Source organism: Cottoperca gobio, chromosome 7 (assembly GCF_900634415.1).
Source record: "Cottoperca gobio chromosome 7, fCotGob3.1, whole genome shotgun sequence".
NCBI lineage: Eukaryota > Metazoa > Chordata > Actinopteri > Perciformes > Bovichtidae > Cottoperca > Cottoperca gobio.
This window is the reverse complement of record NC_041361.1, coordinates 17,106,311-17,238,810: the sequence shown is the minus strand read 5'-3', so window position 1 is coordinate 17,238,810 and position 132,500 is coordinate 17,106,311. Positions and strand designations below refer to the sequence as shown.

General features: G+C 41.1%; 6 protein-coding genes across 8 annotated transcripts in view; 3 read left to right on the top strand and 3 right to left on the bottom strand.

Moving 5' to 3' along the window:
* Positions 1 to 4,929, top strand: part of mib2 (MIB E3 ubiquitin protein ligase 2) — a 31,494-nt gene extending 26,565 nt beyond the window's left edge. Inside the window, exons 12-15 of the mRNA XM_029435948.1 lie at positions 686 to 882; positions 1,193 to 1,386; positions 1,631 to 1,696; positions 2,273 to 4,929. Of these exons, the coding sequence (XP_029291808.1) occupies positions 686 to 882; positions 1,193 to 1,386; positions 1,631 to 1,696; positions 2,273 to 2,514 (699 nt within the window). The 3' untranslated portion in view covers positions 2,515 to 4,929. The remainder of the gene's footprint in view (positions 1 to 685; positions 883 to 1,192; positions 1,387 to 1,630; positions 1,697 to 2,272) is intronic.
* Positions 4,930 to 44,211: 39,282 nt separating this feature from the next.
* Positions 44,212 to 54,320, top strand: ttll10 (tubulin tyrosine ligase-like family, member 10). Its single transcript, XM_029435963.1, has 11 exons — positions 44,212 to 44,261; positions 44,452 to 44,611; positions 44,884 to 45,002; positions 45,704 to 45,824; positions 47,343 to 47,428; positions 49,335 to 49,521; positions 49,644 to 49,815; positions 50,425 to 50,565; positions 52,934 to 53,050; positions 53,153 to 53,246; positions 53,460 to 54,320. Exons 1-11 carry the CDS (start codon positions 44,225 to 44,227, stop codon positions 54,032 to 54,034), a joined length of 1,809 nt encoding a protein of 602 aa, XP_029291823.1. The 5' UTR covers positions 44,212 to 44,224; the 3' UTR covers positions 54,035 to 54,320.
* Positions 54,321 to 54,613: 293 nt separating this feature from the next.
* Positions 54,614 to 68,705, top strand: LOC115011035 (probable pleckstrin homology domain-containing family N member 1). The gene is made up of 11 exons (XM_029435965.1): positions 54,614 to 55,244; positions 57,638 to 57,770; positions 63,492 to 63,638; positions 64,189 to 64,275; positions 64,785 to 64,872; positions 64,956 to 65,092; positions 65,195 to 65,341; positions 66,643 to 66,729; positions 67,006 to 67,081; positions 67,189 to 67,265; positions 68,260 to 68,705. Exons 1-11 carry the CDS (start codon positions 55,150 to 55,152, stop codon positions 68,389 to 68,391), a joined length of 1,206 nt encoding a protein of 401 aa, XP_029291825.1. The 5' UTR covers positions 54,614 to 55,149; the 3' UTR covers positions 68,392 to 68,705.
* arhgef19 (Rho guanine nucleotide exchange factor (GEF) 19) lies at positions 65,267 to 93,021 on the bottom strand. Of its 2 annotated transcripts, XM_029435962.1 has the most exons (17): positions 92,680 to 93,021; positions 79,832 to 80,543; positions 78,737 to 79,228; positions 77,928 to 78,060; positions 77,762 to 77,847; positions 77,120 to 77,376; positions 76,876 to 77,036; positions 76,642 to 76,794; positions 76,211 to 76,340; positions 75,991 to 76,065; positions 75,801 to 75,890; positions 75,531 to 75,694; positions 73,390 to 73,548; positions 73,223 to 73,302; positions 73,032 to 73,136; positions 72,677 to 72,863; positions 65,267 to 65,374 (listed from the first exon to the last, which is right to left on the bottom strand). In XM_029435962.1, the coding sequence occupies exons 2-16, from the start codon at positions 80,520 to 80,522 to the stop codon at positions 72,709 to 72,711; spliced, it is 2,931 nt and encodes a 976-aa protein (XP_029291822.1). In that variant the 5' UTR covers positions 80,523 to 80,543; positions 92,680 to 93,021; the 3' UTR covers positions 65,267 to 65,374; positions 72,677 to 72,708. The 2 variants fall into 2 exon arrangements, with proteins under 2 accessions (XP_029291822.1, XP_029291821.1); XM_029435961.1 differs by lacking the exon at positions 65,267 to 65,374 and having other exon boundaries at positions 70,903 to 72,863.
* Positions 93,022 to 97,479: 4,458 nt separating this feature from the next.
* Positions 97,480 to 116,674, bottom strand: ano11 (anoctamin 11). The gene is made up of 24 exons (XM_029436602.1): positions 116,476 to 116,674; positions 116,203 to 116,357; positions 115,637 to 115,754; positions 115,359 to 115,552; positions 115,149 to 115,256; positions 113,548 to 113,684; positions 113,391 to 113,448; positions 113,198 to 113,308; positions 112,938 to 113,103; positions 112,549 to 112,639; positions 110,800 to 110,896; positions 110,571 to 110,714; positions 109,995 to 110,132; positions 108,762 to 108,860; positions 108,461 to 108,563; positions 107,405 to 107,516; positions 107,246 to 107,300; positions 107,023 to 107,120; positions 105,055 to 105,191; positions 103,851 to 104,056; positions 103,627 to 103,763; positions 103,321 to 103,411; positions 101,817 to 102,000; positions 97,480 to 99,226 (listed from the first exon to the last, which is right to left on the bottom strand). Exons 2-24 carry the CDS (start codon positions 116,332 to 116,334, stop codon positions 99,195 to 99,197), a joined length of 2,748 nt encoding a protein of 915 aa, XP_029292462.1. The 5' UTR covers positions 116,335 to 116,357; positions 116,476 to 116,674; the 3' UTR covers positions 97,480 to 99,194.
* Positions 116,675 to 120,632: 3,958 nt separating this feature from the next.
* plekhm2 (pleckstrin homology domain containing, family M (with RUN domain) member 2) overlaps positions 120,633 to 132,500 on the bottom strand; it is a 19,550-nt gene continuing 7,682 nt past the window's right edge. For both annotated transcript variants that reach the window (XM_029435972.1, XM_029435973.1), the window contains 13 exons: positions 132,228 to 132,500; positions 131,071 to 131,844; positions 130,926 to 130,995; positions 130,605 to 130,695; positions 130,301 to 130,365; positions 129,636 to 129,724; positions 129,274 to 129,406; positions 128,577 to 128,767; positions 125,296 to 125,361; positions 125,000 to 125,159; positions 124,485 to 124,664; positions 123,969 to 124,085; positions 120,633 to 123,831 (listed from right to left, as the gene is read on the bottom strand). The exon at positions 132,228 to 132,500 is cut by the window's right edge and continues 16 nt beyond it. In XM_029435972.1, the coding sequence (XP_029291832.1) occupies positions 123,694 to 123,831; positions 123,969 to 124,085; positions 124,485 to 124,664; positions 125,000 to 125,159; positions 125,296 to 125,361; positions 128,577 to 128,767; positions 129,274 to 129,406; positions 129,636 to 129,724; positions 130,301 to 130,365; positions 130,605 to 130,695; positions 130,926 to 130,995; positions 131,071 to 131,844; positions 132,228 to 132,500 (2,347 nt within the window). In that variant the 3' untranslated portion in view covers positions 120,633 to 123,693. The remainder of the gene's footprint in view (positions 123,832 to 123,968; positions 124,086 to 124,484; positions 124,665 to 124,999; positions 125,160 to 125,295; positions 125,362 to 128,576; positions 128,768 to 129,273; positions 129,407 to 129,635; positions 129,725 to 130,300; positions 130,366 to 130,604; positions 130,696 to 130,925; positions 130,996 to 131,070; positions 131,845 to 132,227) is intronic.

Below are 132,500 nucleotides of genomic sequence, written 5' to 3'. Positions count from 1 at the left end.
GACTTTGAGACAAGGGAATCAGCAGAGTGACACCTGTCATATGATATACTAACCATTGTTAATAAAAAAAAAAAGCAGATTTGAACACCTGCATTGTATCATTGTAACTGAAGGTCAGAATAATAATGCGTCAGCATCTCTTTTAATCTCCTTCAAGCTCATCAGGGAGCTCCCAAGAACACGGTAAATACTCCTCACTAAGACACCTCAACTCCCGGCTTTGTTGCTTTTTATACGACTTTCAGTTTGGTGTCGATATCGTTGCACTAATGAAGAACGTCCTTTCCAGTTGACATGACCGCAAACACTGCAGCTCCACTCAACATCCTGGTCACCTGCCAAGCCAACACGCACTAATGCACACACACCCATAAAGGTGGCTAGACTTAAGTGCTCGGGTCTGTTTTGGTCACCGTCAGTGGAGGAATTATTGGGGGAGTTCTTCTGTGCTGATTATATTTGGGTTTATGTTTCAGCCTTAGCTGGAATGCGCTTGTTTTTACTACCATTTCCTTTTTGCTGTTCACTATCAGCTGTGTCCTTGAATACGTTAAGTAAAAGTATTCTTCTATCATTTCCATAAGCTCAGTCCTTCTTAGCCTGAGTGAGAGTACGTTTGTAGAGCTCTGCCTCAACGTTATGTTTGTTTTAACTGCAACTTCTTTTCTTCTGTCTTTCCCATCGCCATCATGTGTATCCACAGCTGAGCGCTTCAGGTCTTGTGGGAACTACCGAGCTGAGTGTTGGCACAGCTCTCGCTTGTTTTCTAGCGCAGGAAGGGGCTGACATCAACTACGCCAACCACAAGGGAAAGAGTCCCCTGGACCTGGTGGCAGACAGCACCATGATGCAGCTCATCAAGAGCTTCTCTGAGAAACACAGGTAGATGTCGTTCATAATGCCTCTGGATAATATTACTTAATCTGTTGGATTGATAAATCAAAGCGTAGATTTTAAACGCCATGTTCATATTATTGTGTTTGATAGTGCCACTGCCTTTTTATATGCAAATTAATTATGAATTTAAAGATGGACAGAAATCAGCTGTTACAGAAATAATAGCATTTATTCATCTCCAGAGGGGAACTTCATGCGTCTCAGCAGCACAAAGACAGAAATGTAGATCTGTCAAAAAAGAAAGAAAGACTGCACTTGGTTTTGTGCGTTGTTATAGCTGTGTGTTGTTTGTCAGGTTGCAGCGTCTGCAGGCCATCACATGCGGGCAAAGCCTGAGCAGCGCCAGCCTGCGACGGGTCCACACTACACCCAACACCATGACCAACCTGGTTCTTCCCACACTGCCGGGGCCCAGCGAATGCCTCATCTGCTCGGAGCTGGCTCTGCTGGTTCTCTTCTGCCCCTGCCAGCACAGCGTGGCCTGTGAAGGTGGGTGCAGACTGAAGTTAGTGCAGGACTCTGTGACAACACTGCTGAAGCCAACGACAGCAAAGGGCCAAACTCTTATCATTAGGCAGATAACGGGTTTATGTGCTTAATGAAAAACATAGAGAATTGCTTTTTTTTTTTATCTAGGATGTGAAATAATATGAAAACATTCTTCATGCTGTCGGTGCATTTTTTGTTGTATTCTCTTCGTATCTCTTCGCTGACCTGCTTCTTGTCTAAACAGAGTGTGCCCATCGAATGAAGAAATGCATCAAATGCCAAGTCACAATCACCAAGAAAATTAGACAAGGTAAGGAGAATGCTCCTATTGTTGTTATCTGGGATGTGTTGATAGGAAAAGGATATAATGGAACATTTTCAGGCAAAACAATAAATGAATAGTGACTTTTATATCTGTTTGTTTTTTAAGTACAGCAAACATTTAATGTTGTCATTTATTATCTGTGTGCACTGTTTTAAATGTAGCTTTCCGTGTTAGGGTTACTTATTGTTTCTCTAATGTTTTCTCATTAGTGTATTTAAATTCTTTTAAAGTCACATATGCACAGTTTTTTCTATGTAGTCACCTCAGAGAGGACTTAGAAAATCTATGTTAGCCACGATCACTAGTCTTGAGGCGTCAGTGAGATGCAGCTCAAAGCACCTGTGTCGAGGACAAGCCACCTATAAAATTGTCTGACATTTTGAGTCATGGTCAGTTGCTAAAGTATGCGGCCTTATTATCTTTGAAACACAGTGAAACAGCTGGACAGTCTCATCTTGCACAGCTTTCATAAATTTGACTTCTATTAACAATAAGAATTCTTTTTTTAATGACCCCCCCCCTCCCCTCCCCTCCCCTCCCCTCCCCTCCCCTCCTCCACAGACCAAACGGAGGTGGACTGCAGCCCCGGCACCGAGAACTCGGAGCAGCACAACCTGCTGGAGCAGCTGCAGTCTCGCTACCGGCAGATGGAGGAGCGGATCACCTGCCCCATCTGCATCGACAACCACATCAAGCTGGTCTTCCAGTGCGGACACGCCTCCTGCATCGACTGCAGCGCCACGCTCAAGACCTGCCCCATCTGCCGCCAGACCATCCGCGAGCGCATCCAGTTATTCGTCTGAGCCTCTCTGTCCTCTCGGCTCGTAACAACCCAAAGAGGATGTCGGAGGGCGCTGGAGAGAAGTGGGGGTGGGAGCCAGTGACCTGTATCTGCCTGTCGCACCCTCCTGCTCACCCCCCCCCCCTGGTCGAACACTCACTCAGCCCATAGGTTGCTTTACCATAAGACGCTGTGTTACATCGCTGAGTAGTTTCCCTCTCGAACAGCGCAGGCAGGAACATGTCGATAACTTAACGGCGTCAGAAGTGGTCGTTCCGCCGAGCCCGACGAGAAGCAGACGAGGCCGTGCTGCCCCTTTGAGTACTTTGATTGGTAAACTGGGAGAAAAATGCCCCCTCCCCCACCTCTTCTCTTCCTCACACCCACCCAGCTTCCACCTCCTGTAATCTGTCCTATCTTTGCTGCTTTAAGTGGATGTCTGTTACCCATCATCCTCTCTGGCTGTCTGGCCTCCCTCTGTTTACAAGGCTGCGCAGAATCAGTCCCCGTCTCCTCGTGAATTATGTTTGCTCTCATTTGTACCATCTCTTAATAATCAGTGTTAGTCTCTGCAGAGGGAGTTGGTATAACTAAAGGCTCTCTATATAGTCCCCGACCACTCGCCTGTATGCAAGGGGAAATACACACTATATATGCATGAATATATGCATATTGTAAAGCTGAAAATGACCGTGTTGTCATGGGTGATTTGTCGTCGTCGTCGTAGTTTTATGTCTCTCTGGTTACATTTGTGGTTTTTAATGTACCGATCAGTACAGGTTTTTATTTATGTGTGAAAGGTGGTATTTCTTAGTGATGTCCTTTTTACTTTAGTTGGTGTTTGCCTGGCAACATTTTTTTTTCTGTTTCTACTGAACTTCACCCTAAGCCTATGTCCTCTACTCAGGGTATCAAATCATTGAAAGCACTGGTGATATCCATAACAGGTCAAAGAGACACACACACACACACACACACACACACACACACACACACACACACACACACACACACACACACTCACACACCGTTACAGAGCTGCAGTGTGTCAGATCATTATAGTGGAGGGTCACTGAAAGAAAAAGGTCATTAATTGTTAACATTTTTGCTTACTGACTCCAAATTCACTTTATCAACCTTCAAAAATTCATTCTCATCAGTGAAATTAATGTTTGCAGAAGAGATAAAAAAAACACCCTGCAAATAAAAGAAGTCCTTGAAGCATCCCGGTCAGCTTTAAAGCGTTGTGTTTGTGTCTGAAGAGCAGAGTCTGTCATCTGACTGGTGTAGGAAGCAGCGAGCAGCGGATACTCGTGTCACCTGATGTAAGATACAGATCTGAAGGGCAAAAACGTGACATTGTTGTGTTGCACCTCGAGTTCCACGTCTACCTTCCCAATGGAGTCGTTTGAGAAGAAACCCCCTCTGTCTCCTCTGGAGTTCTGGATTGTACATCACCTTCATCCTTTCTAATGTTTTGGTGTGTTTTCTTGAAGGGCTTATGCATATGAGAAAAAAAAAATCGTATCTATTTTAATCGTTATTTAATTTTTCTTTTCTATAATAAACTTCCAGAGACAGGAAGTCTTTCTGTCTTCATTAGATCCCACATTTTTGGGAGAGCCAATGTTAAAGATGTACATTTGAATGTCGGGGAAGAAAAATGTATCCTGTCTCACTCTGCCTTTTTTTATGTGTAAAGAAAAAAGATGTAAGAGAAGGAGCTGGAGAGACGTGTTTACCACGAGTTTTACTTTGAGGAAAGAACTTTTACATCTGTGCCAAATCGCATGAGGATGTGCATGGGCATGCACGCCCGAATTTATCTAGACGCACTATGCTAAACCCCTCCGAGCTCAAGGGAGGGCTCAATTATTCCAGCAGTGTGAAGTAAACTAAAAGAAAATGTTAATATTTAATTTAGTTCAAAATAAGAAGTGTTACTTAGTCACTGGTGTTAGAGCTAATGGTGTTAGTCTCCTAACTTTAGCCGCCGTGCTTCTCCTGTTCTCACTGAGGAGCGGGGCTCACTTCCAAAATATTATCAGTCCCATATTGTTTGGAGCTTTCTACAAGAATATATAGTTATATTTTGTGAGACGTTATCAATCAAGGGGACAAGTTTCTTACAGAAATTTCGACATTTTAAGGATTGTGGTTCTAAGTTGATGGGTTTACAGGCAAAGGCAATAATGTTTTCGAAAATTGGGGAAGAGGTTTGAGTTCTTTCTTTTTCACCCCCTTAAGGAGGTCGCTGTGAGGGCGGGAAACCATTTATGTATAAAAACACTATCAAATGTTACTATTGGTGTTTGTACAGTTCAGCTCTTGGAGTTCTGATGTTGGCCTTACTGTCCATTCCTCCTCTGTTGATGTTTTTTCAGTTGTATTCTGTACAAAAATATTTTGCAATAAATATGGAACTGTTTTCTAAGTACTTGGTGTAGATGGTTTTTTTGTTGTTGTTTTAAATATTCAACTGTTTTCAGGATGTTTTGAAGTGAAACTTTTAAATGTTCTCATAAATGTAGTCCAACTGCAGACAAGTCAAGTTAGCCCAGTGTGATACCAAGCTACAAGTCCTCATATCATACAGGACCTTAGTTTATATTTAGCATTGTCCACAACGTTTTAAACATTTTTATGTAATTTAACATAAATCAGACATCCTGATGATGAGATTTAGTCCCAATATTTTAAATGTTGACTAAATCTTGAAATGTAGGAGTGTCAACATTTTATGTGAGAGGATAACCTGCCAGTCATGTTTTTATGTGTACACTTTAGCATTGTAAGTTGAATAGCCAGTTGGTGCTTACATGTATCTCAAGCAATGTCATTGTAAAGGATTTTTCACTGAGAAATGTTTTAGACTTATATTTTATTGACCTGAAGAAGATAAACATGTTGGAAGGTATTTTTAATTCTTCCATCAAGTCTCCTAAGAAGATCGCCCTGTTCCTGTGGTGATTATTTATTGGTGTAAAATGGGACAGCACAGCACTTTTTAAGTTTTAATCAAATAAACCATTATAGTCAAACTTTCCCAAACTCAAGTGTGGGGTGGGGAAATAAAAATATCTGAATTAACAATAAAAATCAATGTTTAAACATGTTGAATCAAAACACACACACCCCTCCGCTCAGGTGAACAAGGTGAGCAGGTTGTTTGCAGTAACCCCTTTAGGCTGGCTGCTCTGTGTCTCCAGTTAAATGCTGCTGTGTGCCACTTCTTAGTCCTAATTGTGTTACGGCTCAGATGGTTTTAGCATATGACTCAGCGCTTTAACAATGACGTCCTCTCTGAAGACAGGATGACAGCTTTGAACACGGGGTTTACCCACAACGCCACTACAATCTATCAAATGTTTTGTTTTTCTTATTTATTTCCAAAGTTAAAAAGAAATGAATGTGAAAGAAAAATGTATGCATTTCGTACTAGTGCTAGTAAAGTACTGAAGTACCCTACAGTAAATATGCATAATTCTGTATTATTTAACTTCAAAGCTTTCAAAAACATTATTTTTTTCTTATTTCAAAACATTTGTCTTTGGAAATTGGCATTTCAGAAATGAAATGACTTTTCCATATGTTGAATTATTTCAAATTAATTTGGAAGAAAATTAGTTCTGCTTGGTTTGCTATATTTGATTGCTATGAACAATTCATGATTTGTACTTTTGTCAAAAATACATTTTAAAGATCTACTCACGGGTTATGCCCCAATTCTTAAATAAAGGAAAATGAAAAAACAAACATATATGTTTATTTGTTTTCCTGGAATTATAAATATTGTTTTTATAGTCAAATAAGGGCCTTTAATCATTAAATGTTACATATTCATATATAACATGTAATTTTCTGTCTTAATGTTGTTTTCAACTTTACCTCATTTGTATACTTTTTGTTTATCTCCTTATGTACCGAGATACACTTATTTCTGTTAATGATAACAACTCTTCTTTAAAACCATCTATTAAATATCTTTCTAAACTTTACAAAATTGTTGTTTGCAGGTAAGGTGGTCCTTTGAGTTTGTCCACCTCATGTGTGTCAGAGTAGCAGAGCTTGTGTTGTCAGGATGTGATAAGAGCACCATCTAGTGGTTCATGTAAAATCAACGTGTTGAATATTATTTCCTGTTGCGTAAACTCAGGTTAGATATTATAATCTAACCAACCAACAAACCACATTCTGTCAGAAGCTGTAAGTATGTTAACTTAAAGGGTGGTGGGTGAAGTTTTTTTCTGAGGGTTTGTCCATGTTGTAGTTGCATAATTTGACATCATGAAGTCTACTAAAGAAAACGCAGCATATATATATATATATATCCATGTTTTTTATTTAGTAGACTAAAGAAAAAGCAGCATATATATATATATATATATATATATATCCATGTTTTTTATTTAGTAGACTAAAGAAAAAGCAGCATATATATATATATATATATATATATATATATATATATATATATATATATATATATATATATATATATATATCCATGCTTTTTATTTAGTAGACTGCATGAGCTAGAAGTCATTTTCAACAGGTAAAGAGAAGAACTTCAGCTCCTGACTCTTGTGCGTCCTGCAGGGGGCGCTCTTGCTCACAGATCTGTTCCCTGAAGCCCGTGTGTGCTGAGGCTGCCTCTCCTTCCAGCCTCACCGCCTCATTTGTCCTCAGTTTCCTTGTACCCTGGTATCAGCATGTACTGCTCTCCTGCACAGTGCATTCACATCAACACCGACAGGCCTTTGTTCATTACACTCATTCAACTCACACGCAGGGATCACCCTTAGTGTGTTTAAGTAGCTTTTTCCTGTCAATTTGTTGTTTTTGCACTTCTAATTTACACTCACTTTTTTGTATGATAAAAATATAGCCTATAGGCTAAGTAGGCTAACACTTGAAGATGCTAATTTGTGAGCTTCATGGACAAAGCCGGGCTAGCTGTTTCCCTCTGCTTCCAGCTAAGCTAAGCTAACTGACAGCTAGCTGTAGCTTCATATTTCTTTGTACAGACATGGTTAAACAAAAGATAACTGATTAATTATATTTTCTCCTTGGTTATAAATGAGCGTTTGTGTAAAATGATTAAACGTTTCCTTCAGAGCATTATGTTCAGTTCACGCTATCTCATGTAGTAGGCTATTAGCTTTTGTTCCTATAATTTCACAGGAATAGACGGATTTGGAGTTTCGGGCTTCCGGTGCAATCGCAATGCATGCTGGTGTGGCAAGCCTAGAAAAGTGAGCACCAACTCTACAAGGGCCGTCATATTGGATTTCTCCTCTACGTGTTTACATTGTATTTAGCTTATTCTTCAAGCGTGTTGTAAACAAACCTACTACTCTACAATGAGTTCTGAACTCCTTTCTTATGATGAGGTTCAGATGTGGAAAGTCGAAGCTTTGAATGTATTTTGCTGCAAGCGGAATTTAAAGGTTTCAGGAACAAAACTGGAGCTTATTGCCAGGGTGTTCGCTGCATCAGAGACGGGCATTGAGGAGCAACCAACAGCTAACGAAAGACTTTCAATCACAGAAAAAGAAAAGACTAAGCTTTTGGTTATGCCGAGTGGTGTTTCAGTGCCTGATCCCTTGACATTGCAGGATGGCTGGGTCAATGAAAACAACAGCATGACTTCTTGGCCGCCGGTATACCTCAGCAATATAACATTATTTTTAATGTCTGACCACCCAGGGAACGATGTCGAGTTTCATAAACGAACTTTGAACGAATACAAAGAAGGCAAAGCATTTACACTGTTTGACTCTGGCTGGTTGAAACAAATATCTTTCAATCCTCTCGCAGATTCTGAGTATTGCTTTTTGAAAGCAAAATGTTCTCGTTCAATGAAAACTTCCCATACGCCACATTCGGCATGGATCTGCGCAGTCAAGAAAACTGGCGATATCATAAGTGCTTATTGCAGTTGTGTTGCAGGGTAAGCTATTATAAATATATACCTAACTTGTGTTTGTTAATTATTATAAAACTCAATATATAGAAAGTACATTTGTCAATATATAAATCAAGTAGATAGACTACATACCCCAGGTCGAGTTCAGGATCAGGGAATTCATTTGTTGGTTTAACTTGCATGAAATGCTCACTGCAAATCCACAAAGATTTCTTGGGCTCCCAAGACTTCCCATTGTAATCCTGTCTCTTTACAGCTTTGGTCCATGCTAGCCTTCTATCATTGTTCTTTAGTGCTGTTGGAAATGGAAATAGTTCGAACGGGGGCTTGCAGTCGCAATTTTTGCAATCGTGAAGCTCACAATGAGATTCTGCCCATTTATTTAGCTTTCTCCCACTGTTTGAACATCCTTTCACCACACAATGTCGGTGTCCAAATCCCATAACTAGAAGAGCGATGATTACACACTGAAAACTAGCCAAATACAATGTAAACACGCTTGAAGAATAAGCTAAATACAATGTAAACACGTAGAGAAGAAATCCAATAGGGCGGCCCTTGTAGAGTTGGTGCTCACTTTTCTAGGCTTGCCACCCCAGCATGCATTGCGATTCCACCGGAAGCCTGAAAACTCAGGTTCACTTAGCCAACTGTTTCAACTTCACAACATCTTATCAGTGCAATTATGAAAATCCCCTGTAGCCCACGGGGTGTTTTACCTTTTTTTTTATAACTTTTAAAAACAGGTTTTGGGAATCATTGGCTCCAGTCTTCTCAATATCGTTAGCAGCTCTCTTTACTCTGGCTCTGAATATTTTATCAATTCAAGTGTGTCAACACCTTGACAACAACCTTACAGTAATTAGGCCTAGGCCTACTTGTTTTTTTTGCTTATTTTTTATTGTCATTTTGTCAAATCTGAACAGAGTGGTGTTAAAACTGTTGGATCTAAAAGCTTATGGACTTGAAGCAATGCGTAAGTGGTTGTATCTCAATGGTTTCTCAACTTCTCCAACAGGAAGTTCCATATTTTTACCGGAATCTCTTGGTTCCTGACTTAACAAGGAAGTGATGACTCCTCTAATGTTACAGGACGTTGAATGTTGAGAGACATTACAGAATAGTCGTATTTAAAGCTCTACTACATGAGTTAACGGCCCACTGGTGTTCTGTCACTTGATCCGATTGTTTCAGAGAAAAAAACTCCAACATGGATGTGAAGACAATGTGAGATGTGAATGTGAATCATTTAGTTTAGCGGTTTTATGTTTCACATAGATGCTGAAAATGAGTAGAGGAGTAACTCAGGTTCATATGCCAACTTACTCTTACTCAGTGGTCAAGGCCTTCTCTGCTGGCCTAAACATCATCAGAATATACATTTAATTTTGATATATTTTTTCCACAAATATGTATTAAAATATTCCCCATAGTCTATTCTCTTCATTTCATAGCTTTCCTCTTGGTTGCGCTGCTTCCAGCCTCAGATTGAGATTTGGAGGGCTGGCCTTTACGTTAGAGCTTTTATCCAATCATATTTCAGCCATGATGTGTTGCCAGGGTCCACGAAATCTGCCCTTAGGCCTTCAGAATCAACAGTGCGGGCGCCTGTCGCTTAAAGTGAACGGAGACAAAACTGTGGCGTTAACAAATCAGATTTCGAGTTGGGGACACCGGGGCCAGCTAGCAGGCGTCCTTTTGATTGGATACGCACTATTGAGAGGCAGAGCTATGCAGAGCTAGCAAACTTTGAACAAGCTAATTTGTGTAGATTTCTACAAGCTGTTTTTTTTCAACCCACAATGGCTGAAGGAGAAGAAGAGATCGATTTGGTCACAGATATAATTACAACGCCATTTTCAAGACAAACTTTTCAAGAAAAGCTAGACATCGTGAGAAGAGAACGGCCTTGGCCGGGTTTGTCCGCCACTTTCAAATCACTAACTACGAGCGGTACCCCTGGCTCACAGCCTCCGAGAGGCACTGCACATTGTACTGCTAGGGAATGCCTGCTATTTACAACTAAATGTTTCGTAAATATTAATATAACTCTGTTGTTAGGGTGGTGCAACGCCCGGTTGTACTGCGTTTCTGTCTAAATGTATAGTTTCTAGAGCCATGATAATGATGGTATTAAGAGGTGGAATAATTCAGGTAGGACTGTATAGGACTGAATGCCTAGTTGTGAAATGCACGGCCCGCCACTGCTCTTACTTCATAACATCTTATCAGTGCAGTTGTGAAAATTCCCTGTAACGCACTGGGTGTATTGGGAACTTTTGTTTCGAGTTCTCAAAATCGTTAGCAGCTCTCTTTACGCCACCTTTCAAGTTTTTCTTTTAAAGAAACCAAACCTTGACCATAACCTCACAGTAATGACTTGTTTTTGTTGTTGTCTAAATGACATCTGAACAGAGTTGTGTTAAAACTGTTAGATCTAACAGACAGACTTGAAGCAGTGTGTCAGTGGCTTCTCTCATCTCCTTACATCTCCAACACGAAGTTCTCTCTTTCAACCTTTATACAGTCTATGGTTTTAACATGAACATATTCCATAATTTTACTAACACGTCTTCTTTTTTGGAATAGTGTATGTATGTAGTTTAGTTTATTCAGGAGCATTTTGGTGATATTCTATATTTCTCTTATTGTCAATAAATCTCATGAAAACATGAAAACCAACAGGGAATTGATCCTACAAACAGGTATCATCTGTGAAGGCAAAGCCTGATGTCATGCTGGATGATATCTCCTTCCTTTATGCTACAGAGCTCCATAGTTGTTCAAAAACAATCAAAACACATCAATGAGCCACACTGTTGCACCGGTGACATGTTCCTTCATTACCATGAACACACACACTGTAGCTTAAATTCAGTCAATCCCACATACACAAGAAATTCCCGCTGCTTTAAAGGGTACCAAATGTGTACTAATGCATGATAGAAAATAGTATCTTATTATAATTTGAGTAAAGTTCACTAAGGACTACAATGCCCAGCTGTTTAGGGAAATTATTTTGCTTTTTTAAATTTTCAAAAAGATTATAGAAAAGTTAGAAAGCATAGAAAGACAAACTCAAGTCTGATTGATTTTGGTCTTTTCATAGGATTTTCCAACAATAAGAAAAATATAGAATATTACCAGCCTTATTATTTAAAGGCTTCCTGTGGAGTTGTTTTTATTACCTCTAATAGTGCTATGGAGCTGTTTTTCTATGGTGATGCGATGCACAGTTCTACAGTACCAATGGTTTCACACTATTCGACTGATAGGTGGTGGTAACACGCCAAGATGTATTGCAATGCACTGGCAAAGGCAGGGAAGAAGAAGACTGAAAGCTACTAAGCATGGCTGGAAATAATGCTGTAAAATCAGCTTTGCAAATGTTCTCTAATGCTACACACAAAGTGTTTTGGTGAGTAACACTGAATGTAAATATAACTTTTGATTGCTTACAAGAAAACCAGGATCCACTGGCGGACTCCGGTACCAGTTTTAGGTGTTTGGCAGGTTGGTTGGGTGGCTCATTAATATGTTTACACTGTTGCAGTCAACAGCCATGTTAAGGTACAACGAGTTTGCGTTCATTGTTGACCTTAGAAACACATGTACGTGATAAAATATTTTTAACCAGTTCACTTACTTGAATAAGGCTGTGGGGTATAGTTGAAAGCTCTGGTAAGTGAACCTTGAGTTTTGAATATAACTCAATGTCACACTCTGACTTAACATGATTTCTTTTAGAATAGGGTTATCACCACAAAATAAGAGAAGGAAAATATCATTTATTTTTCAGCCACTACGGTTTGGGGTGATTTGTTTCACTCCGTCAAATGTCTGGAAGAAAATTAAATAAAAAACAAATGTAATTTTTTTATGCACTTTATGGTGAGCAGAGCGGAGATTTAATAAATGATTCTGAGGGAGCTTTTTATTTTTCTTGAGTACTGGTGCTAACTCCTGTTTCTAGACAAAGTATTGCCTTAATCTGTTCAAAACCTGCACATTTACTGAATGCTAAAGACTGCCACAAAGCTGCATCCAGACTCATGAGAATCAGCTGATCCACATGAGTCCACATTTACTCCTGCAGTTTAATCCTTATAGTGTAAAACAAACATCCAGCAAAATGTAATGAAACTTTAGGAATATATATTTAAAAGATCATGAAAAAACCAGGCTAGTTTTTCCTCCCTCTCTCCTCTGTTTATTTATCATGCTGACAAAATGATATCTTTGCTCCTCTTTGTCCTCTGAACTTAATACAGTTCTCAGGTTTGGATGTTTTGGTGGAAAATAGCACAAGATGCCAGGAGTTTTCCGCAGCTTAGGATTTAGTGACTTGACTCCCTTGCAGCAGGAAGAAACCAGCAATTCAAGATGAGATGGCTTTGTTTACACTGTCACTAAACACCTGTTGTTCCATCAACAAGTTGCTCTGCAGTGGTTGCTGTTCATTCCACATACGGATGAAAAATCACCAGCAATTTCTGAGGATTTGCTGATGTGGTTTGTGTCATTAGTGGGTGGAGGGAGATGGTGTTGTTGTTGCTATTGTTTCCACTGAGTGTTCCCCGAGTTTCATCTTACAGCAGCTCATCTGAAAGAGAAAATAGCAGATGTTGATTATTAAAAGAGGGAGTTATTCTTTTTTGAGCATGATTTGAGATCATATTTTAGGTCAGACCAACCAGATAAATGTCACTGATATTAAATAAAACTGAAGAGGAAGATGAAGAAGAGTCCTCCACCCAAAACCACACAAACAAGTGCTTCAAGCCAAATCATCATTATGAGCATCAGTTGTCCATTCCACTACTTTCATAAGCGTTTTCAAGGAAAAACTCAGAATTTCTGAGATTAAAATTGTATATTTACGAGAAAAAAACTTGTTAGTGTTATAACAATACCCCCCCGACCCTATAACCAACCTTCTATATAATCCAAACTAAAGCCACACCTTCCCCTTAAACATGAGAATACAAATCATACAATTACTTCATGTGTGTTGTCATGTGACTGTCTTACCCGATGATTATCTGAGAATAAGCCTTTTTCACAGCACAATACCTGGCCTATTCAATATAGGCCGAGAGAAACTTTTCAGCCTTTTCTGTTGTAGACAAAAGGTGCATGCATATCCAAAAAATGTGCTTTAAAAAATCTGTACGCTGCCAAAAGGTCCCCCACCTCTTCTTCTCCTCACTCTCCTGACTTTGAGTTAATCTTAAATTGTCTTCACTTGTGTCTCAGTTTTTGTCGTTGGGGGTTAATGATTAATGACAGTCAGGTTTAGGGTGCTTTGTTCTACCTTGTTGAATCCCAAACAAAGTAACTCTACTACCACAGAAAGTGTATAAAATGTATATGTAAATGTATAGTTGATGATCAGGTGGTGAGACGTATACTAAGCATCTTGTTTTTCTCCATCTACCTGTTCCCTCCATCCTCCCAGGCTGGCTGCAGGCACCCGGTTGCTATGATGGGATTTCCACTGATGCAATATCAGCCAAGCTCAGCTCAACTCTCTGGGTACGTGAGCGTACTCTTATTTTGGTCGGAGGTGTTTTTGCTCACAATGTACCAGAAATGAAAAGACTCCAAGGAGCCGGTTTCTTCGTGTGTCGAGAAAACATACATCATTTTAATTTTTATTCCATTTACTCTAATGTTACTGAACAGCCATGTTTGATTCATAGCTTTCTTTTAACTCCCTGCAGACCAACCCCACCTTTGTGTTCCTGCTTAACACTTCAATAGCACGCCCTATACCACAACTTGTGAACCCCCCCCCCCCCATCCTGCCTTTATTGTAGTCAACCTGCTGTCACCTCGGCCCTTGGTGCCTCTCTTTCTGCGGATTTGTTAAGAAGGTGGTCATTACATTTCCTATAGGAGAATACAGCCCATCTGTAGAGGGACTCACCACAGCAGATGGGTAAATTAGATGGGAAGCAAGTTAATTAAGGTCTGATGACACCCATGACATGTTTTGTTCTTTCTTATGAGGTTACCGAATTTAAATAATAATATGCTTTGGGAATTTAATCCAATCTGCTGAATGATTTGGAAACCATAAATAATATCAGAATATAACACATTACATTTCCCTTTCAGTTCAGAGTCACTGCTGCTCATCTCTGTCGGTTTCCTTGTACAAACTGTAGTAGACAAAAGGTGTTGTCTTAGTTACATCTACCAGTTTTGCATCTTGGTTTGATTTGAACAGAAGTCAGGAAGCGACCCGAGCACGACACAGCAGCTTTGTCTCCTGCAGCAGGTACTGCATCCACTCACTGAATGCAAAGGTATTTGCATAGGGAAATAATAGTCTTTAGGAGTAGAGAGTGCCATCGGTGGATTCTAAACTGAACTTCAACTACAAATGATGTACACAATTTCATTAAGCCTACATACAACTGTGACTGTGTTCTACTAGTAGTTTGACTTTTAAATGTGTACTTTTAAGAGTTTGATAAATACAGGATATGATATACAAGTGAATGACAGTTACAGTTAGCACATCATTACACCAACAAACACTGTATTGCTACTACGTACAGTGGCTCATGTGTTAGGCGGAGAAGCTGCAGCTCTACTGGTGGACAGTCTCTCCCTCTCACAGAGGCCGACTGATTTGCCTCTGATGCAAATATCAACTGAAGACGAGCTGCGGTGATGATGCAGCTCAAACTGCAGAAAAAGTTGCTTCAGGCAAAGAGAGAGAGAGAGAGAGAGAGAGAGAGAGAGAGAGAGAGAGAGAGAGAGAGAGAGAGAGAGAGAGAGAGAGAGAGAGAGAGAGAAATGCCTCTCAGTAACAGACAGGGATCTGTGTACACCTGGTGATACTTCTACTGAATGCCTGCTGTCATTATTCAATGTTCAACTTTTAACCATTATTAAATAAAATTAAAGTCCCAGTTTTGAGACAGTCATGGTATCTGTACACTTATTGAGTTATTCACATAGAATAGATTAAAGTTATATACTAGTGTATCTATTCACTGGTGAGTGTTCACCCTGCCTTCGAATGTTGTAATGTTGTAAACACTTTATCGCTGTATACGCAGACTGAAGTTTCTTCGTACAAACTGGTTCATTTGGAGAAGATCGCACACCTGTTGCCCATAGGTGCTGGACGAGTAAATACTTGTATGTCACTAAATACTGTTCTGTAGTTCCAACTGTGCTTTTAAAACCTTAATCCCTCATTTTAACACGTTCATCTAGCGTGTAATTAAGACAGTAATTGAGTTGCTTCCACTCTTTGTGCTTAGTTGAGTTAACATGTTCTGTGTACTGGACACAGAGATGAAAGTGATATCTTCTTACGCAGAGCAAGACAACAAACAAGGGTATTTCCCTAAAAGTTGGACTGTTCCTTTAAAGTGCGGGGCCTGTCTCAGGACCGGAAGTAAGCTTTGGCATGCAGCAATACAGGAAACATCGTCAAGCACTGTGTGTGTTACGCACCTTCCGTATAAATAACACATGGATGACATTACGTGATAGATACGCAGGTTTGATTACTTGAATAAAGTAATGTTCTATGATGATAATAACAGTTTGAACCTGTTGGAGATGTTACATACACACACATGTGCTCACACAGCATCCTTTGAAGTGTGTGTGTGTATGTTGGCGTGGTCTCTGTCTGCGGTCCCCCGACATGAATAGAGCCGGGCCTTGTGCAGTCGACAGCTGTCTCCTTTGAACGCCAAAGACAAAAGGCCTTAAATCCAGCGACCTCCCTCTTTCATGTGTTCATCTGATACCGCTCTTCCTCACCTTACTGTCACTCCATTCAGCTCTGTGGCCCCAGGCCGCAGCTTGTTACCACGTTCAACCTCTGGAGTCCATGGCTTCACTCGCTGCCTCTGAGTGGGAGAGAGAAAAAGCTTTCATTAAGAACAAAGTGCAGCTGCGTTGGAAATAAGCAGTGCTGGAGTAGCATCACAATGCTTCGTAGCTGCGGTGTCCTATTTAAGACACACTTTACTTTACAGTTATATCCACTAAATAAAATAAACTGCATATATAATGAGCTATAGAAAGAGATTATGTTTCTGGTACAAGTTTTCCTGTGAATTTAAAAAGATTATTTCCTGAGCATATATCGCTCTTTTCAATGGCGATCATATTCTTTCATACAGTATAGCCTACATAGATTATACACAGAAAGAACACAATGGCAAACATAAAGAATCAGAGTGAGTGAGTGGTTGCATTTGAGCATATGACGGATTTATAGTGCTGATGGGTGGCAGAGAAGGAAAATGTCACATGCAGCCACATTGGCACATTTCTTTGGGTGGTTTGAGGTATGGCATTACTGTACGTTATTGTAAAATTACATTTTGCAACACCAAAGTTGTGGTGCTGCTTTATAGAGGGATCCTGTCTCAAAAAGTTTTAAACCAGCAATATTTAGTTTTATTACATTTTCTTTGTTTCATTTCAATGTACATTTTCCTAAATAAAGAAACACTAGTTCTTCAGAGACATATACTGATTCCTCTGTGATGGAGAAGCAACTGGCTGTGAATGCTTGAAGACAAGTTTTTAATTTGGCTCGGGCTACAAATTTACTCTTAAACAAATGTCTTTACTATGTCTACCATACACCACATGCACTCTGAGGAAAAAACACATAGATAAAAGCTAAAAATAGATTATTCAAAGAAGACTGGGGAGTCTTGGTCCTCTGTGCGTCCTACTGCCTCCCATTCACTGAGGGTAATTAGAAAGGGCTGGATCTTCTTGGCTCTGTGTGTGTGTGTGTGTGTGTGTGTGTGTGTGTGTGTGTGTGTGTGTGTGTGTGTGTGTGTGTGTGTGTGTGTGTGTGTGTGTGTGTGTGTGTTTGGCCTGTGCCAGAGGAGGCTGAGGCCCAACACTGTACCAGGCAAAGGTTTCCACCGGCCCGTTCTTGCATAACTCAGTGAGTGATAACAACGGTGAATTCCTCTCAACACACATCACAGCTGCCAACATCTTTGCCTTTGGTTTTCCCCCACTTCACATTTTAAATACAGTCTGCCTCACAGCCCTGGCTGAGCTGGAGTTGAAGATTCCCCTCGCAACCTGCTTTGTCTTGAAGAGATGGAGAGATTGAGTGATCCTACAGGGCAGAGGTCACGCTCATCAGGAGGTAGGTCAGCTGGGGTTAACGCTGAAGGTGTTCCCACTTCTATTGTCTGTTTATACAACCTGATAGGAAACAGACTGGAAATAGAGCCGGGGCGTTTGGCTCATGAGTGATGCACAGGGCAGGGGCTTTGTTGGCTGGAATGAAGTGTAGTTGTTCGAGGTATAGTGAATAAATAGAGGTAGATCATGTGAGAGCATTTACTAAGTTCAATTTGTTTTGTGCTCTTTTGTCTGCAGTCCACTTACTTCGCACAACAGCTGGATTCTCGCAATATAGCGATATCACGTGAGAATGACGGGATCACGTGATCACTTGAAATTATTAACAGGCTTCAAGTAATAGAGCGCTGCAGGGATGACGTATTTTTGTACGAAGCAAGCCTAGTATTTTTTCAGACTAGTGGGAAAAAAAACATACAAAAAAACATTTAGGTGTTTAGTTTACTTTGTCTGTACGCGTCTGTAGATTTCTCCTAAATTCACCAAATGTTAGCATTAGATAATGCTTCATTTGCATATTTAAACATAACATTTCAGAAAACTTGTAATACAAAAAATAATTGTCTTAATGTAAGTAATGAACTGGGGAAGTTCCATGGTTATATCTATTAGTTAAAACATTGTTTTACTCCCTTCAGCGGTAGTGTCTCCACTTGGCACTGTTTGTGAGAGCACTTCTTTGGCGTTGGATCTGCTGCATGGCTTTACAACACAGAAGAAAAGCAGAGAAAAGGGATGTTGTTTTACAGTGAAAGCTACAGGTGTGGTTTAGAGGTGTGTGACGTGACACAGAAAGGCGACTCTGTTTGTTCAAAACAACAATGGCGGCTTCTAAAGAGGTTAGTGCAGAAGCTGCAATAGCATCAGTTATATCACAGATGGAGATTTCTTCATTGAAAGAAGAGCAAAGAACTGCACTGAAGGCTTTTTCTCAAAGATTTTGCATTTCTCCCGACTGGCTTTGGCAAGAGTTTGATTGACAAATGGTTCATCCAATCAGCTGTACTTTTTGAAAGGATTTCTTGCTTCTCAGGTGGTTCTGAGTAACAAACCATCTGGCGAGTCAGGTTAGCAGTCCACTGGGATGTTGACTCAAAGCCTCTTTAACACCAGCATCTTCCTGAATGATCAGATTAGACTCTATAAACGCACTGCTATGTACAGAACACTGGCTGTAAAACACCAGCATCACACCAGTACACACTCTCCAAAATGTCAGCTTACCCATCCCTGTTCATTGAGCAGCTGGTCTCCATGGCTCCTGCTCTCCCATAGGCTCTCGTGGGACCGTGTCGCACCTCGCTGCTTCTTTTTGATTGGCTGGAAGGACCAGATGAACCCACTAACTGAGCGTCTGGAGACTGCAGTGTTGACAGAGCGGCGCCCAAATCCAAAGGGTGTGCTTGGAGGGTTGTAAAACCCTGGCCGCGCTCTGAGAAGGCCGGCGTGCTGAATGTGTTAATGTGTAGCTCTTTTACAGTGACAGCTCTGTGTGGCAGAGAGACCCAGGTTATTTTTCGGCCCGTGGACTTTGAGACTAATTTCTTCCTGATTCATACAACAGAATGAAATTCGCCAATCATTTACTTGCACACTGAGCCGTATGAATTCAGAGATTTAGAGTTAGTCTGGGTCAATGCTGATGTGGGATGACTGGGATGTATTCAGCAGCGGTCACCTGCAGCTTCACTTCCACTAACCTCTTCGTATGAGTCCAATATTTTATCCGCAGTTCACGACAATAACAAAATGTCACAATTCAGTGCATGTGTATTTCTGCGAATTCTTCTTACGCATTGAGCCCCAGCCTGGTCAGACAATAGAGTCTAACCAGTGCTCCGGAAAATGAGCTTCCTCTAAATTATCTACTCGAAAACCTTTTTCATCATTTTCGGTTGAGGAACCTGAGCATTGTCCGCATGGGGAACAAAAGCAACAGATGTGACCGAAGTCATTAACTTTATCTGCATAGATAAGATACGCGGCACGTTCACTTAAAGCACCACATGAGCAGGTCAATAAGCAGCCAGTTACATTTTCACTTTAGAAATCATTGCTTCTCATTACAGATGAGGTTTTGCTTGGACATAATACCTTTAATAATGAACATAATAGGTAATAATCTTCCTGCTTCTTTAAGATCTCTTTTATGATATTCTCCTCCCTTGAATCATTATGTCCTCTGAGTGGGCAGGTTGGAGAGCTCCATATCTCCCTGCCCATCTCGCTGCTGAGGCCAGATGTATATTTTGGCCGTGGCATCAGCATTACAGAGAAAAGTAAATTTCTCTGAGCTATAAATCTAATTTAATTGCAACTCTTTTACATTGCTCAGCAGTAATTTACTGCCAACAGACAGTGATGAGAAACAATGCTTTTATGAGGGTTGTATGCTGCGGTCCTGCAGAAACATAAAACACTTATAACGGCAAAAAGAAGCTTGTTAAAAATGTGACGTATGTTCAGAGAGAGTGGAGACAAACAGGATCTCTTTATTCTTCCTTGAATGGAATTACATGAAGAAAACAATCATTGCAGCAGAAAATGATCTGCAAGACACTATTAGTTTTTAAGCTCTTTTTATATATTTTTTACCACAATTCACCTGAAGTGTCTTGTAAAATGTATGAACTTTTACAATACATATCTTTAAAGGCCGTTTTTCTCAGACTCCTCTTCAGTAGCACTGACACCAAACTTTTCAGTTTCATTCCAATCTATAGTCTTTCATTGAGGGATTTCTTTATATATTGTTCATAGCCCAATTCTTATTCCTAATATATTAAATTAAATGTTCTTTTTCTTATGACTGTTGAAAGTATTTTCTGATTCATGGAGTCATAATACCTCATTTGCATATTTAAACATACAACTACAGCAAACTTGGTATACAAAACATATTGTCTTAATGTAAGTAACTAGGGAAGTTTCATGGTGATATTATCAGTAATGAGTAATTCCCCTGTCGGCTCTCCTTCATATGGAGGGACACTACAGGTGAATGTTTGTGAGAGCACTTTGTTAGGGTTGGATCTGCTGCATTGCTTTACAGAAGAAGAACGGGACGTTGTTTCACAGTGAAAGCTTGCTGGAAATTTTGCTCTGACATGGTGATTGTTTTCAGTAAAGCAAATAACGCAGGAAGAGCTGAGGAGAGTTCTGGGAAATGCGTTATCAGATGGTTATCACACTAACGTGTTGAATTTTATTTGACAATGATGTCTTGGTTTAAAAAGAAAAGAAAAAGCTACACTTGCATGTTTAACCAGATTAAATTTGAGTGGCTTCCGGTTTTCTTTAACTACTTCAAAATGTCTGATATAGTGTTGAGTTAGTTTTTGTCATGGCCCTCCCCCTGACACACAGAGGAGGTGGGGCGGTGCATGTGAGGGGGGGAGGAGGGCTGCGTCTCTACCTCGGTAACTGCTCCCATTGGGCCGCCTCCTCTCTGTACCTTCACCTGAACCCTGCCTCCCCAGAGAGCCTCCACATCACAAACATGTCTTGCATCATTAGCAGGACCTGCTGTTCCCCTGCAGCCAGCCCCCCATGATACACTCTGTGGGAGAGCTCAGCCGTTACCCAGCATACAGTGCGTGTACTGTACACGAACAGAAAGATGGAGCTTTACTGTAACAACAATAGTAATAATTGCATTACAATGAGGTCAGACTTTCACTCACATCCGTTATTTAACTCACAGTGTAATGAGAACTTCTGTAATGCTGATATTTATTTCCTGGGATGATCTAAATCGTGTTCGGGAGGATTTTAACAGTAGCAGAGCTGCACAGCAGTCATATTCCTAGAAATCACCCTAAAATATAATATCAGTCTCAGACAGTTGTATGACCCTTTTAGTTTGTCAGTGATGCCATATTTTACGTTTGCTCTTAAGATGTGTCCTGGCCACTTGGTTCAAGTCTCATTACTTCAAATAAAAGTGATATATTGCCATTAATGGTATGTATGCAGATTATAACGCTCAGAAACTCTCATATATCCAGGACATCTCACACATTTATTGATGTTAAGGGGAGACAATATGGGTGGTTCAAAAATGAATGTAAGAGATATCCCCATGAAACCTCCCCAGTTGGTTACTTGCATTGAGACAAATATGTTTTGTATTTCAAGTTTTATGAAATGTTATGATAAATATGCAAAATGAACATTCAGTATAAATATTAAGATAGCTTTTGGTGAATTTTAGGAAAGATCTACAGAAGCTAATAGACAAGGTTAAATAAACAGCTAAATGTGTATTTGGGATGTTTTAGACATCTAACAAATTAAGCAAAATAGCTTCGTTAAATAGTATCATATAGACATTTTCTACTGCAGGAACTTTTCAAGAAACCCACAAATGTTTTTAGGAACTCAGGGAATTTACCTGGAACCAGGGTATAAGAGGCAGCACCTTCTGATGTCTCTGGAACGACGACCGGGGCAAAGTTTGCTGCACTGAGAGTCCCTGGTTGGTCGAACACAAAGCTTGAAGCTGCTACAAACACATCATTCATTCACACAGTAAGACAGTACTGATAGTACTGTCTTACATCAGTGTGAAGTCAGTAGTATCAATATTGGGACTAGGGGAGGACACTTCGTGTAATGTTTATTGACATTCAAAAATCATGTAGTCGCTTCCTGTCAGTTGTGTGACGGCTCTGTGCCCTTGTTTCATCATTAGCTAAATCTTTCTGTCTTTCATTGATTATCTGTCTAGTTGTTCAAATGTGTTGTGAATGCAAACAGAAGCACAAGAAGGACTTTTAGTTCCTGGTGCCATTTGTTTGGAAAGAGCTTAATGTCATCTCAACTTCTTCTAGAGCAGGAAAATTAATTTGAATGAAAAATACTCATCACCACTAAAAATATAAAAACATTCTGCAAAATTTGACAGCTAATGAAAAGTGAGGTCAGCAACATGTTTCCATGTCTGGTAGCCATTTTTTATGATAAACACACAATGTTACGCTTTTCTAAACCAGTTATGATTCTTATACAAAATGTTTTGGCATAAAAACAGTTAACTGGAATGACCTAGATGAGATTGAGATTGTAAAACTAATAATGTAATAACTATAATAAGTTCCCTGACAAACTGACAATCGACCTGAACGATGATGAGCTGTGTGTGCAGCTACAGAGAATGAATAATCTCAAAAGGTTTGAGTAATGGGCACTCACCTTCTGTTAGTGCCATTCAACATTTGTCATGCCTGGATGAATTCAACATACACATAAACTAAAGCATATAGCTCTTCCTCTGAAAATCATTGTCATTCCCTCCATGCTAATGCCTCAGTAAACATATTGCACAGCCTGCTAATTACATCAGACCAAATGGAAAGTCTTTTGGAAGAAACGGGCAGGTGTGTTTGGAGATGGTACGCTATCATAGCACCTCATAATGCCCTCTAACTGAACACACATAAACCCTTTAAAGCTTTGACAATGCCATATTTTGTCGTTAGGCAGGCGAGGCTGACATGCTATTTAAAGTAGGGCACAATGAATGGTGACCTTGAGGTCAGCATTTACACTCATTACCTAAACAAACTGCAACATCTCAACTGTGAATGACTGAAACTTGACCCGGCAGCAGCTGTGTTTGACAGGCAATAGGAGTAAAAGTTGTCTGTGTGTGTGTGTGTGTGTGTGTGTGTGTGTGTGTGTGTGTGTGTGTGTGTGTGTCTGCACATGTAGGTTTAGACAGACAGGAAGACACTCAGAGACTTGTAGAAGATTTTCCTCATATAGGCTACAGATGGGTGACAAATTAAATTAAATTAAACTCCAGAGCAGCTTCAGTGCTCCACGTTTTCATGGCCATTATTTATTTTGTGTAATAATTTCTAATTAGTCTCAAAATGGTTTTACGGTTTACATTTGTTCTGTTTTATTATCAGCTTGTCAGTCATCTGACACGTCGCTCCAAAATCTCCTAAAGATGTTGGATTGAGATCTAGTGACTGAAAGCCACTACGAGAGGGAGGGATTTTTTCATCAGATTTGAGTGACTTTCTAAAACATCTGGCAAACTAAAAGAGATAAATGTTAGCAAGTGTCTTCTGATCCAAGAGTGTGACATGCAACAAGGTCTGTGTCTGGACTTATATGTGGGGACATTACGGTTACGGACGCTCCTGGCTCCTCGACTCTTTTCGTTCAGTATTTATGAATATCTATATTTGAGGAAGCGAAATATGTATTTGAAAAAACTGTTTCCATCAGATTGTTTTTAATTTTTGTGATATTTTGGGAAGTTGTTCGAATTTCTTTTTTATTATATTTTAACTAATCATAGCAACAACAAAAAAAAACAGATCATTGACATCAAGAGGCTATAACACATCAAAACAACAGCGATGTAGGCTTAGAATCTCGGTCAAACACTAGAGTAATTCTTTGACTTAGAAATAGACTGCCGAGCTAGAATTGTCTCAGTTTTAGCACCGTGCATCCTCGCTACCAGTAGCTCCAAATGAATAATGTCCAGGCAATAATTCCTGCAAGAAAAACACATTGAAGAATTCAAGAAAAACACAGGGATGGAAATATATCTAATGTGAAGAAAAACTGACTTTAATTTCAGAATATATGGCATAAATGGATGTTTTTTTCAATGTAAAGAGTGTTACATTCAAAGACACAGTGCAGTGAAGAGACAGAGTGCGATGGTCTGGGAGGTGGATACGTGTTTCACACCAGCGTCCTCAATCACGTCCTGTTTAAACTACTGTATCACCAACTTTCCTTAACTTTAACCAAGTAGTTTTAGCTCCTAATAACCTTTCATTGTAACGCATTAACATTGAATTAAGTGATTAATGTTAACAGTTAATGTGTTTGCACAATGTAAACATCGTGAATGATCTTAGCGGTGGTACAGTACAACAGGTATTTTGTTCATGCTAAACAGATGCTTATGCATGTATTTCACCCAGAATGAGATGTAAAGGCACATTATATGTGTCACCAGTAATAAACACGGTGGGTTTCGATCCTTTATGGCGTCTGTGTATTACTTTGCGTTGCTTGTCACTGATATCAGGCTGATCACAGCAGCACTGGAGGAGCCAAACAGCTGTGTTGTGGAATAAGATGCAGTAATAATTGGTATGCCTCAATCTCTTCTCTATGGCAACTGCCCCATTGGAGATTATGGGATACGACCGCGCCATCCACACACACACACACACACCATCCCACTAAATCCTTGGGGGCCAATTACCTGCTGCTGGTGGCAGGCCGCAAGTCAGAGCAGGGCTGTGGCTGCTACACCGCTTGTGTGCCCCCCTCAGGGATTCTGGTTTGTGAAAAGAGATGAGGCTCGTTTCTCCTCACAACCAGGATACAAGTTCAGTGTACAATTAAAAATATTGTCTATTTAGAAAAAGTCAAACACCTAAAATAATATATATATATATATATATATAATATATATATATATATATATATATATATATATATATATATATATATATATATATATATATATATATATATATATATATATATATATATTTTTTAAGGAGGGGGCTCTGCTGCCAAGGCAGACGGGGAGCTAATTGGCGAGAGACTTGGTAGAAAGGCTGGTTGCGTGCTGATCAGTGTAATGAGGGGCCTTTAAACATCACACCTGGGCTAAGTCCTCCAATTTCCTGTAAGACAATGTACATCTCTGTAATTATCCCGTAGTCACCTGAGCCAAGGAGACAGGTGGATAAAACAACAGAAAAGGCTGCACGGACAGATGCTGCACATCGAGTGATAAGGCCTCTAATTTGGGAAAGCCTATGAGAACCGCAGCTATTGATGGCTTTGCATTGTGTTTGTTTGTGACCATTCAGAGACTGTGGAAATATGAATGTTTTATATATATAACACACAGGAAGTTGTCTATTTACTACAAGACATGTAAATAATGCCATAATTCAAAAATCATGGCTCTCTTTCTCCAGATCTGCTCACAAACTTGTAAAGTTTCACTGCACATCAATTTATAAATGAAACGGTAAATGCTTTTTACTTCCGTACGACAGCGTGCTGCGTGTGACGTCTTTGTTATTATTCTTTTACGCACAGGGGTTGAGGACCGGTTCACACTGGAATCTGATATAGGCCACATTAAAATAATAATGTGAACAGCCAAACAAAGAAATGCAGTGTTTATCACAAGTCAAGTCCTGGATGCTTTACATTACTACCAACACATTTTTACAAATGATCCCACAATATTTTTGTAATTGAACGCGTTTCCTTCTTTCCCTGTTGCACCTGGTCCAAATGTATTTTAGTGTTAACTTAAAGAGACTTGTAACTCACTAAATAACTTCCATAGACTTACTGGTATGGATCAAACACGGTATATTGTGCAGGAAATGATGATTACTGTCAATCAATTGTACTGTGACCTTCATCAGGAATATATGTTTGTACCTGATGAGGACTGAAGTGATAAACCCATTATGTTCTTCGTCCTCTGTAATGCTTTTGAAAGCACAGACTCATTTGAAAAGTCTGACTGCAAGTTAAATGATAAATTCATACAAACAGAACTCACCCTAAAAAGACTTGTTGTGCCCTTCAAGGTCACCTTTTGTGTGTATTGTGATTCTCGGTTGGCTAAGCACCATAAAAGCTACATCATGGCTTCAGTCAGACGCCTGAGGGGAGATACATGTTCAGCTTTGTTGTCACCTTGGATACTGAATGCAGATTAGTGAAGGCTACATGGAAATGGAGAAAGATGAAACAAACATTAGTCATTGTTTTTCTTTGTCAGTTGACAAGCTGTGGCATTTATCCAGACTGTGATCCAGTCGGCTGCTGTCAGGTTACTGTAAAGACAAATATAAACCAAACTTTATAACTTAAATAAAGTTTTACAGTGAGCACGAATTTGAATGGCTTTAATCCCAAGGATGTCTGATACTGTAGGTACAAGCAGTACACAGGCCCATTCAGGATTACAGTACATCTTTGAAGACAAAAAACAAAGAACTAAGGCTGTGAGAGACGAGTCAGGGAAGAGTCCATCATACACCACGGGTCAAATTGCAAACTGGGACAGAACAGTATGCATTTATAGCAGAGGAAAAACAGTTTAAAGAAAAACACATCTATGTCTGTTTAATACAGAGCCTGTGACGTGTAATGGAGAAAAGAACAATTCATTCAGCCAAAAGTTTAAAGAAGACGACATTTAAAAAATAGCTTTTATGAACGGGATGACATTTGCAGTAGCATCAAAGTATTTATCTGTTATCCTGTAAATATGTTTACAAGATACATGTTTATGTTTATATGTTTGTTTGGATCTCAAGCACAACTTTAAATAAAACAAGAGTATAAACAGAGTGTGAAGGCAAGACAAGCGTAATGACATGAAGGTGATAAATGTTGCTAAATTAAGATCAGGAACCAATTATTCAAGAGCACACATTATACAAACAGGTACACAAATGTTGCTATACCTCCTTAACACCTCTTTGATTTTTAACAGAATGTCTTGGAGCAGCCCCACGTCAGCAGGTGTGAGTTTGAGCTTGTGTGTACAAGCAGATGTATTTGCCTCTGTGTGTTTGTTGTCTGGGGCGGTTGGGTCAGTGCTGCTGATGGATGTCCTCACATCCTGACTTGCGTGACCAGCTAGCCAGATAGCCATCAGTACCCAAATAAGTTCAGGTCAGGCCCCTGCCTTCACTCCAAACCTCATTTGGTATTCAAATGAAAGGCCTAAACAAAGCAAACCTTTCAGAGCATTTTACAAACTGCTCCCTTTGAAGAGACTGAGCTTCACTCAGGGTTGGTGAAAGAATACAACAAACTTTTAATGCTTAAAGGAAAACTTCACCCCCAAAATAATCATGTGTATATCAATTATTCACCTTTACCTTCAAATCGTGAAGAAAACTTAGTTTTTCTCGCATGCCTCCACATTGAACTGAGAAAAGTCTTGATGAATTGAAGTAAATAGGGGCCGTCCAATTGTACAATATCAAGGTAAAACTGGGTGAGTAATTGATGTACATGTGGTCATTCTGGGGTAAAGTATTCCTTTAAATCAGACTTTCTATCACTATTTTTCAGCTTTCTTCAGAACCACACTGAGGCTTAGCTTTATAGTAATAACTATTAAAGGTAAAGGTGTTTGATTGGTGGATACTGAAGGATTTTATTGTAGTTCTGGTAAGTATTTCACAGTTTGTTTAACTAAAAGATCCAAACAATCGCTTTCTTCCATCTTTACCCTTAGTTCTGCAGCAACCTGTGCCACGCCCCTGCTGAAACAGGATACGGCTCTGGCATTGTGCTCATTGTTGAGAGACTAATCCCGACAATTACACCTCAAGACCGAAAGTGGTGGCCTTGCCCAGCATCCAGCCGAACCCCGTCCAGGCTTCGGATTATCCCCCTGTTTGCCCCTGAGGGCCTGGAGCCCCACCAGCTCCCCCATCTCCCACTACTCAAACTGCTGGTGTGTCTTTCTCAAGTTTTACTCACCTGCACTTTGTTCACCTGCTGCTCCCGCTGTAACTCAGCCGGGTTATTGTTGGGACATAAAAAGGTGTGTGGACACAAAGAGAGGCATGAGAGCAAAGGGCAGGTATTTCAGGTTATGGCGGGCTTATACAGCAGCTAAGAAGCAGGCAAAAGTTTATGCATGCTATAATACCCCACAGATGCATGTTTTGGAATACCTGGCCCTCACAGCGTGTCGGCCTCATGATTTATTTCCCCTGCTTGGACAGGATGGGTGTGTTCGGCAGTTGAGGATGATGGTGGTTTAGCTGTTGTCTGTGTTGTAATAGGAACAGAGGAGGCTGTTCCCACAGAAGCCTGAGCTGACATCATAAAAAAAAACACACACACACAACAAGGTACCTGGGGGTTGATGGGGAGGGCGGAGGTGCGGAGGTGAACAAACCGGTGAGGTGGGGAGTCGGAGGGTAGGAGGGGTTGAGGGGGGGTTTCGACTCAACCACCATTGGCTAAAGACAGCGCGGGGGACACACCTGTGGGCGCCAGAGGCTAAGGAGATTGGCTGCGACCTGAAAATTACACCTGTGGGGGAGAAGGGGAGGAGGTGGGGTCAGGCTACATGTAAACCAAGCCCTTTACAAATTCAGCCTCTGTCTTCTTGAGGAGCTTAACCGCCGAACACCGCAGACAAGAGCTCCTGGAAAAAAACAAGTTCTGCTCGGGCAGCAGGAAGAGAGCTGACGCGCTTCAAACTGGTTGGTTTTGTTCCGGGGGTTTGGCCCTTCCTCCGACTCTACGGCTGCATCTACCTGAAAGGGACGGCTTTTTTTTCCTCTTCCTAACCGCCACTCCAGAGGTCGACTGTCCTTCAGCAGGAGCAGGAAAGAGGAAGACTAGCCAACGGGGCGTCAAGAGCCCTCATACAATGATGCCTCTTGTCTTGGCTTTCTGGCTCGGTGACCACACCTGGGACAGACTAGGTAAATTCACAAACGTGATCCCTTCTTTGTCTTCGTTCTCCATCTTTGAGACTCGACGGTAGAGTTAAAACTTAACGGACATTTGTTCGAGATCAGCAAATTAGGTCATCGTACGAAGCCCTCCGCGATTGTTTGCTGATACAGGAGGTTCTAGGTAGTTTCGATGGGAAGCGAAAATAACGTGTATCGAATTCCAGCTCCTTTTAACCCGAGAGAAAGAAAAGGAAACAATAGAAGCAGACGCTCATTCCTAAACTGGATAGACCAGTTGGGGCAGGTAAAGGCAAACTGCCAGACTTGTCAAAGGATATGAAGACAGCGGCTGACTCCTTCTTTTAGAGCGTTAAAATGTGCTTAACAAGGACACATTTCACGGTATGAAAACGCTTTACCGATCAATAACCTAATAGTAGTACCTGATTAGTATAACATTATTGTTAAGTTGTTTAGTTCAGAACTCATTTGGCAACTTTTCTCTACAACCTGTTGAACTGTAAAGCTCGGTTAATCTTTTAGGATATTCTCTAAAGCTTTATTTCTACTGGTGAAACCTGTTACGGTTTTATTTACTTGGCTTTTTAAGGAAATGTTTCGATAGATTAATGTCTCTTTTGTGAGTTTTTGAAATGGAAAATAAAAGGGAAGTCTGTTATGAAGTGGATGTAAAATGTCTGCTCATTCGTTTGCCTCTAAAGTTAAGACAGGCATCCGTGTTGGACTTACCAAAGCAGATCATTTAGAAGGTATACATTATTAAGTCTTCCAGGCTGCTTTTAAGGTCTTTTTAAGCGGACGAGGACTGTTGCAGTCTGGGAAGGAGAATGGAAAATGGAGGGAAAATGTCGACCATGTAGCCTACTGTACAGCGGCGACTGCAGAGCGAGGTGGAAGGTTGTGATTGGTGGAAAGAGCAACATTTGTTCGTTTCTTTCATAACCCTGAATAGCTGCAAGTCACATGAGTCGCTCTGCCAGTGTATGGCAGATGGGCGGGAAGTGCAGAGTAGAATTTCAACAGAAAGCAAGGTTTAAGGATTTGGAGGCCAGACGAAACGGTGGACTGATTTTTACGTTGTTTGCTCGTGTTTGAGTCACAGGCTTGAAATAAAAGGAGGCTGCGGGCCTTATCACCTCGTGGGGTGAGAGGTTAAGTTAAAGCTGTAGTTTAATTCAGCTGATAGGATGACACTGCATTATGGGCCAGGGCCATTTTAAAAAGGTAATGCTATGCTAACGTTTTAATGATGCTGTTTACCCATTTCACTAAGAAGCCTTGATGATTAGGTGATTTAATTCAAGATGTTTTCTTCTCACAGTTTAAAATTATTATAATAATTTACTCTTTTTGGCAACATTGAATCAACTTTAACTGATGCAATGTTACATTTTCTGCCTCCAGGGAGATGTGAAATTAATTTAACATTTTCTAATTTCTTACAGATTTTCCTTTTCTATTCATAGAGCATACATTCAAAAGTAAGAGGGAGGGGTTGGTCGGTATCGTACCTTAAAACATGTAAAAAGAAGAAAAGGAAAAGTCTAAATCCCTTTTGATAATTTGAATAGTTTAGTGTTTCATTTGAAATATTCAAAACAGGAAGGCGAAAGGACACTGAGCAAGTGGGAGGAGCTTCCCGCTCTAAAATGTAAATGACTAAGTATACATTTGGAAGCACAACCAAGTAGTCTGGCACATGGATGATAAGCAGTATCATGGCCTTAATATTACGCTTACCAGGTCGCTCCTCGGTAGTCTGAAGGCCCAATTAGGTGGCGCTGAGATAAGGTGCGGAGTTAAATAAGGTTTTGGGTTTCCTGCCATTGTTTTCTCACAAAGACAGCAACTATTGATTAAGGGCCAGGCCAGTTTACCTATCAGGTTGTTGACTTCACAGTGGAGTCACATTCCAGCACAGAGGGCAGAGTTACCTGATCACGCCTCACTTCCAAAAGGCAAAAAGCGTGGGCAGCCGCTAAAACTCCCACTGCACCGAGCAGCATGCACAACAATGGGAAATGTTCTGCACTTTTTAACCATAGGGGAACAGAAGAAGAACAAATGGAGGACAAATTGAGACCGAGTTTGTTGGACGTAGTAGGTTAGATATTTTAAAGTAACACAGGACATGCTTCAATCAGGTACTGTTTTTTTCACTGCTTGTTTCTACCAGCTACGATTTTCTGGGCTAATCTTTTTTCACTCTTTCTTTCTCTCTCTCCCTCTTTTCTTCCTCAGAGGGCCTGCAGCACTGGTTTATAATGCTGATGATTAACTAAATAGAGTCTGGGAGAGCAGGTCTGCTTGGCTTTCTCATTTCATGGGGGCCTGACTGACCAGGAGGAAGACGGAGCGTTCTCAGGCAGCGGGGTGGAAATTCAAGATCTTTTTTTCCTCTTTCTTTTTCAGCCCCCCCCCCCCCCCCCCACCTGCAAAACGTACTCACTTTCCTTTGGTTTTGTTACATTCTTTCCTTGGGGGTACCTTTCAAGCACGGTAAGGTTACAGGTGCATTCTCCATTTTCCTTCTCCACCTTCTTTCCCTGAACTTTTCCCTCCCTGATACTCGCTTTTCTTTCTCTCTCATTCACCCCCCCCCCCCTCTCGTGCTCTACTTTTTCATTGCTTGCAGGATGACTGGAAACCTGTTCTGTCTTAATCAACACAATAATGTTTTTCATTTGTAAAAGATTTCAAAAAGAGAGGGCTGATTTGTTTAAAATCTTTGTTGAAAGAAAAGGGGAACTCTCCATTGTTAACCATTTGTTGAAGTAAATTGTATATCCAATGTGATAAGATATAAAGTGACTATTTAGAATAACTAGATAATGCACTGTTTAATTCAGAGAATAATAATGTACTTTAAAATGGCAGTTTGGGGTGTGAGGATTTCACGCGGTGTACCTGTGAATGATCCACGTTATTCAGTAAACGAGGGCTGCTTCAGTGACCTTCTGCACACACCGCGTGGGCCCAGGTCGAGCTGAGCAGCATTCCATCAGCCTTTCATCATTCAGCAAACACAAAGACAACGCCGCGAGAGGTCCACCGTCGGAAAACAGGAAAAAGAAGAATTGGCTTTTCCTTTCTTCCATTCCATAAAACATCTGTTGAAACTGACTTGACAACATCGCTTTATTAGAGGCACAACGGTATGTTGCAACGTAATAACACAATTACTCATCTGCCGATATGATGTAAAACAGAAATAACTCCCCGAGGCAGACGGGCTTTTGACTCGGAGACATTTTTAAGTGAATATGCGCGATGTGCAGTGATTGAAATTAGTAACTTCCATGTATTGTGTGAAAAGCAGGCATCCCAAAATTGCTCTGCCATAGATTTAGACTAGTCGAAACAGGTTTGGGCAATCATTAACAACTACTGTGGCCCAGTCTTCTGTGACAGCGAGTTTAAGATGAAAACCCCAACCACAACAAGAGCTCGGCAATTATACTATGGAGAGGTTGTCTCCAAATATGGGCTTCCTAACTCCTATTTACAATGCTATTGTCGGGCTACACAAGGCTCAGTTTTTGCCACCATAACACTAATTTAACTAGATATTATAGGCTATATGTTGTATTGAATACTCACTTATTTCACATTTACTGTAATCATTTATGGTTGAGTTCCCTTTTTTTTTCTTTTAAACAATGGCATGCATGGTCAGGTGTACTACTCACGCCCACATCTGCTTCTGTAGATGTCATTCATTCATTTATATTAACTAGCACAGATATCCCATGCCATTGCATCAGTGCAGAGGTTTGGGTGATTATCTCCATCTTACGAGGCAGCATTGGATACTCATCACTTTCTCTAATACTGCCTGGTAATGATGATGATAGTCATCTGCGGACTGCAACCAGACAAACTGCTTTAGCAACGTTAGCAGCAATGTGCTCCCGGCCCGGGCCCTGCAAATACTGGAGCAGCAGCAGCAGCAGCAGAAATGGCTCTCAGGATTCATCTTACCTTACAGTGCTGGATTGTACTTTTGTTGTTCTAACACTGTCTGGTAACGATGTTTCCTGAGTGACCCTGTGGTCTCCAGCGATAGTTGCTCATCATACGTTAAATTCTAAAAATGTGAATGACTGTTGAAATATATAACACTTCTTAGATGTCGCCATTGAACGGTAAACTTTAAAAGCAGGGCTGGCTCTGTGTTCTGGGGTGTCTTTTACTCTGAAGTCAAATCTAAAAGAAGGTTAGCTTTCTTTTGGTGTCTTGATGACGTACAGTGTTGAGAGAGAGAGAATTACTTTGTGTAAAAATACCTGAACATTTATGTCTGAGCCTTTCAGTTTTGAAAACAGTTTGGGATTGTTAGAGGTAAATGAGAAAGAGGAGATCTTTTATGCAGTAATGGTCCCAAATGTCAGTTTTTATGTATTCTTTTTAAAACAATTTTTACTTCCCTATCTTTTAAACTGGCAACCCCACCCCACCCCACCCCACCCAAGTTCAAGAATAGCAGTTGGTTGTTGGTTCCACCGGTCCTGCAGGGCCCTAATTCCTTGTTCCCTCCCCTGAACAACCTTGGTCTTTGTGTTGTGTGGCAGTGATTGGTCCGACTAGCATTACCTGCGTGGCACATCCTGAAACTGACACATGAACTCACCTGAGTGTAAAAAAAAAAAAAAAAAAAGAAATCCACAAAAAGACAATCAAATAATACCTTAGGGCTTTAAGGACTTCAGGTAGTGTGTTAAAACTCACCCTGATTCATTGCACCTTTGATTTAAAACAGTGGGAATTACATTTGAACAGTTGTCATCAATGTCTGGACTACAATGTGAATTTAATGGGTAAAGCCTTCAAACTGACTTGAGAAACAAGCAAATAATAGACATGGAGCGAGCAGAGACCTAGTGTTTGTTTAAGGAGGGAGAATTACCCCGCAAATATAGAGCCGCACCTTTATTTGCCCACCCTGCTCCATTATCCAAGCCATAGAAACATTAAATAGTTTTTTTTGTTCCTCCCCTCCAGTAGTCCCTTTTCTCTGTGTTGGCGTCACAGAAAGAATTGACCAAGCTTTGCTTCACGCCTTGGTCTGTTCACTCATGGCTTCATTCTTTCTCTGCATGCTTTAAATGTACAAATGAATGAGCCCGAATAGAATCTGTGATTGCAACAAAAGAGGAACTGCTCATTTCAGCCTGTTTCTACTACACTGCTCTGTTCCCTCCAGCTCTCTTCTTCCTCTTTGCACAGGTGAAAGCTCAGAGGTCATCCTTCCAGCCTGTTGATAGGCGTCTTACCAGACATGGTTAGATGTAATTATTGGTGTCTAATACTGTCTGGTAATGCCGTCCATTAAATGGCATTACCTTCTGCTGTCTTACTTCCCCCCTTTCTCGCGCTTCTGACATGCATTGTATTGACAAAGGGCAGTCCAGGGAGGCACATCAACATATTTATATTCGTGGCAGATGGGGCTGAATGATGATGACTATGGAACTATGATCCTTGCACTGGAAGATTGATTAATTTTACGGGGTTTCTTCCACGTGACTTGAGTCAAAGTTTCTTCACTGAGCAGCAGTCGGGGATTTCTTGATGAGTGCTGTACCGTAAATTAGTTTCTATCAGGAATGTTAATGTGAATGCCATGTAAAAAGTATTATAGAAAATGCTGTGACTTTTATCTGTTGAAAGATCTGCTTTCTTCCTCTTACCGCAATAACTGAATTCCTTCTGGGGATTTGGCCTTGCTCCAGGTACAGTAGAACAATGCACACAGTTTGTGAGACTTCATTATCTCTGACACACTCTGTACATAATGTATTTAATGTGATATGACTTTATGAAATGTAAAAGAAAAGATTCAATAAAACGGGATGCAATTTGAAAAGCCTCTCTTGTTCATTTTCTCTTTCTAAACAGAGTTTTTGGTACAATTGATTGGTACATCTGAATAAAAAATATGTTTTATTCAGATCTCCTGTGTGATGGCCCTTTGTAGCAGTTTCTCTGGTCATTGTGAACTCTTCCCTCGGCCAGACCGGAATGCCGAGCCTCAGTCAGGTGTGGATCAGGTTACTGCTGAACAGAGCTTCTTTTTAAATGCCTCAATTTACCCATGAGGTCCCCCCATCAGCTAAGCCCTCATTGTGTCCCAGTCTATGGCAGCGCACAGTAGACTAGCTTGATAAACCGAGAAGCACAAGGTGTGTTTTCACTGCCAGGTCCAAGGGCGACTTACAGTACAGAAGGCTGCTATTGCCGACTGAAATCCATCTGCTTCGTCTATATGGTCACTGCTTACATGAGCAGACTTACAGGGGAAGGTTTTAATCTTCTTCTTTTTTTTTTAGCATACAAAGCCAATAGCATAGCTATAGTGTTTAATTAGGCCTGTTAGCTCAGGGCTACAGTTGACTGGTTAAACGCAGCTCTGATTTTATCAGTTGGAACACAAACACAAAAACCATTTAGCCGTTTTAACATCACAGGCCCCCGGCCTCATTCATCTCCCGTGCTGTGGAGGTTCACATGCTTTGTGTGCTCTTTTGTATTTGTCAAGTACTTTATAGGAAATATGTTCAGTAAAACTGTTCTTTAACTAGCCTATAGCAAAGTTTACTCTTTAGCATTGTTTTATGCTAGCATGCTAGCATAGGTGACACCTGTGCTTTTCCTAATATGACAAGTTCAAACAGCTGCTGTGAAAAGGCCTATAACTAAAACCTTGGACTACACATTGTACACTTTGTTTTAATGGGACAAGAATAATGTGCAGACATGTTTTGAGTTTGACGGTTTAGTATTCGTCCAGCATCAATGAAAGATGTCTGTTGTTGGGCCACAAAACTAAAGGTGAGCAGCCATCTTGAACATCTGCGATATCTCCATGTGGAGAGACTGAATAAGAAGTTTATCATTTTGTACCAAAGCAGACGTGAATTGCTGCCATGATACTGATAGGTAAAATTAAAAGAACACAGTTAATTACAATGAATTAATCTGAACAATTCTGGAATGCATGACATTATAGAAACGAAACTAGCATTAGATTACATTTACTGTTGCCAGTGAAGTGCACATCAAGTGTGATCACTGTATATTGATTCATTACAAATAAAAAATGTAAATCAAATTTTGTCCTGAAATGGCCTTTTATAGAAAATATACTTTTCACCTTTCATAAATGACCCCGCCCCCAAAAGTAATCTCTCAGCCCCCTGTTGCTCTCGGTTGGTTCTCAGGTTAACTTTGTGATGCACATGATTTTACATTGCAGCAAAGATAGACACTAAATTAAAGCATGTCAGTAAAATAAAAACACTCTGAGAGTTGGTGACGTCACACACTACTGAGTCACATTCCTGACTGGCAGAGAGCCTGTGGAAGATTCCTGCGCTGGTCTGTGCATGCTTGGTGCAGTCAGACCAGATTCCTGCACAACTGCGGGCTGTGGATGAGAAGGCTAGATTCCCTTAGCTGGGCTTGCCAGCGCAGGGGAACAGGAGCACAACAGAGGCTAAATGTCTGTGACATACCTGCAAGTGTGCTGACGTACTGCACAATACATCATGGAGCTGTCATGCAGGTTACTGTCAGTCATAGCGGAGTGGAACTGTTTCTAGGTTCGGGCAGAAGTATTGCCACATTTAAGTTTTCAAAACGTTTATCCCCCCGATTATTCTCCCCCCCCCCCGGGACCAACTTCACTTCTGAGGCCAATGCCTTAGTCAATGACAAAGGTAGGAGTATCTTTGAGCACCACTGCACTGTGTGACCTGTATTATACGTACAGTACATGTCCTCAACACACTAATAACACTTTTATGTATTGCATATAAACAAGAATCACCAGTTTTTCCAAAATACTAAATCAGGGAACATGGTTTCACATTAGAGCCTCCACCCACTCCCCCTATTCTTAGAAAAAGTGGTCAGATGTGACATTACAGTATGTGGGTGGCATGTTTGTAATGAAAATTTAAACTAAAGGTCCATTGTGTAGGATTATCCATTGCAACCAACTGAAAACCGCTCACCCCTCCCTTTCCAAGCGTGTAGATAACCTACAGTGGCCTTCAGGTAATGTAAAACACGTAAGGCCCAGAGTCGGTTTGTCTGTTCTGAGCTACTACATGGCGGTGCAACATGACGGACTCTGTGAGGAGGACCCGGTCCGTATTAGATATGAAGGGCTCATTCGGAGCTAATTTCAGCTAATAGTTCCTCCTAATCTAACACACGGTCTCTTAAAGTAATAAGTAGTCCATCAAGGTTTCTAACCAAACCAATCGCTTTTTATATTCTGTTATTCTCCGTTCTGTTATATAGCCGATTATATTATGTGTCATTTGTGTTGTCAGCTCAGTGTTTGAAAACAAGAGTGAAGCAAAACAAAACTTGAATTTACCACACCCCATACACAGCGGTGTGGCTTTGGCAAGGCAGTCTTTAACAAATAAGCAAGTTACACAGGATGTTTTTTTTACTGTTTGACCTACAGAGAAGATGTCTGGTGCTCAAGATGGCTGTCCACTTTTGGATAAGAAAACTGTTTGCCATCATTATGCAAATATTACATCAAGCTTACATTTTTAATGTTACCTGACCTGTATTAAACATCTAGTATTATCCTGCTTTTCCTTAAATAGGCAATCTAGCACACATTGTAAATATATATTTCACCACCCACGATACTTTCCTGCCAAAAGTTGCTCCCTAAACATTGAAACTGGGTGTGTTACCTACCTCTACTCGTAAAAGGGAAAAGCAGGGCTATTTTAGTATACTAACACACAATTGGATAATTATGGCTGGATTAACTATATTTTGTGTTCTTGGTAAGCGTGAACGACAAAGTAGTGTTCACTATGCAGGAACATTTCAGTTACAGCGTCATTGGAAACAATGACATTTGCTCACTAGCAAATAGCCAGCCATATTTCTTATGGTATAATTTTTTGGGGGAAAAACTCCCACATACCCACACTTCCTCTAAGAACAGCCAATATCATAACGTCGTAGCAGCAGTTCAGAGAAAACAGGAAAATAATAGTTTTTCCAACTGCAGCCAATTCTAGACATGAATGGCTTAGTTTATAAATTATGAGTTTATAAATGATGCGGTAGTCCCATGAGGAGTATCGTTAACATGTCTAATGTTAAAACAAAATGTCATGGTAAAGCTGTCAGGCTGGATGCTAGCTTAGCATTAGCACCTAGAGCATTACCCCAGTGTTAGACTGTGGCTTAAGTCTAACAACATTGCCTAAAAATATATATTATTTAAGTATTTAACAATATATATAGATATCTAAAAGAAATCTGAAACACTAATGTATAGCTAATGTACACAAACAAACCCTGGAACATTTGAGGACATCAGCAGACACTGCTGCTACTAGGCTATATTTCTAATATGCTCCTGATCCTATTTTCAACAGGTCTTTGGGCAAAGTTGAATATAATTTCTTTGTAACTGCCGGTATATTTCCACAGTAGCTGAATGGACTCACCTGATTTACTCCGTTACACTCAAATACCAAAGCACAGAAATATCAATGCCTGCCACTGATTGGTAGTTAAACTGAGAAAGATTGCAGGTGATTTAATAAAGAATGGATGGTCTATTTATTAATTGGGAGAACATGATATATTACTGGTGCTTATGTTGACTGAAGCCTAAACATCCTGCCAGTTAACCACTACTTCCATTAGTTTGAATACCTAACCATTTGTGTCAGTGATATTGCCTCCTTTCCTAACTCTGTCCTGATATGTTGATGGATTTCACATGACTGACTTGAATGATTTCTGAACCACTGAACGGTGTAGGCCGGGCCCCCAGCACTTGTTGCATCAAGCACTTCCTCGTTAGTAGTTGGAGTCATTTAAGGTAAGGTTCTTGCCAAACTCTGATATCAGTGAGCCATTTTCCACATAAAAACAAACGGTATTGGTATTTTGTGTTTTCATAACTCTAGAGGGTGTAACCCTAATAACTGACATTATTCCATCAGTACCCATCACATTCATGTTTCTCTACATCAGGAGGAACCACAGTGTCTTTTGACTATAGTGTAAAATACCAAAACTGCATGGAGTACATGAAGTCTTTATTTTAGAGCTATATCATGATTCTTTACATTTTATCTATCATCTATCTATCTCTCCATATAAATACAGTATATATATATATATATATATATATATATATATATATATATTTATATATAGATATATAGATATATAGATATATAGATATATATATATATATCTATATATATACATGTATATCACATAAACTGCATCTTTCCAAATGTTAAAAAGACAAATATACACATTTTACTTTTACCTCTCGTGCTATTTATCAATGTGAAGACATTTTGGAGTTATATGCATAGTACACGCCTGACTTGCAGACATATAAAGAACATAATGACACCAAATGTATTTAATTAGTCTTGGTGAAATGTGATGTCTTTGTGTCTCCATCTTGCATTTGCCACCAGTGGGAATGAATGAATACGGACCCTGGGAACAAAATGTCACCGCCCTCCCACTACAACAGCCCCCTCTGCTTTCCTGGTGTAACTCTGTAAGGAAATCATGAATAGCAGGAGACAGAGAGACCCTATTGAGACGCGCCTTTCTTTACATCGAAACTTAACTCCATTCCCTGCGCTGTAACACCTTGACAAGGAGAATCCCTTCAAATAATGGGTTGTGTAGGGACACCATTGCTGCAGGCTGCATCCCTATAATTGCTGAGCACTTCCTGGTACAGGAGGCAGTTGAGATGACATGGGAATGGTTGAGTCTCCAAAGACACACACTTTATGGTGTAACTGCCCTCAGACAGACAGACACGCACATATACTTCTCGTCTAATGATATATATTAATATCCTGATAGCTTATCTGACAGAACACATACATTTTTTCTCCCAGTTTTTTTGTTTTGGGAAATGAGGGTTTGGAGGAGGGATGATGTCTATGTTATGTGTATGTGTGGTTTGTTTAAACTGGCCTGTTGGCATGAGCAGTGGTAGCTGACGTTGATGAATAGATAATGAGAAGAAGCACCACCTGCAGAAACTCAAAGAAAACAAAAGAAAAGTTAAGTTAAAAAGTATAACCCTTTGGCCCACACTGTTTGATTGACAGACCGAGATCGGTTAAAAAGTTATTGATTAATATTTGAATCCTGAAAATGCATAAAACATATTCTCGTACACACACACACACAGCCTCTTGGCAGATGGTGAACCATGAGGTCGCCAGGGCTGTAAAACAAGCCTGTTCTCTTTGTCCACCTACGCAGCACTTTGCACAGTGTCTCTATCAGATGGCAGCTCTTTATCAAGGTGTGGCTGACACTGGCTCCACACAAAGCTTGGTTAAACAGGAATATGGGAGGCCCGCTTCTAATAACTGGGGTGCTGCGGCAGGGCTCGCATCATTGCCAAGCAGCTCTCTCTTATGGCTGCCATTTTGCAGTGTGTGTAAATGACTGAACTGACATGACTCTATGGTGACTTTAGCTTTCTTCTTCTAAATGTAGTCATGCGTGAAATGTGTAACAACCTACAGTTTGCATTTCTTTGATATGAATCATGGTGGAAAAGTTGACGATTGTTAAAGTTAAAATCAGACTCTTGTTAGCCTGTTCAGCTGCCAACATACCCATAAACCTTTGCATTTAACACCTTAGCACATAAACCCTTGCATTTCTGGGGACTGTTATCTTATGTGTTTTAACACTGCAGAGTTTGCTCTAAATACGTACTAAGAAACTACTTTAGAAACGCTCTACTAGGCGTGAATGCGCGCTCAAACTACAGGTGTTAGGTGTATGCATCGCTCCTGGTTACCCTACTGTATGTGTAATTATACGGTTGCATGGATGCTGGGTCTAAGAGGCATCCACCCCCGTCAATTATCAGACTGTTGAGAGGAAGAGAGAAGATTATGCATAATTGCCAACCGTGGCTGGGTCTGGGTGTTTCCTCCAGAGTCAGATCACTGAGACAGAGAGGTGATGAGTGGATTTGCCAAAGCAAGCAGGCAAATACTATGTTGCTCAACTGCATACCTGCTTCTAGATTTGGCTCTAGACAATATGATTCATGATAATGTCTGCCATAAATAATGTTTAATCATTTCCACAATGATTTAGCTCACATACAAAGCCCTCAACAACCTCGCCCCCACCTATCTCTCAAACCTCCTCCAGGAATACACCCCCCTTCCACTCCCTGCGCTCATCCTCAGCCGGACTCCTGCCTGTCCCCACCTCCCGCCTCAGCACCATGGGAGCCAGGGCTTTTAGCTGCACCGCGCCCAGGCTCTGGAATTCTCTGCCTCCGCACATCAAACAGTCTGACTCCATTACGACTTTCAAATCCCACCTCAAAACCCACCTGTTTAAACCGGCCTACTCTAAAACACAACCAACTTGCTATCAGCAGATCCTCCTCTCACTCCGTCACTCCACACTCTTGTCTTGCCTGTTTTATCTATGTCGGTTTGACTAATTTATTTTCCGTCTTTGTTTTAGCTGTTTTAACTTTTAAATGCACTGTAAGGCGACCTTGGGTGTCCTGAAAGGCGCCTCTAAATAAAATGTATTATTATTATTATTATTAGCTGGATGAATTATTGTTACAATACACTGATATCAAATAATGTGTGGAGGCTTTAGGGTTAATCAACTCAGGTTCATTTACAGTTAGTTAGTTCTTTAAAGGATCCCTATTAGATTTCTAGCAAAGACCAATGACCTTTTCAACATGGTGCCCAGCAAAAACTACAAATCCCAATATGCATAGCATCCTACAAATATATTATGTTCCAAGGTGTTTCCTTATTTGCTTTTAAAAAATTGATTTATGTGGTAATTTAGTCAATAACAGTGTTTAAGAAGTTCATGTTTTCATCGCTCTATGTACTACTGTGCGTTTTTGGAAATTAGTGTTTGCCTTGGGCAGTGAAAACCGGGCTTCTGTTTCCTGTCTGGTGGCATATGTCTAGTGGCATATAAATATGACTCTAAATTGTGTTTTAATTGACTTTACTGATATGATGGAACTTTGCATTGTAAAACTTCAACTCCGTGTTGAAAGTAGACGCGCAGCAATCATCCTGTCTTCAACTTTAAGACAGAAGTGCATGCTAATGATTGATTTTTGTATCTAAAAGGTTTGAAGGTGGAATTCATCTTCAGATCTTGCACTACTAATAAATAAATGTGTCTCCTACTACACTTCTCCAACAGAATCTGGAACAGAACATAACCTTTGTAGATAAGTAACCGTTCAGGTTTTGGTATTTACTGTGTAAAATGCAGCTATAGCTTTGGGGCAGCATAAGAAACAGTCAACCAGTAAACGTCCCCAGGAGAGAATTTTCATTGAGCAAAAGGCATGTCACTGAGCCTGAAGAAAATATTATTTTACCTGTGGTGTCAGGATATAATACCCTGGAAAACTCGCAAATCCATTTTGATTGACACTCTGTTCTCATGTTACCGTAGGATTCACACAACAGAGGCTAACAGACAATTAATATTGAATGAAGCTAAACTTGGAGGTAGGGTAGGTGTGGGATACATAATCTTGAGCGGTTAGTTTGTCTTGAGCTGCTGCTGTTGAAAGATTCTATCTACAAGGGGCAACTGTTGCTAAGGGTCTCATTACCAGAGTAACCGGTGATTGTTTACGTTGGTCTAGTGGGTTTCCTTACTTGCAGTGCGACAGGCGGATGATTTCAGTGGGCTAAACTGCAGACAGACCATGTGATTTCCCCTCTGTCGTGTCTGTGCTTCAGTCTGTGGGTTTTCTGTTTTCTCTGGGCCTTGCCGTTGGACTACAGGGTTGAGCGCACATGGCAGGAGAAGAACAGGTTGAGTAGGTTTTCTTGGAGTCTGGCTTTCCTTGTGTGTGACGCTGGAGTTGCAGGTAAACCCCTTTGATTCTAAATGTAGCTACAGTGATGTCAGCCTCTGTCTTCTAACATAAAACACAACATTTATTTTGAGACTCGTTCTTTTTCTTCACAAATCTTTTCTTTTTTTTAATTTCTCAGGTTTGCTAAATGCTTATGAGCTATACAGACACACATATAGTTAGATTGTGAGATTTGGACATTTCTGTCTGACAGTGTTGCTCGACTGGGAACTACAAATATCCACGGTTCAAAGTGATGGTGAAGATTTAACTGATGGTGTTAGGTATAAGGTCACATGGCAGTCAGGCCATTAGCTAAACTATATGTTTTCCTGTGAGCCAAACAGCTAAATGGGCTGACAGCTCTGCTATACTAAATAATGTATGACAAGCTGCTTAGAATTCATAATAATCAACAAGTGTCTACAGCAACGCTAGCGCCTCTGTGAGGCTGTACACAGGTACAGTTGTGCTTTGAACTAAATGTTAACATCAGCATGCTAACATGCTCACAATAGAAAATATTAACATGATGGTGTTTAGCATGTACATTTAGTGTGTTAGCATGCTAACATTTGCAAATGAGTGCAAACACAAAGTACAGCTGAGGATGGTGGTAATGTTATTAGTTTTGGAGGTATTTCATTATTAAAAGATATTGGACAAATTAAATGTAAAGTTAAGGGGTCTGCACAATTATTTAAATTCATCCTGAGAGGGACATGGACAACCCTAACCAAGCGGTAACCTCCGGGGCTGAGCAGTGAAGCCTATGTGGAAGTGACAAAAACGGCAGTTAATCAAACGGCCACTAGAGGCGGACTCCAAAAGGGAGTCAATCTCTATAGACCTCATTGTTAAAATGCCAAACTGTACACAAAGAATAAACATGTTTACAGCCTTGTGCAAAAACGATGTTGGTCTTTTCAGCTAATTCCCCCATTCAAGACAACTTCACGAGGGGAGACCTTTTATAGAACTCCGGGTCATGTCATCTGCGCGCTGGGTAGAGCCCTGCAGTGAAGGCCAGGCAGAGGAGACCGACCTGGAGCAGCAAGAAGGGGAAGAAGTAGAGAAGAAGGAAGTGAAGTTTCCCTGTGGGGACAACCAGCCTGCGGGAAACCTGAGACAGGAGGACCCAGGAGGAGAACGTCCTTCATCACCTGACCTGAGTGACATACATGAAGTGACATCAGAATGTGGACTGGAGCAGGTCCAGAGGCAGGAGACGCAGACTCAGGAAAAGAAAGCGAGGTTTTCCCACATGACTGTCAACCAGGAGAGCCGGGATAGAGGGTCAGGTGTGTGGAGAGAAAGTGGGAGTCAAGTGTGTTTTAATTTGTTATTCTTTCCATATGTTTATCCTTTATTCCAGAATAACAAAATACAGTTAATCATACACAATTTACATGTATTGATAGAGCTTATGTGTTTGTACGAGTGTGAGTTCCTGTGTGTATGCATGATTTCTGTGTGTTTGTGTGTGTATAGAAGCATCAGGTGGGGGCCTGGTGCAGCGTTACCTCCGGAGGTCCTTCCCCAGGGGCTTGTCGACCTGCTCCTACCCAGACAGGGACAGGCAGCGGCAGGTAGAGGAGCCCCGGGGGCCTGGGCCTTTCTACTTCTTAGGAGGAGCAAATGGGGCTGAAATGTAAGTAGATACATATTTGAAATGAAATAAAGGACAAGAAGGGAATCAATATTGTGTTGGTTATAGGGATTTCAAAAATCTGATCACATCCCATGTTTAAATGTTTAAAAAAAGGAAATGCTTAAGAAGGGTGATGACTTCTGAGGAACAACAATGAACATTATTCACCTGCTTTATATTTTGTTTTGTGCCCCTTATTAGACAAACCTTACATGTGACCCCTGACCTCTGGCTTGTTGTGTGATTGATTTCCTTTGGGACTTTTCCTTCAGAGTCAGTGTTTACTGTGAGAGCAGAGGATGGAAGAGGATTTACAACAAGCACAGGGCGGATTTCAAACTCAAGTGGTGTGAGACCAAATCACCAGCAAACTACTGTAACTTCAGAGAAGGTCCAGTACTATATTAATCACAAGACATAATATGAATGCAGTATTTTATTATACACTGTAAAATGTACCACAATGTTACCCGTCCTAAGGAAACATAGAAAATGAAAGAAAATTGGAAATCTGTATCTCAAAAAATACAACGGAATTTCTGTTTTCATTTTTACGTGAGAAAAGAAAGTCTGGTAATCCGTTTTATAAGTCTGATCCTGATTGTTTTCTCTTCTGTGTTTATGAAAGGAATGGAAACATTTTGCCAGGTGAAAGAAAAAGGTGATCTTTTTTTGTTTTGTCAAGATCATTTCTTCCCATTGAGTCCTTATTTCTCCATGCACACTAAGCAAACTTGAGAGAAAACATGAATGCTTTTAGCCCTATTTATAACATGTAGTGTAGTAGTGGTGCACTCCCACCTCACATTGCCAGAATTAGTATTACAAAAACAAACCCACAAAATGATCCTGACAAAACAATTTCACCTGCCACAGATTAAAGCACAATTTAAGGAATTTATAAAGATTATCCTGGCAAAACCTTTTTTTCACCTTAAGCCATAAACACAGAAGAGAAAACAATTTAGATCATCAGAATGTTTTTTCCTCGCTCACTTGCCTGTCAGGGCTTCTGTACATTTGCTTTTAGTAGAAAAGAGATTTATTGCCTTCCATTCACAGACATAAAACGTAAAATGCTGTTGTTCCCAGGTGGTCAGCTGGTGTATCAGATCCCTAACAACAGGGTGCTCACCACTAAGATCGGCCTCCTCAGCAGCCTGCGGGAGTATGAGCGAGTCAGCACAAAAGTCAACCACGGTCAAGGACTGAGGTGTGCAGACAGATTTAAAAGCTATTTCTTTTACAAAATTGATGGTTGTGTCACAAATCTCCTAGCAACAATCTGGTGCCATCATAGAGGTTCAATAAAAGCCCGGCTCTGCAAATACTGATTGAAAGACGTATCAGCCTGTGGTACTGTTTAACAACACGGCCAAATGTCACTTCAGAAATGAAACCTCCCAACTGAATCACACAAGCTTGGATTTGAGTGTTACATAAACTATTTCAACGGTTAATTATTGATACATGAAAACAGTTTTACAACCCTGATTCTTTTAATCAACACATGAAAGAGAAATACGTTTTAAATGTCAAAGCATTCCTTTTACGGTGTAAGATGTTCAGATAAACCATTAAACCAAACAGTAGAGTCTCATAGTACCCAACCATAAATATCATATTTCAAGGTCAAGCAGTTAAAGGTACCTTGTGGGGTTTTGGGCCACTAATTGTGCTATGTTTTTCTGTTTGTATTTAATAGGACAAACATGTACGCTCACATGGCGATGCACATTCTTGTTAAATGTTTCTCCATTAACTGACAGCTGGTGGCCGTAAAGTGCCGAGAAATGTAGCAATGGCCCAGCAAAGGTTGAGAAGAAGACTGCAAGCTACATGCACGTCAACAATGCAGGATATCTATGAAAGTGCTCTGCTAATATTTAAGGAGGGAAATGCACTCAACATGGTAGTTAGGCCTCAAGGAAACCCTGAGTGTGAGAAGAAGATGACGAAAACTTCACAGAATACCTTTAATAACTGAGCTTTTACAAACATGCTTTGATATATCACAATACATACATACATACATACATACATACATACATACATACATACATACATACATACATACATACATACATACATACATACATACATACATACATACATACAGTGCAAGTAGCTTTCACTTAAATAATTAATTAGATATAATGCCACAGTTATTAAAATAACTGCTAGGTTTATACTTGTTTATATATATTTATATGTGAAATAAGATCTATATATGATTACTTACAGTTGAACCTGCTGTTCTTTGGATAATAAACTTAAACTAAAGCGTGTTAGATATGCGATACATATAATGCTGTTTTAGCCCATTCAAAACAAATCCAACATACTTTAAATTACTTCAGCTTCAGAATGTTATATCTTATACGTTATAACAATACAGATCCAGATCCACACATCCAATCAATGACAACGTAACTGTTCAAATATTTAAAGCAAACATTACTGTTTATTATTTAAACTCAAGTAAGTTCTCATACTGTACTTAAATATATTAATAGGGAAACATAGCTCTCTGAAAGGTATGCCTGTAATAAACATGTTAAAACACAGGTGTGGTCCTTTAAGTAGTTCTGGTTTGAACATGAAGTGAAATCTGTTCTTATCTTAAGTAACTTTCTCAGGCAGTTTTAATTTTCAACATATGACACAAGCAAGTTCAAACAGCTGAAGACATTTCATTTGAGCTTCCTCCTTGTTGTGTTGTACTTCACAGGAGGCTAAAAATGGAAGAGTTTATTCCCACTACCTTCCGCATGGATGTGAGGGATGAGAGGGAGGCTTTCTTTGCCCAGCAGGAAGGTAAAACGCCCGAACATCTCACCAACATTAACCTACAGTGGAGCACCCGGATGCAGCAACACACTGGTTCAACTGGATTTGTGTTTGTTTAGTTGCAAATTAGACCTGACTTGCATCCAACAATGGAAAACAAAGAGAATAGTTTGTGGTTGGCAGTGTTAAGACAACCGTTGCTTTGGTGATTGTTTAATCAGGAGGTTGAGGACTTCACCTCCCATGAGGCCCTGATTAAATCACCAGGGGAACATGTTGTTTCCATAGAGATCAGGGCTGAGACACAAACACAAGGAGAAACGCTCGACAGGATCTGGATGTAGAGCTGCTGAGACAAATAAAATACTTTCCATATTACAACTGAAAAACATATTTCCTCCACTTTAAGGGCTGCGTATGAAACGATCGCCTGGTTTCTGTATTGTTTGTAGTAATACGGACACACAGCATTATGATAAGAGGTGTGCAGGTTACGACAAACACAGTTATCACTAAGTAAACAGGAGAAAGACACAGACAGCTGGTTTGGATCTCTGGGTGACGGATAAATCTGTGGAAAAGAAGTCAAGAGCAAAGAATAGATCAGAACACGGTCATAGGGGAATAAAAAACGGGTGAAATCTGTCTGAAGAGCATCATCACTGACAGTCGTAGTGTCACATTACGTCAGCGCTGGAAGACAAATTGAGGCTTAGTAAAAGTTGCAATATTTCAAAGTGAGAATACTCCATTACAAATATAAGTCTCGCACTCGTAAGTGTTGCTGCAAAAACACAAGTAGTAATTCTACGGGAGAATAGCCGCTGACAGTGCTACTTTATATTGTTTGCTTATTATTACTGATGTATCAACATGAAAGCAGCACTTTAACTTTGCTGCGTTAAGAGAAGCTCATTTTAACTACGATATTTACTGTTGAATTGTTTGATTGATGACAATGCAGCATATTGTATAGGCTGATTTGAATGTCCTTATTCAAAGTAACTAGTGACTACAGCCAAAGTATAATGTTTCTCCCCAAACTGTAGTGGAGTAATATAAAGTAGCAGAAAATGGAACTACTCAAGTAAAGAACAAGATGGCTTACGGACCTTGAGTAAATGTACTTAGCTACTTTCCACTACTGCATAATGTTAATTTACACATCTAGCAAAGTTAAGTTAGAATAAAGAAGGTACTATAACAGAATAACACAGAACAGAGAGAAATACCTAAACATACTGTAGGTCTAAAAGCAAGAAAAGAAACAATGTCAAACAGAACAACACAGAAAAGACCTGAGGAGTCTCATTCACACTATCTCTAAAGAGAGTATCACATTATGTAATACCACTGCATTATGTGATAACTCAAAGAAATGTAATACATTTTATCCTTCATTATGTAATAACAACCACATTTTGTAATGATCTGCTGCATTTTATAATAAACAGCTTGAAGGTCATTTCTAATACATGTCCCCGCATGTCCCCTATTACATATTGCAGTGGTTATTACAAAATGTGTTAGTTGCAATTTTTTTAAATACGTTTTTTATAATACGTGCATTAGCGTATTACCAACAAAACTGGAAGTCTTCATCTGCACACGTTATATTTTTAGTAAAACTAAGGAATATGGTGACATTTGATGTAGTTTTGGCCAATGAAAGATAATCTTATAATCTAGTGAACTAATTGTGTCATTTAAAATTAATGTTGAGTCACTAGGATCATGATGCATAATGTATGATGCATACAATAAAAATGGTTGTTATAAAGTTTTTATGAATAAAGACATCTATTTTGATTGGCTATAACATATTGCATGTATTACAACATATGTATTTCAGATTGCAGTGTAATGTGTTATAAGGACTTTACATTTCATATCTGTATATGCCATAAATTGCTGATTTACCGGATGTTACCAGGTGTGAGCAACAACGAGAGCCACATGTGGATCTGTAAGCCCACGGGTCTGAACCAGGGTAAAGGGATCTTTCTGCTGAAGAGCCAGAAGGACGTGGCCGCCTTCAGACTGAAGCTGCAGCACACGGAGGACAGCCAGGCCGACAGGAAGACGCACCGCCGCCAGCCTCAGGCTCGCATTGTCCAACAGTGGGTGAACATTTATTGGGTTGTTAAAATGAATGCCATGTCAATGACAAATTGCACTTTCCTATAGAAACGTCGTTGCTGTTGAAATCGTGTTGAAGGCAAACTGACATTTTCCCTCTCAGTTACATCCAGAGTCCGCTGCTCCTGAAAGGGAAAAAGTTTGATGTGCGCTCTTACCTTCTGATCGCCTGCACTGTACCGTACATGGTCTTCTTTCGCCACGGATATGTACGGTTGACCTGCGATCTTTACGACCCCAGCTCCAACAACCTCTCTGCCCACCTGACCAATCAGGTACACCTAATGCTGTACAGACTCCCAGGGTTAACTGGCAGGTCAAAGTTTAAAGGATAGGTTCGCAATTTTTGAAGGCTACCTTAAAACAGAAGTCATGTGCCCATGTACATATTGGAACATATTTAGCTGGCTATAATCACATCCCGTGTTCATACAGGCCTTTAAGCATTTACCTGAAGCTAATAAAAGGCTTCAGCAGTCTGAGTCAGTCAAATAAAGTAGATATCTTTCAAGCTTTACTTATTTGCAGTAGATGGGTAATAATTATCTGCAAAGAAAAGCTCTGTCGTTCATTCACCAGCTTGATACAAAATAACACATTTTGTATACTCATGGGTTTGACTTTCAGTGGAGAACATTTCATGTGCATGTCCGGGTGTTAAAGCTGTTTAAGGCGTAATGTTTACTATGTAAAATCCCATTTAACACAGATTAAACAGGACAAAGCCATTCATGATAATACTGGGGTTATATTTGCATCACATCCATCTTTGCATTGCGTGCCCACATTATTTCCAGAGAGGTTGAATAGATGAAGCATTAACTGTCCCTCAGCTCCTGCTGACAGCTTCATGTGTCTCTGGTCCCCCTGCTGTCTTTCTCTAGTACATGCAGAAGAAGAACCCTCTGTACAGCCAGCTGAAGGAGGACACTGTTTGGTCCATGAAGAGTTTCAACACCTATGTCAACGACAGGTTTCAGGTTGCCAAGGGTCTGCCCAGGGACTGGGTGCTGGGCGTCTTTGCAGTGAGTGCTGCTGTGTGTTGTAGCTCTCAGGGACCAATTACCTTTTTAATGATGATTGTTGGCGCTTGCAGCTAATTGAGATTGCGGTTTGGCTTGGATGACCTCATTCCTGTCTGAGTATTCATCATGTTAATATACTATATTACTGTATTTTCAGCCACAGTACAACAAACGGTACAATGTGCACTTTTGAATAATGTTTAGGTTGCACCTGTTTGAATGAAACCTCAAACTATAAATAATAATTCAGACATACTATACTATGACTTTTTTTTAATGGAATACTATTCTATTTTATATTAAAAATATTTAGGACAAACTATATGACTGTGACATTATTTAAATGATATCTATGACTTTATTTATAGGCATACAACATTAAAATGTTTTATGACTTTTTATATATATTGTAATATTTTTGATTACATACTATACTATATTTTTTATGACATAGTATACTATTATTTGTATAACTTTTTTATGACATACTACACTATGACTTTTTAAAAAACGTTTTAAGACTATAACTATGACTTTTTAAAAAACGTTTTAAGACTATAACTATGACTTGTTTTTAAAATACTATACTATGACTTTTTTAAAATTCTTTTTTTGTTACTTCTTATGACAAAACAAAACGGAACAAAATCAGTAACCCATTCCTGTAGTGCATTTTTTTATTTGCTTCAGTGGGAATGTAAACGGCAGCAACAAAAACAATGGTGAATTATCTGACAGAATATGGCCGGCATCTTTAACATTAAAACATCGAAACACTTTGACTATGTTTGAGCACCGAGCATCATTAATGTAAACACTCCGCGTCCTCTCGGTCCACCGGAGTCCTGCACTCTGTACTGCGGTCCGTCCGTCAAGTGCACCAGCTTCATCCGTGATGCCATGATGGAGCCAGATCTCTGTAAAGATGTAGACACAACAGTCTTCTATAACATTTTTATTACATCTTTCATGGCGTACTATACTAAGACTTTTTTTGTATGTAACTGTATTTTCATGACATACTATGACCCTTTATGAAATACAATACTATAATAAAAATATTATAAACGCCACATGTATTAAAGTTGCATATTGGGTGTCGTAAGGTGAGGTACAGGGTAACGTGATCAAATGTGACAAAAAGAAAACACATTTCACCTTTCTTTTATGCTGTGCAAAAAAGCAACTTTTTTTTATCCATGTATCTTTCTGTTTTATCAGAAATCAACAATCCTTTATTTGTCCCACAACGGGGAAATGTATCTTGTCACAGCAAAAGAACATATGAAGTAAAAAGGCAGTACTGCAGAGAGCTGCTTGTTGGGCCAAACTCCGCCGAAGAGCGTTAACTTTATCCAAACGCACTCGTCCTTTCAGCTCGTGCACTTCGGCATGTTTCGTGCAGTTATGACGCTCGAGATTATTTCTCCTGGATGTGCGACATTCCGCGTCCAGCTTTCTCTGTTTTACACTCGCCATGCTGCGTTCACTGATGTCACTGACAGTCTCGTTTAAAATTGAAGTTTTTTGACATGACGTGACTAAGTGATGACACGTTCCGCTCGTGTTGTGTTCAGGGACCCTGACCTTGGCCAGGAAAAACAGCCAGTCGCCCGTTTAAAATATTGCCGTCTACTTTTTTTGCTAGTGGATTTTCTTTGCGTGCGTTTTACGAATTACCTCCAGGGCCGGATCAAATGGCCGGAGGTTCCCCACCCCTGACCTTCGCTCTCATTCCAGTTCAAACGACCCACTCTCGGTGCTCTAGAATAGAGAGTTTACAAGGTCTAACAAATATACATCGTTTAATCTCATCTTTATTATAACAACAAGGCCTCAGTTCATTCTTTAACATCTTAACTTAAATACTGTACCTTCAAAATAACAAATTAGTAATACATCATTCAGTATTTTAACTTAATTAGCTGCCAATACATCATCCCTCATTTAACCAATCACCTCATAGAGCCCGCCTACTCATACACCACATAATGACTGCAGCTGAGGCGAGCTTCCTCTTTAAGCACAGGCACAACATGGCTTCCACAAAGGACTCAAACTTAGGTTGTGGCTTTCATGACAGCTTGTCTGTTAATATGTTTAAGAAATAAACTTGTTTCAAATGCAACAAATGTTACTTTTCCTTGAAATTAGAACCATAAATGAAATAAAGAAAACTGAAAAACTGTCTATCTTTTTGGTGTTTCATCACATTGGGAAACGTATGATTTTGTTTATTTGGAGCTTACGTCATATTAGGTACTAAAAGTAAAAGAGACATAAGAAATGGTTTCTGTAGGAAGTGCTATATGTATGTCTCTCTGAAGCCTAATTTGACCGACTGGTTGTTTTCCTCTCCATGCATCAGAAGCGCATGCAGCAGATCATGACGCAGTGCTTCTTGGCAGTCAAATCCAAGCTAGACTGCAGACTGGGCTTCTTTGACTTGATTGGCTGCGACTTCATGGTTGACGAGGACTTCAAGGTGGGTGAGACTGCGCTGAATATCTGAATAGTGGTCCCTATCCCTAACATGTGTTAGTGTGCATGCTTTTGGACTAATGGTGTCTTCGTATGTTTATAATAGGTGTGGCTGTTGGAGATGAACTGTAATCCAGCTCTTCATACGAACTGTGAAGTGCTGAAGGATGTGATACCCAGCATTGTTGTGGAGACACTGGGTGAGCTCACGTTATCACAGCTGATCACATCAACACAGATAGAATTTTGTTTTTGTTGTTGTTTTAAAGTAGAAGTAGAAGAGTACATTTAACACCACGCTCAAGCAAAAATGTCAAATAATTTCACTGCATGCATGGTACAGTCATACTTCCCTTTATTAAATATGTGAATTTACTGATGTGTGAATCTGATGTCTCTCCTTTATGCTCTAGATTTAACTCTGGAGATCTTCAACAAATGTCGCCTCAAGCAGAGGATTCTTCCTTTGGCCAGTCAGAGGGACTTTGTGCTGCTTTGCGACAGAGTTCTTCCTCCTGTTTCAGTGCTGGCCTGCAGCAGGAGCAACACAAACGCTGAATTCTACCAGAAAAGCACCAAAAAGACTGAACCCAGAAGATGTAAGTCAGGGACGAAGGGCAAACTTTTGCCCTCATCATCCCCTGATAATGTGAATGTCTCAGCGAGCGGTGAAGGAAGGAGCAGATCAAAGTCTGGCCTGCGTCCCACCGCAGCCTCACCTCTCCGTCGAAGCTCTCCGTCAGTGCAGGGACCTTCACATTTACACAGCAGCAGCAACAGCATGCAGACTCTTCGGAATAAGAACCCCAGGCCTCGGGTCGAACTCAAGCCGAGCAAATGTACTCTGCATCATCACTCGAAAGCTGCGGCCCATGTGAAGCACGTGAAGGCTCAGCAGAAGACGGGGATGTCGGCACCAGGGGTCTCCATCCGTGGCCCACCACTCCTTCCTCATGCAGGCCCTCCTGTGTGTGGGAACAAACTGTGAAGAAAAGCTCAGAGAGGACACAAACTAAAGAGGAACTGTAATGCATCATAAGCAAACAGCTGAGATCTAAAGAGCTTTGTCTAAAAAAATTAATAAAATAGGATCTACACTTTGGACATAAATGTTTAAATGTGAAAATAATCTATTTATCACTTGAATTATAATAACCGGGTTCATTGTATTGTTGCTTTGTACGGAATATGTTGTATGGAAGAGCACCTTTTGGCTTCAATTTAAAAACAAGTTTTTCTTCCAATATTGAGACTTGTTTACTGTAATCAAAGCACAAATGGAAAATATATCCATCATCTCACATCAAGTTGCGTCACTTCACAGAAACTGCTCCTGCCCTGTGGAGAGCCAGAAACACTCAGACATGATTGTGTTCAAACCCTCCCACCATCTTACTGTAATTCTAACCATGGAGATCAACACAAGTCTGCAGCCCTTCACCTCTCCATTTCATAACTCATAATTATCTCCTGCCTATCCATATTCAGGCTCTTTGCATGTAAACACAGGCAGGACCGGTCCCATCTTTCCCAACAGGACGCTTGCTTCATCTACATGCTGAGACTGAGAGCGTCGGAGATCCTCTGGTATGGTAAGCTTTAGATGACTATAGAAGCAGTTTTTATCTGTCATGGTGAAGTGTCAGCAGGTTGTTAAAAAAAGAAAAAGTGAGGAAGCTGCTCAGTCCTCACTCAGCCAACTGACAGGAAGGAAGGAACAACTACTACGCTGCGACTCAAACTTTTATCTTCAATTCCTCTTCAAAAGCTTTAACACCTTTTGTTATCGTGGTTCTATGGAAATATAAACTACATGCTGACAAAAAGGGGGAACTAGAGCTCAGCAGCATCACCCCCTCCCTCCCTCTTCTGCAGCACACAATATCCTCTTTTGGAGTTTTTCTGTTATCTCTTTGGTTTTAGTGTGGGGCACACACACACAGACACACACACACACACACACACACACACACACACACACACACACACACACACACACACACACACACACACACACACTGGGGATGATTGTCTGGGCAGATGGTGCTCAGTGTGTGGACTAGAAGCTGAGACAAGTGGAGAGGGACAGACTCCTTGTCCGTCATGGGATGCTGCAGTGTGACCCAGAGGCATACTGGAGTGGACGAGGTGGGCCCCGATGAGATCGAGCTCCTGGAACTCTCTGGAGACAATTTAGGGTAAGACACAAATATAAGTTTAATATTTAAAGCTGCAAACTGCTCAAAAATAGAAAGATGGGGAATTTACACACATGACTGCACTTGGATCCTGGAACAAAATGCCATCATCTTTCACCGCTAATAATAATAATAATAATAATACATTTTATTTATAAGTGCACTTTTCATTTGCATAAACAAAACTCAAAGTGCTAACCGCTAACCAGAGCACCGCTCTAGAGAGAGAACCTTTTAAGTTATGTTAAACGTGGTTTTGTGTATCCGTGAGTTCTCGAGGAGGAAGCGGTGACATTCTGTGAAGTGAAGACTTTGGCAGCTTCTCTTTCAGTGCTTTTGTTTGGCAGGTCATGAATCACATTTTGGAACTGAACACCTTTTTCAAAGCTGCACAGTATTCAGGATGCACACACTACATGCTTGTTTTAACCGGATGTGCCTTTATACAGAAAGGTTAAATTATAACCTCTTTAACCAAGATGAACACACCTGCAGAACAACACGTTACATCCATATGAATTGCAGAACAAGGCAGGAGAACTAATTGGCTCCTATTTACTAAACATGAGCTGGGGAGCTCGGTGATGCTGCACTGATGTGATTAGCAGATTACTTTTAAGACAATGGCTGAAGCATGGAGCGGTTTATTTATTACAGAGTCGGGGCGGGACAAATCCCTGCTCGTTCTGAGGCTGGGGGATTAGCAGAGGCTATCACAACGGTAGCTACCAGCACTAATGTGTGGCTGTTTAATTATTCCTTCTTATGGTCACAGCCCATTCGTGTATATATTCTACAACACAGACAAAGATGTGTGTTACACAAATGCAATGGTGGAAGAAATACTAATTTACTTTAGTAAAAGTAGTCATTTTTTATGGATGTAGATAGTATCATGTAACTAAAGTTATCAAATAAATATAGTGGAGTAAAAAAGTACAATAGTTGCCACTGAATTGTGAAGTTGTGAGTAGAAGTATGAAGTAGCAGAAAATGGAAAAGCTCAAGTAGCTCAAAATTGTACTTAAGTGCAGTACTTGAGTAAATGTACTTAGTTACCTTCCACCAATGTAAAGATGCACACTCACATATAAACGCTGCTAACAGGCTTTTATGGACACATTTTATATCAGTAAACTTAAGAATATGACATTTTATAGGCTGTTCAAAATCTAAATGTTAAGTTTGAAGTTATTGGAATATCATCTATTGTGAGTAACTGTGCGTTGCATTGTGGGACAACAGTTTACCTCAACATTATACTCAGAAATCAACTTTTTTTTTATATGCATACTGACTTTTTCTTTGAACATTAATTACAGAAAACATTTGAAACCTGCTTAGAATTAGTATGTGCGACGCAGACTGCAAAATATGACGGTAACGGGTCAGCAGGTGGGTCTGTCTCTGTAATCTGATTATGTCTGTCTGCTGCGGGGCGGCAGGGGGGTCAAGACACATAATTTAAATTGTGATATGCTCTATAGCTCAATTTCTATTTATTTTCTTTAAGGCGAACTGTAGGCTGTATATCTTTCATCAAAAAGTCATAAAAAAACATCACAGAATAGAAAGATGTTGGTAACACTTTCCATGAAAACCACATCTATAGTACATTATGAGGGCATTCATAGTGAGTGAATAATAAGGCATTTTATAATGCTCCATGACTACACTCATAAACACACATAATGCTTTCTGGTGCACTATAGCAACAGTTATGAAACATTATAGATGTGACTTAGAATGAATTACTCGTTTCTTATGGATGGTCTTGGCTAGCTCTAAACGTATAATACATTATAACTACCTATACTCCCCATCACACACCTTATAAATCAACTGTAGTAAGGAACTCGTAGTATGCTATAGTAATAAGTTATCATTGTATGTGTTAAGTCAAGTTAGGTACATATTGATGCATCTATAATAACGCATGTTTCATCATAACGTTTCAAAGTACTGCATTTTCATGCATTTAAAATAGTCTATGCTGCATCATAACTGATTATTCTGATACATTTATAGATTATAATTCACTATTATTTACCCTAATAATGCACCATAGATGTGGTCTTCATAAAAAGTATTATGCATGTCATTATAATGCATTTAAAAATGTATCATAGTATAGAATGGTAGTCCTTGTGTAGCCAGTCCAAACATGCATCATTAGGAAACCCATACAAACAGCGACCCACAAAAATAGTTTTGAGACAGTTTGGAGTCTCCAGTCCGCCTGACTCATGGGTCTTTGAACTGCAGTACAGAACCAATCAGAACATGCACACCACACAGACAGGATTACAAACTGTACCCACATCCGTGTTACTGCTGCCAGGCCTGATGAAATGTGTTGACATGTGAATATTTGATGAAATGTGTTTCTTCAGGTTGTGGAGTCTGGGAGAGACGAGGCTTCAGCTGTCAGTGAGGAACAGCAGACAGGAGCAGCAGCCACCACCACTACCACCGCCACCACCTCCACCACTGCGCTACCCTTCAATACGTCACCTGGAACAAGAGGTCATTATGTGTGTGATGTGTGTGTGTGTGTGTAGATGGATGGATGGATTACAACCAGGAAGAGACTCAAAATGACCAAAAAATAAACACAAAATGACTACAAAGAGAAATAAAACTATACACAAATGACCATAAAGACACAAAGCAACTACAAAGAGACACAAAACAAAAAGAAGTCTGTGTGTCTTGCTCCTACTGAATGTAAGAGAGGTGGAGGGGCCTTTTGCACGTGTGTGTGTGTGTGTGTGTGTGTGTGTGTGTGTGTGTGTGTGTGTGTGTGTGTGTGTGTGTGTGTGTGTGTGTGTGACAAAGACAAAAGCAGAAACTTCATCATGCACTTTTGACAGTAAGAACACAGCGTGTGGCTCACTTTGGGCAAACACTAACACTTCTTTGTGCTCGAGCGGAGTGTGTTGCGTGATGTGCATCATATGAATATCAACAGTTTCCACTCGCTGCTGGTATTTGTGTTGAGGCCAGACGCACACTGTTTACACACTGTAGGAATTTCCATGACAAAGGTGAGAGATTCTGCGTTCCCTGTTTGGTGTGATTCAAACTTTACAGGAAATAAAGTAGAGGGGAAACACTGCTTGAGCTTTCGCAATTCTTTCTACTTCAATGAGAAATTGTCTAAATATGAAGCAAATATGAAGGAAAAAAAAACAAAAAACTGTTATTTGTATGTTGCACTTATATTGGTTTGGCTTATTTCTAGCTAATAGTTTAATTCATATTCTATTGTTTCTGTATGTTGCACTTTTGTTTGGCTTATTTTAAGCTATTGTTCTGCACTTAAAATCTCCAATTTGCTGTGTAATGCATGAGTCATCGCTTTGTGAAACTTGGCAACACATAAATACTGATGAAGGCAGTGATATGAGAAGTGTATAAAAAACATTTAGTAAGATACAGTATGCAGAAATGTCAGGTTCCGTCTGTCAGGTTATCTCTCTCTCTCTCTCTCTCTCTCTCTCTCTCTCTCTCTCTGTCAGGTTCAGGTTCCATCTGTCAGGTTCTCTCTCTGTCTATCAGGTTCCGTCTGTCAGGTTCTCTCTCTCTCCCTCTGTCCGGTTCAGCCTGTAAGGTTCAGTCTGTCAGGTTCTCTCTCTCTCTCTCTCTGTCCGTTTCAGTCTGTCAGGTTCTCACTCTCTGTCCATCAGGTTCCGTCTGTCAGGTTCTCTCTCTCCCTCTGTCCGGTTCAGTCTGTAAGGTTCTCTCTTTCTCTCTGTCCGGTTCAATCTGTCAGGTTCCGTCTGTAAGGTTCTCTCTCTCCCTCTGTCTGGTTCAGTCTGTAAGGTTCCGTCTGTAAGGTTCTCTCTCTCCCTCTGTCTGGTTCAGTCTGTAAGGTTCAGTCTGTCAGGTTCTCTCTCTCTCTGTCAGGTTCCGTCTGTCAGGTTCTCTCTCTCTCTCTCTCTCTCTCTCTCTCTCTCTCTCTGGTTCAGTCTTTCAGGTTCTCTCTCTCTGTCACGTTCCGTCTGTCAGGTTCAGTATGTCAGGTTCCGTCTGTCAGGTTCCGTCTGTCAGGTACCGTCTGTTAGGTTCCATCTGTCAGGTTCCGTCTGTCAGGTTCCGTCTGTCAGGTTCCGTCTGTCAGGTTCCGCCTTTGAGGTTCCGTCTTTCAGGTTCCGTCTGTCAGGTTCCATCTGTCAGGTTCTATCTGTCAGGTTCCGCCTGTCAGGTTCCGTCTGTTAGGCTCCATCTGTAAGGTTCCGTCTTTCAGGTTCCGTCTGTTAGGTTCCATCTGTCAGGTTCCGTCTGTTAGGTTGCGTCTGTCAGGTTGTGTCTGTCAGGTTCCGTCTGTCAGGTTCCATCTGTCAGGTTCTATCTGTCAGGTTCCGCCTGTCAGGTTCCGTCTGTTAGGCTCCATCTGTAAGGTTCCGTCTGTAAGGTTCTCTCTCTCCCTCTGTCTGGTTCAGTCTGTAAGGTTCAGTCTGTCAGGTTCTCTCTCTCTCTGTCAGGTTCCGTCTGTCAGGTTCCGTCTGTCAGGTTCCATCTATCAGGTTCCATCTGTCAGGTTCCATCTGTCAGGTTCCGTCTGTCAGTTTCCGTCTGTCAGGTTCCATCTGTCAGATTCCGTCTGTCAGGTTCTGCCTGTCAGGTTCCGTCTGTCAGGTTCCGTCTGTTAGGTTCTCTCTCTCTCTCTCTCTCTCTCTCTCTCTCTCTCTCTCTCTCCAGTTCAGTCTGTAAGGTTCCGTCTGTCAGGTTCTCGTTCTCTCTATCTCTCTCTTTCTCTCTCTGGTTCAGTCTGTAAGGTTCTCTCTCTCTCTGTCCGATTCAGTCTGTCAGGTTCTCTCTCTCTCTCTCTCTCTCTCTCTCTCTCTCTCTCTCTGGTTCAGTCTTTCAGGTTCTCTCTCTCTGTCAGGTTCCGTCTGTCAGGTTCAGTATGTCAGGTTCCGTCTGTCAGGTTCCGTCTGTCAGGCACCGTCTGTTAGGTTCCATCTGTCAGGTTCCGTCTGTCAGGTTCCGTCTGTCAGGTTCCGTCTGTCAGGTTCCGTCTTTCAGGTTCCGTCTTTCAGGTTCCGTCTGTTAGGTTCCATCTGTCAGGTTCCGTCTGTTAGGTTGCGTCTGTCAGGTTGCGTCTGTCAGGTTCCGTCTGTCAGGTTCCATCTGTCAGGTTCTATCTGTCAGGTTCCGCCTGTCAGGTTCCGTCTGTTAGGCTCCATCTGTCAGGTTCCGTCTGTTAGGTTCCATCTGTCAGGTTCCGTCTGTCAGGTTCCGTCTGTCAGGTACCGTCTGTTAGGTTCCTTCTGTAAGGTTCCGTCTGTCAGGTTCCGTCTGTCAGGTTCCGTCTGTCAGGTTCCGTCTTTCAGGTTCCGTCTGTTAGGTTCCATCTGTCAGGTTCCATCTGTTAGGTTGCGTCTGTCAGGTTCCGTCTGTCAGGTTCCATCTGTCAGGTTCCATCTGTCAGGTTCTATCTGTCAGGTTCCGCCTGTCAGGTTCCGTCTGTTAGGCTCCATCTGTCAGGTTCCGTCTGTCAGGTTCCATCTGTCAGGTTCTCGTTCTCTCTCTCTCTCTCTCTCTCTCTCTCCGGTTCAGTCTGTAAGGTTCCGTCTGTCAGGTTCTCGTTCTCTCTATCTCTCTCTTTCTCTCTCTGGTTCAGTCTGTAAGGTTCTCTCTCTCTCTGTCCGATTCAGTCTGTCAGGTTATCTCTCTCTCTCTCTCTCTCTCTCTCTCTCTCTCTCTCTCTCTCTGGTTCAGTCTTTCAGGTTCTCTCTCTCTGTCAGGTTCCGTCTGTCAGGTTCAGTATGTCAGGTTCCGTCTGTCAGGTTCCGTCTGTCAGGTACCGTCTGTTAGGTTCCGTCTGTCAGGTTCCGTCTGTCAGGTTCCGTCTGTCAGGTTTCGTCTGTCAGGTTCCGTCTTTCAGGTTCCGTCTGTTAGGTTCCATCTGTCAGGTTCCGTCTGTTAGGTTGCGTCTGTCAGGTTCCGTCTGTCAGGTTCCGTCTGTCAGGTTCCGTCTGTCAGGTTCCGTCTGTCAGGTTCTATCTGTCAGGTTCCGCCTGTCAGGTTCCGTCTGTTAGGCTCCATCTGTCAGGTTCCGCCTGTCAGTTTCCGTCTGTTGGGTTCTCTCTCTCTCTCTCTCTCTCTCTGGTTCAGTCTTTCAGGTTCTCTCTCTCTGTCAGGTTCCGTCTGTCAGGTTCCGTATGTCAGGTTTCGTCTGTCAGGTTCCGTCTGTCAGGTACCGTCTGTCAGGTTCCGTCTGTCAGGTTCCGTCTGTCAGGTTCCGTCTGTTAGGTTCCATCTGTCAGGTTCCGTCTGTCAGGTTCCGTCTGTCAGGTTCCATCTGTCAGGTTCTATCTGTCAGATTCCGCCTGTCAGGTTCCGTCTGTTAGGCTCCATCTGTCAGGTTCCGTCTGTTAGGTTCCATCTGTCAGGTTCCGTCTGTCAGGTTCCGTCTGTCAGGTACCGTCTGTTAGGTTCCATCTGTCATGTTCCGTCTGTCAGGTTCCGTCTGTCAGGTTCCGTCTGTCAGGTTCCGTCTTTCAGGTTCCGTCTGTTAGGTTCCATCTGTCAGGTTCCGTCAGTTAGGTTGCGTCTGTCAGGTTCCGTCTGTCAGGTTCCGGCTGTCAGGTTCCATCTGTCAGGTTCTATCTATCAGGTTCCGCCTGTCAGGTTCCGTCTGTTAGGCTCCATCTGTCAGGTTCCGTCTGTTAGGTTCCGTCTGTCAGGTTCCGTCTGTCAGGTTCCGTCTGTCAGGTACCGTCTGTTAGGTTCCATCTGTCATGTTCCATCTGTCAGGTTCCGTCTGTCAGGTTCCGTCTGTCAGGTTCCGTCTTTCAGGTTCCGTTTGTTAGGTTCCATCTGTCAGGTTCCGTCAGTTAGGTTGCGTCTGTCAGGTTCCGTCTGTCAGGTTCCGTCTGTCAGGTTCCATCTGTCAGGTTCTATCTGTCAGGTTCCGCCTGTCAGGTTCCGTCTGTTAGGCTCCATCTGTCAGGTTCCGTCTGTCAGGTTCCATCTGTCAGGTTCCGTCTGTCAGGTTCTATCTGTCAGGTTCCGCCTGTCAGGTTCCGTCTGTCAGGCTCCATCTGTCAGGTTCCGTCTGTTAGGTTCCATCTGTCAGGTTCCGTCTGTCAGGTTCCGTCTGTCAGGTTCCGTCTGTTAGGTTCCATCTGTCAGGTTCCGTCAGTTAGGTTGCGTCTGTCAGGTTCCGTCTGTCAGGTTCCGTCTGTCAGGTTCCATCTGTCAGGTTCTATCTGTCAGGTTCCGCCTGTCAGGTTCCGTCTGTTAGGCTCCATCTGTCAGGTTCCGTCTGTTAGGTTCCATCTGTCAGGTTCCGTCTGTCAGGTTCCGTCTGTCAGGTTCCGTCTGTCAGGTACCGTCTGTTAGGTTCCATCTGTCATGTTCCGTCTGTCAGGTTCCGTCTGTCAGGTTCCGTCTGTCAGGTTCCGTCTTTCAGGTTCCGTCTGTTAGGTTCCATCTGTCAGGTTCCGTCAGTTAGGTCGCGTCTGTCAGGTTCCGTCTGTCAGGTTCCGTCTGTCAGGTTCCATCTGTCAGGTTCCATCTGTCAGGTTCTATCTGTCAGGTTCCGCCTGTCAGGTTCCGTCTGTTAGGCTCCATCTGTCAGGTTCCGCCTGTCAGGTTCCGTCTGTTAGGCTCCATCTGTCAGGTTCCGCCTGTCAGGTTCCGTCTGTTGGGTTCTCTCTCTCTCTCTCTCTCTCTCTGGTTCAGTCTTTCAGGTTCTCTCTCTCTGTCAGGTTCCGTCTGTCAGGTTCCGTATGTCAGGTTCCGTCTGTCAGGTTCCGTCTGTCAGGTACCGTCTGTCAGGTTCCGTCTGTCAGGTTCCGTCTGTCAGGTTCCGTCTGTTAGGTTCCATCTGTCAGGTTCCGTCTGTCAGGTTCCGTCTTTCAGGTTCCGTCTGTTAGGTTCCATCTGTCAGGTTCCGTCTATTAGGTTGCGTCTGTCAGGTTCCGTCTGTCAGGTTCCGTCTGTCAGGTTCCGTCTGTCAGGTTACATCTGTCAGGTTCTATCTGTCAGGTTCCATCTGTCAGGTTCCGTCTGTAAGGTTCCATCTGTCAGGTTCCGTCTGTTAGGTTCCATCTGTCAGGTTCCGTCTGTTAGGTTCCATCTGTCAGGTTCCGTCTGTCAGGTTCCGTCTGTCAGTTTCCGTCTGTCAGGTTCCATCTGTCAGGAAAAATGGAACCCACTAGAAAAGCTACAAATATTTCAATCTAGTATTGATGATATCAATAGATATGGGCTGATACAGTTTTGTGCCTGTAGGTGGTGCTGTGGGGCAGAAGCAGAGACGAGCTGAACCACAGGATTTACTCCCACCAGCCAATCAGGGAGTGGGAGGGCCAACCTGCCCACATGTATGGAGAGATCATCCACTCCTCCCTGGTGTCGCTCTACAACAGCTACAAACAGGTAACACTGCTGAGGTGGCAAGAATCATCTTTTATTGAAAAATAGTTTTGTTGCCATGCCTGTGTGAACAGTTGATGGAGCCTCTGACACTATGAGAGCTGCAGATCTTTAGTCAGGAGAGACACTTCAGGTGAATTGGGAAACAATTTTAACTAATAGATAACACGTTTTGCAAATGAGGCGTTATCTTTGTAAAATATGTGCGAACATGATACATAAATCTGCACATTGGAATTTTGGATATCTCTTTGTATAAATCGAACAGCCATGGCAAATAAACAGCAATTGGAAAACTATTTTCAACATGTTTTTAGGAATAAAATGTAATGCAACCGCCCCAGTTTATTACTTGCATTAAGGCAATTGTTCATTGTATTGTAAAATTTGTACTATAAACACCTAACCCTAACTTTCCACTAGTCTGAAAAAAGACATGTTATGGAAGCCAAAGCCTAAACTTTAATTTGAACAGTGCATGAAGAAAACAATGTTTTTTTCGTAGTGTCTAACCTTAAATCTTTGTCACGCGTCTTCACTTTGCCCCCCACAGGAAACCAGTGAGCACTTCCTGGTGTTGTTCTCTTTCCACCTGCTGATCCTCTCCCTGGATCACTCTCGGAAAGACTTCATTTATGAGGTTTATTCTTTGTGCATTTTACTTCAAAATGGAATGTCAAATAGCGGCTAATATGCAACCACAGATAACAGTTTTTTAAGGTGGCAATAATACGGAAGCTCTGAGAGGCAAGTGAGGAAAATATTTCTGGTGATCCATTTTCTAAGTCTAATCTTTTCCTGTGTTTATGACTTAAGAACAGGTGAAAATAAAAGGTTTTGCATGGATAATCCCTCTAGGATGAAGTGCAACACTACCCCATGTTCTAAATAGGACTTAAAGCATGGTAGCCAAAAGAAAGACATGACAGTAATGTCACACAACTTGCTAACAGACTCACCTGGAAAGAAAAAATCTATTCCTGTCCTTAAGTCACAAGCACAGGAGAGAAAACAATTTAGATTTAGACTTAGAAAATGGATCATCAGAATGTTCCCTACATATTAATGCATAATAATCTCTCCGGAGAACGCTGAAGTACAATGACAGACATGATCTTTTCTTACACTTTGTGTTCTCTTATCTCACAGGGCATCCTTCCTCTTTCTGGACTTTCCTTGGAAGCCATCTCCCTGGATCCTGACACGTCACATTCACCACACATGTTTGAGATCAGCAGTGAGTCAGCGGAGTTCTGCCAAGACACGGCAACACAGTGTAAAGTGCTGAGCATTATTAATGTGGTTCCCTCTTTCATCCAGGTCCAATGGTGGACTCCAAGGTCTTCATATGTGCCAGTGATGCAGAGTTACAGAAGTGGATGCAACACATAGAAGACAGGAGATACAAATCAATAGCACAACCCTTGACTCCCTCCCACTGCGCTCTCTCCTATCTGGTAATGACCAACTGCTGTACATCTGGTTACAACTCTACATAAATAAGCTGCCTCGTTAAATTGTAATTATTAAATTGATCACATACCATAATTCTTCCCTAGTTACCCTGTGATGAGCACTGGAAAAGAGAAGAACTGAAAAAGTACTTACTACAAGCTTCCATATGGCAGTGGGAGGGCTCGTCGATACAGCACATGGGTCAGCCGGGATACATATCTGTCGTCCATATCGTCAAGGCACAGATACAGGTAATAAATACTCGCTCACACGGTATTAAGAATCTGCAAATGAGCACGGAGTAAACAATATGAGAGCCAGAATTACACATTTCTTCAACATGAAAACAGATTTACTTCTTATCTGCCAGGTTCCACAGAAAAATAAAAGTAAGAGAGATAAGATAATCCACTTTGAATGTTATCAGCCCAGTATATGGCTGTTATCAGTTGTCATCGGGGGCATAGATTTGAGGTCGACCTCCTATCTGGCTCAGCTGTTATCATCTATTGGTAAGTTAGATCACTGCAGGGAGGTTCAAAATTGTTATGCAGCGGCCTCTAGTGGCCACAGTAATTATGACGGGATCAAAGGGGATGTCGTATAAAGAGAGACAAAGTCCACATAGAGAGGAAGACTTTCACCCAGGAGACTGCTCTTTGTGTCCTGGAGAAATCAAAACTCAGAATTGACTTATTTTATCTTTAATCTTTTATCTTAACATACAAACTTATTCAAACACAAACCATGATATTTTCCTAAACCTAAAACCTTCACAACGTTAATCACGTGTATACAATTGCAAAACATGCAACCCTAACCCTAACCCCATGCAGTTTGCCCCGTCTGAAACATTATATTGGGAGTGATAATAACTGATAATGGCCATCTAATGGGCTGACAAAACATTACAAATGGGTGCATGGAATTGTTTTACTAATGTCCTCTCTGGCCTTCCATACTTACCACCTGACACCAGATGAACCGTCACTTTCAAGAATACTTCTCAGTATCTGAAAATCAAGACCACATTTCCTACAAGCCCAGTTCCCATCTGTTGCTAAGAGATGTTATCTTAATACGTTTTCTGAAGTGGATAAACAGGTGGTTTAAAACACTTTCAAACAAGTCAGGTTTCACGTTAAATTTGACCTGCTGGCACACAATGTGGCATGTGCTGTAGAGGCTGCTCTCAGTGATGGTTTCATCTATTCAACAGAAACACAGCGAGTATCTCAAATCAACATGGAAATTATTCATTTATGTTGAAGGCTAATTCAGGTTTAATACAACTTGGGTCTTATTTTGGTCATTTGACCATCTTTTCTTTTGATGATTATAACATTATACATTGTAAGTGTAGTGCTTGTATCGCTACACCAAAGCCCAATAAGGCTAAATATGTTTTACCTTTTTCTAGCCTGCTCTGACTGTATAGCAACATACGTGCCCATACTACTGTATATACTGTAATAAAGAACATTATTTCAAGTGTCACAGTATTTTGTCAGCTAATGCAACAGTAACAGTGACATGGCTTTTGTTCTTTCAGGGCCACCAAGAAAGACTGATGGTTCTCTTCCCTCAAGACGTGCTGCTACTGTCAGTTGACAACAAGCGTCTGAATATAAGATATGAGGTAGTGTAAAATGACTGTGTGAAAAATACATAATAATACCTCCTCAACCGCTGCGGCATAACTGCGTGTCCCAGTAATCTTTACCTAGCTTGTACTTTTGACACATGACATAAAGCATGGCTGGAACATTCTCACCTGCCGCCCATAAACATCACTCAATGTCCTGTCAGTCGTTAAAATGAGGTTCTTCTTGTACAAGCATGATATATTTGTATAAAAGGAACAATTCCAGAACAAGTTAAAGCATTTATTCTTCTTCTATGTCCTGTCTAACAGGGCAGGTTGTCCCGACACAGCATCAAAGCAGTGGAGAGGTCAGCGCTGCCTGGACGGCTGGAGTTTGAGCTGATAGGTATACTGTGCGAACATGTGACACCAATGTGACGTACATTTTGAATTGTATTAAAGCAAAACTGCAGTGAAGAATTCAGGCATTTCATATAATCAATTGTGTTTCAGGTGAGCTGGTGGAGCCCATGCAGGTCTCTTGTACCTGTCTGGAGGATTATCGGAACTGGATGTTTCAGTTACAACAGGTGAGAACTGTGCTGTCTGACATCTTTCAAGTAATATAATATGGTTAAGAGTAATGTATGGGCCGTAAAACAATGAGCTAAAAGAGTCTAAAAAACTAAGTAGAGCTCGGGCAACTGCCGAGTTGGTGAATTATTTGTGGCTTTGTCAAAACTTTGTCACTGGATAACATAGTAGAGCATTTATCAATGAGTGAATGAGGAGGTAAGGTAGAAAAGCCAGATATAAATACAGTCCATTTACCATTTAGTATGCCAATGTTGTGTGTAGTGTTTTTCTATTACCCCCCAAAGTAGCCAAAAAACAATCAGTTAATGCAGCTGAAAGTATGGGGGGCTGATCAGGGTGAAAACATAGAACACATAAACGTTGACAATTTGCAAATGCGCAATGAAAACATTCACATCAGGTTCAGAAAGTGCACATGTGCGTTGAAAACATACACAGACGCACTGAAAATATTCTCGTTCGCATTTAAAATGTGCACATAAACAACAAAGATGTTCACTTCCCACCACCTTCACACACAGCGGGATTTATGTGCACGTATTTCAATGTTTTCGTCCTAATCGGCCTTCCATATTAAAGATTTAAGAACCACTGTTTTAGCCCATTCATTAAATATCTTTCCATTACTGCTGACCATTCTGTAACGCATGCTGCAGTGTTTTACACTTCTGTATCTTTCCTAGCTCCTGGGCTGCCATTGTTTTGGTTAAGTTTGGTATGAAAATCAACTTGTACAAACTTGTTTGAGATCAAAAGCATTCTGGTTTATTCTAGTCAATCTTGTCCCGTAGAAATGCAGCTGGAAACACAAATTATTTTGAAAATCCTTGCAGTTCAACATGTCATGGTCATTAGAACGTGAGACAAACGCTTCGAACTTGTAGCCGTCAGTCATGGTTTCGTTTATTCTGGGAAAAAAGTTTTTTGTCGAAGAGTTTTTTATGTGAACAAACTTTGCATCAACAAGACTTTCTCTTTGACTTGCAGCCAGACAGAAACAGCCACGTTACTGTGAGTCACGCTGCTCCGCCACTCATACCAAAGCTGCAGAGGGGCAGGAAGGAGTCGCAGGAACCGATGATAACGGCCGACCAACGTCACATCAATGGACGCAGCTGACTCATCTGAATGTGGAAAAGCTTGGCAGTGATCAGAAATCTGAAATAACGTGTAGATAGTATGTACATAAATCACTTTTATGACTAATTGTGCCACAAAATGTAGATACAGCAGTAAAGAGGTTCTGAAGTACTTTTACTCCCTTGAGGGGACGAACAGAAAGAAGGTTATGAGCCAGTTTAACAGCTGTAGAGATGTTAGTGTTGAGGCTGTAGAGCGGTGAGGTTACTTAAGAAACTGTACTTGTTTAGCTTGGAAGCCTTTACCATCAAATACAAATGTTTGACTTTTTCACAATAAATTGTTGAATTTAAGTTTTAAGAGTCATTTATTTAACACAACATAAAATGGAAGTATCTGTATTTATTTCAATGGTTAAACATTTACAGTAGTGCGCAGAGATCCAGTGAACATCCAGTGTATATTTAGTGTGGTATTAGAAGTCAAAATGAAAAGTTTATGGTTGTGGAATGTAATAACATTTGTCAAATCTTTGTTCATATAAATTACAGTCATAATAGTAAATGAACCATTTTCTACTCTTTATACATGAAGCCATCTACAGTAAAGCACATTTACATGAGAATCTCCTTAGAGAACAACCAGCTAGAGGAGTATAAATACACATGCTGCAACAGCAACCACTTAAATTACAACTAACAACGCAGATATAGAAAAGAAGGGGTTATAAACATATCATGTGCCACTGGAAGAGTTGATTATAGTGGTCCATTAACAGCAGGTCTCAGCTCAGTTACACTGCGCTTTTGGTCATTTGGGGGTTTTTACACGTAATGAGGGGAACGATGTGGACGATGGAAGCCGATGTAATTCAGTGCTTAGTGTATGACAGTATTACTTGATCCTGTATGATTAGTGTATTACAACAATGTCTGGCTTTCATAAAAACACAAAAGTACACATGAAGCTAAACTTGCACTTTTACCACACAGATGTTCCATGTAAATCCGTCTCCAGGTGAATTTGATAATAGTCCATTTCTTGGTTTTTAACAGACAATAATTTGTGTTTTGTTTTTTTACTGTCAACAAATGCCATTAAAAGAACAAAAACAACTATCTGTGACACTCGGCCCTAAGACCAACTTCTTCCTACTGACGACAGAAATCTTTAAAATGAGTCTCAAATATATATTTCAATAAAAAAAAGGCTAAATCATTCCCTGAAACAGCTGGTCACTGTAGGTTTAAGCAAACGTTACTCAAACAGGAGTAAATAGTGCATTTGTTGGGGACTATTTTCAGCGATGGATTAATACAAATTTGGTGCTCTAGTCAGTATTTACATCAGTGGGATGATGAAGGGAGGACTCAAAATAAACTACAGTGTGTGTTCATGGTAATGAAGGAACACATCACACAGTGTAACAGTGTGACTGTGTGACAGTGTGACTGTGTGACAGTGTGACTGTGTAACAGTGTGACTGTGTAACAGTGTGACTGTGTGACTGTGTGACTGTGTAACAGTGTGACTGTGTAACAGTGTGACAGTGTAACAGTGTGACAGTGTAACAGTGTGACTGTGTAACAGTGTGACTGTGTAACAGTGTGACAGTGTGACTGTGTAACAGTGTGACTGTGTAACAGTGTGACTGTGTGACTGTGTAACAGTGTGACAGTGTGACTGTGTAACAGTGTGACTGTGTAACAGTGTGACTGTGTGACAGTGTAACAGTGTGACAGTGTGAGACAGTGTGACTGTGTAACAGTGTAACAGTGTGACTGTGTAACAGTGTGACAGTGTGAGACAGTGTGACTGTGTAACAGTGTAACAGTGTGACTGTGTAACAGTGTGACAGTGTAACAGTGTGACTGTGTGACAGTGTGACAGTGTGACAGTGTGACAGTGTGACTGTGTAACAGTGTGACTGTGTAACAGTGTGACAGTGTGACTGTGTAACAGTGTGACTGTGTGACAGTGTGACTGTGTGACAGTGTGACTGTGTGACAGTGTGACAGTGTGACAGTGTGACTGTGTAACAGTGTGACAGTGTGACTGTGTGACAGTGTGACTGTGTGACAGTGTGACTGTGTAACAGTGTGACAGTGTGACTGTGTGACAGTGTGACAGTGTGAGACAGTGTGACTGTGTAACAGTGTAACAGTGTGACTGTGTAACAGTGTGACTGTGTGACAGTGTGACAGTGTGACTGTGTAACAGTGTGACTGTGTAACAGTGTGACTGTGTAACAGTGTGACAGTGTGACTGTGTAACAGTGTGACTGTGTGACAGTGTGACAGTGTGACAGTGTGACTGTGTGACAGTGTGACAGTGTGACAGTGTGACTGTGTAACAGTGTGACAGTGTGACAGTGTGACTGTGTGACAGTGTGACAGTGTGACTGTGTGACAGTGTGACAGTGTGACTGTGTGACTGTGTGACAGTGTGACTGTGTGACTGTGTGACAGTGTGACTGTGTGACAGTGTGACAGTGTGACAGTGTGACTGTGTGACAGTGTGACAGTGTGACTGTGTGACAGTGTGACAGTGTGACTGTGTAACAGTGTGACAGTGTAACAGTGTGACTGTGTAACAGTGTGACAGTGTAACAGTGTGACTCTGTGGTTTTTAATAGTTTTTGAAAACAATGGAGCTCTATAGCACAGAGGCAGAAGAGATACCGGGCTTTAGCTACACACAAAACTTGTCAGAAGGATTAATTAATTGTTGGTTTTGGTCCATTAATGGAATTCGTTGACAATAACAAAAATATAGAATATCATCAGCCTACTCCATAATCAGATTAGGGCACGGACAGAAGACAGTATTTGTGTAGTGCGGCCTTGTTAAGAGGATAGTCGAGCCTTCATTTATGTTACAGTAGAACAGCAAAATCATCTTTAAAACAAAAAATAAACCATCATTCTGCAGCTGCCTTGTATGGACAACCGTCAGAGTTCATGCATTCAAAATAAACGAGTTACTACAGACCATTTACAACCTACAGGGAGGGTGTGGACCTCTTTAATTAGGAGGCAAGGATTGATTTAGTAATCCACGTCTTTAAACACAAGGATGGAAGAAACTGTTGCACACTGACACACTGCAGTGTATCCGATTGTGGCTGGACTAAAACACTAAAACACACCAGGCTTTCATTTCATCACGTAACCAGCGTACAATTGTGTTGATCATGTGGACTGCAACCAGGGCAACTTCTCCTCTGCCCTCTGAAACATAACAAGAGTTAAGGCCTCTGATGTGTCCTGATGCAGCTCAGTAGACGGATCGATCTTCATTGACGTTTATGAAACTCCTGCACCTCACAGAGCTCATCTGCACAACACAGTCCAGGGAATCTGGCCACATGAGACTCCTCTGACATGAACCGAGAAGTGGATATAATTACATGTATTACCTGTGCTGGTAAATGTGCTTGTGTTTTCTTTAAAAGGTAACGGACGCATTCACAGAAAGCATGCATAAAGCGATTTGTTAAAAATGTTCTGTTTGTCAACAGACTCTTATTGTATAAAAGCCTTTTCTACAAATGTAAAGGAGCATTTCAAGACTGTATTCACAGCTAGCATGCTAAAGGAAAATACTGACACAGACAAAAATATTGCTGCAGGCACAAAATACCTTAAAGTCAGAGTTAAGGTTTCCTTAAAATAAAATTGGTTGCACAAAACACCCTTAAATCTTCTTCTTCAGGTTTCCTTGAAGTGTTCACTTAGATGTTAAAGGTTTTCTCCTTATCTTGGTCTTATACCGAAGGAAGCCCTTAAAGTTAGTTAAAGTGTTACACAATAGACTTCAGCAACCAAAGTAAGGGAAAAAACTTTAACCGCAACAGTTAAAAAGTTAACTTTAAGTTAAATATTGAAGTTTTGTTGGATACCTTTATGTAATTATTAATCAGTTTTTTGGCTCAAACTGTTTTCCGTTTGCTGTTATTTGCAAATATGATTTACTTTTGAGTACGTGTTTTCCTTTATTGAATTCCTCCAGAAGTATAACGTTTTCCTCCTCTCACCAACGTCTAGTCTACTTTTCTTTTGCCATTAGTTTTAGTATCTATAAGTCAACTTTGTGAGACGATAACAGGTATCACAAGCTAGAAATTTACTTTACCGCTCTATAATCTCGTTCAATGCAGTAAATGCCTTGATGTTTTTCCTTAATTAAGGAAACCTTTTAAGGATTCTGTGCAACACCCTTAAGTAAGTTGGAAATTAAGCCTTAAGTGTCATAACTAAGGAGAAAACTTAAGTAGTTTTGTGCAACCGGAAGCTTTAAGTGCAACTTAGCAAGTTAAATGCACCTTTGACACACGACAGCTTGCAGAAGAAACGGTTAGTCGTCCCCCTCCAGTTTCTGCGTGACACATTTGATGCGGATATTTTCTCGAAGGTTGCGGAGGCGAGCGCTGCGACTTGTGATTTCCTCCACGTAGGTTTTGGGGAACCAGCCCCGTTCCCCGTCAGACAGTCTGATGCCCTCCACCCATCCTGGTGAAAGAGGACATCCCTTAGACATCAGAAAACTCCCGACACATACACATCCAACACTTGGTTGAAGCCCAGACGGCCAGCGGGACACACAGAAACAACTTTTAATGGCTGCAAGATCATTCAGGTGCAGCTTGAGGTTGGAATGGACTGAGTCCAAATTCTTACCATCACTTGTAATGGTCTTAGCATGAAGAATGTCGGCCTTCTCCAGTGTTAACTCGTCGTGCTCTTGGGCCTGATAGCTCTTGATGCACTGAACTTGGGCTATATCTAAGAGGAAAAGACAAGAAAAAGGTGAGTGAGAGGATTAAAAGGTTTACGCTGATGCATCGTGCACATACAGCTTTTTTACTGACCATCATTCTCGCTGGCTTGCTCGATGTCTTCCAGCGGATCAGATGGAAACATGGCTGTGATCCATCTCTGCTTCCCGCTCCTTGGTAGACACAGGAAAGGGCGGTTAGAGCACCGTGGGCTGAAGCATGCTGTTTGCACTGAAGCTAAATGTGTTGTTGGGACTCACTCAGTGTGTGACTTGAGCAGGATCTGGTGTTTGAGCTGCTGGCCTTCACACAGCTGCAGGTGGAAGATGAAGCCCGAGATGCCCTGCAGCTTCTGACTGAGATCCTTCACTTTCAGCTCTCCTATCTTGGCGTGTACGAAAACCATGAACTTCCACGTGCTGCAAGAAGATGGCGTTTTATTATCAAAATCACCAGCAGACTCATCTTTGTTCTATATTAATAACCTGCTGGTGAATCTTTAAAGCTACTGTATGTAGAACATTTATGTGAAGTTGGTTTAAATCAGGAAAATATACTGAAAGTATTAAATGTACCCAATGCACACAAAACTGAGAAAAACACAAAAAACTCAAAATGATTCAAAATAAATTAGAAAATTACTTAAACAATCAAAGTAGTTGACAATTCATTTTCTTTCAATTGGCCAATGGATTCATTGACTAATCGTTTCAGCTGTACTTATTTAAACTGCTTGGTGGTTTAATTTATAAAAAATACTTATTTTTTATAAATTCTTCATTTGATTTTATGCAAAAATCATATATTTTAAAGTAACTAAAGCTCTCAGATAAATGTAGTGATGTAAAAGAATGAAAGGGAGTTGTGCTGCCTAGTTCTATGTTTATAGAGTTGAGACATGTTTTTTGGCTCAGAGTGAGCGCTCCTTGGTTTGTTGGTTTGCTGGGGGCGTGTTAGAGTGTGCGCTTGCTGTTTTGCGAGGATCTTTGTAAACGAAGCACGGAGATCAACACATGGAGTAGAGACGTCATGTAAACTGTTGTGTCTGTGATGCTTGAGCCTTGGAGACTATTTGTATGTGAGTTATTCATGTGCAATTTGGATGTGTTATGTGCAGAATGTTTGAAGTTTGTAACTTTTGGTCTGAAGCTAGTTTAATGTGTGCTAATTTAGCTAATGGCGATTGGTGCTATTTCTAGCTAATAGTGATGCTAATGATAGCTAATTATTTTAATAGTAGTATGTGTGTCGTTTGTACAGTGCTACTTATATGTTATGTAAAGCCTGCATACTTATATGTTTTTTATTTTTGTATTGTTACAGTTTTACAAAGTAAAAGAAGAACAGTAAAGTCAAGAAAGCAAACCTTGCATCTTTATTGGAGGACTTTTGAATGTTAGCGAACTGTCTAGCTACGCATAGGGATACACGCTGTAACAGCAGAATAGGAGTAGAAGTAGAAATTGGCATGAAAAGAAAAGACTCCAGTAAAGTACAAGTCCCTCAAATGTAGTACTTGAGTAAATGTACTTAGTTACATTCCACCGCTGTAGAAAACAGAGACAGTCCTGGTGAACATTGCTGCAGACTTTGTGTTGTTGGTGTGTTGCTGTTTGCTACAATCTTCTCATCTAACTCTCGAAGCGAATAAGCGCATTTCTCAAAATGTCAAAGTATTGCTTCACTACAATACTTGTATGCTGTATTTACATTGGAAGTGTACGTCAGTGCTGGCTGTGAAGCGATCTCTTACACAGAGAGGAAAGAATGTGGGTGGGATCCTTGTTTTGTCCAAAAATCAAGTAGGTATCTAATAAAAATTCCTCCTTGTTTCTCTTTTTCTAGACCCAGTATTTTTGCACTACATGGACTATTTAAAAAAAAAAAAAATAGTGGACTTCAATATACATAATTATTCCCCCCCTGGCAATATGGGAAAAAAAAACGTTAAAAAACAATCTTATTTTGCGAAAGACCATCTGTTTAGTGTCGGGTCCAAATTGTCTAACGTGTAGAGTAATGTAGTGTAATGGCGTGAGGGGAGGGGGGGTAGATGGGTAATGTTGTATGTCATGTCTTTTAAGTTACTGGATGCCTACATTTCCCTCGGGATTAATAAAGTATCTATCTTATCTAGGAGGCCTGGTGTCCTGGCCTAACTGTTTCTAAAATGCGTTTTTGCACAAAAAAAATAACAGTGGATTTTCTTCTATATTAATTACAGAGTGTGTGTGTGTTGGGACAGGATTGCTGCTCGGCCAGTATAGAGAGCAGGAATGATTATGGCATGTGAGCATTGTCCTTTAACTTACATTTAATACATAAAAAAAAGAATCTTTATTGCTTATCATGAGTCATCAATCAGTGCAATATTTAAGCTCTTGGACTGCATATCACTCACTCCTTCCTCCGGGACAGCAGGAGGCTGTCGTTGAACAGGTGCAGGTACACAGGCTTGGTGGGCAACTTGAGCTTGGATCCGGAAATACTCATCGTCTGAGTGTCCACCTCCAGGAGCTCACCGTGTTTCACCAGCCAGCGGGACTGAGAGATCAGAGGGAAGATCTACAAAGAAAGGAAATAAGTAACTGAATAATGAACACTGTAAAATGTTCACAGTGCAGATAAAACAATAAAAAAGAAAAGAAAATTAACAATATAAAAAAGTCACCTTTCCCTCAAAATTGATTTTTTTATTGAGGTGAATAAGTTCCTCCATCCTCTTCATCGACTGCACGCTGGAGTTACATTCTTTGATGATCTAAGAAGACACAAACCAACATGGTTATTACTGTGATGCCGCTCCACCAGTGATAATACTGCTGCTCATCCAACTGGCTATTACAGATGATAATCACCACCTTTTTTAACTCATTGAAAGCTTTCGTGGCAGTGTCCTCATCTCGGGAGCCCGGTGTCGTTCTCTTTAAGATGTTCTGGAAAAATAAAGACCTTTTTGAAGACGTGCCAAAAGAGTAAACAATACTCTTGCTTCGGTCCAAATATTACCCCATTTACAGTTCAACGTAAATGGGTTTCAAGTGCGAACATGAATTCTGCAGTTAATGTTTAATCGTGTACCTCCACCAGCATTTTAAGGCGTGTGATCCTCTGAAACGGGAGGATTAGAAAAGATGTCAGAGGAAGTCTTTGGCAGACGGGGTCCTCCTCTAAGCGAGCCAGGATGCCGGGGAAACGAGGGTTCTCGTGCCTGAGAGGACAAGATGAGTAGAGAGACACTTTAATGACTTTTGGTGAAAGTGGGAGTGAATTTCAGCGTTCTTTTCACCCCGAGAAAAAAATGTTCAGCCTCCTCTAGAAGAAACATCTACAAGTTAAGTCATGCAGGTGTGAAATAATACCGGAACACCCTGAGAGGAAATGATGGACATCCAGTAGGAGACAATTGGATTTTACGTACAGCAGAGATATATTTACATAAATGTTTCGTCTCAAACAGCTGTCTCATCTCAATCTCAACAGTTACATATGTGATGGAAGCGGTTACTCACAGCAGACGCTGGTATGTCTGCTCCTGGTACGCCTGGTTGGTTACATAAGGTAAATAAACCCTTCGCAGAGCCGGGCAGTGTTCCAGGACGATGTCGCACACATCAAAACGCAGAATGTCTTCCTCCAGCCTGTGTTCCAGGTCCTGCAGAAACCTACACGTGAGCAGAAAATACACTCAGAGAAGGAGATGACTGAGATGTTAAGATAAAGAATTTGAGGAGGTATAGCTTCACCTCTCACTGACACCTTTGACTTCTGGCAGCTTGGAGAAGAGCCACTGCTTATTCTGAGCGCCGAGACACTCGGCAAGCTCCTGCGACAACATGAAGTGGTCCACTGCGATCGTCAAACTGCGAATGTACGACGCCTCAGACGTCACCAGCTCGAACTTCGCCTGGGTGGAGGAAGACACGGTGTGTATCATCTACGGTACATTCACTAGGACGCAGCTGTGAAGGTCTGCAATGTCTCACTCACCTCCTGGAGTTTCCGTTCCTCGTTGCTGAAGTTGTCGAGCTGGCCGCTTGTTCGAACATCGGGGATGTCCTGCCACAGTGCAAAGGCGGAGCCTCGCGATGAGCGAAAGGAGCTGGACGGGGACAGATTAGAAGGAGACAGGGTCCCGTCTGAGCCCTCGTCCCTGAGCCCCTCGTCCTCTGTGCCCGGCTCCTTCCCCTGCTGCCTCTGGATCTCTCTGTTGATGGCCACGTCGCTGTATTCCTGGTACAGGATCGCTGCAGGAAAGTGAAAAATTAGGTTACAGTTTAATTAAAATAAAAAACTATACAAGATCATATGGAGAAAAAAATGTCAAAGTAAAGGGACAGTACGGATTATTATTATAACACTGGACTGATGATATGATTAAATAATGATGTAGAGATATAATAAAGAATATGATAACATAATAAAGTATTATATAATAAATGAGATATAGTATAAGGTATAAGATGTAGTACAACAATATTAACCAGGATGGAATAGAGTATCAAATACAACAACATAAAGAACAGTACAGGACGGGTATCATTTAATATAATACAGTAAGTAAAAGATAATATTATACAGTATAATATAATAGCTAAACAGTTCTAAAAGAAACTAAAAGTTTAAACTTACAACTAGGCAAAAACCGTGATAAGCGATTGGAGCTAGCGACAGTTGGAAATGTGCAGAAGTCCTCCTCTATGGATTTCTTTCGCATTCTGTAAAACAAAAATGTGAACTGACATAAATACATGTCCTTTAATCTTTGTGTGTGGAAATATTTGAATTCCAAATTTACCCGAGTTTTGTGCTCCACCGATGCAGAGGCATGCCATTGTCACTGCTGAGCAGAGTGGGTGCAGGTCCCACAGGACTGTGGGGGGCGCTGTCACTCGAGCCCCCTGAGCTGCGGTGCCTTGAGCTGGACTTATCTGAAGAGGAGAGAAAGCACACGGTGCAGGTGTGAGGTCCTTTCTGCATGTTTAGGGACAGCTTCTCAGGAGGTGAAACCCCAGAAACACATAATGAAGTTCTCATTAGACAGTACAGAGACAAGAGGTGACAGGTAATAAGGAGGGAGATGACATCAAACCGTACCACATTGCGATTACATAGTTAGCATCTTAAACCTCCAATAATTATTTTCATTTACGATGAGTCAGATTTGTTTTGTTCAATTATTGCAATTAATCTATAAATTCATTGATGCTAATTTACCTTTAAAAAACAAAAGTGTTTCATCGATGGTGTTCTTATGTGTTAGATTTAATTTTACGATTAGTTTGATGTTTTTAGGATTATTGTATTAATATAAACATCTGTTTTATACTTTGTTTAATGTATTATGTTTTTTACTTTTTACTTTTTCTCTTTCTTTGTTTAAGTGAGCTCACAAAGACAAATTCCAATCAATCATGTCGATGTGGCCACAAAGTATTGAAACTTGACTCTTAGTTATTATTGTAATTCCTTTAAATATCAGAAAATAGTGGGAAATTAGTGCCCACCACATTTACCCAGAACATTACGTGATGGCTTCTGATTGCTTGTTTGACCAACAGTCCAAAACTGTTATATATAAAATGTTACGATCTGTTGTGAACTCACAGTCAGCGTTGGGGCCGAGGCTGTTGGAGCTCTGTCTGTCTCTGGATGCTACCCGTGCAGACAGAGACTTCCCCAGCTTCAAGGTGAAGGAGCTCTTCCTCTGAGACAGCTGCAGTCTAGATATCAGTTCTGACGCCGAGAAGCGCCGCCGCTCTTGATCCCCCTGACGGCCGCGAGACAAAAAGCTCCCCCCTGTGGCACTTGACGTCTCTGCACTCCCGCTGTCTTCCCCCAACCCCGGCAGTGAGTCCTCTATTATCTGCAGGGGTTCTGCAGGTAGATTAAAAATATCATCCTGACTGAGGTTTGGGAGATCTGTGAGACCGTCTGTGGATGAAGGGCTTGAAATGGCCTCCAGGGAAGATAATCCGCTGAGGTCCTCCTCCAGGAAAGATGCAAAAGGTCCGGGGAAGATGTAGTCTGCGTCCAGGATCGGGCTGCTGAGAGAGTCATCGCTCTGGCTGTCTGGGGAATAAATCTGCATCTTTCGCCCTGGGAACAAGAAAACAACTTGGATTAAAGGAAGCATGTAAAGAGTTATTAAAAGAGTAGTTCACTCCCAAAATGACCATTTGTGTATCAATTACTGACCTCGTGTTCCCTTGAGTTCTTGGAGAAAACGTTGTTTTTCTCTCATGCCAACACGGTGAACGAAGAATCAAAAAACGGAAAGATGTTTGATAAATTAAACTAAATTCAGACTTGTAGTGCGCCTGCACAAGTGAGAGACTGTTTATGCTGAAGTGTTTTAAACAGTAATGTTTTAGCGATAATGCATGTGTTTGGGAAGTAGTGAGCGTACGCCGGGTTACATGAGACTCGGATTCTTCTGCACGAGTTGTGTGAGAGTTTTTAAACGGATTTGTAAACTTGATGTAGTGTTGCTGTCGCTAAACGCGGCTCCCATTTACTTCAATTCATCAAGACTTTACCGTTCACCGTGGAGGCATGCGAAGAAAACTATGTTTTCTCCAAGAACTAAAGGGAACACGGAGTGAGTAATTCAGATACAAATGGTCATTTTGGGGCTGAAGTATTCCTTTAAAACCTTGTTATGTAAACTTTGTCCTTAGTGGAAAACCGCTGCACACTCACGGATAGACTTCTCTTTCACTGAACCCTGTGATGTCCTCCTCTGCAGCTGGCTGGAGTCTGGGCTCTGACACCCTGGACCTTCAGGTGAGGATGGGGAGCAAGGTAACTGAGATTCCCAGGAGTCTCTGTTTGTGTATAGAGAGGACAAAGAGAACGGCAGAGGGAGGCTAAGAGCTGCGTGGAGAGGACGACACAATGTTGTGACAGAACGAGGCTTTTCAGTTTGCTCCGGCAAAGAAGTCCTGATGCCATTCTGGCATTCAAACTCACAGTCACCCGCAGACATATGACAGTTCAAATTCAACGTTGTTTCATGCTCATTGTCTGTCCTGTGGCAGCCTTTCTGCATGTCGTTCAGTTCATTTAGTGTGTGTTTGAAACCATTCAGGGGCTGGGAGTGTGTTGTGCATTGAGCCTCAGGAATAGCAGTTGGCCTCGGAGAGCTAAGGCCGTTTAGTTTAGGAGTCACTGGTGGCTGTAGCTCTATAAAGGCCAATGTTTCCTGCTGGCACACTGCAACATGCTTGTGGTGGCACGGGTGAAGGAGAGGCCTGTCCTCCTGCACCTCGCTCAGAGCCTGGGACTCCCCCGAGCCGGGGATCCACATGCTGGGACTCTCTCCTCGGCAGTGAAAAGCGTGACGGTGTGGTTGGAAATCAGGAAAAGGTGAAAATCCATACCCAGGAAGCATGGCTGAACAAACACATGGGAGCTGCAAAAGAAGAGAGGGGAAAGTTTGAATGTTTTACTAAAAACACTGCTGTGTGTACTCTCAGGCCAGTCTTCCACATGATCTGTATTCTGCCTCATTTAAATGCAACATTAGGAAATTGATAAAAAAAAAAGTGTGGACCCCTTTCTGTGAAAAAGGATATGGGTACAATTTCTGGTCAGTAACATCTACAATAAAGAAATTAGGATTATTTGTAAGTAGTACCACACATACATAATGGATTAAAATATAATGTTATTCTTGTGATATATAATCAGTTTTAAAGATGATAAAATGGGTTGCGATGATTGAACTATTGAACTGTATGAAGCAAACAGAGGAGCATAAAACCAGTTCAGGGGACAAACCACTTGAGGTTGACTGCACACAATTCACTGCAACTTGGCTCAGTGAGTGTTACACATTATATTCAGTTATTATGAACAGCAAGCAGTGTTGTGTACGTTTAATATACTATTTAGACAGCCGGTGTATACTTCATTATTGAGATGGAATTACTTTCTAAAATGGATACTGTACATTTTTGGGATTCATTTAAGAGGTTTTAGCACACGCACACACTGAGCAGACGCTCCTGGAATTAGCAAGATGGACCCTGACACAAGAAGGATGTTTCCCAGTCTCTCTCTCTCTCTCACACACTCTCTCACACACACACACACACACACACACACACACACACACACACACACACACACACACACACACACACACACACACACACACACACACACACACACACACACAGTGTAGTGTGTCTCCTGAGCCGTGTCTTCCTGCTCTAATTAAAGACCTCTCTACATACAGCCCCTGTACTTAACATCTAGACACACACACACACAAGCTCCAGACAGAATACCACAACACACACACACAGACAGAAAGAGGAAGAGCGCACATCCTCAGCACTCTCACCTTTCACCTGAGATCTATACTCATCCATCACTCTGGCTGTTAGTTTGCCTTCCTGTCAGCCCATGTTAGCTAGCAGGCACCTTTTTCTGATTGAATATTCACAGTGAGCGTCCGTTAAAAAACCCCAGCAGCGGGTCATTAAGTTAGCTCTCCTGACAGCCTGTTCACTCACTCACTCTCTCACACACTCACACACACACACACACACACACACACACACACACACACACACACACACACACACACACACTCTCACACACTCTCACACACACACACACACACACACACACACACACACACACACACACACACACACACACACACACACACACACACACACACACCTGTGGAGCGCTGTCTCTGCTTCCTGAGCAGGTAATCCTCAACTCCTGACTAAACCACCAGGTAACAGGAGCTGCACAGAAGCTAACATACAACACAAGCGTTCTCAATTTTAGATTAAAAATACTGTAAAAAAAAAAAAGTGGCACCTTATCAGCAAAAGAAGCTACGCAAGACTGTTCTTTTAGTGTTTGGCGATAATATTACAAATTATTTTAGTAGGCCATTTGTTTCTCCCAGGTCATGTGTCCTAAACCTTTGTGTTTACGTGCAGCAGTAAGCTACTACCGGTATCAATTAGCCTTGCTAGCAAAGCCACAATAGCTACTTTCAGAATTTATTTCCTGTCTGAATGTCAGTTGTTAACTGTGTATCTGTTTTGTTCAGAGGGTGCAGACAAACACACTCACACAGAAAGGCACACAACTGTTTAGCCATCACTCCACCACTTTAAGTAGAAGACGTTACTTTTTGTGCTTCTGAAAAGTTCTCTATCTTTGAACAAAGTAGGCTAAATAGCATTCACCTTGCTAGCTAGCCACATTAGTTGAGAAGGGTAGCTGTTTTGTCCCAATGCCACGCTGTGCAGTGCAGCAGAGATTGACCGTTCGGTCAGCAGCTGTGAAGGAGCTAAGTTTTTGTAAGTTGGCTTAAAAAACACTTTTCCCAGACAAAAACTATTTTAATATTTTGTTAATAGCCATGTGTCAATAAAACAGGGACTTTTACTTAACCCCCCCCCCCCCTCCCCCAAAAAAAAAAAGATGAACAAAATACATTTTCTGTATTTTTCTGTATTATAAAATGTATTAAATTACAGATGCTGTCGTTTTACATAGATTTGTATGTAATTAGAAAATACATAGTTATTTACTAAAACAGGGGGGGGGGGGGATTAGTGTACTATATAGTGGACAATGTGGGGCACAGAGAAAGTTACACACTGTGTGAATGTTAATGTTAAATAAATCTATTTGTACCACAAACACACACATGAATACACACCGCAGGTTCTATGTCACGAATAATGCTAAGAAATGATGAATGAAATGAAATGAAACCCTCCAGTAATGCAGTTTTATTTGTAACTTAGAGTTTAATTATCATCCTGACACACTCTAAGTCTTTATGAGATACGTATATTTTACATCATAGTATCAAATTAACGTGTACACCTGTAATTTACATGAACATGTATCCTAAGTTTATCTCTTATGAAGGCATACATTAATGCGTTTCCTGGAAGTATAACTTTGTTTATAATGTTGTTTGTTTTGACTTGAAATAATAGTTCACCTTTCTTTTTATTGAGCGTGCACATGTGCTGCATGCTGTGAATGTGAGGTTGTTGAAAAGCCACACCTGCTCTTGTGGCAAAGGCAGGCAGCCCAGTCAATCCTATCTCTTCTGTTCTACACGCACACGAATGTATGCACACGCACACACACATACACAGTAGTGCAGGCACAAATGGTTACCTGTTCCCCGCTGAAGACAAAGGCAGCCTTTATGTGTCTACCTGTGGGCCAGGCTGCCCTGAGCACAGGACACCTGAGAGGGTGTGGGAACTGCTTATACTGATCCACTCATATAGTGCAGCTACTGGGCCATATAAACACATCCCGACCCCTGCTCAAAATCACACAAGCTTATTATTGGTGTCTGGATGTGATTACTGGCTGGTTATACTGTAACCCTGTTGCAGGTGAACAGTATTAACCAAACTTTACTTATCTCTATCTGCAGTCTCTCACATCAGGTTAAATATGAATTATTTCCTAGTCTGCAATGCGTAGTTTGTTTAGTCTGTTTCCACGATCACCTTATCTTTCAATATTATCCTAATGAACGAATGTTCACATAATCCTCCGTCAACAGCCAAGTTGTCATAAATTAATAGACTCTTTGTAGAAAATTAGCTATCTGCTCATTTGATCAAGAAACCTCAAAGATCCCAAAAACTGACAATAAGCCTCACCACCACATTTATCAAAACATGAAAGCATCCGATTACACGCACTGCGCATTCCTCACGCTGATACAATTATACCGCGCTATTAAAATTTCAATTCCAAAGACGTGTAATTTCCCTTGTCATAGCAGGGTGTTATTTGTGACTGTTATGGACTTTGCTGCCAGTGTTCCCCCCTGTAATTTCCCTAGGCTGCTCTAAGACGCCATGTCTGCATACAGCAGTTAATGAATGGCACTGTGGCATGCCTTTAATGCCAGCAGCCATACGAGGAGCATTTTTAATTGTGATATTTTTCATCTCGAAGCTCTCAGAATAATCCTTTAATAGAGTGTATCAGATAAATATGAGCATAAATCTATTGCTGATTCAGCTTCATGACAGATCCAAATGTTGTGTAATCGCATAATTAAAGTAGTTTTATGTTTGCCAGGGGCGAGATGAGAGTGTTAAGACAAATGGATTCACTGTCAGAGCTGTTTGTGGTTCATGGAGGTGAAGAAATACATTTCTACACTGTTTACTTTGTAATGTTTGGGAGTAATAATACTGCTTTGTTAAAGCGACAGAAAGGAAAACCATCCTAATATATCTGAGCCTGGTTTATAGGAGTCGTGTGTCGTGTGGGTTTTACAGTCTATAAATGACTCAACAAATTCTCATCTATATTTTTTAGCCTGAGAGCAGCATCTACTTTTATAGCTATTTGCTTTTGGTCAGACTTCAACATGACATGACATCACAAGTTGGGGGTATGATCGGCACTCTTCACGTCATCAGGTTGTGACTATCTAAGTTCTTCCGAGGGGCCCGGGACAGCCTGCTTTAAAAAATTGGTCTTCTATATTTTTCTTATTGTCAACGAATTTCACGAGAAAGACTCAACACAACAATTAATTGATCCAACTGTGAACATACTGTAGTTTATTGTAAGTTGTTCTGACATGCCCCCCTGCTGCTGTAAAAACTCTCTAGAGCACCAAATCTGTATTAATCCACAACTGAAAATAGTCCCCAAAAAATGCAATATTTACGCAGGTAAAGGCAGGGCGTACACCAGGAAGGGATCATGTGTTGTCGTGGTCGTGCGTGTGTGCGTGTGTGTGTGTGTGTGTGTGTGTGTGTGTGTGTGTGTGTGTGTGTGTGTGTCTGTCCGCAGCTAGTCCTGCATAATACTAGATCCTTCAGCCTAATATTGTTTTGTGCTCAGTTATGACTGTATGCTCAAGACACTCATGGTTCCAGTGATTCACAATTTCTGAAAAACCTGTTTTATTGACTGTTTTATACTATCATTGACTCCTCACTACTCCTAACCGGCCGGTAGGGGCTGCGAGTGATCAACAACTGCTTCAGTCGCAAAAGGCATTTCTGGCAATTAGCTAGAATAAAAACAATCTGTTGTAGGACACATTCTGTCTCCAAAACTGACATTCGTACAAAGGTTTGGTTTAATTTTGAACCGGAGCATCTTCAGAATATTCAATAACCTATATGTTATGATCCACTGAAGCTAGGCACGATGAGAGATGAATAAATCCCAGTTTTTGTCATCTTTGCCACCATCTTGACTGAGACGGACAATTGAGTGAGATTTAACTCTTCTTTGTTTGGGAGGGGGATGGAGACGCACCTGGCAGAGATCTGTACTCATGCAGTGCCAGCTCTTTTGTGAAATAATTTAGTCTTTTTTAATTTAAAAACAAACAAACTCCTTTTTAAAGATGTATGTCTTCAGTAGGAATCGGGAACCCTCGGGGCTCAGTACCACAGACAGGGTAGTGAAAGTATTGAAAGATGGAGAAATGCATAACAGAAATACTGAATGTCGCCAGCCTTATTGTTTGATCGTGCCAAACTGTGAATACACGTATATGCTGTACATGAACTTAGGTTCCGATCTGGCGTCGGAGCTCTTCGTTACTTTGGTCCGGCTTTCTGGAACAAACTGCCTGAAGTTTGCTGATCTGTACACAGATTCTCAGTGGATGTTTACCAGGCTAAAACTAAGCTTGTGAGATTAAGTCAAGGTTTGCCATGACAGAGACGCTGTTAAAAATCCCTTCTCATCCTTTTCTGTGATATGGTACAAAACAACAAGACATTTCAAACCTACCTACTTATGTTCAGCTGCTCAAACATGGATGTTGCTACAACAAGGTGACCCAGGAAGCAACGCATATCAGCTCTCAAGTCTAAACGAAATCAAGAAAGTGGGGACATCGTAGTTCTGTGCCAGAGACCAAAAGTGGTTTCGATGAGATCCATGAGTTATTTGTTTAAGTTGTAAGTCAATTTAAACAAATAACAACTCTTAAATCTTTATCGCGAATAATGTTAAGTGTACTTCTCCTTACGACTTGTGCCGCAGAGGAGATGCGTCACTAAAAATAAAATGGAATCGGCTAACATGAATGTGATGTCAGGCTAAACGTATAAAGTTTATTCAATTAGACGACACTTTGAGCTGTACTATTTGTTGCAGTATCCATTGGTCACAGAGGAAATGTACTAAACATCATCGTTGAGGATCATTTTTAGCTGTTTGCAGTGTTGAGCTGTGGGTGAGGAAAATCTGGACGTCCAATAAATAAGGAAAGTTTGGAAAATCCCAGCGTCTGTCCCTTCCCCCGCACACCGTTTCTCTCCAGGAGCGTAGGTCCGGTGTGTTTGGTCAGACAGACTGGAGTGTCCTGACAGTGTGGTGTGACCAGCTCATGTGTGTTTGTGAGATCGCAGTTTAACTCGGTCACATCGGACCACTAATTGCCAAGAAGGAGACTAAAGAGCCCAGCATTGTCTGCCGAGACAAGACATGACAGCATTCAGCGTCACTTCTGGGAAAACCACCTCCCGGATTTTCTCTCTCTGTGCTTATGCAACGTTTTCTTTTCGAACATTGCCAACAAGAAGAATTTTCTTTTTTTTTCTTTTTCAACTAAAATGACAAACTTTAAACTTATTAGTGTGTGTGCTACTTCTCTCTTATGTTTACTGAATGAATGGAACAAGTAAAAGTGTAGAAATACTCCTGCTACAAGGAAAAGTCCTGCATTCAAAATATGACTTAATTAACAGAACCAAAGTACTAGCATGAAAATACACTTAAAATATACAAAAGTATGCAGAATAACCCATTTCAGAATAATATATTATTGGATTACAATTATTGACGCATTAATGTGTTCATCGCTGTAATGTTGCAGCTGATAAAGATGGCGCTCATTTTAAGTACTTTAAATACTGCTGGGTAGTTTAATCTATATAATACACCATCATAATTATGATTACACCATCATAACATCATAATGAATTAATTATATTATTGTATCAATAATCTGAATATGTAAAGTAACTAAAGCTGTCAGATAAATGTAGAAGTAAAAACTACAAGACTTCCCTCTGAGAGTGTGGTACAAGTAAAAAGTAGCAGAAAATAGAAATACTCAAGCAAAGTACCTCAACATTGTACTTAAGTACAGTACTTGAGTAAATGTACTTAGTTACTTTCCACCACTGCTGTGCAGCTTTAAAATACAAATCTCAACCACATCTTTTTGCAGTCTTGGTTTTCTATCCAAGTATTTTGATGCAAATGATGACGTGCAACACAAAAACAATTAAGGGCGACTGGGACTTGTTGATAGGATTCAGACATTATGCAATAGGTTTTTATGCTTGTTTGAGGTTGGCAGGTTTATTGTGCATAAACAATGTGGTTTTGTATGACAGTAAAACGTATCTCCCATATGTCTCCCCTCATGATTAAATGATTGCTAGACCCAGCTGATGTCTGTGCACATAACTTGATTTTTTCTTTTGTTTTGTTTGCAAAACATTTTCAAATGTAGAAGTAAAACACCTGGAGGGGAAGCCAGGAAGTGTCTTCTTGGTATTTCAATGGGCTTGATCTAAATCTCTCAATCAAAACAAACTCTTGAACTCCAATCAGAGAAAGCGCTCCAGGTGTCAAGGTGATGCACTAAGCTGCAGTTTTTTTTCTCGGAGGATCAGACGCCTGAATGTGTGAGAATGGTGGAGTGAATTCAGGTCAGGGAGTTTCTTGGCTTTCGTTCCTCTACTTGCCTCCACCCACTGAGACAGGTGAGTACCCCAGAGGCTACAGAGGATGGGTGGAGGTTACCCAAATGTTTACACATGGTGCGGGTCCTCCTAATCCTCCTCTTCAGCCTCAGGCAATTTAACCTGCGACCTTCGGAGACACTACGAAGATGCACACTGACAACATGCCTTGTAATCACACAAAACACAAGGCCCAGCAGAATGTGTGTGTGTGTGTGTGTGTGTGTGAGGCGCAATCTGTCTTTGATTGAAAGCGACAAGACGTAGAGAGGCCTTCCCTGACCTCGCCTCACCGGTGGGATTCCCACTAACTGAAACGGACAAACAGCAAACCCTCATTTAAAAGCATGAAAAAATGGCGACCATTTCACACGTAAACACCAAAACTATCGGACCTTTAACCTCCCCTCCCCCCGCTTCACTCTGCCACCATAACAACTGCAGTCAGATAACCCTTACAGCCAGGATAGTAAAGACACAAAGGAGCTATTGACAAACGTATGGAAATAACCTCGTCTAATTATGGTGCTTTGTCATAAGTCGCAAAAGCTACCAAGTCGATGGAGGGCCACGGATCCAACGCACAGTAAATCCAGAAGATCTCATAATCAGTACCTTCTGACAGACGATGGTTATCTGTATGCGATGAGATTCTAAGAAAAGGAGTGCTGATTTAGGATGTTTTGTCAGGTTACGTGGACATATGAAAAGGACTCCATCATCAGAAGAGTCGTTTTACAAATAACTCAACAACCTTTTTATGTTTCATTCAGCTGTTAGGAACTGTTATCTCCTATCTCATGGATTAAATGTGAGGAGCCAGGATGTAATGTGTCAAAGGGCTCCACCCTTACACTTGTAGGTCTAAAACTAATGTTATGTTCATTATACATGAATCGGAATATGTTTTTAATGAATTGTTTAGTCTATACAATTTAAGAAACTATTTTAAAATACCCAAAACAATATTCCAGAGCCGAGGGTGGCTTCTTCAAATGTCCTCTTTTGTCCGATCAACAGTCCAAAACCAAAAGATATTTAATGAAATTGATATAAAGCAGCAAATCCTGAGCAACTTTTTAGAAATTTAGGTTGAAGAAAGACTTCAACATATAAAGGGTAAGGCTCGCGATTTTCTCTACTTTTTTTTGTTGCGCTCAATTATTCCCACAAAAAGACCAAAAACCAAATCCTCCGTGGCATAGAGCTCCATTGTTATCCAACAACGATTCACATGAATGCACACATTGTTGCACTGGGTGACATGTTCCTTCATTACCATGGACACACACTGCACATTATTATCAGTCAATCTTCCATACAACATCCTGCTGCCGTAAAAACTCAATAGAGCACAAAATGTACTTAAATTGTGACACATTAACATTTTCAGTAGAAACCAATGGACGTGGAGCTGAGAGACAAAGACAGGGTCGGGAGGTAAGACAGTATTGAGGGACGGACTAATTGTTGGTTTCGTTCTTTTTATGGGGCTTAAGAAAATATAAAATATCACCAACCTTATCCTTTAACAGTTTAAGTCGTTTGTAAATAGAAAAGCCTTATCCTTTAATCCTTTGTCAAAGTTACTGGTGATTCATTTTCTGCTGATCGACCAATTACAAAGTATCAACACTAGAAGCTTTGCAGTGAGTAACATTAGATAGGGTGTGCCATTCATATTTCTGCTGTAGTTTCCTCCACGTTCTTTTTATTTTTCTGGTTGAAGTACATTGAAAAGGAGGAGGGTGGTTTTGCTGCACTCAAACTGTCAATCAGAGCACTTTGATTCCAATGAGATCCTTCGCCACTGAGCTCTCGAGAGGCTGACCTACTTTACGATAAACTGCTGATGCATCTCTTGCATTCATCTGCTCCTGTGTTTACTTGAGATCTCTTCGTGTGTTTCTAGATCTCTGCTCCACTTTTTTCCCAGCTGAGCACCAGCAGTCCCCCCCCCCCCCCCCCCCCCTCCTCCCCCTCCTCCTTCTCCAACCTACTTCTTGCTTTTATTATCTGGACAGGTATGGACAAGCCGTCCACTGACTGGGCTGCTTGTTGTTTGAAACGTGATCAGGTAAAAGTGGAACACACCGAACCAGCTGACCATCCAGAAATCCTTTCCACTTTAGCCTAAAGCTAAAGCGAAGAAGCAACGCCCCCTGAGCCAGAAAAGTATTATCTCGCATGAGTACAAATGTGAAAGACACACAGCATCTTATTGGCCAAGTCACAATAACCTGCGAGCTACAGCGCTAGACAGGTGTGCAGCAACACAGGCGGGGCTGAACTCGGCACACATCGCCTCTGGGCTCGAGTTTCGGCAGTTTTAACCTTCATGCATGGGCCAAATATTCTCTGACATGCAGATTAACTGATAAATGACAGAGCCTGTGCACTGCTGCCTGAAAAGTAAGTTACAAAGCTGTCACATTACCTTAGTATTATTAAGTGAATGCACAGGGTTGGACTCAGTAGGTGGTCTCTACTATAGTCGAGGTTTGAAGAGAAGTTCATGTTCAACTTAAGAAACACACAGAGACACTTTTCCACATTCCCTGAATGACTCTGCACGCTCATTCCTCTGAAATTGACCACTAAACTGAGGCAGGAAAAAACAAAGCAGCTCCACTATACACGTGCAGAAGCGAGGGCTGCTATTATGGGCTATTACGGACGCTGCTATTTAGGACACAAGCCAAAAAAGCCTGGAAAGTCACTGATGCTTAAAGGGCAGGTTGCTTGAAGTCAATGAAGCCTAAAGATTTTAGCCACATTTTTAAGAAAAACAGGTCAGTGCAAAACAGAGAGCAGAGACAGAGTTCAGGTTATCAGCTAAGTGTGTGCACGTGGGTGTACACACCATAAGGAGCATTTTCATGCAAGGTTAGCTGGGGGAGAAGAGGGTGAGGCGTGGCATCCTGGAACGCTTCCCCACATCATATACATACAGAGTGGCTGTCTGTGTGGCAGGTGATGGGGCAGGTGCTCTCCAGACGTAGGAAGAGGGAGGGGCCCTGTGGTGAGTTATAAGTCTGTGTGTGATATGCACAGGCATGCAGAATGAAATCAAATGTACAGCAGTGAGCTTCAATCACACCTTAAGGAAATCACTTATCCTAAATCTCTTTTCTTTCCCCTCAATGTGATGACTATTAAGAACAATAGTTATCAGAAGTCTGCCATCATACAGGAGCTCCAGCCTGTAATAAAGTGCAGTGAAACAGTTCAAGGTCCTGATTTATGCAGCTCCACATCTGCCCAACGTGATGCGTTCCAGTCCAGACACACTGTAGTAAATCAGATAATCCAAGATAACACCCACAGCTATCTATTTGCACTCCAGCCAAAATATTTACCTGCAGACTATCCATGCACACACAGCAGCAGTCAACTCGCATGACAATACACTGAGTCATTGAGGCAGTAGACAGAAAAAGCAGCCATCACCTCAGCCCGCCCACTGCTCAGGTCTCACCGATAAGAGTTTGGAAGATGTCGAGAAAAAGTCTGGAAGGTAGTCAGGCTGCAACTACTGATTACCTTCATTAAAAATGTATTACAAATATTATTAGCAGATTAATTGATCCCAGAGTCTTAAAGTATCTAGTTTTGTTCAACCAAAAGTCCAGTTTATAAAAGCCGGACATCAGTGAGAAGCTGGGATCAGATAATATTGGAAGTTTTTCACTATTTCTGCTTTTTTACTGAAACGTTTAAAAGATTAATCAATTTTTGCCAAAAAGAAATTCTGTTAATAGACTAATCTTGTCAGGTCTAGAAGGTGGCAATGTGTTTCACATGTGTGGGCCACAACTGCCATACTGAGAAGGAGAAGCTTTGCCAGAATAAAAAATCATAACCTGTCTGCAGAGTGTCATTACTGCGTTGTTGCTTTTACCTCATGAAGACGTGTAAACACTCAGTTGGAGGCTCCACAAAAAACAGCCCGAAAGAAAATTAAATCCACAGTGCACTGCCTCTGGGAAACACACATATCTACATGAAAACACACACACACAAACACAGATCCACGTACACTCCTCAGTTCACAACACGAGCCTCTGTCAGGTGTTTGACTCTTATGCTAAAACGTCCCACAAAAGGAGGAGAAGACTCACAGCCATGTCGTTTTTTTTAACAACCCCTCATCCAACATACTCCAGACATGCACTTACCTGCCCCGCTCTGCAACAACTCATTGCTGCACTGTAACCATCACATTCAAGGCTCACCTCACTCTGCACTTGCCCTGGGAGCTGCAGGAAACATTATCGATGCAAGCAGCAACTCCTTCCAGGAGAATAAATTAATAGTGAAGCTAATCATCCCACTGGCAAGACTTGTGCATCGACTTGTTCTGGATATTTCTGCATGTTTTGTGTTGCAGAAAAGTGAGAACATTGGTAAAACAGTCCAATTGTAATCCTGTATTCTATTGCAATGCACATGCATGTTTTAATAATAATAATACTATGAAATAATGTATTTAAACAGCTGGTTTTGTTTGTTGAGAAAAAACAATATCCAGGCAAACAAGAGTCCTGATAAACCCGTCTCATGCCCGTGTTCTTTCCTGTATCCCATAACAGTATCTTTGTTTTCAGATGCTGTCAGATAAATGCAGTGCACCTGACAAGCTGCGCAGCACTACTTTGTCCCAAGTGCACCACACGAAGCAGAGCCTGCACTCTCAGGCAAACAACACAACTCAACTTTCACTCAACAGCAAAAACAAAACAAAACAAACAAACATGGGATAAGAATGTATTTAAAGAGTTGCTGTTTTTTTCAGTACTGTACCTCAACGGTGTTAGCAGCCTAGTGTGTGTGCTGGACGGCAGCCAGCAGCTGTGTGTGAATGCATGCCATCCCGGGGTCAGGCTGAGCCACTCTGCTATCCATTGCTGCCTTGTGTTCCTCCCGGCTTCCCTCACCCCCTTCTTCTTCTTCTCCTCTCTCCGTTTCTTTCTTTTCAAACTCAGCTCAGACTTTTGAAAATCTGTGCTCTTCTGCCCGGCTCTTCTCCTTCTGCTTGTTCAACGTGCTGCCTCCCCTCGGGGAAACAAAAACAGGTTGAAAAACAGCCACCACTTGCTGCTGCTCTCAGAGCTACTTACAATGCAGATCCCTTCTCTAAGCTCCTCTTCTCTGCCTTCCCTCTCGCTCCTTTTCCCTCCCTCCCTCGCTGCTACTGTTGGGGAAGTGCTCTCTCATTTTCTCCTCCCACTCTCTCGCCCTTCCTCTAACTCTAATAGTTATTTAGTGTCTCATTTCAGCACCTGCTTCTAGAAAAAAAAAGAGACACCGAGAGGAGGGAGCAGACAGACTTGGAGAGAAAAATGTTGCTCCTCGGTGGGAGTGTGTACTTTATCAGCAAAAGCATTGTGTGTGTTTATGGACTGGTGTTATTTGAAGGTGAGGTGTGCATTCACAACAAGCTCTAAAATGCAAAAGTGCACATGTGCATGTTTGTGTTTGTGCATGTAGGTGTAGGTGTAAGTGTGCAGATACATTGTTACAAATGCCTGTATGTGTGCGCGCCTTCGTGCAGCTTCCACTAAACGTTAAAGTGATTTGGTGACAGAAAGAGCTCTCATCACTTCTAGAGCTCCCGTTTGCTGCTGTATCAACGATGTTCAACAATCAAACAGGAAAAGAATGGAGGTGGAGGTGGGGGGGTAGGTTGCCTCGGGACACTAGTGTACTCAGCAGTGGTGGACGTCCAATTGTCCACCTTTTTATTAACGAAAACCAGAAGACACCAAAGAGATCACAGCTGTTTACGATTGTCATTTAGTTTCACTGTTGTTGTTGTTGTTGTTGACTGATTTTGTTGTTAAATGTCAAAACTGAGCTCAGTATTGACAATTTCAAATATTTTTGGTTGGATAAAATGTAGGATATAAATTAAATAAAGATTTCACACTACTCAAATAAATAACATGGGACAGGCTTGATTGACGCAGCTATTGTAACCCATAACACATTTTTATCCCATTGTTTATAGAGTATAGCTTTAGAACCACAATTATAAATATTTAATATCAACAACTGTATCTGACGTGTCACCTGAAATGTGTCGCTCGTAGCGATGACTTTAAACTATTGGATGATTCCGACTATCTTGCTTTTTAGCCTCTTTTAGCTATTTCTCTTGGTTTTCTGGCCTGCATACGGCTTCCTTCGGTTTGCTCAGCATTTTCAACAGCTCAGTGAAGGTGAATGTTTTCCAACATTAACGTGATATTATGTCAGTGGTGTGTATTTTAACTTGTTTTGTTTAACAAAAAATAAATACATGTTGCTTTAATGTCTTGCTTCATACTTTCTAACAGATTTGTCCCGTTTTATAATGTCTATGTTTTTTATTTATATATATATTTTTTTTTTTCAAGACATGCACAATATTTTACATCTCTTTTTATTTATTGTGTTTTTGATGTATTGTGTGATTGCAGCTGTGGCTCTATTGCCAAAGCTAAATTTTCCCTTGTTCTTAGCATCATATACTGTATATTCTGTTTCAGGTGGAACAAAACTCTTAACTTATGCTAAAAGTTTTACATCCGTAACATCATTTTATATTAATTTCTCCCAAATTCAACCAGACATGTTTGATCACTAAGTGATCTCCAATAGAATTTAAAATACAGTTTTGTGGGTTTTAACAATGTTTCGCTGCACAATGTGAGTTTGTAATGACGGACCAACTGGAGGGGGGGTAACAGAGTGAGATTATTAATATTTATGAACTGAGGCAATGGCTTCTTGACCCCCCCCCCTTGCTCTGACCACGACCATCTTCAAACTTGACCATCTCAACTACACACCTGGAAAGTTTCATGACTGCATCTTGCAGGGTTGCAATGCTGTCAAGGTAAGAAAAATCTGCCCACACACACACACACACACACACACACACTGAAACACATGAGTCACACATCACACAGCTCTACAGTATGTCTGCATGACACTTAACATGGTTGCATCAGAAATGCAAATAAAATATGTTTTTAAAACTGGTGTTATCGCCATTTTACTCGCAGTCTTGCAGCGTGTTGTTTGCTGCATCGTTACCTTGTGTCTGAACTGGAGCTTTTTGTTTCGCAGCCCGTGCATGCGAGCGTCTCCTCCCTCCTCGGTGAACAAGCCAGCCGGTGTCCACAGTGCATACCTGTGCTCGCTGACATGTACTAACTCACTCTTCCTGCAGGCCATGGCAGAGGAACGCACAGCAATCATAACAATCACAAGATGAATGTGGCTAAGAGAGGAAAGGGAGGGAGAGAGAGAGAGTTTATTAAAAAAAATAAGGATGACAAAAGTGAATTAAGACAGAGGGAGGGAGGAGAGCGTGCAGGAAAGGGTGAAGAAAGGGTGAGGAGGAAGAGGAGGAAGAGGAGGGGAGGCGATACAAATCAAAGTCAGGAGTTGCCCAAGGCTACAGTCCTCGGTTTAGTTTGTGAGGGGAGGAGGGAGAGGAAGTGAGAAATCATCAGCGAACACCTGTCTGTGTCTGACTCCTAATAAATCAGCGTCTGTTTTATCTGTCTGCAGGTCTCTGCTGGAGAGAAGAAGAGAAGGTACAGTAGATGAAGGCGTGATAACATACAGTTCATCCCTACAGCAGTGAGAACAGCTGACACATCAGTTTTTCAGAATCCCAAGCTGAGGAGACATATGCATTCATCAAACTACATTTATTTTGGTCTAAAAGGTCTTAAATGCAAAAAACAGCTCACACACAAAATATGTCCTACAAAGAGGTGCTATGTCACTCCTGTTTACAGTATCTTACAGCAGCCACTCTCAGAACTCCTCCGTACGAAACTCTGCAGAGCGTTCAAGTAGAAAAGACGGACATGCTCAGCATCCATAGACAGTAAACATGTACAGTATACGTGTATTTACATTGCATACATTGCATAATGAAGAATTGTTTGCAGATGTTCTTCATCACAGTGAAGACAACAGATAATACAGTATATCTCAAAAGTGAGTACACCCTTTAGATTTTTGCAAATATTCTGTTATATCCTTTCAGGGGATAACATTATCCTACTGAAACTTTGATATAACTTAAAGTAGTCAGTGTGCTGCTTGAATAACAGTATAGATTTATTGTCCTTTGAAAATTACTCAGTACACAGCTGTTAATGTCTAAACAGCTGGCAACAAAAGTGAGTACACCCCATAGTGAACATGTCCTAATTGTGCCCAATGATGTTGTTTTCCCGCCCTGGTGTCATGTGACTCGTTAGTGTTACAAGGATTCAGGTGTAAATGATAAGCAGGGCTGTTAAATTTGGTGTTTTGGGCACAATTCTCTCTGAATGCTGGACAACATGGCACCTCATGGCAAGGAACTCTCTGAGCGGCTGAAAAAAAGGATTATTGCGCTTCACAAAGATGGCCTTGGCTATAAGAAGATTGCCAACACCATGAAAATGAGTTGCAGCACAGTGGCTAAGATCATACAGCGGTTTTCCAGGACAGGTTCCACTCGGAACAGGCCTCGCCAGGGTCGACCAAAGAAGTTGAGTCCACGTGCTCAGCGTCATATCCAGAGGTTGGTTTCCAAAAATAGACGTGCGAGTGCTTCCAGCATTGCTGCAGAGGTTGCAGAAGTGGGATGTCAGCCTGTCAGTGCCCAGACCATACGCCGCACACTGCATCAAATCGGTTTGTATGGCGGTCGCCCCAGACAGAAGCCCCTTCTGAAACCGATGCATAAGAAAGCCCGCAAACAGTTTGCTGAAGACAATGAATCCAAGAACATGAGTTACTGGAACCATGTCCTGTGGTCTGATGAGACCAAAATAAACCTGTTTGGGTCAGATGGTGTCCGGCGTGTGTGGCGGCACCCTGGTGAGGAGTACCAAGACAAATGTGTTTTGCCTACAGTCAAGCATGGTGGTGGCAGCATCATGGTCTGGGGCTGCATGAGCTGCATTTCATTGAGGGACACATGAATTCCAATATATACTGTGACATCCTGCAGCAGAGCATGATCCCCTCTCTTCGGAAACTGGGCCGTAGGGCAGTTTTCCAACATGATAATGACCCTAAACACACCTCCAAGATGACAACGGCCTTGCTGAAGAAGCTGAAGGTTAAGGTGATGGACTGGCCAAGTATGTCTCCAGACCTAAACCCAATTGAGCACATGTGGGGCATCCTCAAGAGGAAGGTGGAGGAGTGCAAGGTGTCCAACATCCGTGCGCTCCGTGATGTCGTCGTGGAGGAGTGGAAGAAGATTCCAGAAGCAACCTGTGCAGCTCTGGTGAATTCCATGCCCAGGAGGGTTAAAGCAGTGCTAGATAACAATGGTGGTCACACAAAATATTGACACTTTGGGCACAATTTAGACATGTTCACTATGGGGTGTACTCACTTTTGTTGCCAGCTGTTTAGACATTAACAGCTGTGTACTGAGTAATTTTCAAAGGACAATAAATCTATACTGTTATTCAAGCAGCACACTGACTACTTTAAGTTATATCAAAGTTTCAGTAGGATAATGTTATCCCCTGAAAGGATATAACAGAATATTTGCAAAAATCTAAAGGGTGTACTCACTTTTGAGATGTACTGTATATGTTATAACAACAGCTCACAATCAAGTCTTTTAAAAATCTTTACCATTTTACAGCTAGTGATAAAACTAAATGTATACTTAAAGGGGCACTCCTCTGATTTTAAACATATAGACCAATTTAGTCATTATGGGGAGTAAAACACAGACTTTGTCAAATCTGAGGAAATAACCCCGATGATGTCATCACGGTTTGACATTTGCCATGGGTTTGAAGACAAACGTAGCATCACAAATTGAGAGAATGGACTTTAAAAGTTATTTAACAGGCAGTTAACAGTTATTTCAAGTTATTTAACAGGCAGAGAGAGTTTAATCAAACTGCAAATATTTGTTTTTAGAATATCCTCAATGTTGAGAGTTCTGGATACTATAGGTTTAATGTTGTGGCCATCAGATTTTAAGGCAGTATTATTGTTTGAAAGATCATAATATTTTAGGAGTTTCTATGCAAAAAATGAACCAGACCTCTACTTTCTCCAAAATAACTCCTTCAACGTCCAACTCTATGAAAGATGTTGCATAATAGGAAATGTAGGAGCCAGCGTTTGACCCACACCAGGATTTAGTCTGGATATCTCGGCTCTTTCTGCATTGTCCCCCAACTTTAAAGAAGAGCAATACTAAGTCACAGGAGCGCCCTTTTAAAGAGTCACTTAACAGCAGGTTGGGCAGCAGGGTTTCACTGTACTCTACTGTTAAAGGTTTCACCTCTGACTACACCCAGCTACACTGGTGGGTGTGGTTGTGTGTGGTTAGATGTGTACTCTGTTGCACCCGCAACCACACCCAGCGTGACGTCACAGGGTCCTGGAGTACACCTGTACATCACTGCATCAAGGGGAGAACTTAAACCACTGGAGATGAACAAAAACAACATTTTCAGGAGGATTAAATGACTCTTTTATGTAATTAGAAACACATGATATCAATGTAATACTATTGGGTCTTAGATCCACATTCTCTAGTCGACACACACTGCTGCAGGTGTCAGGTCTGTGTACATTTCTAACTGTACTTGACAGAGCTTGAAAAGTCTGATAGCGTTAAAAATTCATGCTGCAACTTTAGTTAGCCACTAAAAGCACAACTACTTACAGTACTGGCCTGGATGTGGCCTTCTTACGGTACATATCGAGCTTGCTACTTTGACAGCGTTGCATTTTGGACAAGAGGCTATTGTGTTTTCCCCCAAACTAGCTGCTATTCATTTATATATACTGTATATTTATGCAGATTCCTTTACATTTCTACCAAGAAAAAACAAAACAAAACAAAAAACAGAAATTGATGCAGGCTTAAAGCAGGGGCAGTGCATCCGAAAACGTATCAATTAATTGTTTAATCTGTTTCCTTAGGTTCCAAATCAGGCTACGGCCCAGTTGCTGTAGGAGTGGATTAGAAAGTCGTGGATCCTTTGTCGGAATATATAGAATGTATAGATATCATGTGAATAAACATAGTATAAATATAAGCCTTATACTTTCAGTGCATTAGCCTGAAAATGTTGAGGAACGGTGTTCTGTGAACTAAGTTTTGGGTGAGTTTAGACTCCATTACACACCAGTTTATCATGTCTGTGCAGCGGTATGCACATTTGTGAAGAAAAATCCCAGTGCAGAGACAGTATTTCACTCAGGGAAGAAGTTCACTCATGTTATCCCAGATGCGAAGGAGTGTCTTCTATTCCTCCAGTATCCCCTCAAACCACTCTGCAGTCCTAACTCATGTTTCCAAAGGACATGTCGCTTCCTTCAGGGGAGGCAGTGCAGTTGGGTTTGGACAGGGAAGGAATGGGGAAGGAGCAGAGACAGAGGAGAGAATTAGTGAAGACTGTAAGAGGTATGAACAGCTGACACAGACAATCTTTGTTGCAACATGCTACTGAATTACAGCTGGCTGCTGCTATATTATATTAAGTAACACTGGCAATAAAACATATTGTTTCAATTACTGTGAGTTTTAAAACAATCAGATTTATGTCAATCTCATGTCTGTGTGTTAAGTATGGTGCTATAGTCTGAACGAGGTTAGCCTAGCATAGCATAGCGGAAAGCCTGGAGAGGATGAAACAGTTAGCCTGGCTTAGTCAAAAGTTCAAAAACACACCTAGCAGCACCTGTAAAGCTTACTAATTAACATATTGTATCCTAAATGTAAAACCCCTAACATGAACTTAAATATAAACAGGACCATTGGTGGTTTTAGGGGAGTAACATGTTTTTAACTCTTTCCTGAACAACAGCTGGGCACAGTGACTGTGTGGAGCCTCTCCGTCATGTTGTGGAGGTTGTTAGGTTTGTTGTTACACCTTTACAGAGGATAAAACCTTGACCTGTGCTCACAGACTGTATCTGACCGTCAGTGATGTAGTGATGCTGCAAAGACAGAAGTGGGCAAATGGAGCCCCGACTAGCTGCCTTCTGTCTTTATGCTAAGCTAGCTAACCATATGCTTACGCCAACTCCATAGTTAACACACATACATGAGACAACTTACTCTAGCAAGGATGTAGTGTTAGTTAATTACCAGCAAGTTTTGTGCCTACTTGTAGTTTATGTCGTGCATAGGGCTGGATGATAATTCAATATTATCGACTGAGTGGTATCATATCACGATAACGAGGGTAAGTTTGAAACGCTGACATTCAAATTCTAAATCAACATTTGAATGCTGTGCAGCTTTATTTAAACCAGTATTTCTGCATATTTTTTGGCAGATAAAGATTATACTACACTAAATGTTTTATTATTATTTATTTTTTTAGGTTGATGATGTCATAAAATGTGACGACAGAGATTCAAAGCTTCATTCGAAAAAATAAACAGAAGCTTAGAATGTAAAACAATGACATTCAGTAGGTCTGCTGCCCTAATGAAACAAGATAATACTTCCTTATAGTTTTACAAAAGTATGCTGTAAAATGAATGATTTGTGTGTGATTAAATACAGTAATAGGTAATTGCACTGAACATCAATTTTATAATTGTACATTATACATTTATTTTACAATATCTGAAAAATACGGTATAATATATAAAATAAACAGTATCAATATTGTGGTATTGATTTCAAAAGTAACACTCAGCCCTAGTCGAGCAGCTAAACAGTCTCTTCTCAGCTTGCATACAGTCACTCCCTCCTCAGTAACTACAACAACCAGCTCTAAAAAAGAGAGACACATGGGGCGCCACTAGTAATGGGATGCCCCCGACGACTCTCTTTAGGTTTCATGAATCAACTTCACCGAATTTGTTGAGTCCATTTTATTTTTGATAAATTCTGCTATAGTTATTGAAACAATGTCATCCTTCTTGAAAATGCCATTTACTTACGTGTTGAGTAATACTCACCTTCTCTCAACCAGCAACATTCACTACATGAGACACATGACAACAGCATGGGTCAGAGCACAGGGACACACACACACACACACACACACAGACAAGGATGAAAACACACTATGTATGCGACTGTATTCTCTACGGACAAAGAATTACTGTGAAGGTGGAGAAAGTGAACTTTGACACTGATTACTGACCTCCTACTTGAATGTACTGCCTTTTCCTTTTATTTATTTCTGTTACACTTTTTAAGTTAAACATCAACAGGAGCGATAACAGAGGAAATTCTAAACTATGCCAACAGCCCACAAGGTCTATGGATATAATCAAATTCATCTGACATATTTGGCTCTGATCCTACACAGATTACCTTTAATGATCATGTTGCGTGCAGTGTGGCGCGTTTATAACAGTTTGTCGAGCCGCAGGTGCTTTGCAAATGCTCCGCGGAGTTGTGTGTGTGTGAGGGTGGGTAAGCTTTTAAAAGCCTTTTAAAATCTGGAATTTATTTATGAGAACATAGCAAAGTGTGACAGGTTTAAGACTGAATGTAACCTGTGAACTCTGCTGGTGCCAGGTTTCATTAATCACCTGCGTGGAACCGAATGGGACAACAAAATACTGCAGGACATCAAAAATGTACAATATGATTGGGATATTCAGGTCAGATATCATAAAGCTGATACGGAACTAAGTGAGTTTCCAATTTAAATACATTAAACTTAATTTTGTACTTACAATAAGTGCAAACAACCATGAGGATACTGCTTCAAATAAGCAGAACCAATTTAAGTGCTACATACACAAATAGAAATTAGAAACAGCATACCGCTGAATATTCTGTGTTATCCAGAATAACAAGGACATATTTTCTAGTCATAGTCTAAACTTTCTCTTACCCTAAATACTCAAATAAAGAACTACAGTGTCATGTTTTATGAATGAGTGTGTGTTGCACTGCTGTGTGTGTGTGTGTTTGTGTCCCATGTTCTACTGACCTGGGCTAGAGGTGCCCGGAGAGGCAGGGGCGGCCCCTCGGCCTCGACTCACCAACAGAGCCTCCTGGTTTTCGGCCAGAGCCTGCTTGGCCAGGTAGCGCTCCCTCTTGATCTTCAGCTCCAGGGATTCTGGGACATCAGGCACGATCCAGTCGATGGCTCGCAGCACGAAGAACACCACATGCTGGAGGAGGTAGGACGTACAGACAGCAAGACATTCAATGCTCCTCATCACATTGAAGAAAACGGCCTCTCCTGTCTCAAAATCTGAAGTTTGAACTCAAGGAACACAAGTTGGACATTGTATGGAAAGATTGAAGGTGACCTGGAAGTGAAGATCTGCTGATGAAGGCAGCAAGATAAAAAACTGTTAAAGCTGAAATATGCAGGGACCTGAAATATTTTAAGGACCTTCAGTAAAGATTTCCTTGTCAAACATGTCTAGTCCCGCATCAGTTATCACTACTGAATTATTTATTTTCTCCTTCCACTGACATGATGTCACATGACTTTTATAAAAGTCCCGCACCAATCTGTGGTTTTATATGTTTAGGTATATTTTATCAAACTTGTCTGGAACACGCCTCTAAAATTCCCTTATTTTTTTCAGAATTCCATGACAGCTAAAAATCTAAATATTCCTCTTGTAATTATTCCTCTTTTTCTTTTCTCAGTACTTTGATCGGACACGTTTGTTCAATGATCACATCAGAACAGCACAGTGATAAGGTTTTTCTTACTGTCAACAAATCCAATGAAAAGACCAAAACCAACAATGAACTGATGTCTAATAACAAGTGTTATACATATATCTTAATCCTCTGTGCCAAAGAGCTACAAACACATGAGCAGCACATAATGAGCCACTCTGTTCCTTCATTACTTTGAGCACCGCCACTATAGTTTGTTATACAGCGGCCTGCTGCCATAAACACTCACTAGCGCACCAAATGTGTATTCATCTGACTCCTGTTTGAGTACTGCTGCATAAAACTACGGTGAACAGCTGTTACAGAAAATAACTGAGCCTTTAAATGAATGCCAGGAATGCAAATGCTGACAGCAGAAATGAGGAGCAGAAGGAGAATTACTGAACACATGGGAGACGTGCATGGCCATTCAAAAGTCTGGAACAGTCCCAGATGAAGGGAGGAAGACGGGGCCGAAATGGATGCAACTGAATAAATAAAAACCATGAAAGCGAGGCTGGGGCCTAAGGTAGATGATGAGGAATGTAATAGGATGTTAGAGAAGAAGACGAAGACAGAAAAAGTGTCAAAGAAAGAGGACGTGGTAAAATGACATATGGGTAAGCATTACATAAGATGGAAACACTAAAACATACACTAAGAGAGGGCTTAACCTCGTATGAAGTATGCACCTGGGAACAGAGGCACAACTGGGTGTTGAGATGTGGGTGAAATAGAAAAATGAATATCATCAAAATCACTAAATAAAATAAAATAAATGAGCTAATTGAGAGACAAAGCAGCTGTTTCCACACCTCGAAAGCAATGATGAAACCAAGTCTGATGGCAAGAAGCTCCCAGTAGAACAGTGAGAAGTTTCCATTGTTGTCTCTGTACGCTTTATATCTAAGATAAAACAAAACACAGAGTTACTGCAGGACATACAGTGTAAGCATGGTGTGCAGTGTATGCAGCAGCAGCAACACATGGCAACAAACATCAGCAATACTACCCTCTGTTGGTCAAGTCTAAGATCTGAAGATTAAAGCTGAAGATTTTGAAACTTTGAACAGAAAACATATTTGAGAGGAAAAAATATGGACAGTCAGCATCCAGCGTACCTGCACATGGGGTACTCGGTGTAGTTAAGTGGGGCGTAAGCTAAGGTGAAGTTGACGTATCCATTGAGATCATCATCGAACTTGAACTGGTAGAGCAGACGAGGTAAGAAATCTGACGTGAAGGCTATGAGGAAAGCCTGCAGAAGAGAAGAAGAACAAGAGAGCGGTGTTGAGAAGAGTTCAGCGTCCATTCTGCTGTGGATGTCATTTTTCAATGGACTCACGTTGGCGATGACGGAGAGGTGTGACAGAGCTTCCAGTATGTTGAACCAGACTCCGATGTTCTGGGCGCGCTCAGCCACCGGCCGGCGGTACTCGCACGCAAACTTGTGGGCGTCCAGACGGATTTCCACCCAGTTGTTGAGGAGGGCGAAGAGCGGAGCAAGGGGGAACGCTGCCACGAAGATGGTGATGAACCCAAACTGGAGCACTGCAGGACAAAGAGTCGTTTTTCATTTGTGCAATGTAACATAGCAGACAGTTTTAACTTCATATGTTCATCATACGGCAAGTTATAGACATTTGAATGGCAGTGACATCATCTTCTAAAGATACAGTAGCGGATACTTTACCATCTGCTAAATGCTCAAATAAATACAACAGGAATTGCAGGAAGATTTTTTTGGGCTTTGCTATTTGAGAAATTAATTGGCACAATATTTATAGGATAGTTGGGGAAATATATAAATAGTTTGTCTTAGTAATAAAGTGCGGTTTTCCTTTCCCTTCAGAGGTTTCTTTTAAAATGTTGTATCAAATATATCCGTCCAAAAAGTTTGAAGAAATTGATTAGGATGAAACAATCTGTCTTTTGTTTTATTACTGTGTGTATACCAGAATGTTTTGGGTGGATGTTCAACATTATTTAAGAAGGGAAACTGGGCATTATATGTTTTGAAGGTAATGTACAGTTAATCTTAGTTTTGGGAAAATTCCACATCCACAGGAAGAGATGTGCCGCCCCAATCCACATATGATCAAGAATGGCATCAATATGGCAGCACAATAAGGAACCTAATTAAAACTAATTATTTATTTGATCAATTTGTCTTGGAATGATAATAATGATATGTTTGACTTTTTCTTCATATCTTTATTATTTAGTTTTCATTGTTTTTTTGTTTCCTTAGGGTAACTTAGGGTTTACATTGTACATGTATCTCTGGTATGGACAGGTTTTTGTGTAGATACTGATAATGTAAATATGTTTTCTTAAATACATAATAATAATAATAATAATAATAATAATAATAATAATAATATAATAATAATAATAATAGTAATAGTAATAGTAATAGTAATAATAATAATAATAATAGTAATAGTAATAGTAATAATAATAATAATAATAATAATAATAATAATAATAATAGTAATAATAATAATAATAATAATAATAATAATAATAATAATAATAATAATACTTGCCCATCTCCAGGTACTCTTCGAACAGGCCTTCACACTCCACCAGCTGGTAGTCCTCCTCCCAGCGCCGAGGCTCATGGGATGCCTTATCCCCGAGCACCTTGGCCAAAGTTCTCTTCTGGTGCCAGGCCTTCACTTTACTGTCAGAGCAGAGAGGCAGAGCTTATGAATATGAAATAAACAGGAAAACAGCGTTAATATAGAACTTTATATTGAACACAGGGAGGTCGGGAGGTCATGCTCATCAGATGATTTTTAATCTGATTGTAGTTTAATATGGACTTTTAATTTTGTTGTTCACATAGTTTACAATATTTGTTGTCTCTACTCAAAAAACTATAATTCATATTACATGGATGCCACGAGCTCAAGTTTTTATTTTCTTCAAACTGGATTTATTTGGAGCTGTTGTCATAGTAACAAGTCCCTGAGGCTCAAACCTTCAGAAGCAGTTGCAGATGGTTCTCGTGGGGCTTTGCATTTTAGCAATCCCTTCTTGCTCTGCTGCAACACATATCTGCCTCAAACCTCTCAGTACGTGTCAAACAATCACACAAATAGCACACTAACAATACAACATGGTATAGTTTAGCACTTTGAGTTTTGTTTAAGCGAATGAAAAGTGCGCCTATAAATACAATTTATTATTATTATTATTATTATTATTATTATTATTATTATTATTATTATTATTATTATTATTATTATTATTATTATTATATAGTTTGGTAGTCCTGGACTCTTAAAGTGTCCCTGCGCCTCAATGGCAGCCACTCTCTTAGATATGAGCAAGAAAGTACGACTGGAACAGGTGTGCTGATCCAAAGAGGAGGAGTCCCTGCCAGCGCCCGTGTCACATTCAACCCGTGTGCCATCCACAGCACAACCCTTGTGGGGGACGTCCTGCGGAGGATTCAGGCTCTGCATTGGGACGCAGCTACAGTATAGATCACAGAAACCACAAACCACTCTGACAAGCAGAACAAACCTGGCTACAATCAATCACTTAATCAATCTTACAGCAACTGCAGCACATAATGCTTCACAGCGTAGAGATCCATGCTCAAAATATATGCCCTTGTTTCACTCTGCCAACTAACACAAGTGGTGTACAAAATGGCCATGAAAGATTAACCATGGCCAGCAGGTAGGTAGGTCAAGAAAAACGGTTGATATAAAGAGAGCAGTAACGCAACAGTCTTCAGTTTTTCCATGCAGTTCCTCTTTCTGATCATGTTTACATGTCAGGTGCTCCATTTCACAGAAAAGTAGTTCTACCACTAAGCCTCACAGGTCTCTCTTTGGAAGGCCCCTACAAACTAAAGGTACACTGCATTACAGCGGTCAACAATTTAAGGTTTTTAACTTTTATTTAAGGCTACCCTCTGTTATATTATAATAAGCCTTCTGAAAGCTGCCTCTGCCCTGTGTCTGGAGACACGCACCCACACAGTGTGCCAATGCTGCAGAGCTACAGCAACAGGCTTTACTGCACCAAACAAACAGGATGCGGAGCCGTCTGATGCAGCACCCAAAAAAACAATGACATGGTAATGCAGTTAGAAAAAAGCATCTCTGGATTTTAAGACTACAAATATCACATCAGTATTATACCAACTCTCATTTATTCTGTTCTATTGAGTAGGATATTCCTAAAAAACTATTTATCGACAAAAATAATCCCTCTAAATCTTCGCTGATGACCCACTACAAGTGTGTGGCGATGTCTGTATCTGCAGAGACCCTGCAGCGACCAGGTGCCAGATAGTGAGCACACATCCAAGAGGAAGCACAATAGACAGATCCTACTCATTTGACAGTTCTTATTTTGGTTTTTTTAAGGTTATTTATGAATTTAAGTAGATGCCCTTATTTGTACAATTCACTTTTGACAATTTAAATTCAGAAAAATCTAAAAAACTTTCATTTCATTTCAACCTTCAATCATGTTGGAGATGCTGGTTAACCTACGGGATAATGAACTCCTGAATGTTGTTGATGAGTTGCTTTCCCACCATGATGATGAAGAGTTGCTCAGCCAGCTCAATGAGGCAGCCCCCTGGACCACACTGCAGCAGGGAAGACACACAGAAACAGAGATATGACATTTGTATATGCTTAGATAGAAATGTAATAGCATTATACTGGAATTCTTCCTCCCTTTGATTTGTATTGGTAAATTATAAAGACTCACATCTTCATTTCTCATCCCAAACAAGGTCCCATAGTTGGTGGGATATCCCACGAACCTGCCCACACAGGAGAAGTAAGTATTTAAAATCTTATTTGGCACAAAATGTTCTTCACTTGTTAATCGTTTCCGTGAGTCTGTGCAGACTGACTCGTGTCTCACCTTCCTTTAAAGAAAGCCACATAGAAGGGGGACGAGTAGAAGTTGACAAACTGGAAGATGAACACCTTGAAGATGAAGGCATTGTCATACTGGGTCTGTGTTCTGTGCATCTCTGCAAAAGAGTCAATGAAATGTAAAGTAATTACTCCACTTCTAGCCTTTGTTTTCTCTTCCAGAGAAGTTTGATATGTGAAGTCGCTTGTTTCCATATTCAGAGATCTGAGCAACAACTTGGTGAATATATACAGAAGTTATCTTAACTTATAGAAACAATAGGACAACTGTCTCAACAGAACTGACACTATTGGTCCGTCGCTCTGTTGGTCAACCCCTTTGGTTCCTTTTGGTGGTATGCTAACACGCTAAACTGTGACCACGGTAAACTCTGAGCATGTTAGCATGACAACCTTGATTATCTTGCTGACTTTTGCTGTGTTTAGCTGTAAGCTAACTAGCTAAAGTAACAGTACTTTGTAAGACATGCAAAATGATCACAATATTTTGAAGTGACATAGGAAGTAATGTAACATCGATATATTGACTTACTGGAAAGTTGAAACGAGCCAATAAATCCTAAATTCAACAGTTTGTTGAGAATAATTGAGCTGTTGTTTGTGAGTCTTTGTGAGTTCAGACTGAGGATAAAGATAAAGTTTCCTGTTTCTGGAGCCTAAATCTGGAAATGTTATCAAAGGTTTCTTCTTAACTAACTAGCACGGTTCTTATAACTATGCCTTTATTTATGCATCTACTGTCCAGTGCTCTATCATAATGCTGCCAGATGATGCAGCAACTGTACAAGAACAATGTCAAACACACAACAACATAGACACGCTGGTGTCATATGTAACTCAGTGCTGTGTGTTGTAGTTGCACTCTCCCACTCTGCAAAGTCTTCTTGTTGCCCTCACTGAAAGGCTATTTTTACCCCACATGCTGAGATCAAATTAAAGACATAATCTCGTCTTTGAAGAGTATCATCTTTTAGTTAGTGGAGATCCAGTAAGAGGCTGATATCAATATACAGTACAGCATTGAGGCAGTATTGATTCTTACCCCATTTAGTGAGCTGCTCAGCTAAAGCAGTGTAGACCCGGCCCATCAGCAGGATAAGGCCCAGACTCACAATACTGCTGGAGATGTTAGCTATGGTCCCTGCCTGAGGAGACCACACACACTGTATGAAGGTAAAGTACACACATACAGATACACACATACAGTACAGAGGTGTTGAGGGAGCGGATGTACACCTGTAGCGTATGCATGTACAAGTCATTAAACTGCATTTAAATGAAACCTAAAATATTCAAAATGAAATCCACACATCCACTGCAGATGCCCGATGCAGCTGATATACCTCTGTGCGCAGGACCAGGCTCCCAGTGCGGAACATCATCAAGCTGATGATACCGCGGCACATAACCACCGTCACCAGGAAGATCATCACCACACACAGCTGAGAGGGAAGACACAGGGATACTGCGTGAAACACATTATAACAACAACGACGACAACAACTCAGTGAAGAAGTGCTTCGGGAGGTTAAAGAGGTGCACTCCCAGGTTTCTCCGCCCTCGCTGCCACATGTTATGTTTTGTTTCATCATCATATAAACCAGTGGTTCCTAATGTTTTTCTTTAAGAGACTCCTTTTCTATCATTGGGTAAACTGATGACCGCTGACTCAGTGACATATTTTATGGATATTTCATTTTATATTCAATGGATAACAATAACAGGACCAAACAACTGATAAACTGTACAACTAATTCAATTAATAGTGAATGCAATAACTGCAAAGTTTTGCATAATTAGTGATTTAGATGAATTTTGAGCAGATCATTTCCTGTTATTTTTAATAAAAGTGATCATAGTTACTATTCTATGCAGTCCGCCTTTGCAGACCTGTTGCCACCCTTCGCAAACCGGAGCGCAGGAGAGAATGTGAATGCGCAAATTAGACAGTAAACACTGAAACGTGCACATAAATTAGATCAATAACATGAGTGTTTAGTTTATTTAATAGAAGAGCACCTGTTCAATGTGAAAAGTGAGTTGTGAATATAAAAAAAGATTAATAATAAAATAAAATCCAGAAGAAATAACAAACTCATTGAATTTCAGGGGGGGGCGCGGGGTTCCGTTGGGGGGGCGCAGCACTACCTCTATCATCATTGTCAGGAGAAACTGATCCTCAGATATCTGTCCAGGAACAAGTTCATCCTGAGACTGAGTATACGGTGTACAGCTGAGATTATCAGATCATATCCAGCCCTGTGGGCAGATGACCTGGATTCTTTATTAGAGAACGCTTCAGTTACCACGGCCGGATTCAGTGGAGTGTGAACTCCACCTGTCTTTCTCTTGGGTATCAGAAAACTAAAAGCTCCACTGAAACTGAGCTCCACTGACATCTTCATTGAAACTAAGAAAATGAAAATATGTTTGTACCATATGTGATTATATCCAAACAAGTGGAGTAATTAATGAAAGTTCAGTTTAGAAATCGGTGACATTGAACAGTTAATCTGAGATTCATACATCATGACTGATACTGACAAAGCTGTTCTGTTACATAAACAGTGTCTCACCATCATAATGATGACCATGGAGCCGGTGAACATGCGGGACAGCCTGGTCTTCTCTGGAAAGTAGGGCTCTTTCACCCCAGTCACAGGGTTTGGCTCCATCGTCGGAGCCATGGCTGCAAACTCTGGACGAGGACGCTCCTGAGGGAACAAAGTGACGACATCAGCATCAATGGACACACTCTTTGCTGGTTTGCCAAGAACGGTCCAGCTGCAGACTTCAGGTCGAGGGACCCAATGGGTAGTAGACCAGCAACTCCCGTGTTCTGCGAGGTAAAATGACAGTTTTTGTCAATGGAGTCTGATATTGATTGTATTTAGGTGAATCTACAGTGTCTAAAATGTATTTTGCTGCTGCCCCGTCAGAACATTGCTCAGCTCCTGTGCTGGTACTCTTTCTTCTCCAAACTGGGGGCTTGCTGACTACCGTCTACTGACTATGGATAAGTACCTTATGCAACCTCACAAAAATCTGAACTATCCCTTTAATCATGACATACCTAAGAACCATTAAGTGTATGAGACCAGTATGGTCATACTAATACTGAAAGCAAAGCAAGAAAGCAAGGATTGTGAAACCTCTTCTTCATGGAAGTCCATGCAGTCCCAGTGATGGGCCAGGGTGGCCATCTTTCGCTTCCAGTACTCCAGGAAGGTTACGGCCCAGAAGGACATGAACACGCTGAAGAGGACAGTACCTGGGTGGTCAAATAAGTAGCCCAACTGCAATACAGAAAGAACGTCATCAACTTCTTTGTCTTTTTGCATTATGCAACTGGGTTAATTTAATGTTTCGAAAGTCCATTACCTTGGCCATGGTGCAGATATCAGACATGTTCCAGGCCTTGCATGTGTTACAGAGAGGACACATGAGATAGCTAGCTCCGCTGTGACAGATGTCCTTACTGTGGACGGACACATAGACACAGATTAGTTACAACTGAGAAAACACTGGTATCAGGCGACTGAGCACATTTGACAGAAACTATATTGGGATTGAGATTGGGTGAATGAACAGTAATGTATGTTGCATTCACACAAACCCAGGCTATATGGATTGAGAGAGAGAACAGAACAGATAGAAGGTGTTGAAATCAGTCTATCTTCCTTATTTATGTAATGGGGAAATTATTACGCTTTAATTGTCTATTATCACATGAGATGGCTGCAATATGTTGCCGCTGCCGACTTCTCTCCATCCATTCTACATTAATCAATGGCTTTAATCTAAAGTGTGAACTAATGAACATCATGAATCTGAGACATTCGGCCGTTTCCTTGCCTGAGATATTGACCCGTCTTCCATTCTCTCTAACCTCCCTCGGTATTTTATAGCGGGATGGATTTTCTGTCACTTAAACTAACAGGATGCCATACAAAGAGAATGGTCAACACAAAACAATTGGTGAGGCAAAATTAGTGTACACACACTCGAAGAAGAGTGATTCCACAATGTTGTGTAGGTAGAGTAGAGCCCACTGTGGTGATAAATAAGAAATGAATAAAATGTGCACAGACAAACCCCATGTGGACTGAATCATTATCGGCTTTGTTTGCCTGCAGAACAGACAGTGCTTTGATGCTTTGGTATATTTGAATCTCAAACTGATTTACATAATCTGGGAAGAAGAAAGTAAGTAGAGGTTTACATTTTTGGGCGATTCCGGTGTCCCTAAAATAATCTCATGTCTATGCGTACAGAGCTGGACTATGGCTATGGCGCTGGATGCTAGATAAGGTTTTGGTCATGGTGTCAGGCATGATGGAACCAAACCTGGTAACCTCACTGTGGCGGCAAGACTCCAAAAAAAACACTGATGTACAATCTGTTCCCTTATCGCTTTCACTTGTGTGATGAAAGCATTGAAAGGTTGTGTCGTGATAGCACAGATGAAGCACAATATTGCACAATCATTGTTACAAAGATGACAGAAATGTCAGTTTACAATATATTTCTCTTATTTTTGACTGCAGCAATGCAGTCCACTGAAAATGATGTTTGTTGGAGAAAAACAATTATGTCGCCGATGATGCATGTGAAGTTTGTCATATCGGAGGATCATTGAGTATTGGCCAACAGCATTTGAAGGCATGCACAACCTTAATCTTGTGATGATGTACATCAGGAAATAAAGCTGTGAGGGGTGGAGCTTCTCGTCTAACGCTGTTAATGATCTATGTTAATTGTGTGTACTGTGTACATCACAAAACCAATTAAAAACAATGTGCAAAAAGATGAGATTGCCCCCACACACCTATTTCTTCTTAAACTGCTGGTCACATCAGACCAGATAAGGGCATTGCAGCAAAACCCCTGACTATACTGAAGAGTTTCTCAAAAGTTACATAGTCTCATTTTAATGACGCATCAGAATACTGAGTCAATTCAGCAGAATCCTCACTACTAATACTTATACAGTACTAATACAGCACTACCCGCACTGATACGATAGCATACTAAACATTACACAATGACTGTAAAACTGGTGACATTGCTCCTCATTTATTTTGTGTTATGCAATCAAACATGTGTTTTCTGAGTGGTGTGTGGACTCACGCTGGCGTGTTGGTACCCATGGACATGACTCCAGACACAAAGACCAGCGTTCCCACCACTGCGGCCGGCAACAGCCAGGCTGTGTAGAAACCTGCAGAGACAAAAAGCTCCATTTGGCTCTCGGCTGACGCAGGGATGTGCTATTACACTGCAGTATTATCGTCTTGAGCTTTTGCTTCAGAGACTCTGTTGTTGATGTTGTGTATGCTACACCGCCAAATACCCACTTTTAAAATATGCACCAGGCAAGTATTTACAACAATACTTCAATACTTATCCTGACATAAAAAAAAACTTAATGGGTTTTCCAAACCAAACCTTTTAACTACATCTCATGGGATGCAACATAAAGCTCCTGAAAATGTGTCTGAATAAGAATGTATTTTTACCCAGCCAGGCAAAGTAGAGAGCAATCTTCTCTCCAAAGTACTCTCTAATGTGGTCCAGTGGTTGGTACTTGTACCATTTGCACCAGCGGGCCCAGTAGTGATGAAGAATCTGCCTCTGGTTCAGCTCGTCAGGACAAATCTCATGCTTCGGAAGCTGAAAGGAGCCCTGTGGTAAAAAAAAACAAACAAACATGCTGATAAGAGAGGAAAAACAGCACAAGCTTTACATCCGATTAAAGAGCAGATACATAATATCTGACCTCGTGCAGGGGGAACGCCGCTGTGTACACGCCTTCATTTACCAGTCGGTCCACACCAACCTCAGCCCTCTTCCTTTTTCCGTACACTGTCCCGGCAAGAATCTCATACACCTGAAATAATACACAAACTCTCACTTCATGAGAGAATAATTTCACTGAGTACATGCACTGCAGAGCAATTCCTGTTACTCACTACACGGTGTCTCTGTGTGTTAGTGAAGTAGGTTTCATGGTTGTCACAGCCGAGGAACCTGAAGAAGAGAGACATTCATTCAGCCGAAACACACTTTTATATTCTGCGATACAATGTTAACCGATGCTGTTGTTTACCATCGTTAATTAGAACTCACCTATTCATCTTTGACTTGCGAAAGGCACATGTGTAATAGTCCAACGGCCTGCTTGGCACTGACTCCGTCATTACATTAGGTATGCATAGTCTTTTCATTACCCGAGCAGATGTGTTTAAATCCAGATTTGGCTGTGCCTGGAAGAAAACACATTCATTCAGTACACTTTTATCTTCTTCCTCTTTATACAGTGGCAATCCTTTATATTTCTGTTATTTTGCTGACAGCTGTGGTTATTGGTGGTTTAACGGTAAGTCCCAGAGTTGTTAGAAGTTTTGGAAATCAATCACTGGGGGCAGCAAACACACCTTCCTGCTGCGACGTCAGTAATGCAACAGATGAATAGCAACATGTACAGCCAAACAAACCGAAGGCTGAGAGAATTCAGTTACAGTCAACGATTGGGTCAGACACGGTAACACACAACTTAGCGGCTTTTGTCCTCCACATCACGTCTAGTATGTGCATTCTTTCCCCTGTAAATTCCTTATGTGTGGGTACACATTTAAATACTGCTCAGGGAAGGTGGACTCCGCCAAAAACAATACAAAGTAATGTTTGACGTAAAAGCAACACTTAGAGTCGATAGCCATGCTAGCAGCTTCGTGAGGTTGTACTTTGGCACAAAAGTCAACATGCTAACATGCTAATACACGCACAATGACAATTTAATTAATTTCAAGGCTACCATGCTGATTTTCCGCACTATTTTGAGTGCATAAGTGCATTCACACCTAACGTGGAATGCTGGACACTTCTCAGCCTCAACGGTCGCCATCTTGGCTACGTAGCGGAAGGTGAAGGATCAGCAGCGGTTTGCGGTTTCTCTGGTGAACTGTACAAATGTACGTTTTTTACCAACAGCCTACTGTTGGCTGATAGAAACCATCGGTATGTTTATTGGGTTGATTTTAGCAGTCTTGTAATGATTTGGTAACGCGAATGCTAGCTAGCTAACAGCAGTTATTTGTTATTTCCGGCTCAAGTGCACAACAGCCATGTTTGATTTGACACAACATTTTTACTGTCGAAATTTACGCATTACATAAGTAAGTACCAGCCGGATTAGTTTTGCAGGTATTTAACTGAAGTAGCCTACTGTAATATTAATCAGATTTGGTGACAAGCCGTCCAATAGTTTGAACCTCATGATGGTGCATTGGGAGAAGTCAAGGAATCCCTGAGTGGTGGTGGCCTAGTGCTCCGGAGCAAGGTACTTAACCCTGAGTTGCTCCAGTTGCTAAGAGCGACTGCTAAATGACCTGTAATAATAATAATAACTGAGGTCATTAGGAAACATTGTCTGAGAACCATGAATTTCAATACAAAATTCTATGGCATTCTATTATTTGTACATATTTGTATGTCACAGGATAAGCGAAAACGTTGACCAGACTAGATGAATGGTCAGATCCCAAAAATCCTCAGGATATCCCAGAGGATGGGCATCTTATCCGTCTGTACAAATTCCAAAGCACTCCATCTAATAGTTGTTGAGATTTTTCAGTCTGGACCTGGACAGAACGACAGGGCCATGTTTAAAAATCTTAAGGATTATAACTTTAAATTAGATTTATTTGATTATAAACAGCTGCACTAACCTGCAGTGGAGCTCTGAGACACAGTTCCTCAGCGTAGTACACCAACACATCCCAAGGAGCGCTAAGTTTCAGAAAATGTATTGTTTTCTTTTCATTCGATGTTTCCTCCTAAAGAGAAGAGACGGTGTTCATTAATAAGTCAACAAACATAATGAATAGATTAAGAAGACATTTAATAAGATGAATAATCTTTGATATGATCAACAGCACCTTCTCCATGAGCAATCCAGCACTCTCCAGATTCTGAACAAACTTCTCCCTCCACTGTGCCAGCTGTGCCTTCCTCCGTTCAGATCGGCTGTTCTCCTCAGTGGGCGCTGCTTCCCCCTCCTCACCGGTCACCTCGCTCTTCCCCTTCCCTCGCCGCTTTCTCCGCGAGCGAACCTCCCACACCAGCACAAAGTCTAAACGCAGATAAATGAAGGACTGACTCATCCATCACTCAGCTTATGACAACTAACACAATGCGAGCAGCTGATGCTACCTACCGATTTTGGTTCTTCCATCTCTGAAGTAATTCCCCAGCTGTGGAGCTGGCTGGTTACTTCTTGTATTACAGTGAATATATATTGGATCATCACCATCGTCAGCAGCTGCAGCTGAAAGCTAAAAGCATCCAAACAGTTTAGTTATTATTAATATGAGTAGTGCTGGCAAACACACTATTTTCTACTCACTTCCCTGCATGCAAATCATTTGTTCTGCATATGGACAGTTCATTTGCTTTGATGAGGTTCAACCCTGTGCCTGTGCCATTACTCATCATAAAAACCTTACAATTTGCAATAATCCAGAAAGATGTGATGTAAAAAACAACCCAAAGCTTTTTACAGTATGATTGACAGAAATATTTTAGTTTCACAAGAAGAATTTTTTGATTGTCCGGGTAATATTCAGTTTGTACTCCAGATTCACTGCAACATCTCAGAGAAGTCAGCGAGGTGTGAAGGGATGAACAAAGCAGCAGCGTTATGGCTGCTGTGTGATTTTGTTTTTCAATATCTATGCGATTAAAGAAAAACAGACAACAGCGTTTAAAAACAATAGTGCTTACACATCTAGGCGGGATGTAGCTTCCGTTGCGCAGACTCCCATAGCTGTCTGTGGTTTGTGCTTCACCCTCATAGTGCAGATCCAGGAGGACCTCTCTGTCTCCCTTCAGCTGCTCTGAGCCCTTCCTCAGCATGTTGAGGAGGATGGCAAAAGGTCCTGTGGGTGGTCACATACACTGAGTATTCATATGAAATCGCAATGTAAAAGAAATCTAAGCTTATTCCCAGATACAGACATGCTTTAAAGAAGGAGATAATAATGGTTGATACTGTACCTTTGCTGTGGACAAAATTCAGCTGCTGCTAAAGCCTGGATTTGCAGCAATCTGTGCTTCCCTTTTCCTCTCCCTCTTCTCTATCTCTGCATCCGTCAAGCTGCTCCACTGCTAGATAGCTGTGGAAAACCGTAATAGACCAAGCACGCAAGGAGCAGCTGACATTTCAGCAGAGGGAATGTGCATCAGGACATGCAGCACAGCACACATCCCCACTTCATAAATAATGTAATAGTCAGTTAGAGGCAGAGAATGGGAGAATACAATCAGAGCTCTCTTCAAACGCTCATTATGCAGGTGTGTGGGGGCAATCTCCTCTTCGATGTTAATTGTTTTTTTTACAAGCTTTTTGCACATTGTATTTAATTGGTTTTGTGATGTACACAGTTCACACAATTAGCATAGATTATTCCAGCGTTAGACGAGATGCTGCGCCCCTCACAGCTTTGTTTCCTGATGTACATCATCACAAGATTAAGGTTGTGCACGCCTTCAAATGCTGTTGGCCAATACTCAATGATCCTCCGATATGACAACCGTCACATGCATCATTGGCGACATAATTGTTTTTCTCCAACAAACCTAATTTTCAGTGGACTGCATTGCTGCAGTCAAAACAGAGCGAGGTGCAGGAAGAGTATGAAGAGATAAGAGGAGGAGACAGGGAGGCAGAGGGAGGATGCATCAAAGTGTGTTAGAGGTATTAAAATTGCATTAGAAAGGGAAAAACCGTAGAGGAGGGCAAGCACAGCATGTTTAAAAACACCGCCACCATTTAATGGGTAGAAATACAGTGTGATGTCTGGTTAATTTAGTTTCATTAGAGTCGTCTGCAAAACTGCATTGTTGCACCAACTACGAGCAATTATGGGAAGGGTTTTTCAGTCTTTACAGCTGCACATGAATGCAACATCCGAGAGGTCATCTCTATCAATCTACAGGAGATGAGATTCAAAGTAGAACTTTAAAAGGTTGAAACGAGGGTATTGATGATAAACGTGATATTTAGAAAAATGAAATATTTGTGTGTATAATACACATAAGATAAAATCGTGTTGGCAGATGTTTGTGGATTATTTTTTTCCATCTGCTGTAGTTGCTTTTTCACGATTCATAAGTATACTTGTTCTATTTGTACACTTTTGTACAGTTATGGTTACCAAAAACAGGACAAAATATACAATAAAGAAAGTAAAGTAAAAAATATTTATCACTGTAACATCATTATCGTGAATTATTTCCACCATGATAATCGTGTAGTATGAATCTGATATTGTGACAGTAACAAAGTCACAAAGTAAAATATAAATGTACAATTTCTTTAAAAGAACAAATTAGTTTTCTTGCCAAATTAAAGGGACAGTCCACCTATTTTACAGATGATGATGTCATCGGGGGATTATCCAACCCAGTCCCATTTTGTCGCATACGGACGCTTGGTCAGGACTCCTTGGCGTCACTTTTTAACGCACTGGGTAGCCGTACTCTTCAAACTATGACACTCCACTACAGTCGCAGTAAACACATGTTTAATGTTGAGAATTCAAACAAAAACACTTGGTTATGTTTAGATTGTTGGGTTAGAATAAGTAAGTTTGTTGTGTTAGGGCTGTGTTATCTCAGGGTGGGCTTTTTACTGCCTGCAAGTGGGGATATAGATGAAAAATGCATCGAGTTGCATTATGGGAAGGATAGGATCCAGTGTTTTTGAGCTTGAGCGCGGACTACAAATCAGGATACTCGGTCAATTTTGACCGTGCTTTAAAAAAGAATATCAAAGTGGTCCTTTAATATGTGTTTGAGACAGGTGTCAAACTATATAAAAAATATATATAATATAGCATCAAATGCATCGTCCAGTCTTGGATCACTTGTTTTGGAGGAGACTTGTGTTTGATTCTGTTTCTGTAAATGAGGTTACTCTACAGACCTGTTTAATAAACACAATCTCATTTTGCAGTTTTCAGACAGGGACGGGTTTCTCATAATTCTCAATTACAGGAGCACTAATAATGAACAACCCTTTCTTTTTCCCCTGGTCACAGCTTTAAGACTAGCTGATTCGTCAGTATGCTGTTATAGGTTGACTGAATTTAGTTAAATTGTCTTTGCTGATACCGTCTTCCTTTTTCATTTAAATGTCCTCCCACTGTTTCCTTTTGAACATCCCAATGAGACACAACCCACTTGCACAACTTGCTGAGTAATTCTGGAAGTACATTCTCCATAGGTGATGAGTCCACCACATGGTCCTGGCACTGCGTCATGGATTCATTTGAAGCATCCCTCTATTCTTCATCCTTTAGTCTGTGAACTGCATCTTTCACGGTCTGTAATGCCCCCTGCAGTGGATCAATGTGTCTTTTCCTCTCTGTCAAACATCCACCATTATACCAGCTCTGCTTGGAGAAAAAGGAGTGAAAACAGACGTTCCTATAATCCTCTTTGATCCGGTTCTGTATTGTTGCGTGCAGAGAAAACAATACACACAGGGAGAAGAGTTAGTGACTGGATGAAACCATGGTAACAGCACAAGTGCACCCACGGTGACATTACAACGCTGCTAAAATAATAAAAATGCATCTGAAGACCAGCAGTAATGTGTTGCCCTAGCAACTACAAAAAGACAATCAATAATACCGGAGGCAGTGAACGCCACCTGCACTATGCTGCACGTCCTTACAGCTGGCACCAAACATCTTGCACCGCTCTTAAAGTTAACTCAACTATCTTTTAGTGGATCATGTTTGAAATGATCTCTGGTGGTTAGAAGCAGTGGTTTCCATACTTTACATTTTAACCTCTGGAGTAATTGTAAGGTGCAAAGTCAAACCCGAAGGAGACAGCTGGTGACACAAATCTGATTTTGCTTCACCACAATTAGAAAATAGACTTCAAATAATAAACATTAAACTAAGTTCCCAACTTCCTGCTAAGACCAAATCCCCCGTCTCTCAATGTTAACCAAAGTGCAAGATAACGTGTGTATCCGCCCTGTGATTCGGATCACCACCACAATTAAATGGGTTCTTCCTCGGCCCATGCTACTCCCTTCTACCAAGAGGCGGAGGTAATAACTATATGCTTCTATCGGCTTCAAAGAAAGACTTTCCACAAAAATGAAAACTATTTCTTGGCTGGCTTTGTGCAATGGTTATTGTCAGTGTCGCCCCCCCACCCCCCAAACTGTTGCCACACAATTGGAAAAAACAATTAAATACGAGTGTATGCATTAAGATTTCCAATAACAGGAACTAAGGGGACTTGTTCAAACCATGAGAAACAGCCCCAAACCAAACATTTACTTTTGGTCATATTGTAAAAAAAGCAAAAAAATAAAAGGTGCCCGCTTAAAGTTCCTCATTACCTACATGGTGTGTACAATATGATGGACAGACCACACCCTTGTTAAGAACAGGTTTAAAGAGGAGCTTCATGGGACCTGACCTCTACTGGTGACTGGGAGGAACTGGAGGAGCACAGCACACAGCCCTGCAGAGTTAGATGCATTGGTTCGTCAACTATTAAAATAGTCGCCAAACTATTTAGATAATTCTTTAATCAGTTTGAGTAAATGTTGCTTTGATATTGTCGACAAAATAAGACAGCGTGGGCACTGACGGACATTTTTCACCCCTTTCTGACATTTTAGAGACCAAACAACCATTCCATTAATCGAGAAGACAACGGACAGATTACAATAAACATAATCATTAGTTGCAGCACTACGGTATACAGCAATGCTTAACTGACAATATGTCATTAGCATTTTCGGGAAAAACAAGAAAAACATTTCCAGTTCTTCTAGTTTAATTGTCTTCCAGCGGTGTCGTTCTAAAATGGCATGTGGCACGTTTGTAAGTAGCAATAACTAATTAACTCCCACAGATATATTACAGTCAGTTCGCTGCTTTGTGTTTGTATTCTTCGTGCTGACAACCATCCTTTGACTTGATTATAGCCAGAAGGGCAGTGTGCAAAGGAGACTACATCTTTTGTAGTTTACCTGACAAACTGCTCTTACCTGTGAATCTTGTCCCTGCTCTAACGTGACCTTATGTTTTGAACTCACAGCATTTACCTGGTTTGACCTATAACAGAAATATAGATGTCAGAGATACTGGTACATATTAAAGCGCATGTATCAACACAGGAGCCAAGGTTTCATTTCAGTTTATTCAGTTACGCTGTCCAAACACAGAAGTTTATTTGTACATTCATTATCGGTATAAAACCTTCTGGACATGCACGTCTGTATGTGTGAGTGTACAGTATGTTATATTGGATTAGTGCTCTATTTACAATTCAATAAAACCGCTAAACATTATACAAATATTACATGCAGTAAACATTTATGAACAAAATCAAAAAGCGCTTTTTCACAATGCATCACTTGGAAGACGTCATCCATCATTGGCCAGCAATGCCCCACATTCAAAACCACTGCTCAAAAAGACAAACGTTCACCTTTTCTTTATATACACTTCATAGACCACAACTCCATGTACTTTATTCTCTATTGATAATCCAACATTTCAAGTAAGTCCAACTCTCCCTGGTCAAAAAGTCCTCAAGTAATCCACTGGGGGAGACTATTCCACCTACACAGCCGAACAATCCTATTTTGGAACGCACTGAATTATTAAAGGACTTTTACATGAAACCTTCTCCAACATGTAATATCACTTTGCAGCCTCGTCTGTGTGCGCAATATAACTTCATAATGCTGCATCGAACCAAGATAGAAAAAAAAAAAAAAGGTATTCAAAAAAATATTGAGTTAGACAAAACAGCAGCAATAATAAAAACAAAACGGTGAGTCCTAAGGTTTGGGATGTGACATACCTTTTTCACCTGAGATTAGATTTCTTTGTAAAAGAGTCGAAGATGAATGAGACCGAGTGGCACTTAGAAAGGCTTAAAGAACTGATTAATGCGGACATGAAAGGAACAACAGCGTGACGGAGAAAACACTTACAGAAGTGACATTTGTATCGGGCTGGGTATCATTTGAAAGTTTTTGACACAGGTGCTTATTCAATAGACGAGTTTTGGAACAAAAACATATCTTTTTGGTACCATCTTTTGCTGAATATAGTCTCATTTTTCTACATTTTTGACAGCAAAAATAACTAAATGACAATGAGCAAGCATTCTGTGCCAACATTCAATACAGACAGCGCATGTCTTTACTTGGAGAGTATCAAAGGTTAGATACCCAGCCCTACAGCACATATTTTTACTCGTCTTTCAATAGAAACAACATAAACCTAAAGAGGATTGTTTAAGTGTACCCATACAGTCAAATTGTACAGTGTAAGGCAACCGATAATAAGGAAAAATAGTGCTTCATTTAGTTCAAACGAATTGGCCATTTTGTCCAGTTCAGTCAAGGTTGTCAAAGAGGCAACATCGTCATTGCAAAAAGAAATGTCCTGCTGATCTCAGCCTCGTAATGAGAGCCGCATCACAGCGTCATTGACAGAGCAGCAGTACTCTAATCAGTGCTGATTTAAAGGGCGGATTGTTACACTTGCACTTAAGAGTTCGGTCATTTTCGGTTTTGCTGTACAAGCTTAAACGATTAACCGGCCTGAACCGGCATTTGTCGTGATGACACCTTCCCAAGTAAAGCTTTAATATTTGGAAATATATTAGAGACTATTTAAAAGCATTGACCTGCTAAGAACAGACGCTACATTTACCCCAAAGGCAATGTAAGGGTTCTATGAACAAGGCAATGTAAGGGTTCTATGAACCTCAAACATGGTCTTGCACCACTACATGAATAGTGCAGAAAGGGAAGTTCTAATTTAGTGGAGTGGCCAGATCCCACTGTACGATGCTACCAACCACAGGAATAATAGACAACTTGTAGCTCTCAGCCAGTAACGGATGCTTTACAGACATGGACAGAAGTATACGTGTGCTAATGCAGACACAGAAGTCAATACCAAACAACTCAATTGAATAATTTAGTTACAATTGTTCCCACTTTCTCTACAATGGAAATACAAAAGCATGTTATGATATTAACACAAAACAACAGCTGGTACCATTAAAAAATAAAATAAAGACTGACAGCAAAAACAATGTGCAAGTCTGCATGGAGCCCCCGCTCGTCTCTGCAGAGTGGAGATAAAAAGGCAAGTCTGTTGCATTTCCTGATTTTTTTATCTTTACGGTTAAATTGGTAAAGCAAGAGCTCAGATGGACGACGCGAGCATGTCATGCGCTGTGAAACTGATGAATATGAAGATATTCTTCAGATTCAGATCCTCCTTCTCTCAAGCTAATGTGGCAATAGTTCAGTGTAGAGGTAAGTGTGTAGACTGAATATCACACACAACCATGGGTGACTATGCGTTGATACTTTACAGCGCTGTATGTTTGCACTATAATTACCTTAGTTACAGTTACAAGAGGTTTTACTGAACCCTAAGCAAGGAGGGACTTTTATCTTCACACAGTTGTGTGATTTGTGCGATCCGAGAGCGTTACTTCTGTGTGTCTGCAAGGCAAGGAGTGTGAACTTTTCCTCATCGCAAACAAGCATTAACTGCCCCTTTCATATATGGCTTTCTTGACATATATATATATATATTTTTTTGTAACATCAATAGTCATCATATTTCACTGTGCAAGGAAGCTGCTGGTATTGGATCCTAATCTTCCTCCCCACTCAGCTTCCTCCATGTACTAAACATGTTCTGTCTACATCTCAAAGGCTTGACTTGTCGTTTTATAAATATCCATCACCCTTTTCCTACAGAGCTTTTTCCATACGGAGAGTACAACCCATCACATCATGTGACCCCAAACTTTCCCCCTTGATTCAGTATCTTTGTTCTGCATTGCTGCTATTTCTTGACAACCTCTAATAAAAAGGAACAACGGCAATGTATCACAAGGATCAGATCTGTTGCGTCTTTCCGTTAATATTCGTTAATTTCATTTCAATTGAGAAGCTCTTGCAGTTGCATCTCTGCGATGTGATGCGCTGCTACTTCTGCAGGAAGTTTCTCTGATAGAAAAGTTTAATCAGTGAATCAGAGGTTACGCTGCAGTGCAACGACCAATAACCACGTGGGACTTTCAGCTAAGAGCTCAGATTACAGTGACTGTATGCCAGAGTTAAACCCATCTACCCTGAAAGGATATCAGACTGTTTAACTATCCGTCTGTCTCAGTGGATACCCACAGGTATGCGTGTGTCTGTCAGCACCAGGGTTCCCTCTGGGCTCTGCCTCGAGCCAGACTGTCTGCCCTCTGCCAGGCACTGCTCATCAAAGCGAGGGCCTCGCCACAGCGCTTCTGCACGGACGGGTCCAACACTTCTCTGTGGGGGAGGTCAACCTGTGTGTGGTGAGGACATACGTGAGGGTTCAACCAGATGTTGGGACTGCAATATTATCATATTATCCATCCATCCATCCATCCATCCATCCATCCCTCCCTCCATCCCTCCCTCCATCCATCCATAGTCTTCCCACCTGGAAAATGGCCTTCCACGTGTTGTCTAACACGTCCATGAGTCGATCTCTCTCTTCGCAGCCGCTGAAGTACAACACCCAGGGAGGAAGGAACAGCGTCCGATCTGACGCAAACTCCTACAGAGGGAGAAAGTGTGAAGGCTTACGTTAAAACACAGGCGCAGTATACCGATACTATATACTGCTATTTCTTTCTAAGAACTTTAACAGCATACACAAACATTTCTGTAACTTTTCTTTCTTATATTTAATTTTATGTTCACATCAAAAGTGCTGCAGGTTACTAACGAAATAAAATGCAACTGAAAGAGATTTGCAGTATATCCCACTTCATCTAACATGTTTTACTTTCCCAGAAGAAAACAAACCCTGAGCAAAAGCACATTATTGAACTCAAAATAACGTAATAAAATATTTTAATTCCATAGTTAATACAGTTGTGACATATAGATCACAATTGAATACAAGTCATATGTTGGACAAACACCGAGAGGATTTAAACTGATGGCCACTCACAATGACGCAGTACTCCTTGTCGGCCTCCACACTGACAGCAATGACATCACAGACGTCGGCGCTGCCCAGTGAACGGAAGAAGCTGGTCTGAAGGTCCTGATGGCAAGTAAGCAGCTTCCTGTCTGTCATCACCAGGCAACACGGGATACATGGAGTGGGGGCCACACCCTGAGGGATGACCTGCAAGTGAAGCGGCTGTAGTTTAATTATATACGCGCGCATATAAACGGAGCCGACATGAATCCGTATTTACATTTTGCACAAGATAACTTGAACAAGCAAAGACGTGGATGCCTCTTGGACATGATGAACATGAGCAGCTGTTGTAACAAGGAGGAAAGCAGCCTGTACAGCACAGTGCAGGTTTATTATTAGCCTAGGAGAGTTTTACACACGATCACATCTGAGACACACACACATTATTGTCCCTCTGCGTCTGTTAAAATATTGAGATGCATGCAATATTTGAAAAGTGTTCAATAAGCACGCGGTGTGTGCACTATACAGCTCCTTACCCCTTTGGAGACAGACTGGCAGAGCAGCAGCATCCAGTCGGCCATGTCCTGCTCATTGTAGGCACTGAGCTCCAGCGAAGGCCGCTCCGTCAGGATGACTTGGAAGGCGTGGGAACGCTCCGTGCTGTTAGAGCGGCGGCAGCCTCCACAGTGCTCTCCTCTGCATGGAAATATATCAGTGAGTACCGAGTGTTGTTTACCATTGTTGGTGTTATTAGTAACACCTGTGCTTTTGCTATGACCAGTCAAAATGTCTGCTGTTAAAAAAGACGGTCTTTCAGACAGTTGAAGCTCACCCCATAGTGACCGACAGCAGGGGCTTCACGTCAGTTCTTTCTGCGTACAGGTACAGAATCCCCTTGCTGCAAAAAAAAGGGAGGACAACTATTTATGACATTGACATTATATTACACAAGTATAATATATATACAATGTATACATGTATCAAATAGTATACATATATATTATGACCAGCACGGCCTGCTCTGCTGGCGACACAGGGGAGGGCTCTTGCTGCACGTTGTTTGATTATGGTGTCTCTGTTTATTGTTTGTCACTGTTCCCCACCCCTGATCTAAATCATACCTCAGAAAACGGTCAAGATATAACTGTATCCGAATCATAAACCCTAGATCACAAAATAATTCAAATAATGTATTACCAGGAAGAAAACAGCTTTCAGCTCAGGAGATACTACAGGACTGAACTAACTAAATCAGCAAATGAGAGCAACACAAAGAACGCACAAGGAACGGGCGCAGCAGCATCTGTTGAACGGTGGGATTCAGTTAGAGATATGACAAAGAGGAAGATCATGTTTGCCTACAATGAAACTGCAAAGGCAAATGAACTGAATCATTTTTACATGCATTTTGACACAGATACTTCTTAAAGAATGCCATGAACCTTTAGATGAAGTAAGCTGTAATGTGACGACAGAATGTTAATAAATCCATGTGCTGTTACCAAGGATTTTAAAACTATACATATTAACAAGGCAACGGGGCCGGAGGGCATGTTTGCTTTTCTCTTAAAGACATTTGCGAAGGAACTTATACCAGCCTGGCATCGACTCTTCCAGCTCTCCTGAGATCTGGAAAAACTCAGAAATAATTCATAGTTCCAATAGTTCAGTTGGAAGTGAGTCCTTTTTTTGATCAAGTCTTATTGTTCTGTTTTATCAAACAGGCCACAACAATTCAAAATAAATTGCGGGATTATCATGCTCATCTTCTATAAAGTCTATTTCACATTATGGTATTACCAGGAGACATTTTTATTGTATTTTAAATCTCAGGCTTATGTCTGCATATGTGTTTTTATGTAATGTGTTGCAGCAATGTCCGCTTTTCCAAGACAATTGTCTCCCATGGGAGACACTAAAAGTAACTTTGACATAATACATTCTAAGCTTTACGGGATGCATTGATCTGAAATGACGCCAATGAAGGTCACAACTGTTTGTGGTCTAGTTTTTGATTACCACATTACATTACTATTGCAAAGACCATTGCCAAAAAACCAGTCTGCCTCCACCCTGGGCTTTATATAATACATGGTGTATACGTCTGGACAGATTGGCAGAAAATCTGCTGGACTGCTTCACTCTACACGCAAAACAGAGCTCAAGCTCTCAGTATGTCTGCCAATATGTTGGCATTTTTAGGGAAGTAAATTCTGGGGATGATGGTAAATGTGATCTACATTTTTGCCATGCAAAAGACATTAGTTTTTCAGGATTACAGTACGTTAGCTGTCAGTCTTGAACGGGGCCGTTATTTCAATGGGAAGTGACATGCATAGCTGGTTTGGCTATATAAGAGTAAAATTCAAGCACTCCTCAACTAAAGATTACAGAAGTCCTTTATACTCACAGCAATCAATGTGTATTGTCACTTTGTTTATTTTACCAGCTGTTCATATCAACTTTGATTGTAGGATACAGGAGACAACAATCAAATATGACGAGCGGATTGTTTCATTTTAAATATTAAAATGTTTTTGGTTTACATGAGTGATTGTGTAGATCAGGGGTCTACAACCTGCGGCTCAGGAGCCACATGTGGCTCTTTAACCTCTCTGTAGTGGCTCCCTGTAGCTTTGACCAACAAAAAAGAAATGGAACTAATTATTTGTTTTAATGTATTTTTTGTTGCACGGTGGACAATCTTTCAAAGGGAACACCTCTTATCTTGGTCTTCGACGTGATATTGTGACACTGACACGGGAATTGTTTAAAAGCCAAAGAAATTAATAATTAAATACAAACTGACCTATTTTTTCATGTTTACCCTTTTTAAGCTATCAGGCTGCAGCTATACGTTTTTTTATACATTTCATTTTTATATTGTATTTTTTATTGTTTGGTGTATTTGTATATTATATTCATTTAATTTTTATTTGATTCAACAAATATGGGGAGGACTCAAATAGACCTGCATAGTTCTGTGTGTAGGCCTAAACATCCCAGTGTAACTTTTCCTTCTCTTTAAAAGAGTTTGGTGTTTTCCTTTGTTAAAACAGGTAAACATAGCAACACGATCGCAACAGTTTCCTTTATTGTCATTCTATAATTTTATAAATGCAACAAATATAGTATAACTATTAGGGCTGTCGAATTAGCGCGTTCATTTTGATTAATTAATCACAGAAAAAATTAACGCAACAAAATAATTAACGCAGAATAATCGCGCAAAGCACTTAGCAGCTAGCTCGGAGCTAGCTAGCACCGCCGCTGATGCTAAAGTGAGCGACCCGTCTTGTCATCTCTCGATCAGCCGTTCAGACGCAGCATGAGTCGGTCTACTTGAGACACATTTACAACTCCATCACCAAATGTATTGCAATGGACTGCAGGTGGTAGAGGACAGGGGGCTAACGGAGGCTTTACACATGGCGTCAAATGACACAACTTTTAAGATGTTATGCCCGATTTGAAATTGCCCTTTATGTCAAACTGATGGTCTGTGTTGTCTAAGATAATTGTGGCAAACAAGATATTAGAGAAATAGTATTGAAATAAAAGACGTGTTGACCAGTTTATAATGCTACTCATTGATTCACTCATCTTCCAAAAATCCATTTGAATATTTTGAAATGCTTCTCACAGCAAATATTGATATATATGATTAATGTAGATTAATTAATCACAAAGCTTGTAATTAATTAGATAAAAAATGCAATCACTTGACAGCCATAATAAATATATATAAAACTTATCAAATATGTTTTGCGGCTCCAGACAAATCTTATTTGGTGGAAGAGGAGGCAAAATGGCTCCTTTGATAGTAAAGGTTGCCGACCCCTGGTGTAGATGAAACCAAGCATTATTCAAAGAATATATTCAAATTGAAGCATATTCCTAACCTTGATAACAACGGTTAAGAATTTTACAACTTTTCAAGAACCCTGGACATGAATGCAAATCATTTGTGAAGGAATGAGCCCTTCTCACCTCGTACACAATGTGGGAAGGTTAATTTCAGAAGTATGTAGTATGGAACACAGCTAATGTATATTTCAAGCAACACATTGACACCAGCTGAAAGAGGCACTGATGTGCACGACCTGCCCGTACCTGAGGACGAGGTAGCATTGTTTCCACAGCTCTTTGCCCAGGTAGGTATTTCCAGACCGGTACTGCAGAGTCCCCTCCTTGGTGCTAGAAGGTAGTCCAGCGATCGGTGGGCCACCCTGGGGTGACAAAGTCATGTCCATAGGATCCTCCCAGTGGACCAGTGAATACAGTTGTATGGACACTTCATATACCTGGAGAAGCAGGAAATAATTAGTTCTTTGAAAGTCAGCCAAAGAATAAGGGAGTGGTATAAAAAAATTAATAAAATAAAAAGAACCATAGGAGGCCATTCTTCCCCATTCATACATCGAGACTTAGGTTTTTACATGTTTGATATTTTGTTTTCAATATTATGTTATTATTGCATTGTGATACCAAATGTATACAAATACCTTTACATATATTTTCATTGGCCTTGAATCACAAATGCATCTAGAAAACAAGTGTGGACACACATTATCTTTGATAACTAATTTCTCACGTCAAACAGTTCTCGTTCTGTTAATTGAGTGTCCAGTACAATCGAAAGGCTGGAATACTCGGACCCAGTAAAACAAAAGCCTTACTGTCCTGGTTAAGACAAGACTTTGTCTTACAATCTGTTGGTTGATAAGTTGTATGTTAGATTTCTCTCTGTAAAGACCAGACCTGTAATGAAGAGCTAATGCAGTATATGTGAAGTACAATGTGTCTGTACCTCACAGTGAGATTCCTGGGAGACAAACTTAGTGAGAGCCAGTTTCTCCATGGTAGCATCAGTCAGCACAGAGGGGTAAGGAGGCTCACGACAACCCTTCACCATGGCTGACTTTAGAACGGACAAGAACAACCTGGAAGTGAAGAAGGATGGATTGGAGGTCAGCGGAGAGACTAACAATCACACATTTTGTGAAGGATCCTTTATGACCACAGACATGCACACGAGTAGTTGAGATTTTGAAGGTGTGCATGCTGGCTCTTTGCACAGGAACACAAGCATTGTTGCACACAGCACACAAAGAAAGTGTATGGTGTCAAGACACCAAGAAACATGAGGCAAAGACAAACAGATACACTCACAGAGTCAGAGAGGCATCAGCGGTGTCCAACAGGAACTTTCTTCGTCTGTTGATGCAAACCACCGTCACAGTCTGTTGGTCAAGGCCCACCTAAAGGAAAAGGAAAACAAAAATCAGACACTAAACCTACTTTGTGCTCCATTACCCCCGCTGTCACATCATGCTCGAGTCTACATGGTTCATCAATATCTTGTAACTTGGATCACATTCAGGACCACGGAGACTGCAGATTCAACCATCACGTGACAGTTGGGCCCAGGACCGGGATTCTTAGCTGACCGTCATGAGACGCCAGGTGAAACTGCCGTGACATCATCTTCAACGGGACACTCGCTGAATCCTTTTTAAATCGGCAAGCAAACAGAGGAACGTCTGCACTTAAGTCAAGTGTACGGCGTAGTAGTGTACAAGCGTAGATTTGCTGGCTGGCATTTAAAAAATCTTGGTAGTGTGAATAAAAGAATTGCTGTTGGTATTGACAGTAGTTTGGCTTTCAGCTCAGTTGTAATCCCGACCGACGTGGTACAACAAAACAACAACGAGGTAAGATCCGCAACTTTTGCTAATGGGACATCATAAAAGAACGGTTTCAAGCGAGTTGAGTTGAGAAGAGCCGTGCAGTTAACATGGGAGAAAATATCAAACCCTGATGTGCAAGACACTTACTGAAAGATAGTCCAGCTCATTGTAAGAAACAGCGTCTTCTACTGTGTAGGGCTTCTCTGCTGCACCTGTGGACGAAAACAAAAGTAGATGCAGTGAGTACATGTTATTTAAAGTATAATATAGTATTGTCTGCCCACTTTATTTGAATGTGTTCCCCAATTCCAAGAACATTGTGTCGAGCATGTTTCCCATGTGTAACAAAAGTACTCCCAGGACCAATATCAGTATGTCCCAACTTGTGACTTGTACTGGTAAAGAAATGTATTAAATAAAGCCAATACCAGCTGGGTTCTTAGCCACTTACCCTTCCTGAGCAGATAGATGTAACAGTCAGTCAGCAGCAGGTACAGGGGCTGCAGGTCACCCTCCATATGGCCTGTGCTCATTCTCAACATCTGAAAACACAAAGATAAATTCTGTCAAGTGTCTGCAAACCTCCATATTCATCCATCTCTAACGGTTCTGTTCACTAGAGATGAATTATGGCAAAGGGAGAGCACAGTGTAGCTACAGGTATAGCAGATAACAGACTATATAGATTTATGTTGTAGACATGTAGTCCATCATCAGCTGTAAGTTGGCAACTTATTTTAAAGCGATAAACAACGAGTCTCTTCATCTTCACCTTGAAGAGCTGCTCCTCATTCTCTCGGAACACATGAATCATGAGAAGAAGCAAGTGATTGTTGTCCACCCTGAAATGTAAATAATGAAGAACATCAGACACACTTTTAAACAACATAACAACTCATTTTGTAGAAACTCCTTACTTAAACTCTGCAGGATGACAAATGTCTGCCTCCTCAGTAATTGTATTCTTGGCGGTTTCCTCTTCTTCTGTGCCTTCCTCATAGGTCTTCATCTCTGGCTCCTGTCCTGCTGACGCTTTTGCCTCTCCTTCATCATCAAGGCCACCTGAAAGAGTCTGCGACTGATTATGCTCTGTAGAGTCATAGTGGCCACCACCCGTGGAAGTAGAGTCTGGACTGTTGGGGGTAAAGAAGCATAATTGTGCAGGCGCAGGAGAGGCCTGCAGGAAGCTGTGGCTGTTGGCCTGAGGGGAGAGAGACTTCTCTCCTGGGGCCGGGTCGGGGGGCTCTCCCTCTGAGTCCTCTCGAAAGGGCTGCTGCGAGGGGGGCTCGGGGACCCGCTCAAAGCCTTTGCTGCTTCTCTCCTCCCCCTCCTCTCGGTGCACCCAGACCTCTTCCCTATCCAGAGCCCCGTTGAGCCGGTCCATGACGTCACGGAGGGGCTGGCCCACGGTGTCCATGGATGTGTCCACCATCTCCGGGAGCCGTAGGAGGCCTTCGACTCCGTCCTCGTCTCCTTCCTCCACAACCTCGGATCCCACCCTGCTTCTCCTCAACTCCGCCTCAGCATCCAGGCAAATTAAAGTGCCGTTTAATGAATCCACATCCTCCGAGGCCACGAGGCTGCTGTCCATTTCCATGTGCTCAGAGGAGACAGAGTTATGGATGCTGCCGATAGAATCTGTGGAGCCCCTCCCTCGACGCTTCTTGGCTGGTCTCCTTCGTCTGGCCATCCTGGAAGACCAAAGTGGTTAGCTGTGGTTCCTCCGTTCTAATGCAAATTAACTGTGCAGATAGAATGAGCCTAAAAGCCTGGGGCAGCCTGCACAAAACATCTTAAGAGTAAGTTAAGAGTTTCCTTTTTTATGTCTTCTGATTTATTTACCATCTATCGGCCGATAACATGTATCACTAGCACGAGTCAGCAAACAAACGGAAACTGTAGAATTGTACCACTGTAACATCTTGTGTGCTCATACAGTAAATGCCTTAACTAAGGATCCTTTTAAGGGATTCTGTACAACACACTTAAGCAAGTCCCTCAGCTAATACTCAAGGAGAAAACCTAAGGAGTTTTGTGCAACCTGCCACAGAAACTGGCACGGTAGCTACTGTACCTGATGACCTCCAGCTCATTGCCGGTGCTCTCCGTGTCATCTCCGGCGTTGGTGGAGTTGTGGCGGCTGGCAACGTGCACTGGCGTGACATCGGCTGAGGTGTTGGTGGTGTTAGTGTCAGAGTCTTCGTTGAAAGGGTTGTGTCTGAACGTGGGGCTGTGTGGCGCCAGATGAGCTGCGACCTTCATCATGACGGTGCCGGCAGAGAGGACCACGGAGTCGCTGATGACCGTCTGGGGATCAGAGCCGCTGGATCGTGGGCAGCTGGCCTGG

What these genes read in the sequence shown, in the direction of transcription:
- ttll10 (XM_029435963.1), top strand. Translation starts at nt 44,225, where the DNA reads ATGACTGTCAACCAGGAGAGCCGGGATAGAGGGTCAG. An exon ending in TTTCTTTGCCCAGCAGGAAG is followed by an intron (nt 47,429 to 49,334) that starts GTAAAACGCCCG and finishes GGATGTTACCAG; the next exon opens with GTGTGAGCAACAACGAGAGC. An exon ending in TGGTTGACGAGGACTTCAAG is followed by an intron (nt 53,051 to 53,152) that starts GTGGGTGAGACT and finishes TGTTTATAATAG; the next exon opens with GTGTGGCTGTTGGAGATGAA.
- LOC115011035 (XM_029435965.1), top strand. Translation starts at nt 55,150, where the DNA reads ATGGGATGCTGCAGTGTGACCCAGAGGCATACTGGAGTGGACGAGGTG. An exon ending in GGAAAGACTTCATTTATGAG is followed by an intron (nt 64,276 to 64,784) that starts GTTTATTCTTTG and finishes CTTATCTCACAG; the next exon opens with GGCATCCTTCCTCTTTCTGG. An exon ending in ACTGCGCTCTCTCCTATCTG is followed by an intron (nt 65,093 to 65,194) that starts GTAATGACCAAC and finishes ATTCTTCCCTAG; the next exon opens with TTACCCTGTGATGAGCACTG.
- arhgef19 (XM_029435962.1), bottom strand. Translation starts at nt 80,522, where the DNA reads ATGCTTCCTGGGTATGGATTTTCACCTTTTCCTGATTTCCAACCACAC. An exon ending in AGGAACGGAAACTCCAGGAG is followed by an intron (nt 77,037 to 77,119) that starts GTGAGTGAGACA and finishes TCCTCCACCCAG; the next exon opens with GCGAAGTTCGAGCTGGTGAC. An exon ending in TAAGACCATTACAAGTGATG is followed by an intron (nt 72,864 to 73,031) that starts GTAAGAATTTGG and finishes CTCTTTCACCAG; the next exon opens with GATGGGTGGAGGGCATCAGA.
- ano11 (XM_029436602.1), bottom strand. Translation starts at nt 116,334, where the DNA reads ATGCTGAGGAAGGGCTCAGAGCAGCTGAAGGGAGACAGAGAGGTCCTC. An exon ending in AGATGGAAGAACCAAAATCG is followed by an intron (nt 115,553 to 115,636) that starts GTAGGTAGCATC and finishes ATCTGCGTTTAG; the next exon opens with ACTTTGTGCTGGTGTGGGAG. An exon ending in TCCGGGCACCTCTAGCCCAG is followed by an intron (nt 99,227 to 101,816) that starts GTCAGTAGAACA and finishes CCTCCCCTGAAG; the next exon opens with GAAGCGACATGTCCTTTGGA.